Source organism: Strigops habroptila, chromosome 7 (assembly GCF_004027225.2).
Source record: "Strigops habroptila isolate Jane chromosome 7, bStrHab1.2.pri, whole genome shotgun sequence".
Taxonomy (NCBI): Eukaryota; Metazoa; Chordata; class Aves; order Psittaciformes; family Psittacidae; genus Strigops; species Strigops habroptila.
Genome location: NC_044283.2, coordinates 37,520,278 through 37,664,456, shown reverse-complemented (window position 1 = coordinate 37,664,456; position 144,179 = coordinate 37,520,278). Strand labels below are relative to the sequence as shown.

Below are 144,179 nucleotides of genomic sequence, written 5' to 3'. Positions count from 1 at the left end.
GTTGGCAGGATGGAGATGAGCTGGTGAGCTCAGATTTACCCATGGCTGAAAACTCTCACTGAAGAAGGAGTCAGTATCAGACTGAAGATATGATCACCAGTTGTATCAAGAATTGACAGCAGCATGAGGTGAACTCTGAGGCAGAAAAAGGGTTTTGGCAAAAGGAGGCTGCCGAAAGGCTGCAGAACAGCACTGAACAGAAAAAGAAGTGAAGGCATGATTGCCAGTGAAGGTGGCCCAATATAGCTGTCACAGCCAAATGAGTGGGAATGAATGGGAAGAATAGTGAACTCTCAATAGCTAAGCTTCCCTCCCAAATTAGAGTGAGATTCAAGCTCTAGCTCTAACATGGAACTGAATGTCATTCTTGGTAGGAAGTTGCAGTTTTTCAACTACTGCTTGTGTGCAGTTGATGGGTTGGAAATTGCCAGTGTTAAGAATTACTTGCTGCTGCCAACAGTATTACACTGCCCACTGGTATGTTTTAAAGTGTGAAGTACTGACTTGAAAACCTTTGGCAAAAAAGAACTTCCTGCATTTAGTATGAATAATCTTATTTCTATTAGTTGCTTAATTGAGCTGATCAGTAGCATATGCAGCAATGCTAGCAAATAGCAGAAAATCATAGAAACAGAATCAAACGTGTTGGAAAGAACCTCCAGAGGTCTTCTAGTCCAAGCTACTGCTCAAAGAAGGCCAAATTGAAGAAAGTTGCTCAGAATATCTCCAGGGATGGAGGTTCTACACCCTCTCTGGGCAATTTGTTCCAGTGTTTAACAGTGTTTCCTCAGAGTAAAAAAATATTTCCCTGCCCTTGAAGTTAACTTAAATTTCTTAATTTACTTTATTTCTGCTAAAATCTGGTAGCTTACAAGTTAATAACTGAAAACTCATACGTGTTTTTCATCAAGCTACAATTACAGTGTCATGTGTTCATTTACTTAAACTGGCATCCAAACCAGAATGCAGACAGAAAAAAATTTTATCTAACTCTACATTTGGGGATATCTTAGACATCTGCTGGCAATCTTCACTAAGGCATGTTCCAGAAGATGCCACTTTTCTGGCAAAGATACAAATCCAGTTGCCTCAGGCACCTTGAAATTCAAAAAATGATCAGTGTTGCACCTTGGTTCCCTAAGGACACTGATTCTACATGCACTGACAGACAAAAAGGAATTCATTTGGAATTGCTTGATTAGGCAGAAAAAGGCCACCTTTTGCAGAACAGCCTTATGCAGGGACCTCAAACCACCCGCACGCAGCCAGCCTCATACATGAACAGGCACAAGCACAGGGAGGTCTTGTTTGACAGTAATTGTGCATATGTTGTTTTGATTTGCTGTACTGTCACTATCAGCTGACTGTCATCTAGCGTCAATCAGCTAACTAGGAACTCTTGGCATTCTCATCCAAACTACTCATCAGGTCTGGTCAAAGAACACAGGCAGTCCTGGGTTTACATTTATCCTCAGGATTCCAGAATAAGACCAAGGGAGTACCGTGCTGGTGAGGTGGAAAAAGTTAGTAGCAAGATGTAGATGAAGGCATGTTTTGGGGTCCCACTGTGGTCAAGAATTGCAGGAGTAAGGTGACAGGAAAGGGTATGGAAGTGGATTACTGTTACTGTGAAAGAAGAGGACTAAGCAGCACATACACACACCCTGAGGTAAACTTCATTTGCATACACCTCATGCAACCATTTCCTCACTAATGAGTGAGTGAGTGAAAGGCTCAAGCTCACTTCCACACTTAAAAAGAATTAAATTGTAAGGAGGGGAAAAGAGAAGAAAAAGGAAAAGGAAGAAGGGAGAAGGGAATGAGAAAGGGAAAGAGAAAGAAAAAGAGAAAAGAAAAGAGAAAGAAAAAAGGAAAGAGAAAGGGAAAGGGAAAGGGAAAGGGAAAGGGAAAGGGAAAGGGAAAGGGAAAGGGAAAAGGAAGCAAGAGCAAGAGAAAAAGCAAAAAGTGAAAAAAAAAAAAGAGGAGGAAAGGGAATAAAGGAGTATGGGCTCATCCTAGCCACCAGGTCATTTATACAGCTTTCTACAGTGTGACATATTCTTCCTGTGCTTTCTGTTGAATCTAGTAAAGAGTATAGCCAAGACTACGAGCACTGTAGACATAGGCATGATGCTATATGCTGCTACAGCTTGTACTTCTGACACTTCTGACATTTGTCCATTGCAAATGGATTTTTGGTCTTGTGTTTTCTTTTAGTTAAATAATAAAAGATATGAACTCAAGATTACAAGCAGACCACAGCTTCAGACTGCCTCAGTTTCTTCCCCAACCTTTGAGGAGATTTCTTACAAAACATAAAAATTTCTAAGAGATTTCCAAAATTATTGCACCCTCCATGGGAGGCTTCTCTGTATTCTAGAATTCAAAGTCTCTCTCTAACTTTAAACTGACAAGTCCTTGGAAAACAGTCCTATATCTATTCACTGTAATGCAGGTCCAAATCAGGTCCCATCACTTTGTGTTACTCTTAACTTCTACCAAAATCTTGTTCAGCACACAGAGTTCCAGAAGGACAAGGCATAGGTGGGTGCAAACCTGATGGAAGCAGTGGAATTTCATGTCCATACTAACCCTTCTTGTGACAAGGGAACCTGTGCCAAGCCTAATGCCAATACATATAGAGTGAAAACAAAACTCTCTGCCAATCTTGGATAAACTCAGAATTTCGTTTTTGGACTCCTCTTCCTATAAACCTAAAACCCCAGCAATGGGATCTCATGCTTTATCACTAGTCAAAGTAAATTCTAGTTGAGGTTAATCTTGCTGGCTCACAAGCACCCTGAAGAATAGGTTTCCTCTGAGACTCAAAATAGTGTTATCATAGAATCACTTCTACATCATCCATGGGAATCTACTTATTTTCTATACTTTCATTCTGATCCCTTGAATGCAATTTTGAATGCACTCAAGAATTAGCGACAGTGCTGTATTAGGACAAAATGCTGCTTCTCTCTTTTGCTTCACACCACAGGTGCTTGATATCATAATCTAAACTCAGCCTTGAAAAGGAAAGAATGAATAATAGAATAATCGAATTCATTAGACTTTATTGCTATTGTAAATTATCCTGTGGTGCACAAACCATCCTCTTGTTACTTTCTTTATTACAACAAAATTACACTTGTCTGTTGTAACAAAGTTAATAACCCAATAGTGTTTATGGAATTGCTAACATCTAATTAAAGTGTTATTACATAATATATGCAATTAAATAGCATCAATTAATGTATTTATGTCTTACTGATAATAAAAGTACTCTGTCACCTACGATGAACTTTCATCATGAGTAAGAATTGCAGAAACCATACTAATGCATCTTTTTAGTAATAGAATTGTCCAGTATAGACCATGATTCTGAAGATCAAGAACAATACTTCTAAAATCAAACATGTAAGATAAAGCAGTGATACACAGCCATGAAGAATGTGAATACTGGTTACTAGAGCCATATTACTCAATCTTGAACATGCAATTTATAGTCTCAGAATAGGCTACTGCAAAGGATGTTTATGGGCTTGAAAACCAATGAAAAATATTCAGTGGACATTTGCAGGGTTACAAGGGAAAAGAATATAAAACCAAATGGAATAGGTAAATCTATACAGCCTCAATTAAACATATTGTGCTGCTTGTGACTGGAATTTGAGTGCATCCTTAGCAACCAGATAAAAGAATAAAACCAATAAAAATAACATGATAAAGACATAATACATAATTAATAAATTCCAGACAAATAGATGAAAAGTCACTGATTTGGGCTCCACATCTCAGATCCAGGCTACTGTGTGGCTGCAATTCATCAGCGTTTACTAGGTTACCAGCACACATGCCAGTTGGTACACTTCCTATCTACTCAATTATCCTACTGCAAAATAGTGGACAATAACTCTGGTGTCAGGTGGAGTTTTGCTGATAAACCAGTCTGATCCCACCAAAAGAGGTGTGAATGTCTTCCTGAGCTAGTCAGACCCGCAGGGGGAAGCATAAAATAGCTCAGCCCAACATAGGCTGTAAAGTTTGAGCAACCAACAAAAATACCTTAGAAGGTAGAGGGCTTGAGCAAGCTTCAACTAACATATTCCTCCCACCAGCTGGGGAGGCCCAACATTGTAACAGTGAGCATATGGACAACTAGTAACTGGAATCACATGTGTATTGTGATCCAACTGTATGTTGCAATTGTTATATTGTGCTTATGCTGTGATTTCGATACACTGCTGTATCATGCGGCTGAACCAAAAACATGTCTAGAGTCAAACATCTTCAAAAAAGTAAATTTGGTATTAAAATGTTAAACCTTTCCTATGTGAAATATTTAAAAGAATCTATTCAGAGAATATTGGACCCTGACATAACCTGTCCTGCAGAATTTATCTAAACTGGAAATTTGTGTGATATTTTGCAAACACGTAAATGTTTCTTGATTTGACTGTGGCATGTGTCTCTTCCTGATTTGTTATATGCAGTATTTATTCCATTTCTATACGGTGTGTAACACGACATACAGTTAAGCGAACATGGCTGATTAGCGCTCTGGTTCTATTACCATGAGTTTTCTGTTTCCTGTAACTCTTCATCAAGCCAACGTATAATTTCCTCCTTAATAACCAAAAGCTTTTGAAATCTTTCTCAAACAAGCAAGTGGGTGAGCTCTGAAATAATTTGTGTCTCTTCTAAAATAAGAGTCCTAGCCAAACTAGGCAAAACATTCTAGCAAAAGAACTCATTAATACCATGAATATGTAAACCCTTTTATTTCTATTACACTTAGTTCATAATTTCCTTAGATCTGATTTATATATATTTGTCGTGGTTTGAGCCCAGCCGGTAACTCAGAACCACGCAGCCGCTCGCTCACTCCCCCTCTTCTTCCTCCCCCTGCTCCCGGAGGGATGGGGAGGAGAATCGGAAGAATGTGACTCCCACAGGTTGAGATAAGAGCAGTCCCGCAACTAAGGTATAATGCAAAATCACTACTGCTACCACCAATGATAATAATGATTAGTGAAATAACAAGGGGAGAGGATATAATTGCTCACCACCCGCCGACAGATACCCAGCCTGACCCAAGCAGTGATCTGGGCCTTCCGGGTAACTCCCCCTGGTTTATATACTGGGCATGACGTGCTGTGGTATGGAATACCCCTTTGGCTAGTTTGGGTCAGGTGTCCTGTCCCTGTTTCCTCCCGACTTCCCCTCCTCCCTGGCAAAGCATGAGACTGAGAAAGTCCTTGGTTGGAATAAACGTTACTTAGCAACAACTAAAAACATCAGTGTTATCAACGTTGTTCCCAGGCTGAAAGCTAAAAAACACAGCACTGCACCAGCTACTAAGAAGGAGAAAAATGACTGCTATAGCTGAACCCAGGACAATATTATACCTTTTTTTGCATCTAATTTTCTCTTATATTATGCTGCAACAACCGTTCTTCTTTGGATTCAGCATTACAAGATGAAATTTTATGTTTATAAACCAGCATATTTTTCCATAATTATAAAACTATAATGTTGAAGTTCAAATCCAGGGTAATAAAACATTAGGCAAATGAAGCATAGGATCAATTTTAATTCAAACAAAGTGAAAAATACTGTGTGGAACTCTCTCAGGACCAGTGCTTAATAACCCCTAGGATTATGCTGTTCAAGTTATTAAAACAACTCTAAATTGTATTGTACATCACTCTGTGAAAAGCTCTTGTGTTTTCATGAATATTTTATTTGAATCCCTGACTTGTAATATGAAATTTCTCTTCCATAAACTTTGTAAAGGAGTACAAACAATAAACTAAGTCCTGTACAAAGCAAACTTCGTGATATGAAACATCGACTCATCCCCACCTTATGGAAATTTTCTGTATATTCTATCACTTAGTTCAAAAATAAATTTGTAGAGATCTTTGAGTTTGGTTCTTTGCTCTTATAAAAATACCATAGAATTATTTCAAAATTACTGTTAAGTTCTGTTTAAAAAGATATTTTTTCCTTCTAATTCCCATTAGAAAGTTATTGTGTTATTGCAGAAAATCTTTTCATTAGTGGTCTGGAATCTTTTTTTTTTTTTTTTTAATTTCCAGCTTAACATCAATACAGTTAACTTTTACCTATTTATTCTTATATGTTAGTGAATATATGTTAGTGAATTGATTGAATAACTCCTTCTCTTGTGTTTACTTTCATGCAAGTCTTCTGTTTTAGTCAAGAACCATATCCCCTGAGCTTTGCTTTGCTTAGCTGAATATGTCAGTCTTTTTCACTTACCTGGTCATCTTTGAAACATTTCCATGCATTTTTGCTGAAGTCAACTCCTTTGAACTATGGACAGTAACTGCAGACAATGTTTTAGCTAAGACCTCGCACAAGATACTTCTGATATCATATTAAAGCATCTATTCCCAGGTAGCATGACAACAGCATCACAGTTCTGCAGAAACTCAGTCCACTCTGCCTGTGTTTGGTATGTTCAGAAGAGATTTTTCCCCCCCCTTGAATTCTTGTGTCTTCCCTTAGCCCACTGGCAAAACTTCTTTCTTGATTTACAATAGAAGAGAAACAACCAACAGTAGAATGAGAGAAGGGGGTTGCATATTAATTTTCAGCTAATAAAATACCATATTTTAAATATTTTTCCTAATTTTTGTTAAGCAGGTTTCAAATCCAATATATTTACTAATAAATGCTTACAAAGGAAGATTATGTAAACAAAGAAACAAATAGAACAAAGCAAGGGATCATTAACTGGTCTTGAGCCTAAGTAGTACATGCTAACCACACCCGTAATGCATAGCTCTTGACTGTGTCTCTCTTCCAGCCTGTATAAGGTGTCTTTACAGCTCTATAACATATTTATTTTCTTTACTTACTTAATTTCAGGGTGACACATATAAAGCAAAGGACATATTATAATCCATCAGAATGTTTTTACATGGGAAACTGAGGAAGGGTGTATAGATTTTATATGCATGCATGGAAAAATAATGACAACAAACTTGCTGGATCACTGGTAAGGGACTTTGTAAGGTGACAGGCCAAACCTGGCACAATCTCATCCATTTTTCCTAGTGCACACCATCCCAGGAACTGTACCTTGGCATTGGCATCGTCTGAAATTAGATCATTTGACAAACTGAATTAGCAATTAAGCAAAATGAACAACCAGCTACTCAGTGCTTAAATTCACCTTTTGCCTTAATCAGAACATAATCTGCCTAAATATGCAGGAAATCTGAGAGGAGCTCTGAGAGACCTTTCTGAAACCAAATACAACCACAAGGACCAGTCATCTGGAGGGATCCACATTCTAGTCACTGAGTTTCTTGGCAGACTGGCCAGGCAAATGCTGCTGGCACTCTTCTCTGTCTTACAGAGTTAGCCAGAAGACCCGTGGTTTTATTCTTCATTTAGTAAATTTTCATTCACCCTGTGAGAGATTTGCAGCTTTTAGATATCCAGCTAGGAAGCTGTACTATCTTCTTTAATAGCACGGCTGTGACCATGCTTTTATGCACATAAGTAAGCAAGAGATTTTGGGAGTGGCAGATAAGTAAGTGTCTGTAGAGCAGAGACCTAAACAGACCTCCAGCTGACATTCCAGCATAGCATCTAACCGCATAATTTTTTGTCTCATGCAAGCTTTTGCACAAGTAAAAGGACAACACAATTCACACAAAATTGTTATTTTTATATCACTATTAAATTAGTCAGAAGATCAGGGTGTGGCATCCTCTTTCAATCTCACAAACAAAATCTCCAGTACTTGCTTAGAAACTGAATCCTTTCTTCTTGTTTAAAGACTGTTTAGAAAGTACAATATTAGAAACCTAACACAGTCGTGTGGGTAACTTCTCCAGTCACTGTGTGCGACAACACTAGGTGGCAGCAAGAGATAGATATGGTTTTAGCCTTCAGAAAAAAACTGGGTACAAAGCATTAAAACGGTAGGTAAGAGTTATTTTCTGCTGGAGTGACTCCTCTCATGAGTTTCTAATCCAAACTGTTATTTGGGAAAGTGTTCCCAGATGTTGTTGGTTGAATCTGAAATAAAATAGTTTGGTTTGGTTTAGTTCTATCTAACTCTAAGCTACCTGACCTGTTCCATTTCAAAATAATGTTAAAAATCCTAAGACATTAAACTGTTTCGTTAGGGTAGTGGTTTAAAAAAGAAGTGATGTGAGGCTTCATAGTGCCCTCAGATGAGCCCTCTAATGCTCTGCAAGCTGTGTGAACATCTGTGTTATGGGCCAACCAGCTCTGACAGTCAAGGCTGCATTGCACCGTGTCAGTCCTGCAAGGAGACAGTGGAGGTTTGAATTACCATTCATGTGAGGAAAACCAAAATAATTTAATGACCAAATAAAATATTTCAATCTCAGAAATTCTGGAATAGAATGTAATAAAAATACAGAAGGACATGTTCGCACAATGCAGAATTCTGTGTATTTCTAGAGGGTTTTTTTGTAAATTTTTGAAATTTAAATGACTCCATTTACACACACTGAAACAGCAATATTTCTGAATACCACTGATTTCTAGCTATCACATCTCTCTACCTATTTTATTATCCTTTAGCTAATCTGAACAAACTCTTACCAGAATGGACCAGAAACTAGGCAATCTTTCATAACTTTCATTTGTTATGTATGTAATATTTGTATCCCATAGCACCCTCAGGCCAGCACATTTTTGTGCTTATTGCTACACAAACATAGGATAAAAAAGGCATTCCTGAGAGCTAGAAAACTTTATAGAAAAGAAGATTCAACAGACAAAAGGAAACGAAAAGATAACACTAGCCAACGTGAAAGGCTGTGTGCACAGCATCAGGGTATATAGCTATAAAGAGCCAGAGAACAGCCCCCTTTTGATCAAAACACTCCACAAACAAGCAACTCAGCAGACAATTCCAAACCAAAAGTATAAAACAGAGAGGATGGTAAGGGCAACTGGGATGATTACAGTTGCCAGAAATATGAAAGTGTAACACCTTCTGAACCTAAAAGCCAACATTCGCACTATGGCTAATTTACTTCATTGTGTTATGTCTTTTCATTACTATTGCTATTTTCATAATTAAAAAAAATAAATAAATTACCAGCAAGTGGTACCAGCCTAATCACACAGGCTAGTGGTGTTCAATGGTACATCAATAGGCTTTCAAAATGTGAAGATTCAGTCTCAATATAACAAGACACTTTCCATTTCCGAAGTCATGGAGTAGAAAAGCAAACTACAGAAGACAGGATAAACAGCAGTACAAATTACATTTACATTTTTATGGAAAGAAATTGCCTTTGGGAATGCTTGTGTTATGCCCTGTAATTACGTGTTGTATAAATTCTTGATACTCTACATGACTTTTTCTAAAACACGGCAGAGAAATCCTGTCAGATGTTTAAAATCTTTTTGCTGCTTGCTATAATTCTGCAGTAACTCACAGACTTACAAAGATTCATCTTTCTTTTTGTTTTGTATTTCACCCTTATTACAGATGTTCCCAGATGTTTCACTGCCAAGAGGCACTTAATATGAGTGTCTCTTGGCAGCTCTTTTTATTATCATTTCAAGGTCCCACTGAGTTTGTAAATTGTCCACAACTACTTCCTGGACTCATTTCCAGGATCTCCATATACATTTATGTATTCCTCTACTCGTTTTTTAATCATTTATTATACATCCATTATCGCCATCTATTGCTGTGTGGATTTTTACAGTTCTTTCCCACTCATTCAAATCTACCCTCTCCTCTCATATCAGACTGGTGATTGCCTCCCCCTTCAGTAGTTTTCCCACCCTGACCCTTGTTCTGAGCAGGACCTGTCTGTGCTCTTGTTTCCACTCTTGGGTCTCCCTGCTACATCGCCTCAATTATGATTCACTCCCACCCCCTGAAGGCCCTTAGGTGCTGTTACACTGTCATTTTGTCTTGTCTCTTCTTTTTCTTATCATGTCCTTTTTACCTTAGTAGCAATACCCATTTGCCTGATTTTTTATCAACTGCTTTGCATGTCCATCCATTTCATTGCCTGCACCAGTTCATGGGAATAGTTTGCGCTCCTCTCTCAACACCAGCTTCGAGACAGGCATACACAAATTAAGGAAATGTGTAATAGTAGCCATGTGTATGCAGGTTGTTATGTGGTGGTTAGGGAGAAATGCTGTCGACATAAGCGTAAGTATTAATACGTGGAAAATGTAGTGCACCAAATAAAATGATTGGACAAGTATATTTTAAAACCACAGGCTGACAGTCCCTTTACCTGCATTTAGTGCCAAAAGCCAAGTTCCAAGATTCTTTCCAAACTGCAGAGGCTGAAGAAATAATGATGAGAGGAGTGCAGGAAGATATTTCACACGTTTAGGGGATGGGAGGGGGGAATGACAGTGAAGTCAGGCTTTGGGAGCTAACGTGCTTTTAAACTCTGCCAACATTTCCGCTTGAACTAGAAATACGACTACAGATATTCTGACGCTGAATTTGCCTATTTACTTATTTTAGTGCCTTATTCTGGACTTAGAGCCTGACTTTCTGTAAAGCCAGTTTTGAATTCATTTCAAGAGAAAAGGTTTGTGAAGAAATCTATGTTTCAGTAACATCAGAAAGGAAGTCTACGATTCAGAAATCTGGTGAGGATGCCTTCTCAACCCATATTCACTGGTTATCTATCTCTCTCTAGAAACTCTTTCTGCTTGAACTGTAGAGACCCAAGTCCCATATTACAGTCCTCCTGCTCTGTTTCAGATGCTTATACCTCAGAACCTCTTTCGCATAACAGAGAGCTTCAGCTCTGTCTCTCCTTTTCACTCACAGCCCTTGTTTCTTTGTCATTTACTACTCTTCCCTGTGTTCTCTGTTTGAAAATTTGTGATGTCATTTATCTTGAGTTCTGTATATTTCATAGCACATCTTTCATTTTACATCTGGCCCTTACGCTTCATTGGGAAGCCTTAAAAATATAGTGCAAACATATCTGCTGGATGAAGGCCTGAACTGCTCTGGGCATTTCAGATATACATATACATTACCTTTCTGATATATAGTGAGGGATTCTCCAGTGGCTGAGCTGTATCTTGGATATCAGAGCTGGGTCTCACTGTATATCAAACCCCAGCAGCAAGGAGAGAGGAGACCTGTACCCCAAGTCTTCTTGGTGATTAGATTTGTATTCTAATTAAACTAATTTGTATTCTAATTAAAATTGAGTTCATAAGGTTGTACTTTGTGGTCTAGATTGGGCTTATCACAAAATACCCCTAAGGTACTTATTGCACTCCTTAGTTAGTCCTGGACCTCTGTACATTTTGGTCATGTGTTTATTTCCCAAATAACATTCCTACTTTTGGAAATTTCTGAAGTACCAGGATGCTTAAACACCCAAGTCTAGGTGTTTGTATGCAAGCAAAATGTGTAAGATCTCATTATAGCCAGTTTAGACCTTAGGTTCAGCTCAGCCACCTGATTGCGTGCAGTGCCTTCTGAGATCATGCTTCCGTAGCACAACTGATATGTGCATGGAGCTGGCTCTTGTCTCGGTGGATCTGGCATAAAGGAGACTTACAACTGTCTGTACTGGCAACTGGAGGTCAAGTGGGACAGCCTACAACTTCTCAGTAAATACCTATGACTGGCAATCGAATTGATAGCCAACAGAGCTTGCAGTGATACAGCTGGTAAGCTCCTGGGCATCATCTTTTGCTGGCCTGAATTGCTTTCTAGATTTCATGTACTGGAAGAGGATCTGAGACACTAGACTAGATCACACACACATCGTGTATGTGGATGCTTCTAGTTATTGTGGAGCCAAATTCCCTTCTATTGTCACACCCAATAGCAACACTCATCTGTGACCCCACATAGATAGGAGAAGGATCTTGTATCCTTTTCAGGAAAGATATAGTCAAATCATATATTGAGCCTGCTAATATATCAAAAAAAAAAAAAAAAGAACTGCAACTTGTTTTCAATCACCACAATTGAAAAATTGAAAATAATAAACCTACCATTTTTGAACTTGTGATGGGAAATATCCAAAGCCGCTTCTCTGAAATAAAGCTATATTCCAAAGTGGTCCAAATAACTAATATTCTAGATAGTATTTTTTTGTGTGTTTAAAAAACCTTTAATAAATATGCTTTTATGATTTTTCTATTGTATTTACAATTACTATTGCGTATACTATCCCTAAACAGTAACAATTCCTATGATTCCCAAAATAATATTTTTAATGTGAATAGTCTTTAAGGAAGACATTGCCTCTTCTTCCCAATAATGTTTAAGAGAATGTTGTCCTTTTTGATTTTGGCAAAAATATTTTTTGACAGGTAGTTAATTCTTCAGTTAAAATCAATATTTTATACTCAAATGAATTTTTGCATTAGAGTACCTGTTATAATAAGGTAATTCTCTATAATTTTACTCCATTATCCATCAATGTTTTCATATAGTAATGGCATCAAATAATCTGTTAGACCTTTACATTTGGTACAGAAAGAGTTTGTATTACCATACTAACTCTTTCTGGAAAATATAATTTTAAAAGTGATTAAAATGTCAAATTCTGCATTTTCTTTGATGTTAAATAAATGAAGACTTTACAGTAACAGAAAACCATTTTCATAAGCAGTCAGAGCACCTCTGGTAAGATGTAATTGATGTTTTTCTCATGTACACTAGACCAAATAAAATTTGTGCTAACAGTTACTGACCTTTCTTTCAGGATGTTGATAAATCATGTGCAATACATATCTCCTTTTTATAAATCTTAAGCAAACAAACAACTGAAGTGAAGAATGTTGCTTTTTGAAACAACAGTTCCGGTAAAACTCATAGGGAAGCAAGGGCTTAGCTAAAGACTTCTATAGTATACCACATTAAAGCCAAAAGTACAACATCATGAATTCAAATAAAATTAATCTGGATATCTGGAAAGTCTTAATGCATTGGGCTCCAACAGGTAAGTTTTTTATGTTTCTTGGCTTGAGGGAGAAAACAAGTTTTTCTGAGGAATGTCGCAATTCAGCTTAAAAATTGGTTCAGTCAAACAAGAAACCAACCTGTATTTATGCCAACTATTGTCATTTAGACAAGACCTATATGGAAGCTTAAAGTTAAGCAGTTGCAAGGGCACATTTGCCATAGTTAAAAATATCACAATACATTTTCAGTTTTGTTTGTAACGCTATCTTTGTGGTAGCCTGGAAGTTTCTTCCTGGGAAGGGACTATTCATTATTAAACTGAGCTAAAGAAGAACTAAGAAAATTACGTGTTTGGCAAGGCATTTAGCTCTTTTTATTTTTTTCTTTTCAAATGTTTTGCTAAAATCTTGTTTTGATAATGACTTAGTTTCTGATAAGATTCCCCTCATTTGAAAAAAACACAGCTGAATTTAGTTATTGTGTTTACAAAAATATTTTTCTTAATATTAAAATAGTTATTATTTTCCATTTCAATCACCAAGTAAGTCTGCTCTAGGAATGCACCAGAACATGAAGGGTTAAGGTTCTTACCTGTCCTACGATGTAACCCTTCCTATTTTCCGTATTAAATCAGATCTGTATTTTAATTATCTGATAAGGGGAAATGTTATACCAATAGCAGGGCTACATGTGTGATGTACACGTTGTTGCTCCAGCTGGGATCCTCTGAGAGACGGAAGAGCCACAGATGGATATGCCTGTGTTATCTTCTTGCCAAGGAGCCCAGACTGGAGGGCTTAGCCAGAGGCACCAGCAGCAGGGTTGGCTTTCCTGACTTCCCCGCACTGAGAAGCCCCAGTCAAAACACTGGAGATCAAGAGATGTAAGACTCACTCAGTTAACTCTAGTAGCTTAGGTGTCATTTTGCATGTTTTAAGGGTGTTTGACACCTTTCACAAGGCTAACAGACATGAGACATCGTCTTTGACACCCTAAGACCAGGAAAGATGCCCTAAGGCACTTAAAATGACCAAAAGTGTCATCCAGTCTATCCCCTTTTATGTTTTAGGCTCTAGTGCTAACACAGCTTGGTTTTGAACAGCTGCTTGGCTAGGTAGATATCAAGGCAGCTTACTGTGCAAGTTCCATTCTGCAGAGGTAACACCACTTACTGCAGTCCTTACCAAGTTGAGCTGTCTTCTGGCTGCCTCATGATCTCTTTAGCTGTGCTTTTGAACCAAGCACAGCTCTGCTTCACATCAATCTAGAATTGTGCTGTTTCTTTCATGCCAAATAAGGTTTAGATATAGCTGGAAGCTCCTATTACTACTACTCATTAGTTTAATTAAAGCTATGTTTATCCTAGAAAGTGATAAATTATTTCTTAATGGATAGCAACCTTGTTTTCCCACCTGATAAGGTAAGTAAGCATCGTTAAAAAACCCAAATAAACATCCTTTTAGAATAATAAGCTTAGAATAAAAAGTCAGGTTCACACAGAAATCCCTTAATTATTCACTTTCTGACAATTTACCAAATTCAACTAAGACTTAAGGGATGAATCTGCCTATATATTTGTATAAAAAGAGTGGTTAGATTTTTTTATGATATGTTACAGAATAATTTCTAAATATACAGAACAGAAATCATAATCTTTTAAAGGGTCTAAGTAATTAGTCACATCTTTCTGTTCTAAGTATTTTTACCACAAGATGTCGGTATTCTACAGATTTCTGTATGAGATTTACCACAGTCTTCCCCTTCAACCATCTTCCTTATTGTCATTAAAAGCCTCACAATAATACCTTACATGGATACTCTCCTTATGCTGTGGGTTCTTTGTTTCTGTTTTTTATATGTAAAGACACTTAAATGTAATGAGGAATAGGCATGAAGATCAACATGCATCATTTACCCACAATAGTGTCTTACACTGCTAAGGTTGTAAAACTGAGCTCTCTTATATGGGAAAACCCCCCACAAATTCCATAATAATTTCACTGCTCTTATGATTTTCACTGATGTTTGTTTAACTTACATCAAACAGGTCTGATGGGTCTGGCCATCAAGACACAAACAGCTTGAATTTCATTGAAAGACAGTTCAGCCAGCACAGCACTCCACAGGCTATTTGCAACACATGCCGACATGTAATTCAGGACAGAAAAATGTGTCTAATATACAATTTCAGTGTCACCACACCATTTTTTCTTGATTACATCAATTTTTTTTGTGAACCAAATCACTTCACTAGAAGAAAGATTCGCTTTGGACTTCAGAGACCTTTTGAAAATTATAAAATTATAATGCTTTAAAAAGAAAGGATAAGTACATTTAGCTAGTTTACTGACATTTCTTAGTCTGAACAAATTCCTAGAAGGAAGTTTAGCTGAGATTATTACATTTTCAAAATTCACACAGAAAAATTACAAAGATAATTAAAAAAATTTAACATTACAAAAAACTTCACCATCAAACAAATGGAATGCTCTCTACTCAAAACACGGAAGAAATTAAATTGTATTAGCTTTAAGTATATGAAGTCAGGACTGTAGCTGCCAAAATATAAGCAAGGGTACCTTTCTGCAGGCAAATGAGAATTTTGACACCAGATTTTCAAGGCAATATATCCTGTTATACTGGTTGACCATTATCTATGTTTCATAATGGAGAAGAAAAGAATAATCTCTGCAACATTCATCAAATTGAAGTGTAACAGTAGATCATATATTTGTTGTCCCTGTCTATCATTGAACAAAAAACTCACAAGCAGTAGCCAAAAAAAATGCTGGATCAAACACAGGTTTGTTTTCACTCAGAAGGCTCTCTATAATTTTGGGTTTGGTTTGGGGTTTGGGTTTTTTTTAGTCAAATAAAAGAAAACAAAACTATAGAATTACTAGAAGCACTATGACCCTAAAAAGAAGTGCAAATTATGCATTACTCAAAATGTCTGCAAGTCTATTCATAAATACCCGTTCCACAGATCTGACCTCTATACTGGGCCAGGAACTGAATATGTTTTGTCCTCAAGAATTTAATCCAATTAAAGAGATTAATGCAGATAACAAACTCTTACTGCTCCCCATGGCACACAGAGAAAACTTTCATGTGAGGAGATAACTTTCACAGTTTGATAGCTCCTTCAGTGCACATGGAACTCTATTATATTTTAATGAAATTAAATACAAATTAATATGAATCTGTGTATTGACAATATGCAAAAATATCACACTGTACACAAATTACCAAAACATTAAAATGCATATCATTCCTGAATACTGCTAGCCCATCATGTATTTTAAATAAGGAGATGATTTATTTTCTTTGTTAATAAACTTATTTCCTTGGGAAAAGCAATTAACACTTTCTATAGTTCACTTAATTATATCATATAATTTATGGTATGAACACATATTATGACTTTCAATTATTTTTCATGAACTTAGTGGATTTGGGGTTTTTCATTATCAGCTGTTTTGCCCCAGGTGAACACCCTTCCCCATATTTAGGAAAATATTCTTTGTTTCTAGTATTATTTATGATTTTGCTTGATTTTCAAGAACAACAACAATAAATCTTGAATATCAGTTGAAAAGTATTACATAGCACAAATTTGCATTGGATTTATGGTAACATGATATTGAATGTAAAAAGTTTTCCCCATTCCTGTTTTTCTCTTATTTTTACACAAGAAATATTGAAGGAATGTAGAAATTTCTTCAAGGAGCTCAGATTTTTCTCCTTAATTAACACCTTCTCCGTAGTCTTCATAGGGTACCGGCATTACCACTTGTCCCTCAAATTTGGCCAATCAGGCTGAGAACATTCCAAGAGAAGCATGATGAATAACTGTGGCAGGGACTTAACTGGGTACAGCTTCACATTTGCTCAGTCTGGTCAGATTAATCCCAATGCCATTCTCAGCCGTGTGCAGCTGGAGCAGACCTGACTTGCAGAGATGAAGGTGGAAGATGGGCCCAGCAAAGGTTTGCCCAGGGCAGTGATGTGTTGGTGAAGGGGTTAGCAGGAAAAGTGTTAGGTGAAAGCAACCACGAAGTTACAGCACCTGAGGTTACACTGCAGAGACTGTAAAGGGAGGGAAAGAACATTATTTGGCTTGTTAAAGAAAGATGGGCAAAAAAAATCTGCTCACGCATGTAATCAAACGTTAAATTCTGAGAGAAATCCTAAATACTATTATGCTTAGCATTTCTGACAGAATGGTTGGAAGATCTGAAGGGGAAAAAATAATATCATGAAGGCCCAGAGGCCTGCTGTAAACATAAATCAAAACAAGCTGAATAAGCTCATGGAGAAAAGTCAAAACTGCTATGATTCTCACGGAATATTTTATAATTTGGACAAGTATCTGATGAATATGGTAAAGTAAAATAAATGCCATTTCTTGTAAGAAAAACAGTTCCCTTAATAATTGAATTTCCTATTTTCCTTTAACGGTGGCATTAATATTAGTGTAGCATGGAGGTCTACTCTCTGCCTATACAACTGTCACAAACCTTTAAGGAGGAGGGAATACATATGGTATAGAGGATGCCAACTAGCTAAAGAGAAGTATTGGGGCAACACAAGTGTCAGCTCTTTCAATGAGGAAACTGGTTGCTAGTTACTACCTACAGCAGAAACGTTTTCCTCTGGGTCAAGAATGACTAAGATCAGGTGAATTCAAACTAGGAACAAGGAAAAGAGAGCTGTGTGCCCCAAAAAACAGAGGAGTCCAAAACTACCATCCCTGTAAAACACAGAAACGACCAGGCTCTCTACCTGGGAGTGATGGAGGTGTCCATACAGAGTCAGGACCATCCTCAAAGATGAGCTAGTCTAGAACCCAGTGACCAAAAATGATCTGCCTCCAATGTAAGAACTGTCTTATTTATATCCATTAACCAATTATTTACCCATATAAGGACTTGCCTATGGCTAGATCAATGGGCCGTGACCAATGGCATGAGGTTCAATAAGACAAAGAGACGGGTCCTGCATTTGGGCCTCAACAACCCCATGCAACGCTATAGACTTGGGGAAGAGTGGCTGGAAAGCTGCTCAGTGGAAAGGGACCTGGAGGTGCTGATTGACGGCCACTGAACATGAGCCAGCTTGTGCCCAGGCAGCCAAGAAGGCCAATGGCATCCTGGCCTGTGTCAGAAATAGTGTGGCCAGCAGGGCCAGGGCAGTGATTGTCTCCCTGCACTGGGCATTTGTGAGGCTGCACCTGGTGAAGGATCTGGAGAATAAGTGAAATGAAGAACAGCTGATGGAACTGGGGTTGTTTAATCTGGAGAAAAGAAGGCTCACGGGTACCTTATTGCTTTCTACAACTACCTGAAAGGAGGTAGTAGTGAGGTGAGGGTCAGTCTCTTCTCTCAAGTAATGAGAGGTAATGGCCACAAGCTGCGCCAGCAGAGGTTTAGATTGGATATTAGGAAAAATTTCTTCATTGAAAGGGTGATCAGGTATTGGACCAGGCTGCACAGGGAAGCGGTGGAATCACCGTCTCTGGAAGTGTTCAAAAACCATGTAGGTGAGGCCCTTAGTGACATTGGTTCAGAGGTGGTCTTGGCAGTCCTGGAGTAATGGTTGGACTTAATGATCTTAAAGGTCTTTTCCAACCTAGCTGGTTCTATGATTCTATGATGAGAAACTATGCCAAAAGCTTTTTTGATGTTTAAATAAATTAGAAACGAAAGAGGCAGCTGATAACCACATGGCTGCTGACACACTCAAAAGACACTAGTAGGTGTGTTAATAGACTTCCATTTATAAAAGTCATGCTGTGCCTTCTCAAGTGTAGTTGATATATCCAGGTACCCATTAATTGTATTTTTTATGTTAGATTCTAAAAAGAACTCTGTTGAATAAATGTAATTATCTTACAGGCCCACAGGGCATCAGAATACTATAAAAGTCTGCAGGATCTCACCTGACTCTTCTAAAACTGGAATGATTTCACACAACAGAGCACTAATTAAATGTATATTTTATAAAAATCTATTTTACAAGACTATATATTGTATGTGTCTGTGTGTATATAAAAGATATGCAAAATGCAATCAAACTATTACATTGCAAAAAATCCTAACGTGTATTACTTGGTTTTAAGCAGGATATACAAACAGCAGGCCTTCCACACTGCTCAACCTCAAATCCTGACTTGGTTCCCTTCTGTTAGTGAAATACAATCTTGCTTCAGTGGGGCCAGGATTATGTTTGCAGCAGTGATCCTCTTCTGCATCACTCATCTGCTCCTTTAAGCAGAAATGTGGCTTCGGACTGTCCCAAATCAGTATGTTCCAGGCAGTATTTGCCCTTTGTACCTTGTCAGAAACTCTCACTATTCCTTGAGCCCATGAGTCCTATGAGGCATACCTGTGTATAGTTCTTTAATTGAGGTACAGGTCCTGAGCCTACTCGTTCGTTTACAGGTAGGGCTTACTAGGAAGGGAAAATCATACCTTTCCTTGGCTTGCTCTTTTTTCACTGTGCTCACCCTTGTTTCCAGCCATGTGGTACACCATTCAGTTGTACTGGTGAGATCTCTCCTTCTCAGCAGCAGTAAGCTTTATGTTCCTTCAATTCCACTTAAAATTATGGCACAAGGAAAAGCAAATCATGAAAGGAGAACACAGACATGAAAAAAATACATTACTGAGGTATTCCTGCCTAACATGTTCATGTTTCAAACAATGGCATCACTATGAGGGGTTCAACACTGCCTTCTTGGGAGAGGTTTCAGTCTGCTTAATCAGCTCAGACCAGACAGCTGATGAACATGACTATTTGCCTCTGTGCCTAATCATGTGATTCAGTTTATTATTCCAAAAGACCAAACTTGTGAGGATGTGATTGTACATGCAAACTAAACAGGCTGAATCATAAAATTCCAGGAATTTATTTGCATGTGTTAACTGGGACTTGAACCTGTGGAGGATAAATTTGTTCGGTGATGAGATTCAGTCTTAAATTAATATTTATCCTCAAGAAGAAGTACAGGTGAGTAAACCTCTTTTAAAAAATGCAAGACTTACTGTCTCAGAGAGCAAAATATTCTCTATTAACTATGGAAATGATTCATGCATAAATATAGCTTTTCCTGGACAGCTGAGAAGAAAAAAATATTCAGAAACTGGAAAACCTATCTCTTATCATCACTTTTCCAGCCTATGCAGCATTTCTGGCTTGAGCAGCTCAACATGCAGAACCATCAAATATTCATGCAAGCCTCTTGTTATTTTCTTCAAATCTTTTTTATTTAGTATGATTGGGATCTAGTGGCAAAATTTCAGTTGTTGCTGTGCTATTTCTACAGCTGTGGCAGCTGCTTTGAAATGAGCTTCTGTTTAACATTACCTCACCACTTCTAGAGGAGATACACTGTCCCCAAATCATGCCTTTCATCCATGGGAGGTTCATCAACGCTGATTCAAAGAGCAACTAAAATGATCTTCTCTGGGGCCTTGACATGGGGAAAGGGTCCACAGCAGCTTGTGCAACATGGTCAGAACCATTTTCTCAGGACAAATGTGTTCCTGCAGAATACCTTTAAGTCTCCTGGCCAATACTTAGACTTCTATAAGCCAAAGGTGATCTGCATCTCTACTCTCTCACTGTAACTAGCAGAATCACTGTAACCAGCTCTCTCACTGTACCAGCAGAATTGCTTACCTGTCACCATCACTGCTAATAACTTAAATAGAGAGGTAACCCTCTGAAATCTTGTAATCCTCCACAGATATCTGAAAGAACAAGAAACTATAGTTGAAGATCTCAAAAAGATGAAAATATAGTTGAAATTTTCAAAAACTGCTGGAGTTCCTTCCTCATAGAAAAGTCAGAACAACTCATGTGGAGCAGAAAGAGCTGTTAAATATATTAAATATTTTGAGCTTTTTCTCTTCAATTGATATCTACCCAAAGTGGAGGCAGTGCTGAAATGCGATATCACCTGGAGACATAAATTGGTTTGCTGCTTAACAGTGTCTATTTGCAGGGTTTCTGTGCAACTCAATGGAAGGAAAATGTCGGGATTTTTTAAGCAAGAGCTTGTATAAACACCGCCTTTCCTCTCCTGGGATGAAATGCATTATAGTCTGGTCTTTTATGGCTTGGCTGAATTGAGCTGTACTCTTCAGAAAACCAGCTGTATGCATACTTGTAGTAACCCAGAACTGAGTAATTTAAAAATGCATTGGATGTTAACAACAGAAAGAACTCTATAAACTTTTGCCATGGATTATTATAGGAAGTACAGTACAGGAATGTTCTGTCCTAAAATCTACTATACCAACTGAAGGTGAATTACATCCATGGTCACGTTCAACAAATACTTATGACCAACGCATATGTATTACAATTTAAATAAATGTACTATGTCAAGATCAATAATGGCATATTTTATTAAAATGTAATTTGTAGATATATTTCCCATTATGGTAGAAATCCTCTTGCTTTATTTTAATTCCTGTGGGGAAAAAAAAGTCATTAATATTTAGAAACATGAAATTAGCAAATTATTTCAGTGCCTACTGCTTTTAACACAACACACAACTATATGATACATTTGCCTCAGGAATGAGGCTGGCTTAAAAACTCCCTTTCCTCTGTCTCTACCACTGCTGTAGACACTCATCCCCACAACTGCAATGCACTTCACTATTGCTTAAATCACAATAATCGAATGGTTTATGCAGCTATGCTGAAAACAGAAACAGCAATACAATCCTGCTGAGGGATAATAAACCTTGTACAAAAAAAAAAAAAAAAAAGAGGAGATGTGGGTAGGGGAAAACAGGTGGGAAGGATTTGTAGCTCAAGCAATTTTTAGATCTGCTTCATAACATGCTATTACTACTATTGATGGGGCAGAGTAAACTGTGAAGAAAATGCAAAACTGAGGATGTAAGGCTGGAAACTTCTTAGATTGGAATTTTCATTTAACTACATACTCCCTTTTGTGCAGCAAAAAAGGGCACCACATTGATTCATCTGCAATTTGTTTTCTTGTTTTTGAAGACAGGATAGTCATAAGTTTAGCCGAAGCACAGAAGAGTCTATAGAAATTAAGATCCATGCAACGTACCTCAGGAAGAGCTAGTGCAAGCTGTCAACAAAGAGTATGGAATAAAACAAATACAGAGTTTGAAGTGAAATGGTTACGACTGATGTGCTGTGGGAAGCTCATCTACTGCCTTGGCTTGTGCTATTGATGAAAAACTGTCATTACGGCACGTGTTCTCATCAAGAGCACACAAAGAGCTGTGTAATAGCTAGTTAACTGAGAAACAAACACATTGTGAAGTTGTATTTTGATTAATTTTCCTTAGTGACATCATGTTAATTGGTGCTGCTATCAATTTTGTTTAAATTACTTTGCATCCACATAAGTAAGGTAGTACTGTTATCAAGGTTTTAAAGCATTAGCTACTGTAGCATTCAGGTATCAGTATCCTTAACAACATTCAAAATGATATCAGACTAGCTTCTGCTGAGCTGTTCCAAATGACAGTGCAATAATGTGAATTCACCAAGTTGTTCTCTTGACTGATATGCTAAAAATATTACAAGTATTTCTCATGCTACCTGGCTCTTTCTTGACTATGAAATTCTGATCTTAGACATTATTTTACTCTCTTATTCTTAGGATATATTATTTCTGACACTAAACTTTGAGTAAGTGACATATTTGAAGCAATCTGTACGTGGGCAATGACCAGGAGTCGTAATACAGTGGAACAAACTACCAAAACCTGAAGCATATTTTCTAACCATTGAAAGGCTGCACACTGTACTTTTACCTATGTGTGATTTGTAAAGGTACAGGCCAGAGGGAATTGTGTCATGAAAAAGGATAAGAATATCACTCTTTAGAGCTTGGATTATTTTTTTTTAATTATTCATGGCAATCAGGGTTTTTTTGGTCACAGATTTGACAAAGACAGATTTTCTAATTAATATAACATCTCCAGATTATTCATTTTTAAATCTTACTCTTTGTTCTCATAATTTCTGCTAAAGGAACGATCTTCTTGAACGTCTAAAAGTAGGTTGTACAAAAAATGCGTAATACTGAGAACAGTCTGCCAGTAGCAAGGACAACAAAAGGAACAAGTTTCTTCCATTTCAGGTTATAATGATTTGTCCAGTATAGGCAAAGAAAAACTATGTGACACAAACAATTAATAAGTACACAAAGTACACAAGTGTGTTTATTACATTTTTGCAAGCACTTTGTTCTACACTTCAAAAACGCCACCATCAAGCTGTTGGCACATTTATGTACAAAACAGATTAATTGTAATGCCTGCTACAAAGCACTCTTTGTGAAAATACAAACTCTAATACCAGAGAAGAGCCAAAAGCAGTAACATCATTACATGAGTTTAAAAGACATTTTTTAAAATCCGCACAAACATTTTAAGACACAAAACTGAAACACTACAATATAGAATCCAGAAAGAGGTTCCTAATGCTTTTTGCAGAACTGTAATATCGGTACTGCACATTATCAGAAAACTGTTGACCCTGTAGGACAGCCTAAGTGTAAAAAAAATAAACCCCAAACAAAGCCCCAAATAAAAAAAATCCCAAACAAGCAAAAGAAAATAACAAAAAAAATTTCAATCAACTAATACTACTACTTAATGCATTATCATGCCACAAGTAACTATAGTATCACCCTCTACTTACTACAAGAATTGTTAAAAATTACTGATGATGCATGACTAGTAATAGTACAAAGAAGAGTTTTACTCAAGAAGTTTTATTAGAAATGCACTTACACTGAGAGAGAATTCACAATGGTCCAATAAGTGCACAAAACTACCTAAGATTTTTAACACTGACAAAAATGTCTTGTCAGGCTACATCACTTTAAAAGACACTTTACAGCATTCTTGTAGCATTAGAAATAGGAAAAAAAAAAAAAAAGAAGGAAAGAAAAGAAAAAGACAGAAAAAAGAAAAGAAACAAAAAAGAAACCCACCAAATTTGGTCCAATAATACTGACTTTTCTTAAATAGGGTTTTTTGTTTTGTTTTTGGTACAGGTAATTCTTTCAAATTAAGATGACTTATCTTTCTGATAACATTTTCCTATCAAAATAAAGGATCATATATATTACTATACTTTCAAATAATAATATCTTTAGCGGTCTTTCACCTTACTTCAACGTAATACAGGTAAACCAATATGTGTAGGAAAGCTAGAAGCCAAGCTATAACATTTATGGAAGTCTTGTTTAATATATCTTTTACAGTTCAGACAGGTTCAATCCATTTAAATTTTTAAAGCAGGTAAAAAGACATCTGACTCCTATTGTCACTGTATTTTTGATATATTACTTTCATAAATGTAGCTAAGCAGTAATTTCTTACATCGTCACATGAACAGCTCCAATTTAGCATAACCATCATTGAATTAAAGAGAGATCATTCTGTAAAAAACTATGGATAACTATATCACTAAATTAACAATTGTTTATATACCATAACTCTTTAACAGGTAGCCGTGGTATTGAATTCCTTCAAAAGGCAAGTGGCCATGCATTGTTAGCACCACGGTCTGCATGCTCACAATACAAACAGGAATTATCACCCATGGAACTTGGAACAAGAGAATATTCTTTAAAAACATCAATAATAATACAATGTTAACAAAGATAAGAAGCACTTTTTTCCTTTTTTTAAATTTTTTTTTAACTTTTTCCTCTTTTTTTTTCTTTTTTCTTTACCCACTACAAATTTAGAAATTGCACCCTTGATTGTTTAAAACATTAGTAGGACCTTCATTCAACAGGATCAGGGTCCATCTATCAATTTTTCCAAATATAAAGGAAAGTCATCAGAATGTTTTCTTCCTATATTGTACATCAGGTACAATGGTCCCTTTGAAGTATACCTGTAGTTAAAGTAGTTACTGAACTCAAAACTAAAAAGTATAAAAAGCTACTTTTTTTTTTCAAAAACATATAAGAAACAATGCAAAAGGTGTTATGCATAACACATACAAAGTGATTAAAAAATCAAACACATTTGCATTTGAGAATAGTTTAGTATCCTTGATCTAGCAGAACTAATTAGCTTAAGAAAATTCAGGAAAGGCTATTTAGGAGCTTTGTGGTAGACAATGATCACACAAAGTAAGAACCAATTAAGAAACCAAGTGCTAGACAACCAAGAATCGTACATGGGTGATGTGTAAGTCACCCAAACAATCTTTTGTGAGAAGCACTTTCAATTGTTTTTAAAATGATTGGATGGCCTTTAGTTAAACAACAAAGCATTCTTATGTTAAAAAGTAAGACAAGTTTTCTTTTATGTATAAGCATTGAGCCGCTCTTTAGAGCGAGTAGAATGAATATCATGAAGCTCTTGTTCCTCCTTTGATTTAATATCCTCATATTTTTGCATTCTGCAAGCATCTTTCACATAGGCCCAGTTGGCAGACAAGACCATGAGATAATGAACCTATAAGAGAAATAACAGAAAGTTAAGAACTGAGAGAACTAATCAGAATAAAGCAACTTCAGACTTGAAAACTATATGATAGAGATTGATGATAGCTCGCTCATCAGAAGGAGCTAAGCATGGTTAAGTCATGAAGTAGAACAGCAACCTGAAGCAAAGTTCAAGCTTGAACTGGACTGAAGAACTTAAAAACCAACAAATCATCCCTGCTTTACTACTTCAGCTACTCCACACATGTTCATGGAAAAATTAAAGATTTCAAATAAAAAATACAATTTGAACCTTGAACAGATTGTAGACAGGAGAATTCTAGAAGTGGGGAGCATTTGAGCAGTGTACTCATATCTTCCTGATGTTTTAAAACACATCTGCCAGAAAACCTTGCAACTGAAGAATACATTATGAAAATGGGACTATGTAGGCACATTTCTTATCCTCACAAAAGATATGATAACAAGCCAGTAAGAGACAAATTTAAACCTAATGTATTGCAGTTTCATTTGGCATTTTCCTTCTACCAAAAAAAAAAAGACAAACTATTCTGAAGGTACATTGGCCACATTCTGACCTTCATTAAACTCCTGTTCTTTGCCCATCCCTTCCTTAAAATGTTACAGAACCAAACTTCTGGAATAAATGTTGAAAACTCTTGGAGTTCACACTCACTACATGTAGGATGACTTGCCTGGAAACAACTGCTTTAGCTTATATAATCTCAAATAAACATCCATGTTATATAATGACATATATGTTTAACAGTCCCACCACCTTTGTTTTTTTTGTTGAACACAAAGTTCCTAGATAACATTGTCACACTAAGGAGCTCATCTCTAAGTGTCTGTCTAATTGAATTTCACAATTCCATGACCTGAATAGCCTGAAGCCAGTGGGGCCCTGTCAAGGCTTATTCAAATTGAAGCAGTGAAGCTTCCACAGTCTGCCTCAGGATGTTTTAATTACAGACATATGCAAGACAGTACACGGTCTTTGCATATTGAAACATTCTGCCCTGGTTTTGGTTGGGATAGAGTTAATTTTCTTCCTAATAGTTGGCCCAATGCTGTGTTTTGGCTTTAGTCTGAGAATAATTCTGGTAACACACTAATGGTTCAGTTGTTCCTAAGTGGTGCTTACACTGACCAAGGACTTTTCAGTCTCTCATGCTCTGCCAGTGAGGAGGCGCATAAGAAGCCGTGAGGGAGCACAGCCAGGACACCTGACCCAAACTAGCCACAGGGGTATTCCATACCATGGAACATCATGCTTGATACATAAAGTGGTGGGAGTTAGCCAGAAGTGGCTGATTGCTCCTCAGGACGGGTTGGGCATTGGTCAGCAATTGTGCTCTGCATCCCTGTTGTTTGTTTTTTCTTTTTTTTTTTTTTAGTTTTAGATCTCTCTCTCTTTTTGTTATCTGCCTTTTTACTAATATTAGTAGTAGTAGTATACTGTACTCTGTTAAACTGTTCTTACCTCAACCCATGGTTTTTACCTTTTTCCAATTCTCCTCCCCATCCTACCGGGGCAGTTGGTGGCTGGGGTTAAATCACAACACATTCCTGCTTATACTTTATAAGGTGAAATTATGCTTCAACCTTTCAGAACTGTAGAATTACATCTAGGCTAGGGAGGGTTTTGGTTTTACTTCGTCTTTCCTTTCCTTTTGGGACATGTCATTATATCAGGAGGGCAGAAGTCTAAATAACTTTTTCTTCCCCTTATATACATCTAATATCCTGCAGAAGAGCACAATTATATTGGGAGAGAGGGACTAGACCACTTATGCATTTCCCTTGTTCTTGTTTCAGGAGAATTGATTGCACCTCCATCTTAGAGGACAAAACCTCTGTGGAAGTTGAAGAGTACGTCTCACATGGTAACTTTTGAGAAGGGAAATTATCTCATAATTCAGTTTTGCTGTAGTGGTTTTCGGAAAACATCACAGGCAGAATGCTTACTAGCTTTGCAATCAACCCTTTTGGGATGGTAGGATTTACATTTAAACAACTTCATGTCTTCTGTTTCTATCTGACACAACATCGACAACAGTAAAATATGTACTACTTCAACAATCGTTTCTGTATCTGTTTATTACCTATACAGACATAAGAACAGCAATGTTGAGAATCATACATAGTCCAAATTAACTATGATTAAAAATCCTGGCTATGTTTTTCTGTGCATTTGGACACTGCAGATTTTACTAGCACTTAGATCCTCAACTTATATTTCTGTTGAAACAGTCAATGCTGTCATGCCTCCTCTATGCGGTCACAGAATCCAATAAAAAGCACACTTGGGTGTGGGTAACCCTTCAAAAATAAGTGTGAGCCATCAAAGTGAATTCCTAGTGGATTAGTGCCTGATGTATCACATCTATGGCATCTTTGATATGGTACTGTGACCTATAAAGGGTCTTTTTTAAACTTCATTGAAAGTACCATGTATTTAAGCTATGTGGCAAAATGTACCAGCACAACAGGGCACTAGCTCATGCGCTCTTTTCTCAGTGGAACATTTTCATTGGCAAAATGTGACCAAATTCAAAATAATCTTCATTATTTAAAAAAAGAAAAAATTTGTCCTGACAGAAAAGCCGATGCACCCACATGTATGCACAGAACTGACAAAAAGAGTCTGCTCCTAAAATAGCAGCATGGCAAACCTGTGAATACCCAGAAAGGCATAGACAATAAAAGTATATTAATACTGTCATGAAACAGACACGAGAGTTCAGACACTTGCCTGAACACAGCAAGTGAACAGTAAAAATTCTTAGCGTGTACTAAAAGGTGAGGTTTTATTCAAAAAAGCAATAATGATATTCTACTTTAAAAGGAATCCACCAATATATTTTAAATAGAGATAAGAGAGAGTAGTGAATTACAGAATTATATTTTAGTAATAGCATTGAGTGATAGTATGGAAATTGAATAACTGATATTACGTAACAATCAGAATGAATTAACAATTCAGATGATGAAGGAAGTACAGAGTGCTTGGTAGCTTACCATAGCAATGACTGCTGCTCCAGCTCCAGCAAGTGCCACTATGAATAAGTGGAATGTCATGTTTAGCTGCAAAGGGGGACAAAGAAAGTGACTTTCATGGTGACACACTAAACAGAAACTGAACAGAAAGTAAGAATAACATAGAGCAAATAATTACCTTCCTGATGCCACCCCTCTACCAACTAATGATTACTGACACTTTTTCCAAAAGACTGAGATCCCTACATGGCACTGTGCTTGTACTTGTTTTGTTACAATACTCATAGCAGAGGTAAAGCATAATTCTATTTTAAAATACTATATTTAAATCATAAAATATTAAGAAAACTTTTTATTTAAAAATAAACAGTCCTGAACTCTTTTTTTCCCCCACCTTACGAGATATATAAATGTTTCTGGTGGTTTCTCTAGAGGCAGTGACAGCCTAAGAAACCTCATTTCCTTTCATTAGATGTAGCTTTCCACCCTCATATATTGATTTACTTCCTTCCCAAATTTCTCAATAAAATTTATCCATAGTTATATAAAAAAACAGGTTTCTTAAATAATCCAAGTTAAATACCTTCCTTTCCCCACTCCAAATAAAATGACTACATTTGTTTTAACTTCAGTGATCTGGTTTACCAGCAGCCACTGAGTGTTGACTGTACAGCAAGGGTTGCATTTTCTTAGATGGTTTTGGTATAAAGGCAGATTGTGTACCTTCAACCTAAGAAGGTCTATTCAAACACAGTAAGACCCATGAAGCACTCTCTGATTTCAAAGAGAGCAAGATTTTAGCCTCTCTTTTTATGTGGATAGATGTAATTTTGTTTGTCCTGTCTTCATCTCTGATCATTTAAAAACAAAACTAGAAACCTCACTGGGCTGAAATAGGTGTCCTTTGCCTAAGGGAAAACTACAAATTAAAATGTACTAGGAGTTATTATCCCAACACACTGCAAGATTTGGTCAAATCTATTTGAAATCTTTACTCTCCTGTCACAACAGTAATCATAAGATGTTCAGACAGTGATTCATTGTGTAGACCTATTCATTGTGCAGCAGATGCATTAGCTTTCAAAAACATTTCAGTAAAAATATACATGACAGTGGAATTTATAAAAAAAGCCAAAACCAAGCATGTTTTAGAAAACAAATGCCTGCAGAAATTGCACTGACTAAATTTGGTACATGGTAAAAGACTGGGGAAAGTCCTTGCTGACTATTTTCCACTGGGATTTTATTGCATCACCATAGCTATTAGAATTAGAACATTAGGAGCAAGAAAACACACATCAGTTACCTCCTACTATAACATGTATTATGATTTGCCAAAAATATTGCATATATTCACCTCATTAGAGTCACACATCTTGATGAAACTTTCTGAAGAGGTGCAAACCTTCTTTTCCTCTCCAATAGTTACAATACCTGGGAGCAGAATAAATATTTACAGTATTTAATATTCTTATCATATAGAAGCTGACTTCATATGAGCCAGAAAAGCATAAGAAATACAAATTCTTGACTGCCTTGCAGAGATTTTGTTAAAGTCAGGTTTTTGTTGATGATTAGGGACTGGTTTGCCTCCCCTACTAAGAAAGGCTGAGACTTGGGGTTGTTCAGCCTGGAGAAGAGAAGGCTCAAGGGAAGTCTTATATTGGAAGGGGAGGCCTTCCAACACCGAAAGGGGCCTTCAAGAAATCTGACGAGAGACTTTTTACAAGGGCGTATAGTGACAGGACAAGGGGCAATGGCTTTAAACTGAAAGGGGGTAGATTTAGATTAGATGCAAGGAAGAAATTCTTTACTTTGAGGGTGGTGAGGCGCTGGCACAGGTTGCCCAGAGAAGTTGTGACTGCCCCATCCATGGAAGTGTTCAAGGTCAGGTTCAATGGGGCTTTGAGCAACCTGGTCTAGTGGAATGTGTCCCTGCCCATAGCAGGAAGGTTGGAACTAGATGATTTTTAAGGTCCCTTCCAACCCAAACCATGCTGTGATCTATGACTGTAGATAATTTCAGCTATCACAAAACTAACACAGAATCTATTTAGTAAAAGCCCTATTAGGAAACATGCAGGTAATAATTTTTCAGCCATTTCTGAAAACATCTTCATTCCTGATTTTGATCAGCACAATAATCAAAACAACAGAAATTCATTTGCAACCACTACATGTACTCATCATGTTGTTCACAAACATTCTCTACTCTCATGTGGAGAAATGTGTTATATATTGTGTTCAAACATGTTGATCTAGTACAAAGCTTCTTTCATAAGCTATAAAAGAAAGTTACCCAAACACGTACTTTATTGCAATAATAGTTTCTCTTTCAGCAAGAATAACTAGAATCTGATACACCGTTTCATTTAAATAATGTCCAGATAATAAATCAAAGCCTGAAGAGAACTGTTATAACTTGGTTATGAAAAATGGTACTGTTCCTTCCTATCAGTAATAAGCGTTTTTACACTGAATTTACAGGAACAAGGTATGCTCGCAGAATATACATTTCATGTTAATGTTCTATGCACATTTTAAATAGAGTTAATAACAAAAAATATCCATTAATATTAGCAAAATAAAAAATCATGGAGAGAAGAATTAATACTCTTGAGATCTGTACGGATAATTGTTTTGCCAACTCACTTGTCATGCTGGGGGGAATCAATAAATTAAAAAAGATTTTTACATTTTTTTCCCTCATGTGAAAATACTAATGTGAAATATTTTGTTGAATTATCACCACCAACACAAGAATTCTCAGATCTTTTACAATTCCAAATCCCTTTCTGTAAAAATTTCCCATCTCATCAGAACACACGTATGTGCATATCCCAACTTTATTCTAACCTTCACAGTTCAGGCTTTAGCCCCCCTTTTTGTCCACCAGCCCCTTAGAGTGTTACTGTTTGTATTGTCACTCCTCATCAAAATTTTTGCAAGCAATGAATCTTGCCCTGCCCTGGTTCACCTCTGCAGAAAGAGATGATAACCTGGGATCTCACATCTGCAAATCAATGTCCTACCGCAAGATTAAGAGTCATTCTTCAGAAAAATGACTAAATAAGCATTTTAGACTTCCAGCAATTTCAAAAGAAGAGACTAAACAGAAACCCCAAGCCAAATTCTCACTACTCTGGGAAGATCGACAATGCTGATCAAATTTTGTCAGGCCCAGAAATGCAGCGCATTTTTAGTATACTGCTTTGGCTAGTGTGTAAAAGGATAGAAAGAGATGCTTAACAATTGTTTCAGGAACAAGCAGTTAATTTGAGATACATGAAAGCAAAACAATGTGATGTTTTCTTTTATGAAATCTTGTTTTATATTTAGTGCTCTTCATTCACATACCGTACTGGCGAAGATCCAAGCAGAGATTAGCTCCATCCACTATGGTGGCATTTCGGCAAATGGTCCACAAATTGAAGTACATGTAAACAGGCAGAGATGTAAAAGCTGTAACTCCAAGCCAGGCCAACATAAAGATGTATGTCAGCATAATAAACTGCAGTAAAAGAGGAAAAAACAAAACCAGTGGTAAGTTTAACCAGAACTTAACTGATACTCCACTGCAAAAAAGGAAACACAGAGACGTGACACACACATTTCTGACTGGTTTTGTCTGTATCTGCCCTTATTTAAATTATATTTTTGGGCTGATGATCAATTAATGATCTGGTCAAAGTGAATGATAGAGCACTAACATGGTGTTTCTGAAGAACCAGCAGTTATGCTTCTGGAAGTATAAGCTTATTCCACATTCCTGTCACTCTTGGGCCTACGATTGATGCAAAGCACCACATCTGAAGTACAGACAGCTGCATGCTTTGTGAAGCCTGTCTCTCCCTCTCTCTCATTGCCAGCACTCCATAGTTAAGACAAGAGGGCACATGGTTGTTTTTTTTCCACTATCAATCATGATGCAAAAAATTAGAATGAAATACCATAGGCTTTTTGTTTTTAAAATCTGAGTCTTAATAAAAACAAGACATTATCCATGGCTGCCACAGAATATCACTGACAAATCCATTCTACATTGAACCAATAAGACAATATATTTGTCATTTTGTTACCATATTTAGACATATTTGGGGTCTACTTACAGGGAATTCATCATGCAGAACAAATTAGGGTTCTTACTTCTGTTAATAAGAAATGTATTAAATTACATGCTTTGCAACGTGTTCTCCAACGGCTACACATTTTCTTTTTTCAGCCATCAGCCTTAAGAGTATAGCAATCTGCTTGTAGGAGGCATTGAACCCTACTTGTCTTCAGGGCCAGTAGCTACATTGGCACACCCAGTTTCTGTAAATACGTAAGCATGCTACATTACTACTCTCTGCTAAATTGAGATGACTAGCTGACACATTCATCAATAACAATTACCTTTTCATTTTATGCTGTGAAAAAGATATGAAGATGCTACATGGTTAAATGTGGAAGTAAATCAGCCCCAAGATTTGATGGCTTCAGAAATGCTGACAAATGTAAACACATTACTGAATCAAAAAACTTTCAGCACACTAATACTTCTCTAGCTGCTTACCACAGGAAAACACTGACTCCGAGAATAAGAGGTAAGAGCTATTTTTGAAAGCTGAATAAGATGGTTCATAATCTGCTTAAAATTAAACCTTAATGACTAAATAAGGGGAAAATGGAAGACATCTTCTAGATCTTTTTTAACGTAAGTTCTCTCACATCAGGTGATAAAAGCAAAAGCCTAATATAAACACAGGTTTAGTTGTGGAAATCAAGCAAGACCAGACTGAAAAAGGCTGTGAATAGTAGTAAAAATTGTTAGAGGGGTAGCTTGTCCATGTGGACCTGATCAGGAAAAGCAACCTAAATCAACAAAGGGTTTGAATTTTAGGTATGGCAGTTTTATTACTTTGAAGTTATGGGATGGACATTCTCAAGCAACATTAAAGAGGCCTTAATTTGATTTAATTTAACTCACTTCCAAAGATTATTAAATAAAAGCCATTTGAATTCTGAGGAAGTGTATTTACATAGGGATTTGATGTAGTTTAATTAATCCAGTTTAAAATTCAATTCAGATCAATTTTCCTGATTGTCCCTAGATAGATAAGTCTTTTGCCAGTAGTTTGAAAAGCTAGAGAATTTATAGCAATAAAAATCGTTAGCAGAAGGATGCAGGAAAATTAAAGTGGAACAAAGAATACAAATATTTCACATACTTTGGGTATCTTCTTTCTATCCTTTATGTAGTACTCGACACTTTAGCTTTACCTGCCAGTTGGTAAGTTATGAACCATTTTAACTTTTCCTTTAACATCAAAATAGTTTAAAGATTTTTAAAATATATTCATGCAGATAACGGCAGTATTCCTTTCCAACTTTTCCCTAAACCACACTTACCAGAAAATCAATTGATAAAATAAAGTGATAGCAAAGTCTATAAGAAATACACGCCCTTGAATGTTACAGAAGACTTTTCTGTCTGTCAGTTGCGTTATATAATGGAAATACTATTCAACCTATTGCAGAGAAAATCATCAATGTAAGCAAATACTGCTCTGTACACACTCCTATTTATTTATTTTTCATTACTGCTCCTTTATTTTTTTATTTCATTTTTTCTCTTTATACTACAGCGTTAAGGCTAATGAGACAACATCTGGTATAACCCCAGGCACTCATTTACAAATAATTACTTGGAAAATTACTTAGAAATGTAGATTCACTTCAGGTCTATGTATTCCCAACTAAAATGCTATGTCTGATCTTAATTTATTACCAAGCTAAATAGTTGTACTCAATTTTTCTAAAGTGGGAGCAAGACATAAGGAAGAAGGCTTTCTTTTCTCAGAATCACCTTTAAATTCTCAGTTTACTATATTCTAGAAGTATTTTAAAAGTAAAATCAGCCTCCTATTCTATGGGTTTGCTAAAACCAGGTAAAACTAAAATCTTATTTTTGAACCTTCAAGAATTTCTGAACTACATAATATTTAATAAATTTAGTACACGTCTCAAAGTAGTACATTCATACTAATTTAATGGACAACTACATATTTGATATTATATTAGTGAACTGTAGTAACTGTTTTTAAGATTGGGTTCTACACAGATTCAGAAATCTTCCTCCTTTGTAATTACTACCAAATGGAGGAAAAAGGTCACCCTTACTATGAACATTATCATTCCTATTTAATATAATTTTATTTTCTGATCTCTAGTACGGATGAAATTCTTTGTAGCCTTGCTTGCTTAAGAAGCTTGCTTAAATATCTGCACTGAGATAATACAAAGCATTGGTGTAGCAGAGAGGGTAAAAAACAGAGCTTATTAGTCTCTAAAAAAAATCTGCCTTGGGCATAGAATAAGAACAGGAGAAATCTGTCAGATGACAGCTGCTGGGGGTCACAAGACCTGCCTTCTTAGAATTGCCTTCTTGTTTATGGAAGGGATTCTCTTTTAAAAACATTAATCTGTTTGGTTGAGTCAGGAAAAGCAAATCAAATGTTGACTTAATTTTAAAAAACATATTTTAGAAATGGAATATTTTCATTTTTCCTCTTTCAGTCACTTGTGACTGAATAGTCTGATTGAGTATCGGCTAGTGGCCAACAATATGCTCAAATTCATGTCATAACACCAAAACAGCTGGGGGGGAAAATTAGAGAAATTGCCTTTGTTTCATGCAAGCATAATTTCACATTAAATCACTTGGTAGTTACAAGTTATCCTTGGAAGCTGCTATCACTGATACCAGTAAAGCAAACCACAAAAATGTGATCTGGGTAATAACACACTTTGTGCTCCAGGGGCAGTAAAAAGCAAAAGGTTACCCTTGTACAACAAGTTAGTAGTTTCTAGCAATAGGAGGTATTAGCTTGTAAATTCTTGTTATAATGAATGAAATTGTGAATTCTATTTTTTACTTAAACCACAGGTGAAAAACTAGAGTATTTTTTTAGGTAATTTTCTCTGTTATTACAATCTTCCCTCTTCACTCTAGAGACCTTACAGGAAATGCTTAAGGAGCCTGTTCACTCGAGGAATTAAATTCAGAACTCAGGCTCCTGAGATTCAAAGGGATCTTTCTCTTTTGAAGTAGCATTCATGTTACGTGACAAGCCAAAGATTTATGAAATAGCAGTACAGCATCTTAAAGAGGTATTTAGTGTGCTATGTATTGCACTGGTAGTGAAAATTGCTTTCTCTTACCTGTAAGAGGCCAAACACATAAACCCAAAGCAAACTATAAGCGATAGTAAAATTCATCTACCAAATCACGAAGATAAAAGTTCACTAATCTATACTCACTTCACACTGGGAAAGAAAAGTTAAAGTAAATAATTATTTGAACAAAACAATTCTTTAAGCTTTTTAGAGGTCAATTTCTTGTACCAAACACCATGGCTGATAAAACCTTCTTGTCAGATTTGATAAGATTTTTGTTGACAGTAATGGCTTTCCTGAATCATAGAATATCAAAGCAAGCAAATCATCAACCTTCTGGAAAGATTTTTTTCTTATAAAATCTGTTTCACAGATCAATGTCAGGAAGTAGAAATTTTAGAGCATGTTCTGAAATGGTGTGTATACAGCACAACAGCTTTCCTGGTGGTCATAGCTGGTTGAAATCCTGTTTCCACTGAAAACATTACCCAAATCTTATGTATTTTAAGAAGATCTAGATTTCAGTTACAGCTTTCTTTTTAAAACTTATGGCTGTTTGTCCCATGAAAAGCACATTCATTGAATTTCAAATATTGTTCTTGTTTTAGTTTGTTATACATATTTTAAGACCTCTGAAGAAACATTGGATAATTGCTTCAGTGACCCTAGGGACAGAGACTGCGAAATCATATCTAAAAGGTACTGTTACTATAGAGAGTTGGATTGAAATGGAAACAAAGTAAACTCCAGTCATTTTATTGTATGAGAGCACTACTACTTACTGTAAAAAAAAAAACCAACAGATACATAGCAACAAATTCAGAAGTGCCTGAATAAAATTTAACTCCAGAAACCTCATGTCGCCATGTAATTTTATCCTTGTTCTAAACCACTCAGTACTTATATGTTCACTTCCTCTCAATTTAATCATATACTTTTTATGAATTCTCTGACATGAGCTCCAGAGAGCTGTAAGGAGATGAACACCTTGCTGTGTTTATAGCTCATTTAGGTTTTTTATCCTATGACACCCACACAAAATTGCATTTACTCTCAGCTTGATGATCTAAGAAGTTCCTTCGAAACCTTCACAGGCTCAGAAATTCTCTTTGACAGCTTTTGCCGGAGTTCAAAACTGTACCTCCATCCTGCCAAAAGCCTATTATGCTTCTCTATGAAACCTTGTCTGTGCAGGACACCACCTGAAGATGAGACCAGGGTGACCCTGGCTGTTTCTGACTGGAATAATGGGAGGCATCTGACCTCTGCAGTGCATTGTGTAGTCCTGCTTCTGGTGTAGTTTCTCAATTGCACATCAGAACAAGGCTCTGTGTGCCATTTGATGGCAACTCAGAAGCACAAACAGGAAGATCTTTTAAATTTCTTCCTGAATTGCCATCTCTCTAACATCACATTCACTTTCATTCATCTATAGATTTAATTTCAATACTAACAAAAACTTATTCAGCTTTTACACTTTGCCCAGCCTTAAATTCATAAATTACTTTTGGCTTTCAGGCATTCTGACTCAGTCTTGTCCATTTTCCCTATGAGAAATTCCTCTGAGTTAATGCTACTGTCTCTTTACCCTGTGCACATTCTGCATAAATATATTTACATACTTTTTTTTTAAATTATTTATTACAGTTGCCACATATTTTCTCAAATGCTGAACTTTGTCTTGATGAAATTGTACTGATAGAGTGCACAGTTCTTCCTGCAGTTTATAAGAAGTCCAAATTTCGAGTACTACATGTGTTCCTACCTCAGACCTATTGTTTACTTGCATTTAATTTTCTATAATGCAGGGTTTTGCCTACTGCCTTACATCTGCAGTCCAGAATCAGTAACCTCCTTTGATCAATAGATTTTTATCATAGATTAGTGTAAATATTAGATATTTTGTTCTTGTTGACAATCTGTATTTTTACACTATAGGTGTTTAGTTCTTTTTAATTTCAGGAGGTTCAGAAATCATTCAAACAGAATTTTGCAATTTTTTGCACTTTTAAATAAGAATCTCTACATAAATACTTCAGCTTCTTCCCAAAGTTTTTTACAACAGCATCTTAAATGTATAGTTCTCCATGTGGCAATACAAGAGAGAGCAAGAGGAAAACTTCATGGATTCCTTTGGAAAGGATTTTAACATTGCAGAAGCTAAAACAGCCTTTGCTGCTTAAAAAAGAATGTCAGGTTGTCTAGAACCAACAACACTGTTCTTATTTATTTAAATCTAAATAAATCAGAAATTGAAAAATTATACAGATGTCTTTAAGCTTACTGATATATCAATGCTTAATAAGTTACAGATCATCCTTTGCCACTCTAGACAACCTCTCTTGGCATTCATACACCCTCTTCTTACACACTATTGAAAATCTAAATATGTTTAAGGACTGTTAAGTAGCTCATAACCAAACAGCCTCCTCTAACATTCCCATTTCTGCACTGACTAGCATCTCCTAAATTCATTCCTCATTTCTCAACAGAAGAAAAAGATGAAGCAGAAGTATTTCAGCTTATATCATTTTACTTATAATGCTGCTGGAACAAAGACACTGATGTTCTGATATTACCACTAAATGTGCTATAAATCACAGAAAATACAAATCTTTTCTGCTTGGTCTAAATCATCATTCTTATCACTAACAATCATTTGTTGGACATTTATTATTGCCTGAACAAAACATGTTCATCCTGTCTCTCTCTCTGACATGTTATATTCCCAGGCACAGCTCCAAGAGTCTTGTTGAAACATGGATACATTTCATGCTATGCTATTACTGTCATGTGGTTGATTCTTCCTGGCTTACATTCAAGTCAACTGCTCCAAGAGACAAAAAAAAAAAAAATAAAAAATGTGAAAATGCCAATGTTGGTCCAAATTTCTTTTCATAGTGGAGCAGACCTTAAGTATCCATTTTACGGATCTGTTTTGTTTAGGGCTTTATAAATATTTTTCTTCTACAGACAATTTAGATGGATGAAAACCTGTTTTTGACAAAACTAAAAGCAATTCTTCCTGTTAATTACTGCTTTTCATCTGCACACACATTTTCCTAAAATTTCCTTATAATATATATTTCAAGGTTGAAATATTCTCTGCATGATATCTATTGCTTTGCAACTATTAAGATGCCTATAAAAAGCTGGTTTATTTTCTGATTTACTGAATTTATTTACTGGTGGCAATGGGGGAGGAGATTTGCACAGCTGCATCAGTAATACAAAAAGAAGATTCTTTAACAAACTGATCAATTTTTTGAAACTTTGCTTTGTAAACAAATCCACTAACAGAACATATAAAGATGAAATCTTTATAATGCAAGACTAGGTTTTCCCTGGAGATTTATCTTTCAGTACTTCCTTATAAAACAATTATACTAATATTTTTATATTTTTTTTTCTGAATCTTCTTTAGTATATTATGGCTTTATAGCATTGTGCTGCTTAAAGTTGTTTGCATTAGTGATTTTATATTTTAAAGACAAGATTTTAATTTTTTCGGTCTAACAGGCTTCTAAAGTCCTACAGAGAGTATTGGTTCTTATCTGCTAGTTAACAGCTGCAGAGTTTCCTATTTAATTTTACAATCTTCTAGATAAGAATTATTTTTCCTCAAAATGTATATATTTATGTTTTCACATTTTCAAAGTTTTCTTCCTCCTCTTTTTTATTTTTGGTGATATTTCTAACACTTTGAGGTACTCTTTGGGAAAGCTATTGCTTTTGTACTTAAATGTGATTACAGATAAATAAACTGGTTTTAAAACTATTTTTTTAATAAAAAAGAAAAAGTGGAGTAGAAATCTTATTAAATTCTGGTGCTTCATGGGTTCTTCAGGCTGTGTTCATGCCACATAACTATTCGATTCAAAGACATAGAATAAGAAAAACAATCAGTTCCATCATGACCCACTCCCTGCCAATGCAGGCAGGTCCTTGTAGAAAATTTTCCAGATATTTTGCTTCCAAATTGCTGGTAAACCTGATACATATTCTAACGGTTTTCAGTGATGCCAAGTTTCTTTACACAGAAAAAGATAACACCCAGATGGGAAAAGACTGCACTATACAGATTGTTTACCTTTTTCACACTGCCAAGACTGCAATTTTTGTTCAGGAAGTTTGCATGGTCTATACTTGGGAACAAGACAGCGAAGCTTAAACTAGAAAGTAAAAATAATACTCTTGCAACTTCTCTAAACAGATGTGTGACTGAAAGTGGATGCTTGGCTGTCAAAAATAGGAACATGTATTCTTTCCTGATTTGTTCTTAGTGGGGCTTTAGAAGCCTCTGAGAGAATCAAGGGGTAGGCACCTTCCTTTCTCATTTGCTGTTTTGCCAAGAAATGAAAGCTAATAACATGACTTTTAATCAGCCAGGGGATTCTGGAAATATGATCCCAAGTCTTAAAGCTCTTCAGCTGAAAGAAGTATTGATAAAAATACTCTGGCTTGCTAAATCTAACCAGCATAATGTGAATAATAATCATCATACGTAATATAAGCATACAAGCAATGAGGGGATAAATTTACAAGTTCTCCTCCTTCTTCCTTGGTAAGCAATATGAAAAAAACATTTACAATACTAACTATGAATTTATAAGACATCAATAGGAAGATGCAGTTGATCTGAAGTAAAAAAGCTGCATACAGTTTCTGTGGATTTTTGAGATAATAACTTTAAGTGGGAGAATCGAAAACCAAGCAGGCTAGAAACCATTGAAAGTATATAAGGGACACATCTTTGACCATAAATTTGTGATGACACCACTGACATTCACAAGTTTGAATAACTACAAAAAGAGTAAGATATCTAGAGGCAGTGAGAAAGAATGAGACAGCCAGGTGAGAACAAAGTTCAGGAAAAACTGATAATCTGATGAAGTGTTTCAGTTAAAACTGAGAAGGATTATCTGAACCAAGGGGAAATAAAGCTATCATCTTGAACAATTTATGATAGTTCATAATAGAAAGATAAAGCCCATGGAGAAAGTGTAACAGCTCCCACAGATGAGCACGTTTTGGAAATCTATGACAGCACCTTCTCAGAAAACTGTTTCATTAAAGAAATTACTTATTGAATGAGCTTACATGTCAAGGAAGAATTCTGTCCTCGATATGAAAGACACGCCTACAGCACAATCTGAAGCAAAAACGTTTTGTCCAGTTTGTCACCAACAATAAAATTTCTGTCAGTGAGCAGCAAGACCAAGAGAAGCTACTGGCAAGGCATATTAGAATGTCTGGCACACTCTATTAAAGGAAGCAAAGATCATTGCAGTTAACAAAAAGGCTGTGTATAAAACACATGATAAGTTATGTGAGAAAAGGAATGATTAGATGAAAGAATTACTTCATAAGTGTGATATCCCTGAGTGAGAAAAATCTCAGTATAAAATAAAAATGACCCAACAAAGCAACCTGGCCAGATTATAGAAATAAGACAGACCAAAAGTACAGACAGCGTCTAAAAATATATATTAAAAAAACACCCTCTGAGCTCACTGCAGAAGACTTCTTAAAGTATAACGAATAGAGAAATTAAAAAAAAAAAAAAGAGTAATAACTTGCATTATTCTTTCTTTTTAAGAAACTATATGTATATTAACAATGTAGTTGGGAGTATTGGCACAAAGATGAGAGATTCTTTTAAACACTCATCTGAGTTCTGAAGTATTGCTGGGGCTTATCCTTCCTATTTAAAGAACAAGAACAGAAGATCACAAGGAACCTAACCCCCTAAAGAAATTCCTACACTGGTCTAGTATCCATAGATAAGATAAATTTCAGAAACCTATAAAGTTGTTAATATGTTTTATTTTATTTACTAACTCCAGCAGTGTTTAAATAGCAAATGTTGTTCACCTAAACTCCAATTAAAGGGGCCAAGCAGGATACATCCTACCAAATTTAGATAGCTGACTGAAATGCTTAATATAAAAGACCTAACTTAAAAGACTTGAAGGTTATTGTCTTTGCAGAAAATAGGACAGTCTTAGAAAAACTCAGCTCATCTGAGAAAGTCTCTCTAACCCTCTTTTCTCTCCTTTAACTACTGAAGGAGAATAGGCCCTTCTTTTGGCAGCCTTAGCAACATTACTAGTTAGGTGGGATACATCTGTGCCACAACACATTCCCTCTGAAACTAACTTCTCCATCAGCTTCTGGGTTATTGTGGCAATAATTCATGATTCTGGTGTTTAACTATGCAGTGTGAATGGTCAGACCACCATATGAATCTCACCTTCCCCGTTTCCCATATCAGTGCCTGAATCTAGCCGCGGCATCTGCTGCTTAACATGTATGGGGACAAGAGTTTTGTTAGACTCTTTCCTTATTTCAGATCATATTAATGGATTCTAGACTCATAAGTACATCTGTTGTTTCAGAGAAAAAGCACTTCTCAGAAATGAAGAAGCAGTGGTATGAAGCATTCTTCATTCTTCAGATAAAGCAGTATTCAAGCAGAAGGAAAGCCTCTCTGTCTGTCAGCTCAGCATTTTGCCACCAGGATATGCAGATACAGTATCTGATTTTCAGAAATGAGAGCTTCATTTCTAGCATTCAGAACTGATGCATCTGTTCTGGGTGGGAAAGGCAGCTGAGCCTGCACTGAACTCTGGTCCTGCTGTTACACAAAGAATCAAACGTCAACATGATGCAGTTTCACTGCCTCTAGATTAACTGGTCTGGTAAGAGCAAGATGAAGTGGCAATTTCACATCACCTACACATGTTTTTTTCAAAACATTTGTGAAGCTTCTATAATTTTTCTTGCAAGATAAATTCTGGAAATATTTTGGAAAGTTCAAGTTTTATTTTAAGCACTTAAAAAACATGGGGTAAATAGTACATAGTATTCGGGTAGCCAAAATAATTTTCAAAGGCAGAAAAATCCCTTTCACTCGTTAAAATAAAAGGTTGCTAAATACTAAAGATAATGAAGATATATCAGTTAGTGCAACTTCAAATATAAAACATCCTTCTCTAGACCCTTAACGTGTTTCTTTTAAAAGGTAAGATACAAAGGAATAGAAATACAATTGCCAGGGTGAAATCTTCATCCACTGTTTTCTGATGAAATAAAAAGACCTGCTTCCCCATTTCCTACAATAGAATGAAGGAAAAAGCCTAATCTGTGATGCTTTCTTCATTTTTTAATTGACTCTGTAAGCAGACATTCTAAAACAAGGTGTAAATGATGCTTTCCATAATCAAGCTAGCTTAATATAAATAGGAAGGGTATTAAATCACAAATATACAGTGACACAGTTGGCCTCAGGCCGGTCTCTCATTCTTCACTAATCATGCTGAAGCACAATTATATATAGCAGTTTATTTAATTCTCTAAAAGCATGCTCAGGCATAGAAAAATGAAGACTAAACCACAGCATTCCCTCCTTGAATGTAACTGGGCATTGTTACACTACTTTTTTTTTTACTCGTCACAGTAAATGAATTCTGAAAATGTTGCCAATGAGATTCTTCACTGTCACTTTCACAGGCCCTCTCTCAGATCTGAGACACTACACTCCACAGCAGCGCTGGCATGATTTGGATGCTAAGCTTCTGAATACTCTTATAGGCTGATCAATGAACTATAGCTCAACCTGAAAATGTTAGGTTGAGCTATTTCTTTTTCTACTACTTCAGGCAAAAAAAATTCCTTTTGCCTATGCAGAACTTGAAAGTGAGCTATTCACAGTGAAGGAGAGTCAGAAAGAGCACATGAAAAGTTTTGTAGATGTTGGCTTTAAGTTTTCTTAAAAGCCTGCTTTTCAAAGACTATTTTGATAAAGAACAAAAAAAATGTTACTGTTCAGATTTCCTGTGAGAAATATAGCTTTTCCATACAAAGTTAAAACAAGCTTTTCCTCCTTGGAATTTGTTGATTTTTGTCCTCCATTTTCCTAATAGATTTGGTCACAGGCATAATAAATATGCACATTAATATTTTGCATAATAGATTGCAAAATATTAATGAGAAGTGATTGGTGACAATGGTAAAGCAGAAGGACTTAATTTTCAGACTTTAAAATGCTAACCTGCTATTTAGAAATACAACAGCAAATTTGATGGGAAATTATAGAATCAGAGTCACAATTGGATTTTTTCAAAGGTGTTTTCGATGTGGAGCCATTTTATCATTTTAGTTCTTCAAAGCAACAAATATTCTGTGTGCACATTCCTGTTAGTATTAGGGTATTGACAAACTGCTTACTCTTTGCCAGCTTACATTTTAATATTTACAAAATTACTATCTCAAAATTTTATACAAGGAAGCTTTCTTGCAACATGTAATATCTGCCAATCCTCTTCAATAACATTATCTCATTTTGGCAACTGTACATAACAAAATTTGTTACAGCAAATTTACATAGCAATATAACAATTTGGGCTTGACACACAAGGGTACTGATTATGTTTGATGTATGTCTCCAGTCATCTTTTTGTTGTTCTTAGAACTTATTTCTTCATATCGTTGCATGATTTAAGGAACTGAATAAGTTATAAGCATATCATTGCCAGACTGAAATATTTTCTAATTCCAAATGTTTTTTAAAATGTAATCTGTTATTTGCCCCTTAAGAATTGTAAATATGAGATAATCAAAATAAACCTAGTCAAAAAGAGTATCAAGTTTTAATTGACAAAAATGCTGTGTATACTATCTTACCCTCTAACCTCTAGAGCACAGAAGCAAAAGCCAGAATAATAACCCAAAATAGCTCCAGACATTTTCACAGCAATCTTACTGATAACATCATCAGAATAAGAGAAGCAATCAAACTGCAGATTTTTTTTTTCTTTTCCAGGGAAAAGAAAGAACTTCCAATAAGTGCAAGAATAATAACAACAATGTATTTAACTCAAAATAATCGATGGCTTATTTTAATTGCAGTCATTAATAGTATACAGCTTTAACCTTAGCTACACAATATATATCAACCCAAGGTTTCTGAAAAACATTACAAATTACTTATGAGGAAAGTAAAATGCTAGAGGAACTAATTTAATGAATCATTAATAATAATAGTATTATTAACTATGGAATAGATGCTTAACTGTTAATTTCTTCCAGACATGTAGTACAGAATTACAGCTTATACTGCAAGGGCAAAAAAACTGCTAGAGGATGCATCATTGTTCTGCTGCAATACTGAGGACAGGCATTTTGGGAGCTGTGAAGAAAAAATAATTTTCTGAAAAATTTGCTACTCTGCACAGAATTTGAACTAGCTTAGTAGGTTCTCAGTGAATATAAATTAGAGACTTCTTTCCAGGAGATAAAAGCAGTGTTGGCATAAGCAATGATTGCTCTTTATTTAAAATGGTCCCAGTCTTTATACATTTATTTAAAGGTTTTACAACAATTCTTATTCAAAGTGTTAAAATCATACAATGACATTTGACAGGTACAAAAGAAAAAAAATTGAAACAGCAGCTTTACTGGGGAGCATGTTACAGCTATGTAGGGATGGCATATATGCCGTATTCTCCAATTTTCAATGTGTAGATTATCTGTGTTCAGTTTAACTTTATAGTCAAGATATTCAAAATACTAATTCTGATAGACTTTATTGTGACTGGAAGATATTCTCTATTGCCTATATTTGTTCTTAGTGTGTATTCCAGTTTAGTAAGTTTTGAGATTTGTAGCAGAATACAATAGGAAACCCTCCTCTGGCTATTATTTTATATATCAGTTGTTCTAAATATAGTACAACGTTAAGTGTACCTTAACACCCAGATATACTTGTCTGTATTTAATCATTTATTTTTCACCAGAAAATATGATTTAAATATGATTTATTGACACTGTTGCTGTTTGCAGAGATATCCAACTCCAACAGTTACCAAGTGTCCAGGCCTCTTACCTTAGATGCAGAAGAGTCAAATATGAACAATGTTGGTTGGTTACCTGATATCGAAGAGAGATCTTAAAATAATCCCGGTTCAACAAGCAATTTCATTATGACAAACCTCCATTGAAGTCCCAGTACAAACCAGAATTTTTTGAATCTAGGTTTTCAGGGTCATAAGCATCATGGTCATAAGCAAACAATGGTCTGTTTGCCGTTTATAAACAAAACCTGACGACAGGTCTCAACTTGTCTCAAATCAGACCAGTCAAGATTTCTTAAACAACAGTGAAAATATTAGCAAAAGAAATATTTCTTGGCTAGTAGACCTGAAGGCATTACATGCTTTTAGTCCTGTCCCAAACAGCTAATGTTACCAAGAGAACAAGGTTTCCCATTCAACTAGTGGAATTAATTGTTCCCAAGTAGCAAGAGTTACTTAGTGACTAACCAATATAGAGAACATTTCTAACACTCTATTCTCCTTTGCTATGATTTTTAACCACTAAACAGGAAAAGATTAAAAAATTAAAAAATAAACAACCAAAACATAAACATCACAAGGCATGCAAAACATGTTGAAATTGTCATGAGTACAAAAAGTTTTATAGCCACTTACCCAGGCACTGACACATCTGCCACAAGTGGTGATTTTGAAATCTCCATAGAGATCCTTGATGGCACCAGTTGTAAAGAATCCCTCCACCATCAGCAAAATGCCATATACAAAGAATGCAGCTGCTACACCGTATATCACATACTTGAAGATGTCAATCCTGTATAGAAACAGTAAAAATTATCTAGCTGCATAAATAAAGATGACTGAAATCTCAGGGTGAGATAATAGGACCGACTAAGCCTTAAAGTTTCTATGCTGGAGTCATCTTAAGCGCTGATGTGCTATAATGACAGATGAAGCTGAGGACAGGAGTGAACTTTGGAATAAAATAGCATTGATACAGGAAACAATGGGCCATTTAATTTAATAATATGTAAAAATGGATCTGTGTAGGTAAGACAGCATAATTTGTCAGAATAATTTAAAAGTCAGTTAATTTTTATTTTATTTTCCCTCAAAGTGTCAAAGAAAAAAAAAAAGGGGGGGGGGGAACAAGCATCTGACATATCTCCTGAGTAACACATTGTATCCAGCACTGTATCCAGCACATTGTATCCTGTTATAGTAAAGATATTTTGTCACAATCTTCACAAAAATTTTCTATATACACAAGTGGTTCTCAAGCTGTAATGCCAATCTTGTCCTCATTATTATTTTTCCACTTATACTCCAATGGAAAAAGTGTCTGACACAGGATGACAGTCATCAAGAGAGATCCCTAACTTTAAACCAGAAAAATGTTATTACAAAAGTAATAAGGTCAGATCATGTGGCATTCTTCTATAATTGAGCTTTAAAAGCATCATTTCACAGACCCAGAGGTCAAGAAATAGAAGGATGACTTACAACGTAACATGCAGAGCCCTACAAGGCTCAACTTATTATATAGAAGATTACCTGGGCTATGTGGCTGTCCTATGTGGCTGCGTGGGCTATGTCCACTGCCTAGAAGCCCAACAGTCGCTTAAGGAGACTGCCTCCCAAATGTTATCTCATGAGCAGGGTTTATGAACAGATGTTTGAAAGAACCTCTCTGCTATAAGTGTTTTGTCTAAACATAGAAACATTCCTAGTGAACATTGCCTGGAATCAGCGGGTTTCAATGTTTCTTTCTTGGATTTCCCTTGAAAACTAGCCATGGTAATCTTCCAGTTTATCAATATGACACTGCAGAAGTCATGCAACTTAGAAAACGGTAACTAATGTGCAGGCTTAAGATGTTAGTAAGTTCCAGTCGTATTGTCTAGGTCAAGATAGAAACAGCTCATAACAAAGAAGGACAAAAAAATAAGCCAGAGACCCATTAAGATCTACAAGAAGAATTTTGACATGCACCAAACAACTACCCAAACTGGATACTTCTCAAGAAAAAAATATTAAGAATTTTATTGTTATGAAAAGAAATATATAATTATAATATTTATTTAGGATTACTATTTTTATCACCGCCCAAAAGACAACTCTCGATACATGTTTTACATATACAATCCAGTAACAAAGCTCAAAACTCCATTAAAATATCTTTGAGTTTGGATGGTTTTCAAGCAATTCAGATTCAAGTTTACAGCTGATATTTCGAAGTATGATTGTGTCTACAACTTAACTGAATGTATCTTAAGTTTACATTAGTCTCTTAAACTTATGACCTGATTGGGAGTGGAAGAATTATTATAAATGAATGCTTTGGGCACCTATTGTAGCATATTTTTTCATAAGGGTGTAACTGAAGGGTTCTGGGAATGAGACAGGATATGCTTTTTCCCAGCATTCCACTGACAAAGTCCTCTCAGCTTTTCTCTACATCACTTTTTATTTCATATTCAAGCGAAAATGAGGGTGAGTTGGTATCTGTGTAGAATAGACATGTGAATATTCAAAATGGTGAAAAAAAATTAACACTGTAGCAGGACTAGATGATGCAAAGATGAAATTTATTTTAATACATAAAACATCTGATTACATTGTAAAAATCCTATTTCTCTATTTTTATAGTAATTCAGCCAGTGTAACACTAGTTTAACAGGGAAATGGTGGTCTGAGCCTATCTTGTAGTTACTGATGAAAATAAATTTACGATAAACAGGCAGCAACTTTATGACTATTCTGTAAGATCTCTTCCAATTCCTCCATTATATACCTTATAAAATTGTGACCTCCACCAGCGGCTGAAGGGGGGGAGTTCTGCTAGCAGCAGCTCCTCACAGACCTCTGTGTGCACAGTGCTGTAGAAATTACAAACGATCATTGCCATTATGAGATTAAGACTTTGGGAAAATCCAGAGACTATTTCAGCCCTTGCAACAGCCCTTTAAACCATCTATCCTGAGCCTTCCACTGAGCTGCTTCTATCAAAAAGTGTACTAAAAGATCTCTGCTTTTTCCTCTGCCTTATGTGTAACCAAAGGCATACCTTTTCCTTAAACCTTCCTTTCAAAAGGAAAAATATATATAGCTATACGCTAGTCAAATATAGAAATAATTTTCTTCCTCATACACACTCTACAGAGAGAAGTGGTAAAATCTCTACCAATCAGACTACATGAGATGAAATAGCCAGATTTACTCCAAGGAGAAACAATCTTGTATAATGCAAAGAGTGAAAACAAAAATTGTGAAACAATCATTCGACTGCCTCTTTAGAAGTCAGATAGAATTGTATTGAAATATAACTACTTTTGGTGTGTGCTGCATTTAAAGAAAACATATTACAACATAATATTTTTAATATATTTATATAGTTTTAAAGATAGTGGTGGCATTAAATTATTCTGCAGCATCTAGTAGATTTCACATAAAGTTTGATTTTCCAATAAAATTATAATAGATAATAAAATATAGGTCTCGTAAATTGGAAATTGCCTTTCTTTAAAATAAAATCTGATTCTTTCTGGATGAACCCAGGGTGATTAATTGCCAGCTGTGTTTCAGCAAATTCTCAATGCCGCAGACAGTGTATATGAGCGTGAGGTTGAAGGGAAAGACAGAAGGGATGGTGAACATGAGAGAAGGGATGGGTAAGGACAAAGAGGAAGGACAAGCAGGGCTTACACATGTATAGGCTGGAATGGAAGGAAAAAGGTGGGTAAGAAGCAAAGGAAGAAGAGACAAAATTATAAAGATAAATTTTGTGCTCTTGACAGGATTGGAAAGAGATCTAGTAGATGAAGATTAAAGTTACACTAAATGAGAAGAACAAAAAGAAATCTTGAATACCTATTCAGTAAATGTAGGAGTCCTATTAATATTATATGATATATACAATGATATAATTAAAGTCATAGAACATTTCTATTAAAAGGCAGTCAATGAAGATTGTGAAGATAAACCTGATCTCAACAAATTTGCATTGATCATGCAATTTTCACATGTTAACCTAAGTTGCTGGGTAGAATAAGCAGAATGATTATTTAATTCACAAATTAATTGTGAAAAACACATCTTGAAATTAGTAAAAGCCCTTTTTTTTTTTTTAATAGAATAATCTCAAACATAATTTGTGTACTGTCTTAATCTTGCAGATGCTTCCCAGGTTCCAGAGTTACTTTTTCTCACCACACTGTGTTCAGAAATCTTAGAAAAATAAACATCACTGTTTTCAATTTGTGATTTAAATCAAGACGATCTTTCAGTTTTTAGTCTTTTCTACTGTTGCATCATTAATTATTCCATATTAAGCAGACTTCCTAATTCATTAATCAGAATCTGGACTCTATCTAACAAGACGAATATTAAAATAGCCCTAGAAAAAACACTTTCTTCTACTGACAGAAGTTACTGATGGAAACCATCAATGCTAGCATCTCAATGAACAGGTTGTATCTGAGTACTGAGTAGACTATCCCAGCAGAGACAAGTCAGAGGTGAGTGAAAACATTCTCAGTGAGCCACATCAATGTTGCAGATTTCCTACTGTGTATTTTCATGGTGCTTTGGCAAATTCAAGAGTTAAAAAGTAAAATAAATCAGCAAGCAATAAGATTAATTGTGGAATGATCAGGTCTATATGCAGCAGGCTTTTGCCAAAAATTTGTTTTGTTTATAACAAATTAAGTTATTTTGCTGTTGTTGAGACTCCTTCAATCATCTGAGATTATAATTATTACAGCCTGTTTTGAAATTACTTAAATGTTCGTAATTAGCTTCTGTTAACTACATCTAGAAATAATAATGTTTTAGTCTTGAGGAACAAGTAACTACACTGGAGTAAATCTATACTGTTCCAGCATAATAAATGGATCTACTACCCCAACATAGAAGCCAAGAAGAACTGTTAACATTGACCTATTATATTCTACTGTATCCTAAAAGGAACCCTGAAGCATTACGCTAATCAGTCTAATCACGGTACACTTCCCACACTCGAGGTTGAAGGTCAGTACTCAGCTAATGCACACTGATTTATATTTTTTGATCAAAACTACTTGATATTTCTTTGGAATAACCTACATACTACCTAAGGATATATTTTAATTTGGTTAACATAGGAATGCATTGTAGACCTTTATTGGCAGTTAACAGCAACAAAACCCACCACATTAGTTTGCCCTGTCACAGGTGATTCTCATGCTGTCCAGAAAACCTTTTTATACAATTAAAGTATGTGTAGACTTCAGCCTGAACAAGCAATATAATCCTGTTATTACAGAGATTTCGTTTGGTGTAGCCCACCAGAGAATAGGTATTACTGCGGAACTAGTTTTCCAGCATTTATAATTCTGCCTCACATTTATTTTCCTGAATTTATAACTTCTGCAACATAGATAATGACATTCAGATACTACAAGTGCTGAATAATACATAATTGCCAGCAAACATACCTATACGCTCTGAATGCAAGTAGATTAAGGCAATTATACCTATTTTCAAGCTAAAAAAAAAATAAAACCCAACCAAACAACAAAAAAACCCCCAACCAAACAAAAATTGACACACAAAAAAAAAGTAAAATAAGTTACTTAAGCTACCAAAGTACTAAAAAGTTAGTTATATTATCATAGCACAATTCCTAATTAAGAATTACCTTTTTTTATAGCTGGCATAGACAATTTAAAAACGTGAGAAATGCACATAATCACTACCATTAGGGTAGGTCAGTTTTTCCAGTCTGGGGTTTGGTTTTTGGAATTTTTTTTTTTGTTTGTTTGTTTGCTTTTAATTTATTTTTTTCAATCACAGGTAACCTTGAATAGTTGATGTTCACATCTAGAATACACAATAATCTCTGTTACTCTGTAAAACAGCAATGCTGGCCTTCATGCTGATCCTCCTGCCCCCAGGCTTGATCCTGGGAGGCTGCTAAGAGACTGAGATAGCAGCCTGCCCCCTCAAGCTATTTCAAATTTGTAGAAACAGTTCTGCAAATATGTTTTTTGAAGGAAGACAGGATTTAAGGGGATGTTTGCAAAGAAGAAGGTTTGTTTAGGGTATGCAGAAACCATGCCCCGTGGAAGTATTCAAAAGCAGTGCTTAGGGTTTCTGACAACCCAGCTGGGAACAATTTCTTGGTGTAAATTCATGAGATATCCACTTAAACAGCTTGAGCAAAGGTGGTAGTTGGTACCATGAAGCGTAGAGGAATTGTTAGCAATGGGAGGAGACAGGTGAAGACAAACCTCAGAAGGTAAACATGCAGCCAGCAAGGAGAAAGAAGGGTTTATTAATAATTATGTGTTACCTGCAAGGTAAGTCCAAAAAAATCCAGGTAACAACATAAAGGAGGTAAAAAACCCTGAAACATCCTCATTATGGAGAAGGGGAAAATGAAACCACTAACAAAATGTAAGCATAGGTCTATGAGGGATTTTTCTGAGATTAAGTGAATATAGAGTTTAAACTTCTGAATTTCAGGTGGAGAGAAAACAAAACTGGAGTACAGAATGCTCAATTAAAGTTTGTCAGAACATACTAAAAGGAGAAAGGATTAACAGTAGACAAAGAATAAGAGCAATAAGGACATATAGAAATAAAACATTATAAAAAGAAAAGAGAAACTTTTGATTCTGTATTTCTGGAAGAAATTTTGTATGTAATCATATGAATAATTTGGTCAAAACTAAGGCCAGATTGTTAGGATTATATAAAAAAAAGATCATCATACTATAATATGAAAAATACACTCACATTCTGCAAGGGCCAGATTTTGTTATTCTGTTCTAAAGAGTATAAGATATCGCTGATTTTAACATTAATTTGGGGTGTACAACTTTCTACAGGCAAGCAGAATGCAACTCTAAATCATCATTCTGTAAAAGTTTGATGGTTGCTTCTTTCTTAGGAAAGGGACAGTTGAGCCAAGATATCCTGGAGCAGCTCTAAAAGCAGTAAAAAATTAACAAGCTAAGGGAAGAGGAGCAATACTAGCGTAAAATCCATTTTTGCCTGATGAATCTTGTTACTTTCTTGGAACAGCAAAAGATCCAGCATAAGAATTTAAATAATCGTGAAATATTTTAGTCCAAACCACAAAATTCTGACTATGACATGTGGATGAGGCTGCTTCTCAAAGTTGTTTCTGATAATCCAGGTTTGTTCTGTCTGCTCACCTCTAGCAAAACTACTTTCTTAGAAACATTTTTAAAGATGCTAATTACAGAAGAAATCTGGAGCCCTCTTTGCCTGAAGAAAGCCAAAAAGGTTCAGAACTAGCACACTATGCAAACTTCTGGCAGAATTACATGACGTTGTACACTATACACACTCAATTACCAGGCAATTTTCTGTAACAACAAAGTGTAACAAGATGTGGGAAAAGCATATCATAAGTTTTCTGAGTATTTTGTTATTACTAATGTAAACTTGGAGTCATACACAGTATGTACTTGTAGCTTAAGACTGACAACTTTATACTAAAACTCCAGATTGGGATAGTAATACTTAATTTTACCATTTTCAGATCTCCTGTGGAAAGGCCAGTTATTTTAGTTTTGTGTGGCCCATGAAGCAAGACTGAGCAAAATGTATACTACATAGGAATATATGCTTTCCATTTTACATGTTTATAAAGTAAACCAAGACTAAAAGGAAATAAAAGCATTTAAGAGAAAAAGATATTTCCTATGAAGATGAACCACCTGCTGAGAAAGGTCTATTGTAAATGCTTTGAGTCACAGGTGCACAGTGGTTATAGCTAATCTAAAATTCCTGCCAACCAAGAAAGAGAGCTGCTTGAGACAGTATTGAATTATATGGTTGTTTGCCTAAAAATAATGGACTGTATTTACACAGATGAAGGTCAAATAATTCTTTATGTAATATTATTCTGCATGTCAATAATTTTATTATTGACATGCTGTCCTATGAATTTCCTTCTTCTATCATTTCATAAAATGAGGATCACACTTTTGCAGGTACCTCCCACACCCTAAATTTTACTCACGTATTTTCTTGCTGGTTTTACTTTTAACAGAATACAGAATGCGAGGCTACATACTACAGCTGAGTAGGCAGTAAATGTGACATTTCAGCACTGTATAATCTTGCAAAGGTCATATTCTCAGGTACTGGCATGTTTTTTCAGATTTGGTGCATCTAACAATTGATACCAGATCTAAAATGTCATGTTCTGCATCTAATCTTTAATATGTTATATTTGTCCATTGTTACTTTTTGTGTGTGACTGAACCATTCCCATGAAATAGAAACTGTTCTCCTCAAGTAAACTGCATTTTTTTAAAAACGAAAAATGCATCATTTGAGGACATTATACTCTCTCCAGTTGTTCCTGTCAAATTCTTATACACAAACAAGACATATGGACCAAAGTCAGGCCTTCCTTGAAGAGATAATTTCATTCTTCTACACATAATCAGAATCCAGGTACAAGAACTCAGAGTGCTACTAGTGGGAACTCTCATTAGTCGAGTTACAAGTCTTTTTGCCATTAAACTCAGTGAATAAACCTTTAATTTTACAGGAGTAGAGATTACAGGTGCATCCCCATTGGCATTTTGGCTCAGGAATGTAATATGGGGGAGGGGAGTTAAACAAGTCTTGCAGCTGTCCTGCTTATTGAGATATGGTTTGCATCACGTTTTTCAGAAAGCACAACATGGATTCCTTTCCAAGTAAAGCTAAATGGTAAGTATGCTTCAGGAGTGCTCCTACTGCGTTCCAGCCACTCATGAATGTTCAGTCTATTTTATCATGCAAGACTGAGCCCAAAATAAGTCCCTGAAATAAATACTGTATGAACAGCAAGTTATTAGAACCAAGTATTTACATCTACCAACCAGTTTCTATCCTGCTAACATTGCTTTCTAATGTGTATGTAGCCATATGACTCCTCCACTTAACTCTGGACTACATCTTCACAGCTTACATCTCCAAAACACCAAAAAAGCAGATTCTGTGTAGTCATCAAAAGAGGGTTTGAATACGGCAGTTCTCAGCCCACTGTTGTCCAGTTTTCATAGCGCAAGATTGTCTGTATGTGCAGCAAATACAGTAGAGACACAGTATTACATATCAAGTAGGATTTCTACAATACTTCAGTGAAATGAGATTAATTAAAAATTATTTGCTATCACAGAAGACACTACACTTCACATGCATCAATATAGTAATATTCAGGGATTTAAGGATAGTTTCCAAGTATTGCATTTGCAAAATATCTTGTAATAAAGTATCTTTGCTGATATTTACAATTTTTTTCAGATATTTTAGAGGTATTGAATTGACCTAATGCAACAATAATATCTATTATCTAAACCCAAACGTACTTCTAAGAAGGCATCAATAGGAACTCGAATTAACGAGAACACAACGAGCTCGAATAGGAAATCCCAGTTGCCCAGGAATTCTAGAAGTCATCATGGACTGTCCAGAAGCCAAATATTTTGGAATGTCAGGTTGCAGGGTACACTATGTACCGGTATCTACTAGAGCCTTATATGCCTGTGGGACTGATGTGCCAGGCCATCTGATCCACAGTCCAGTAAACTCGATTGCCTCTCTCCTCCACCTGTCTGGAGGCAGGGCCCCTCTAATAGTGATCATAAGATTGTCCACTTATGCCTTGCAGAAAGGGAGTAGTATTCCTGATCACAGGGGTTAGAGTAATTTAATTTAAAATTATTATTTTTATATAAAACTTTAATTTTATAAGAACCTTTTAATACTAATTTTACAGATGTGAAGCTAGAAACTTCAGATCATACTCCCTACATGATATATTATCATATAAAGGAAAAATAAGCTACTGTTTAAGTAACTACTTGGATACTATTACATAGTCAGGATTGTGAAAACAGTCCTTACCCAAAGGCAGTATACATCTCCAAAAAAGCAATGTAATCTCGGAAAGATAATTGTGCAGTCATCCTACCAGTTTGGCAAACTTCCTACACATATCCACTTCTTTCCTGTCTCTTCCTGTTCATAGGCTCAGATAACTGAATTGGTGCCCAGATGGATACTCTTACAGAACCAGTAGGGTCCTCTACTGGGACTCTTTTGGGTGGTTGCTGTTTCTAAATGTACTACAGCACAGCCCTGCGTAAATCAGCAATTGCTTGTCCTGGTACAGATCCTTAGATGTTTTGCTTCCCATAATACAAATAGTGTTTAAAACGTAATTTAAGTTCAAGTGCAAAGAATACCTAACTTTTGTAATAGAAAATATATAGGGAAAAACAGATTAGTACTATTGTGTAATAGGTAGTTGATTAAACCAGAACCATCACATGGTCTAATGCAAATGTATTATAAATATCATACTTCATATCAGCTAGCCTTTACTACAGGTCTCATTGTAATACCTTTCACAGTATTCCATTAATATTAGTATAATAATATTGATAACAACAATATTTTCAGTGATACCAATATTTACCTTCTGATTGTTGCAAAGCCAACAAAGCAAAAGAACAGCATAAGACCAGAATAACATCCATCTATCTACCACTCAAAACGCTTATTTCAAGCACTAAGAGGGGGGATATAAAAGCTTCTACATATACCCTTTTGTTTTTCCTTCAAATGAAAACAGTTGAATATACATATGTATATTACCAAATAATATCCTTTTAATAAAGAATGACTATCCACTGACAGAAATGTTACCAGCAAGCATCAGACTTGGACACAACATCACCTGAAACAAAGGCTTTCATATTTTGAAAGGAAATAAACTTTCAGCTGTAAGAGGGTGACTTAATTAGTGTCTGTGGCACTTCCAACAGAGAATATAGTAACAACAGATTTACAGACTGTAACTTCACTTAGTTTACTATTTGATTTCACACCTTTAAAAGAAAGTGAATTTACAACAACCTGAATTAGCTCTGACTGTAGTGGGAAAATGTTAATGTTTCCATCAGGAAGATTTATTCATTTTCCACTCTAAGAGTGTGATTCCCTTGTTTTGTGGCCTATATATCACAAACATGTGACAGATGGCACTAGCTGGCCTTGCATACTAAAGAGAAATGACTGTGAAAAGATGCTGTTGGGAAATAACACCAAACATCCCTTGTGCTGCTGATTTCTTACAAGACATCTTCTAGAATTTGCTCCAAACACCAGAAAAATATAAAAATCCAGATCATACAATACACATTTGATAATCATACATCTATTCCTGCTGACTTTGGAATGCTGTCAAAATCAGTAATTAAGGGAATAAAGTTATACCCAGTAATTTGCAGATATACACTACAGTTTATTAAGTTATTAGAAGAATGACTGTATACCACATCCTCTTTAAGCAGATAACTCAGTTTAGGTGAAGACTACAAAGCTGTGAAACTGACAAAGGAGACAACATAAACCTTTCACCTCTTACATTAAAAATATCATAAAGGCAGTTTTTTGAATAATTTAAACCACCATATTTATTTTCTTAGGATCTCTTTGTATCACAAGGAATTAAAATAACTACTTTACACCCACTGAAAGAATCCACATCCCAAACAGCTTATGACAGCAATTTCCATTTCAATATGTATAGTTTTAAGTAGGTACCGCACAGTTTGTTTCTACTTACTTATTTTTTCTTTCTGCTTTTTTGGCCTTTCAAAGCAGTATAATTACCACAGATCTTTTGTACCACCAACTGTTAATCACTAGTTGTGACAAAATATAAAGCATTTCTTCTCCTACAGAATTATTTTTAAAAGCAGAGTAATATCTACTTAAACAGGTAGAAAATTAACTGTGCAAGTTTCTTGAGAATCACACAGTTTATCCAGTTAAACGCAATGGCTCATCTCCTTTTAGTCAAAATATTTCCTCCTCCTCTTCCCTTTAAGACATAACTTTAGAGATGTCTTTCACAACTGAATAAACTAAAATTTTGATTCCATTAGGTCTGCCAAGTAAGAACTGGGTTTAGTATAACTTTAAGTAATTAAAAAACCCAAACACATCACCAGCTAAGCCAAAAAATCAAATGCCAAAAAAAAAAAAAAAAACAAACCAAAAACCTCTACAGTTCCTTAATTGTTTCCAGTGAATTGGAAATACTTGGTTTCACACACAGTTTTATATGCACTTGAACTATGTCTACTGACCGATATTTTCACTTAAGCATTTGACAGAAGGAAGCTGGAAAACTTGCTATGAAGAGAAAGCATTGATTTGTGGCTGTTCTGCGCTAATGGCTTCCTAGGGACTAATAAAATAAGTTAGAACCTAATAAAATGACAGATCTTTCATGCAGGATAACAATGAACCTTAGCTGCCAAGTCAAGTCAGACCCATTATTCTAAATGCTAAGCCAAAAAGGCAAAGCAGAAGTCATATACTTCCCATCAACCCTATATATTATTATACAAGAACATCTAAATTCCTCAGTCCTAAGAAGAAATATGGATATAGCATTGAAGTGACGTACTTATTTGGTACATTCTCCCTTCTGACTACTAATTCCACAAAGAATACAGCTAAACATTCACAGAGAAGCTTTAGGAATCATGTTGATAATATAGCACTACAGAAGTTGAGATTTAAGATTCAGTTTCTGGCTATCATGAAAACAGTGGTACCAAGTCAGATCAAATACATATCTTGTCCATTTTCCTATCTCAAACAATGAATACAGAAAAGTACAAGCAGGCAAATTGGAAGAATAACACCCAATGCTATTGTAGCCTTTGGGACTTCCTGAGCTGGGTAAATCCGCATGTCATTAGAAACCATCATCTGGTTTCCAAGATTATCTAGTTTTTTATCCAGAAGATTTAAGCATCTACAGTATGCAACTAGCTTCACAGGAGTGCTATACAACAATTGAAAAACCATCACTTGTACCTTCTGAACTTTGTGCCTACTAGTTTCCTCCAATACCTCAAATTTCTTGTACTGGAAGAGAAAAACAATCTAACCTGGTGCACCTTATTCATAACGTTGTACATTTACAGACCTCTACCCCACATCTCTACCCAACATCTCTTAATCATCCTCTTTCTAGATTAAAGAGTCCTACTATATTTGATTTTTAACTATATAGCCTCTGTTCTATAACTCTAATCATCCTATTTTGCCTTATTTAGGACACCAATGTTGTACACAGTATTAATGATATGGATGAAAGATGGATTTATACAATGTCATTCTCTATGATTTTCCCAGTAGTTTCTGGTGCTTGGTTTGTTTTTTGACCACTGCTAAGCACTGAGTTGCCATTATCATGGAACTATACAACATAACAGGTAATTGTTTTGGTGGATGATCAAATCACTTCTCCAAAAAATATTAATGAAAGAAAACATTTGAAAAATTGAGGATAATATTCAGCTTTAGTTACAACCAGTAGCAGCCAAATAAGGACTTGGATTTCAAATATCTAAGAAGATCACATGTTAAAGAGACAATATTAAAGAGACTAGGAAATTGTCCTGGGTTCAGCCGTAGCAGTCATTTTTCTCCTTCTTAGTAGCTGATGCAGTGCTGTTATTTTGACTTTAGACTGAGACCAATGCTGATAACACCAATGTTTTCAGTCGTTGCTAACTATTGCTTACTCTGATCAAGGACTTTTCAGTCTCATGCTCTTCCAGGAAGGAGGGGCACAGGAAGCCAGGACAAAGCAGAGACAAGACACCTGACCCAAACTAGCCAAAGGGGTATTCCATACCACAACACGTCATGCCCAGTTTATAAACTGAGGGGAGTTACCTGAAAGGTGCAGATCGTTGCTCGCGTTGGGCTGGGTATCAGTCGGTGCATGGTGAGCAATTGTATTCTCTCCCCTTGTTATTTCCCTTACCATTATTATTACTGGCAGTAGTAATAGTGGTTTTATATTATACCTTAGTTATTGGACTGTTCTTATCTCAACCCATGGGAGTTACATTCTTTCGATTATCCTCCCCATCTCTCTGGGAGTGGGAGGAGGAAGAAGAGGGGGAGTGAGAGAGCAGCTGCATGATTCTGAGTTACTGGCTGGGCTTAAACCTTGACAGTTCTTTTTGGTGCCCAATGTGGGGCTCGAAGGGTTGAGATAACGACAGATCTGACCTAAGTGTGTCTAATCGTATTTGTGATAAGCATTCATTGTTTTCGATTAATAGTCACTCGTCACAATGTCAATTTATTTGCTCTTGGAGTTGTTGCACTTGATCTCAGAATATCAGCATGTCATACCTTACTTGGAGCCAATGTTTGCTGTTTTAATATGTATCAGCTTTGGGGCCTGTGCTAAGGTTATTGTTTTGCTGTACTTCATGGTAATGACTTGTAATACAATAGACCCATCGATCAGGCAACTGGGCTAGTATGTCCTCAGCATGGTCATCACCCCTATACTATGGCAGGCATGTAATGGGAATTTTTAACAATTACACATCTTTCTTTTTCCTTCCCTCGGAGGGTCAACCTATGGAGGAGATATTTCCTCACACCCTCTGCTCCCCCACCAGGCCATTTACAGTAGGAGTAGATTCTGGAAAAGTTAAAGATCCTGAATATCGTTTCAATGCCCTTGAAAGCACACTGCTCCTTTTGCTGGGAACCAGCTTGTTGCTGTATATGCTTTCTATGATTTGCCTACAGCGTGACGACCCTGAGAACGCCCGATCTTGCCCAATCTCAGAAGCTAAGCAGGGTCCGGCTCGGGTCTTGTCTAAGGTTAAACAACTATTTAAGAATACTACCAAGAGATCTTCCCTGAGGCTGGGCAGTCATGACCACGACACAAATACATAATTTAATTTCAGGTTGCAGTAAAATACTTTATTAAATTAAATTAATTTACCAAAAGGAAGGAGATATTTAACAAAACAAATCGGTTTCAGGAGTAGCAAATCATGAAACCTTCAAAACAGACGAAATCTAGGAAAACCAGAGGCAATAGAACTCATTTATTGCACTTTTTCCTGGAGCTAATTTGTTACTTGTTACAGACTCCTGCTTTATCTATGTAGATATTTTAATTCTTACACTTTTCAGCAAAGAAATAATCCAGGATAAAAAAAAAAAGCAAGCATGAATGAACAGATTCATCAGTATTGCATGAAGTAATGTTTAGTAATAAATTAAATTATAACTATGGGATCTTAAGCAGTGTTACAGATTTCTTTTAAATAGTAAAAATATCAGCTCTGTCAAAAATTCATCGCCTGAGCTTATCTAAATCGTTCTTTCTATGATTTTCACTGCACCACATTTTCTTGAGTCAAATTTATATCACCTGTGGAATATTTCAGTAGTTTTAAAAAGAAACAATTAAAAGAAGCTAGTAACTTACATGGTAAAGACATCAATAACATCTCCTGCAGCTCTTGTCATCTCAAAGTAGGTTTGCAGAATGTTGACGGTTCCTGAAAGTGCTTCATGTCCACAACCACAGAATAGTGCAACTCCAGCATACAGCAGGATAGTAGCAATCAAAGATGCATAGGGAATACCTCCCAGGCATTTGATGCAGCACTCGAAGCACCCTACAAGAAAACAAAGTTGTATGTTACTGTATTATATGAAGAAAGCAAAAAGAAAGTTTTTACTCTAGCGAAACATCTTTGAAAATTGAAAACTGCAGGCCAAAGCGAGATTAGTCAAGTATAAAAACCCATAATGTCAGAAAATCTGTGAAACTGCACATGTTAATTCAACTTCAGAGTTTTCTCAGTTACTACTTGACCTATTAAATGTAGACATGCCATCTGATTAACATGAAACATTAAGCAGTTAATTCCTTGTACAGCTTCATGTTTTTATTCAGAGCGGGTTGCAATGTCAATTCTAGGTTATACCTATGTTCACAATTCCTGTTGCTCACCTACCAAATTACTGAGGAGGATCCTCAATAACAGGAAAACCACAGAAAGAGGATATCCAGTTCAATTCCTTCTATCATCATATCTTTATTCAATTTTCTCATCTATACAGTGCTGACAACAGAATTGCTCCTGCCTACAGCACCATTTCTTTGTGCATCACTTGAATACCCCACAAGAATAAATGAAGATATCCACTAAAAGGTTCAGAATTAGAAACAATTATAGAAGTTGAATTTTCTCTCAATATATTTTACTCTGTATGATGTTTCTTAAGTGAGGACAATTGCTCCTGTGTTATACAAGGCCAACCTTTTGCCCAGTCATCAGTGTCTAAAACAATGCCCAGTGCCACAACAAACCCTTTCCCCAGCAAGGGTGCTTGTTTCCAGAACTACCTTGCCTAGTTTGTCAAGTAGTTTCATGAACGCAACATCTCTGACTCTCCCAAATCTCACCATTCCCGTATGGACTTTAACATCCTGTAGAGCCCTTCCTCTTGCCTTGTGGAAGGACAGGAAAGGCATGAACCACTGACTGAGGGAAAGCAAACATGCACATGACAGAAGTTTTATTTATTCCTAAGCATTACCAGCTAATGCCAGAAAGGATTTGGGATAGAAACCAGGGTGAGACCTATAAATTTGAAATGCTTATACACACAATAGCCAATTAAAAGTTACTTAGAAAACGTTCAACAGTTGTGAGTCACTATATTTCAATGTGCTCCAAAAGCTTTACACTATGCTAAATCACAAGCATACCGAAGATATACTAAAGGAAGAAATAAAAAAAACAACACCCAAAACCAAAACCAACCAAGCAACCAAAACCAAGCAAACAGAAAAAAAACCAAACAAAAAAAACCCCAAAAAACCCTCCACAAAATAGCCAATCTTTAAAGAAACTATGTCTACTTTTCTCAAAGTACATGTAGCATCTACATGTAATTTTGTATTTTGTCCTTTAAGTTAGTAAGTAAGTTTTTATTTCCTTTAGCTTGGATAACCAAAGTAGTAATTTCCTCTGTCTGTTCAAACATTCATTTTCTGCTTTTAATGAACAAGTAACAATCTATCTCATATATATATACACACATGTTTAGCAGCTACTTATACACAAGATTCCCTGGAGAGAACAATTTAAGCCATTTTCAAATATACATGCAGTTAAATAGAAACCTCTATTGATATTTCGTAAAGATAGGTACTACAAAAGGCAGTATTAAAATTTCTGGATAATTCCTGTAAGAAAAATAGAAATGAATGTACTAAAAATGTACAAGAAAACAGACTTCAAAAGTTGGGGCAATTCCCAACTATGTGTGCTAGTTGTATACAATTAGGAGGAGATAGCCTGAGACTGCTTCTGCTTAAGGACAAATCACTATACCACAGCCAACTGTGAAATACCAAATGTGAAATGTATTAATTCATGTATTTAAATTGCTTCGAAATTCTTACTAAGGAATTAGTTGTACAAGTCACCCTCCTACAGCAGCCATCACACACCTGCATGGTTGTAATACCTGCTTTTGGAGTAACTAATTCCTCATGCAAGTAAATACAGGAAATTTCTTAAAATTCCTTCAGCCCTGTTTTCTAAGATTATTGTTAACAATAACTGTAGTTAATTTCTCAGTGTTTAAAAGCCTACACAAACACTAGAAAAGGATCGTTCGCTGGATAATCTACTGTCTAAAGACATAAAACCTAGAAATATGTAATGAAAATGTATACATTGAACAAGAGCTGAAGGGAAATACACAGTTGCATGATGTCAGAGTTCACCACAGAATGCCCATTGCCATTTTTCAGTACAGAATAACAGTAGAAAAAGCCTCAGGAAAATAGTAACACTCTACACCTGTGAGCATTATATGAAAAAGTAAAAAGAGGGGGAGAGACAACAGTAGAGTGATAAAGTGATTGATGTATGAAGGCCTATAAAGTCAAAGATGAAAAAAATAAGGTAGACCTAAATATTTACAGGGACACACGGACTGTAGGAAGAGTGTTTCTTAATATTGCAATAGCTTGGGCAGAGAGGTGGAAGAGAGATTTTTTAAAGATATCTTTTTCACTTTCTGAGGTGAAGTGGAAGAGAGTTAAAGAAATAACGTAGGAGGGAAAATAGCTGCTAGTCTGAACTAGAATAAATTTCATTAAGGTCAAATTCACATACAACTGCTGTACTTAATAGTCTGAGTATCGGTATCTGGAAACAGCTGGGTGTGCACTACCTCCTGAAGCTCCTCTACAGTGAAAGCTGAGCACACACTCAGGCACCACAAACTACAGAAATACCCAGGGTCAGTAATATTACTTTAGCTTTATTACAGTGAAATAGTGTAATACAGTAAAATAGCATAACAATAAAAACAGTATAATAAAGTGATAACAGCTAAAATAAGGTGCAACCCAATGAAACATTTCATCAGCAACAAATCCCTTTTTTCCCCAGTTACTTCCAAATTTGAAAAATAATTGAAACGTATTTACAATTTGTGAAGAAAAAGTGCTTCTGTTCCTCTCTCACAATGAAACTGTTCATGCTTATAAGGCTTTGAGGGAAGACTTCAATAGTAGTATATTTAAACAGTCAAACACTTTTTCACATGTACAAAAAATTATTGAAAAAAATTCCTCCAACCACATGAAATTTTCAAATAATCAGGTATTCTTGAGGAAGGTCTTGCTCATTTATTCAGCTCTTCTATAGGCCTACTACCTTTCTCACTACTTACTTCATGAGTAACTCCAGAGTTTTCAGTGTTGTCAAATCAACTCAAAACTAAAGAAAATCAGTGAATCAGGGCTAAGATTTTAAAATGGGTAACGTACATCATTCATATACCACAGAAGGTAATGCAGTGTAGGTAACATTTGCTCCAATTCTTTTCTTTCAGCTGTTCATAATGTGAAAATAGCTGTGTAATAACAGAATAGAAATTCTATTTTAACTTGCACAATGATATTTAACCACCAGTACAGAATGTGACTCAGCTGTGCAATATGTGCATACGTCTGTGAGAGACAGGCAGTCATTCACGACTCTGAACGCCATCTTCACAAGGCAGTTAAACATACAGTCACAGAAATAATTACTAGGAAAGATAAAAAAGATTGCATACTCCTTTGATGTTTGTTTTCATCTGCAAATACAGGTTTCAGTACTTTTCAAACAGTTCACTCTGCACAATAAGCCTGCACAATAACCTTGTGCAACAGAATTCCATGTTGATTGTTCTTATTTTGCTTAGGTTTACCAATATTTTCCCTTAGATAAAAATCGAGATCTGCTCAGAAGATATGTTTTTGTATAAACCATAAGAAGTAATCCAAACCATTATACTTTTTTGTAGCTTTCAACATGAAGAATTCTACTGTTATCTTTTTTTATTTTATCATAAATCGTTTCACAGAGAAAACATAACAATGAAATACATAGAAGATGACAAGACAAGGAATGTTCTTTTACATGGATAAAATATAACTCAAAATACTGGCTATATTCTGTTATCTAAATAGTGCACATGAATGATGCACTACACATGTTCACTTTCAGTCAGCAAAGATCTTATAGACATAGAACTACCTCTGTTCTTCTTAGTACAATTATTGTTTATATCAGAAATGGTCTTGGTATAGATATATAAACTTTCTGCTTTAAAAGGCGTACGAAGTATTCCTTATACAGGCCGTCTGTGCACACCTCTCGTAGTTCATGCTGCTATTTGGGCGCAAGATTTCTAATACATCTCCAAGTGCACGAACCAAACATAAACTTGAACTTTTCTGCTTATGTGATTTCTTTTCTGCCTCAAGAAGCCAAAAGATTTATATCTTGAGCAGAAGCAGAAATTGTCCTTGTGATTTACATGCCAATTATGCACACAAACTGCACCGCCACAATCATTTCTTTCTTTGTGTGTCAGTAATATGTGAACACTTTCTCCTCAGTGCAGATCAGGACATATAAATGACAAATAAAACACACAATCCATTTCAGGTCAGTGTATTTGAAAAAATGGACCTACATCTCTTGCCACTTAAGTCTCTGAAAGTGAAGTTTTCAGCTGAGGGTAGTCAAATCTGAATTCAAACGTCTCATGTAATGCAAGGCGGGGGTTTTTTTAAATTAGCAAATCCTCCTTGGAGCAACACCAATATTTGTTAAAATAGAAAATCATGCAGTAAAGCATTTTTTCAGTGGGAAAACTACTATGACCTTCAAAGACCTGCTTTCCAAATTAATTTAAGAATACCTATTTATTCTTAGTGCATATATAAATTGTAAAGTTCTTTATTTTCATTATTATTTTCATTCAAAATATGGAGATATGTATTACATGGCACTGTAATTTATGACATGTATGTAAATATAACACATGACACAAAATCCCTCCCTCCCTTACTCATATTGATACCCTCTTGTTCTGAGTAATGGATAACAGTAACAATTAAACCTGACCAAAGGCAATAGAATTTTTAGGTTTTTAACACTGCTTAAAATTAACTATAATTTCATCTAAAACTGTCCCTTGTTTTTACTAACTACTCAAAACTCTAGTTTAGCTTGTAATGTTAAAAAAACTGCATTTACTAGAGATAAAACTTAATTCAGCAAGTTCATTAATAATCCATCATGATACCTTCTATATCAGAAATATAATTTAGTTATGCACTTTCATCATATGCTTTGAACAGATTTCTTCAGTTATATTCAAGGTAACTAAATCTCAAATGAAGTGCCTAAATAGGTTTCAAATAATTAATGGGTTTAGTGCACAGAGGTAGTAATATGAAATATACTACTCAGTCAAAAAGAAGAAATATGATTTCAAGAAACCTGCAACAGAATAACACTGAGCTATTAAAAAAACTATTTAGCAAATTCACTTGGCAGAGATATCTACAATTTCTGTATTACCATCACCTGGTATAACAAACTTTTCAAAGCTAAATTAAAGATGTGTTTTATATCTGAGCTAAATTATATTAAAAATCAGGTTTCAACTAAGTTTAAAAGCACGTCTAAAATAAACAAACATGGTTTTAATTCTCATCAAAGGACACATCATGGCAACTTAAACAGCAAGCAAGGAGGTCCTCTCTTTCTCCTAGATTCAGAGTCACAAGTATGTACTTACTTAACCCACAGATAACAAACACGCTTCTGTTTTGTTACATCCTTCCTAACTGCACTGAAATATAAAGGGGAAAAAAAAGGGCTACCTACTGCCTCTTTTCCTGGGTAACTGAAATACAGACGGATTTAGATAAATGTACATATTTATCTATACTGGAAATATACCAGAAATGTGTGTGTACACACATTTCTATTATAATGTCCAGCATGGAACAGAATGAAATGAAAAATTTATGTATTGAGTGTATATAAAAAAGTAAATCTGAATTAACTAGCACATACAATAATTTCCTTCTGCTTCTCATTTTTCGTACTTTAGCAATACTCAATGGTGGGAGAGCAAAAATTAATCTTCTGTCATACTGGATCAATGATGAAATAGTTTGTTGACTTCCTATGTTGTACCAAAGGATTCTGCCAAAGTATTATGAGACTTGCTGGTTATCATATGTTAGTAAAAGGACAGTGTGAAACAATCCACCTGATCAGTACCTTTTGGCAGAATGCAGATCTAAGCTATTGTGACAGTAGAGAATCAGTGGCTTGGCAGTGAAGGCTCGTCTTGAATTATGATTGAAGGTCTAAATTTCATGTAGTGAAGACACATTCCAAGCTTTGGCAGAGGCTGCACAACATCCCAAAGAGCTACTCTGTATCTTTTTTCTACTCCATAACTCTGAACAACACAGGGAAGATATCTTTGATTGACCAAAACTACCTTTTTTAGGCAAAATGCCTCATTCTCTCTGCCAATCAGACAGGAAGCTAGCATTTTCATCACTTTAGGTTTTTTTCTTCTTCTTCCTTGATGGACAGGTAGATGATCATCATACATGCTATATGCCTCCTTTGAGGTATCACTGTCACCTTTCCCAGGCCTGTCAATTGCAATTCTAAGAAATAATTTAAGCAAAAACTCCTAGCTGCACATATCACAGCTTGTCAAAGAATTGGCTCAGTTACTACACAAGTCTTCATTTGAGGTATTGGGCATGTGCTTGTCTCATCAATTTAAATCAAATTAACAGTGTAACTTCAATAAAATATACAGAATATGAGGCAGATAGCCAGAAATAGCTGACATCACACCACAATTAGTTCCTAACAGTGCAGCCTCACCTTATACCTGAATTAACCATTTTCTTGGGTAAGCATGTATGAAAACATTTAACTTTCACTACTATAAATGAGAGGAAGCATTAGTAGTTTAGGGATGGGTTTAGGCTACTATCCTTTTTAATTATTTTTTTTTTTTACTACTTGGTGTGTCAAGCATCTTATAAAATGCTTTCCATCTTCTTGCCCTTTTGTCCCTGACAGCCACCAACATTGCTGTTGTTCCTTAGGCCTGATCATAGTTTGACAGTTGTATTGTAGAAGCAGATGGAAGAACCTAATAAGATCAGACCCTAGCTGGCTGAAACAATTCTAAAAATGGACACAATATGGCTCAGACTTTTCCTGCCAAATTTTAGACACAGTACATGACATTTTTCCACATGTGTATAAAAAACTTTACATGTGATATTTATAAATGCCCATACTGGTTTTGTTTATCTGAGTCCGAGTGGGTAATGCTGCCAATGAGAGAGGGACCGATTATCAAATGAAAACATTGGAAGAGGGATCTGTACATGTTTGAGAAGAGTCTCTCTTTTTATAGGTACCATTATAGCTTGCAATGTAAACTACTGCAACTTTTCCAGACAAAGTATTAATTAAAATAGTTTATATATATACCTGCAAAAACTTATACTGTCACAGCTTTGAAAGACATATGAGCACAAACGAATACTCCTATGTGTAAGACACTGATGATTATGACAATGTACGGAAAACTGTGTTCTGACTGTTTTAGACTTTTCAGTACATTAGGTTTATTGCTGTCTAATGAGACAAATCTTGATCTAGCAGTTAATAAGTATTAAAGTTACTGACACAGAGCAGTTACTTCCTGAAATACTAATCAATCAGGCATAACACAGTCAATCTTGTAATCTTAAAAAAACCTGATGGCTGATTTAACATAGACAACATTTGTCAGCTTCGAAATCACTAAAGCTAAAGGGACAGGAATGAAACAAACTAGCTACAGAAATGTGATAGAAAAAAAAGAAGAATTTGGTCAATTAATTCTAATGGTTTGCCCATTACATGTGTTTTATATATCATGTATCTAAGATTTGTTCATAAAATAAATTAGCAATTCATTACTGTTAATAAATAGGTTATAAAAGTGTGATATATATCAATAATGCATGGAACTATTATATGCATATCAATAATGATCAAAACTATTATAGATGTTTATAATAATGTTTTTGATCTGCTGGAAACAATAACAGTTTGTAAGAATATTAATTCTATGCAACATTTAGTACTCTCATTTTAAAACAAATTACAATGCCATGGACCAAAAACTAGAAAATAAGTATCCTTTTCATCCCATTCACCTAGAGTTCGTAGAACCAGTCACTCAATCTGTATCCTCAGACTTGAACTGAGCTATTTCTCCCAAACGGAAAACTACTATGAAGCATGTATTGAAACATAATTCAGCAGTAATTTTTCCTCATTCACAAATAGACTGAGTTACACTGGACTTTAAGATACATCTTTTTTCTTTATTTAGGGCATTATCTGAACCTTACAAACTCAGAGGACATTCCTCCCTGATTTTTATGTGCACTCACCTGTTTAATTGCAATGTTCTATAATCCTTTTACATGCTTAAAAAGTATTTTTGCTTTTAAACATCCACATTTTAGAGAAGGTAGCATCCTCCTTTTTTTAGGTGGTGGAACAGAGGAACAAACAGGTTATTTGCCAAGTGACTTTTCGGTTTGGTACTCAGAACAACATTAATATGATTTCTCAGAATACTTACCTTTATATAGCTCTTTATATAATCAAAACACTTACTGTGGCCATTTCTATTTGTGTGTACTTAACACTCAGAAATAACAAAATACAGTTAGATGTAAGTTGTGAATACTTGGATCTCAGGAAATTTTCCAGCAGCTGTGCAGGACACAGTGGCAAGAAGTATATGAATAAAATGACAAATATTCAGTTGTCTTAAATGATCTCTTTTGCTTTACAAATCTTTCCACTACTGAAGCAGATAAGTTGTACAGCTGTTGGCTGATGGAATTGGAATTCTAGAACTCAAAAATCCTGGGCTTTTGGATACTGTACCAACTAAAACTTTCTTTTACTTGGCATTACACAGACCTCGCTCTTTATTCCATATCATAGGTGACTTCTGATTCTTTTATCTCAAAAGCCTCTCTTTGGCTTCATCTTCTCCCTTTACCCTCAAGCTGTCTTCATCCTGGACACTCTTATTCCTTTGAACACCTACTTGCCTGAAAAACAACCAAAGCAGATAATCTTGCTCATTCTCTTCATTCTCTTCAAAGCTGGGAGAGAGCAAGCTCATGTACTTTGGAGGATAAGCAGCGGGAACACAGCTTTGTCTCCACCTTCTCCCCATCCTTGTTCTAGGTATCTAACTCCACCAACCCTCTCCAGGGCATTGAGATATTTCTCAATGAAACAGGTTGTCGTACATATTTATTACACAGAAAGGCAGAATAACTTCCACTAAAGCAGAAAAAAAACCCAAAACCAATTATAGAAAGCTTCAGTCTGAAACTTTTAATATTATAAATATTTCTGTCTGGAAATAAAACGGTAATCTTTTAATGGAGCATTAGATAACATTGTATATATGACTGTCACTTCAACACCTCAGAGAATAAAATAGATGAAGCAATAGATGGTGATGGGGCAGATAATTGTCGTCCTTAAGAATGATCTGAATAAACCAGCCATGATTTGACTAATTATGAGGAAGACTGTTCCATGAAACTAATGAATGTCATCTTGTACATTTTTCAAAACACATTTATGTGAATATGTACAACACTTTAAAATGTACTATTTAGACTCCTGTATATTGTAATTAACCTCTTAATCCTATTTAAAAACACAAACCTATGGAATTATTGATAAACAGTTTTGGAGACATAAATAAATCAGTAACAGAAGAGTTTGTTAATGAACTTAGAATAAACAATTTAAAGGTATCATTTATTCAGTCACTGCAAATTTACACATTCACTTTTTTCTTTAAAAACAGCCTTAAAATTACAGGTAATAAGCAAAGTCTCTGTGGACCAGTATGTTACATACTCTCTTAAGCCTACAACTAATAATGATATTATACTGAAAATTTTCCACTGGAACTGAGTCATTAACTTTCATTTTACCAAGATCTCAAGTCAAGTTATGTATTTCTTTTGAACAGAAACATCTGCAGTAGCCAACTTCTATGGGCTTCAAAAAGACCATATATTTAAAACCTAAGCCATCTCCCATCAGAGTTAAACAGCATTTCTTACTGACTCCAGCAGGAACAGAAATCTCAGCAAGTATTCAGTGAAGAGACAATTTTTAGAGTAAAGGAATGAATAACTGTATCAAGGAAAATAACTCTCAACTAGACAGATTAGAATTTAGATTAGATCTATCTGCATCAAGCATGCATTTCATTTTCAATCTCTATATAAACTGGAAAAAACTTTTATTCTTGCATATTAAACTACTAAAAACCACTCACAACTAATATATGAAAGGCAGACAAGAAAATTCCATTTCAAGAACAGACTCTGAAATCATGTCTCATATTACTCTTACTCAACTGCTGCTTTGCCATGAAAGACTCTTTTCTTTCTAGTTTCAGAAAGGTTCATCTGTAAGATACTTAGATACAATTATATTCATTAAAGTTGATAGTTTAGTCAAAACTCAATCTAGATAGAATGCTGAAAGTCGCTAATAAATCTTACTATCTTTTCTATTTAGATACTCTGCCCCCTTCCCTTTTGTAGGTGTTTTCTTCAATGTGAAAAAAAAATTTTTTTGAAGGATGATGGCTGCACAAAACTAGAATGTTCTACTAATTCTGTGCTTGCTCGAACCTTTTGAGCTAAAAGCAGAGCATATTTTCTTAGCTAAGATTAATTGAAGGATAGGAAGGTAATAGATAACATTGCAAAGAGTTCTTCAAGAACACAGAACATGAAACACCATTATTATGCATCACAGGCTTTTTTTCGTCCTAGAAATCCGAGGTTAGGGAGCTATTTTTAAAACAGGCACATAAAAAAGCAAGAAAACGTCTCTGAAAGAACCAAGGCAATAAAATGTGGGAAAATTGCTGAAAAGTAAAAGTAAAGCTTCTATTTAACATTTTTATCCAAATAGTGACAAAAACTTACAAATTTTATTTTTTTTTTTATCATTTATTACGAGACCAAGCTGCAAGAAGCCAATATACATCCTATACAAATCTAACCCTTACCTAAAAGTACATTAAGACTGTAACTTACAGCTGAATTGCTTTTTAAAAAGAAATAAAGTATTATTTTATGGATTTCAAATGACACGGAATGAAACATGGAGGACATGGATCTGTTGGAGCGAGCCCAGAGGAGGGCGACAAAGATGACCAGAGGGCTGGAGCACCTCTCCTATGCAGACAGGATGTGAGAGAGTTGGGCTTGTTCTATGGCAGGAGAGCTCTCTAGTTCTTCACAGTTACACCACTCTGATGGGATGCTCTCTAATCTCACATTTCACAGCCAGAAATATCCACCTTCCTGTAAATTATTTCACTGAAGCAGTTCCAGAAAAAGAAATCAAACAACAAAGCAAATATCAAGAAGCCAAAACATCATCTTTAGAAAGAAACCATAGATGTAACAAAAACAGTTCAAAAGAAAATTTCACAAAAGTATTAGGACTTCTTCAGTAATAAGAAAGTCTTTAAAAATCAATTTTAGTAGTAAGACTTCTATTGGACTTCCCTTATTTAAAAGATTTGTAGTTACTTTATTATGGTTAAACAAAGAAAATTTCCAGGTAGTGTTCTAGTCTGAGACACAGATGATTTCTCATACTCTCAGAAGGCCTAAGCATAAAAACTTTCTAATGTGATATATTGTCTTATCAAATATACTGGTGATTTAAAGCAAGGTCACTACAGAAAGTGAACAGCAGCTGCTTTAGGAACACATGATATTACCATCAAATAACAGCCATATTTTTTTTTTTACAGTAATGATTTTTACCAAACATTGCTGTTATAAGTCCCTTGATGACTATGGCCAAATACTACTCAGTGAATATTAAATTTGTCTTCATTTTAGTATCTTCAGTTTATAACTCTCTGTCCCGGTTTCAGCTGGGATAGAGTTAATTTTCTTCCTAGTAGCTGGTGCAGTGTTGTGTTGGCTTTAGTCTGTGAATAATGCTGATATCACATCGATGTTTTAGTTTTTGCTAAGTAGTAAACATTAACTAAATAACAATAACTCCTATTTGATAAAGCAGTTATCATTATGTCTAACTTATATTAAAAGTCTATATATGTCTAACTAATATATTAAAAAAATACCCAACAAAACAACCTTTTCGTTTTTTTTATTTTTTTAAAGGAAATGAAAATATGTGATCTTTTTTCACTAAAATTAAAGTAACAATAGTTGCAAACCACTATTTTTTTTAAATTTGAAGCTGTCAGAATTAATCCATTGCAGTGTTTGTGCACTAATTTAAATAGGTTAGCACAGTTATCTCCAGAAGTTAGCTTTTTGTATTTAGAAAAGGTCATAGTCAGGAAGTCTTACTGAGCTCCTGTACGGTCTGTTCATTGTAACACTATGCTAAGAGTGATATCTTTTACTCCTGGAAAATATAAAAAAAAACCCAAAAGTGAAAAGGTCAAGACACAGAAAGTTTTGGGACAAAATATGAAAACAAAGACAGACACACTTGAAGAAGAAAAAAAATTTTAAAGGTATGTATCTATAAGTATCTGTACTATACTTATTCGTAAGTATTTATATAACTTAATTTAGGTTAAACTCTGTTTTTTTTTGTTTAATTACTTTTATAGTGTATCAATTTTTATGTCTATGGCAGTTACATCTGGGTTTGGGAATGCAAAGATGAGTCCTTCCATCTGGGATCTCATGTATGCCTTTACAATATGATTACTCCCAGCACACACCATCACCCACCTTTACATGGGAAACTTCTCACTTACATATGAGAAGAAAGCTGAGTTGCACTCAACAGCTGCTGTAGTGTGATAAGAAGCTGTGGTCAGGATACTCACAATTGCAATATAGATAAAATTTTGAATATTGAAGAATCAACCACTGTTGTGATCTAATATCATCTGTATGAACTGCAAATAATAGAGAAACCATTTATTTTGACTGTCACTAGACTACTTTTTGAGATAGTGGAAGCACTGCACAGAGCTATGCAGTCTGACAAGAAGGAATTCTGATTATCTTAAGAGGTATATATTCTAAGCAATGCTGCCACTGCCCTGCCCCAACCGTTCCAGAAAATGTTGTTCATTAAAATTAATCTATTGGAAAGAAAATTACAATTTCAACAGATCTTTTCAAATATTTGTTTATTTTTCACGTTTAGCATTTTCAAATGGTTGCTTGAATTTCAGTACTTTTCCTTCAAAAATATTTTTGTATTATAGGAGATTTAAATAAAGCCAAAATTAAAATAAAATCTACACACAGAAGTTTTTGATAAAGTAATTTCCATGAATTAACAATTCACAAATGAGGCTGAGATTTCAATACTTCAGCTCTTTCAGGATAGAAGAGTTGAATACAGAGTGTCCAACTCATGCTCCTTATATTTTAAGACACTGAGAAAAGAAGATAGGGACAGACTTTGGTTCATCATGTAATTATCTATTGCGTGTTTTCTCGGATAACTTCTAAACAAAGTATCAAGATTAAGATACTCTTCCTACTTTACCTCTTGCATTATCTATTCTGCCTGGGGGTGCTCAAAGAATACTAAACTTTTAATTTGTAATTACATGTATTAGCTGGGTCCCAGACAAGCTTATTTTGATTCACTTGCCAAGTACATGGACTACCTCTTCTCTAAATGTACAACACAGAAAAGAAACTGAGAACCCTAAACATCATATAGGGAGGTACTCAAGGATTTGGAAGACAGCTGTTTTGAAGATCAAATCTTCAGTGTATTTGAAATGAAAGAGACTAAAATACTGAATTTCCAGTGAACTTTAGCTATTCTGATTCGCATCGACAATACTGAAAGCATACCAACAAGCTGAAGATTAACTGGTTAACTATGTCCAACAAGAAATGCAAGCTAATGGTATTCATATTTTGATGAGAGTTTGCAACCAGATGTCATAGAAGGCAACAGAAACCAGAACACAAGTTTTCTATTTAATTTTTTGAAACGATGTTGATTTGAGAATTTCTATTTTATGAACACGATATTATCCAACATGTAAATTACAAATTTCTGTTTGGTAAGACATACAAAACATGAGTAAATTGTAAACAACACGTGTATAAAACATTATGATAAAAATATTTGGATTATACACCCTTTGCTGATAACATTGCAGCAGTGTTGGTATGTATTTATAATGCTGTTTCCCTAGTTTACAAAATAATTTAGTCTTATTCATTACACATTACCAAATCTAACAGTGCCTGATGAAGAAGAATGCATGAAAGTTCTTTCCAAAGCAAATGGTCTCCTCCCTATGTGAAGATATCAGAGCCGTGTATGCTGCAGGCAAACACAATCAGGGAACACTATGAAAAACACTCTATTGTAACAACTGCTATTGTAACAACTATAATTTAGTCTAATTCCACATGCTGTATATATATATCATGGGAAATTTCCAAAATTATGCTCAGATCACTGTTAACCACTCCAGTGAGTTCTTATAAAAATATAGGAGCTGATATTCAATTCCATTTTAATTCAGGAAGCATATCAGTATGTTACATGCAATCTCAGAAAGGTTTTTTCCAGTTGCTTTTCAATCATGAATTAATTGTAATCAGGCTAGTTTACAGCCACTAGTACAGGGAACAAAAATTCAGCTGCCTCCAGGGGTTTCATCTGCTTCTTGGCCTTGCAGAATTCCTCCAAAGAGATGATGGAGGAAAAAAAATAATCAGTTTGCAGTAAATGATTCTCTTGTGCAGCTCACAAAACTCACTGGACGCAATGAGTAGACTAGCGAGGCAGTTTATGGTGGGCAAGTCTCAGTCTGGCTGCAAGCACACATGGTCAGTGTCAATAAGCTGTGCACTTAGTGAGTATATTAAGGGGTAAATATTTAGTGTACCAGCAAAGCTACAAGATTACCTTAAATATAACACCCAAAGACTCCAAACAGACATTACTGACACACGAAAACATACAGAACTAGAGGCAACATCTTTCTTTTATAGTCTTTCTTTTATAGTCTTTTATAGTTTAGATTCTCATATGTCTTTGTTTATGCTTATTTCAACATTATACACTGAGAGTTTTATGTAACCAAAAATATACATTAAGAAAATAAATAAAAAAGGAAAGAATTATTCTTATTTGCTTTTCTGCATAGGAAACACTATCAAAGTGCAGATGAAATGGACACTACTTTTTTCTTCTTAAGGCATCATCTGCTAGTAAATTTGGAGAGTACAAATGTTTCTCCTGCAACATAATAAACTAACTTGATAAATACTTTAAAGATACAAATTCAGAATATAAAAATAACTTTGTTGATTATTGTTTGTAAAAAGAAACTCAGAAGAAAGATGATATGTGCAAAAGGAGAAAGAACCACATTCCAGAAATCAGAGAATTACATTCCTGCAGTTCAATGAGATACTGAAGGAAAGTAGCCAATGGCGTTTTGAATAAACTAAAGCAAACATTATCTGCAGTCATACAAAGTGGCCTCCAGAAACCCATTATTAGATTCAGTAGATTCACAACTGGATTTTTTGGAACTTGGCCTATATTTGGACTCTGAACCATGGAAGAATGACACTTACATAGTAAAAAGCAATTTGCATGATATGAGTAATTGCGTAGCCTCATGAGAATGAACTAAAGAGAATTTCTTGGAGACATAAGCAAAGAAAAAAAAGTCCAGTTTCCAGAAATTGCCAAATATAACATACAGAAACTTACCTGGTATAGGAAACTTCTACTTTTTTCTAAACATTTATTTCTAACTTAACAGACAGGTTTCTCTGCTTACATCCATGAAAAAATTAAATTTCATATGCCTGAAATGCTGACAAGAGAAGGCCAGAAAAACAGGATCAAACAAGCATGATTTTCATCAGATCCTCAAACCAAAGAAACATTTCTGCAGCTTAGAAAAATGCAAAAACATAAAGGTTGGCAATACATTTTGCCAACTAGCTCTAGTAAGCTAGGTAAAAAAAAAAAAATCCTAATGAATCTGCAAGCATACCTCTTCTAAAGAGAAAACTGTTCATGTTTGCAAGCACAAATGGCAATAATGTTTATATGAGCTCATCCAAATGACCTTAAAAGACTTTCTTCTGTTTTCTCTAATAGCATCTTCTGAAGAAAGTCACTCTAAAAAGAAATTAAAAGGTCAATACAATGTTTTAGATGATGATGATAAGGGACTTAGGAATCCTTCTAAATCTTAGGCATACTTTCAGACAGCAAGTCTACCTTTCAAATCCACCCGATGAATATTTAATGAGTAAGTTACAGACTTCAGAAAGTATTTAATGTGGTAGGGCAAGTACAACAGAGGAAAACTGCAAAACACGCAGCAGGGAACATCTTCAGCCAAACGTGCTGCATTCTAGTAAAAATCCATTCTTTTGGAGAGCAGATGGTATTTCAGCATGGAACAATTTGCAGCTTTGCTGATGGAAGGGGTTTTGTGGGTTTTTTTGTTGTTTTGGTGGGCTTTTTTATTTTAAACCTTACTACATCTTCACAGACTCCTACCAACAGGCTTCTGAAGAACTGTGCTGACTCAGTGGGCTTGAAAATTACACTAAAAAAAGAAGACAGCTCATTTTCTAGATGACGCCCACTCCCACACACCTAAAGTTAGGATAGTTAAGTATCACCAAAACATTTGTTCACATTCTGCTCATATATGCAGTTTTTGTCAGAGTAAACAGCCAGAGTAAACTGAGTAAACCTGGGAGTCTGGTACAATATGTGTGTATGACAGCATTAAGGTGTGCTCTCACACATTTGGGCTCCCAGCTTGAAAGGCTTCTCATGGCCATTACACTGGTGTCCAATGCCAGATGGGTCTCAAAAACCACTGAATACATCCCAGGTAACTTTTTCTGAGACAAAATTTTATTCATATAATTTTTTTGCAAAGAATAAGAGAAGGATTATAGTTCCTCATTAAAGACATATACATAGGTTTTATTCTCCTGGTAACACAAAAAAAGGCTAATAAATATTTCTGGTTTCTGTTCTGGAGACCTCTAGGTGTGTTTTGTGAGGGATAAAGAACATCTTCAGCTGACTACTATCCATCAGAGACTGTATATTTTAAAGGTCATCAACAACACATTACAGATCCTCATGAGAAGACTGCTATTTCTGCAGTCATCAGTATATTAATGTTACAAAGACAAGCCAAAAGCAAATTCGGAAGTTACATAAAAATAAGATCAGTAAAACAATGACACCAGATGGAAAAAGCACAAAACTAACTTGTCTTAAGTCATAGTTTGGAGTAGAACAGTGTTGAAATTGCAGAACCATTACTAATATTGATATTTAAAATAATGTTTCAAAATGAATTCTGTTTTTAAGAGGTTCCAAATATTAAGCAAAGCAATTAGGAAAAGCTAATGTGCTGTGACCACTTTTGGGTAGAATAAAAAAAGTTTAGAGAATCTTCTAGTAAAAGACATGCAACATCATTGTCTCAGTAAATGAAAACCAAACTTTCAGCAGCACTGGACACAAAATATGAACTTACCACTTGTCAAAATAATTTAAAATGTTCTACTCTGCAGTTTGCATTTCCAAATCTATACTTTTGTCTTTCACTGTGCTGTGTTTTAGCCATAGGAATTTGTGTGAAAATTTTAGGTGAGAAAGAGATGTACAGTACTGAAAGTCCGGAGGAGATGCATAATCTAAATAGGTTTTGTCTCCAGTTACACTCAGTTTTATTCTGAAACTCTAGTACTTTATACAACTGCAGGAACATGCTTACAGACAAAATTACCTTAAAAAAGATCTTAAAAGAGAAACACAGGCTAAATAGGCCACCATCACTTTCACTATTAAAATGCAAATACATGTTTTAATGACTTATGCTATGAAAAAAGAAAAAATATCACCAAAAGTAGGATTACTTGTTAATGTTTCTATCTTCAGTAAGATAAAGATAGTAATAATGCTCCTTGATCATAGGCAGCTGTCAGGTACTCTTCTCTTTACCTCCTCCTAACCCCAGCTGTTTTTCAGCTAGGATTCCTGCTTTCCTCTTTAGATCCCTCATAACTAGATTTGCAGTGTCCAGCCTCTCCAGTATCCCTTGTTACCTTCCCTAGCTACACAAGTGTTTTTTATGGATTACGCGTATCCTGAAAAAATGTCTTATGGAAAGAAAGTAAAAGGGCTGTGAAGAAAGTAAGAGGTAGCCAGGGATGTAGGGAAGAACAACTGCACTTACATGAGAGAAACAAACCAAGACAATGCAAGTTAAACTCCTTAGGCTACTTTTTAATTAAGCTGTGTGTTTAAGACCTCATAAGGTTGTATATCTTGCTTTAGACTGAGGAAGAAGAAAAGTCCTAACAAGACAACAAAACACAGGAAAAATCATGGAAAGGAAGACTCAGAAGATGTTTGCAATACCAAGGAATGCATATGCTTTTAATATGAATTGCATAAAACTTTGGTAGAGTATCTCAAACATAATTCCACGTTCTTCACTGAAAAAATTTTGTGCCAAGGCCACTAACTAAATTCAGACAGGTTAAAGACCCAACAGAAATTCTTTAGTCCTCTTTTATTTCAAAATATAATTTTCATATTTTGAGTACTTAATATGATTTTTGTTTCCATAATATTTCATCCCCTGCATTATGCATACCTTTACATTGTGATAGCAAGGCGTTTTAGCAATCATTTTTTCAATATTAACTTACAGCATGCTAGGACAACTTCAGTCAGTCCAAAATATGTAATATCCTAGCATCTTTTTCTACTGCTTTGCAGATCAAGGAAAGAAAAGGTTCCAGAATGTAAGAGAAAATGTATGTCACTGCCATGTCAGTGTTAGTGTGATAACTATAACTACACACTTTTGTCTTGAACTGTTAAAGAAAAGCTTACAGGATTGTTAAAAATCTAAAAATTATTGATTTTTTTCTTCAATAAGTAAGTGTTAGGCTGATCAGTCACTTTTTGCTTCAAAAAATAAAAAATCATTCCAAAGAGGCTAGTTCAATGGGAATAAAAATTTTTTAGGAACTTATCTGTTTTGATTAAATTTTCTTTACAAAATTTTCTTCTGTCATTTCTAAATGAATGAATGTCTGCTCAAAAATATGGCAGAAATGCAGAGAACTGCCTTGTGGTTACATTCAAATTAGAGGTATAAATCTATTTCCAAAAGTAGATGTTTACTTCTCACAAACTATACAAATTTTTCATGGTTTTGTGAACCTGACTTTTACTTTGATTAAAAAAAATTCTGGAGACCCAAATCCTGGAGAGTAGAAAGCCTGTTCCCTGCTCAGATCTTCTAAAAAAGTGAGTATTCAACATGTCCCAAATAGTAAGACTAATGAAGTGTTTGCAGCTCAAGTTCATAGTTGGAAATTCCTATAACAGAGTAATTCCTGGAATCCTAAGTCATACAGGTATACTCTGCAGGAAGTTCAGGTATGGTCAGCAAAGCAGTTGTGTCATCACGTGTCAACACTAACTCCATAATCCACCTGAAGATTGTTGGCCTACGTTATTTCCAGTGTACATTGATGAGAATACCTAAGGATTTTTTTATGCATGAAGCAAGATCAAAGATGCCTCCCAGAGCTGCAGTCATATTTTAACTTCTTATTTCTTCCTCCATTTAAAAGTACCATCAGGTTACAGTAGGTCCTCTGGACACACCTAGTTATTTCTTGTATCATTGTGACAAGAAGATTCTGAATCATCATAAAGAGTCTTTAGTCCACAGAGCAGGTGGGTCACCTAGATGTCTTAAATTTTATTCTATACATGTATACTTTACCTTTTACAGTAAACTTATTTTGTCTCTCAGCAGTCGTAATAATCTGCAATTGTTTATTTCTCTCACATAATCTTGATTGATAAACAGTTTTTAAATATTTATTCTGGCCAAGGGATAAATTAAGCAATGCATATGACAAAAATGTTTGCTGCAGTTGGTTTAATTTGTGATGGCCTGTGCAAATATGAAGGAATACTTTAAAGATAAAATACATTTAATATTTTGTAAGCAAGGGAACAGAGATGATGGTAAAATATATGGAAAATAGAGCTTACTACAGTGTGAAATTCATCAAATATATACCTCCCTCAAGTCTACAACATCCACTCAAATGCACAGGCTGAGAATATTTTTCCTTATTGACATGGGGAGTTTCGTACATGTTAGGTTCTCAAGCTGGGTTTTGCTATGAGATCTCAGGCATGTCGGCTATGTTTTGCACTAATAATAAATGTTGATGGCTGACATTACATGTAATTAAAACAATGTTGATTAAGTCAAGATATTCAAAGTAAAAAAGAGACACAACAAGATTTGTTTTAAAAAATAAGAAAACTATTGCAATCAAATGACAACTGTTTATTCAGTATTCCTAAGGATGGAAGAATGGTTGTAAAGTGATGTTTGTTAATACTTAAAGATTCCTGTCCAGATAAATCCAACCAGTACATGAATTACTCAAACAATAAATAATTGTGTAGGCAGAGTATTATCATATTCCTTTGAAAACTGCAGGATCCAGACAAGCTAATGACGTAATATGTTCAGGTATAACTCACCATCCTTCCCTATTCCCGCCCAGCTACATGGCAATTTCATGCACTTCTTCCTCTTTCTGGATTTTCTTCTTCAGGCTCCAAGCTTTAGAAATTATTTTCTATGGAGCTAGATCAACAATCTCTTTTTTTCACTAGTTCTGAATTTTGTCTCATTTGCCAAGGTTGCAGAATGATGTGGAATAAATGAACACCTGCTCTTGAAAAGACAGCTATCTGAAATGCCAGGCTTTGGCAAGATCAGTATAGAATATGCATGTCACCCAGAAAATCTGTTACAATGGACATTTGCCAAGGCATTTGTTCCCAGTGAAGCACAGGTTAAAACTGCTGTCAATAATATTTCTTTAGAAGAGAAAGAATCAAGTGGAACCCAGCCAAAATGGGACATCCCCCACACCCCAACATTCATCAACTATACATTTGAAAAAATTTTTCAAAGAGAAAGGCTTGAGATCTTTCATTCCTACTACTTCTAAAGAGCTAGAAATAGCTCATATTCATTGATTCATTGAATGATTCAGTTAGAACTGAGTCATCAGTTCATGATTCTCCTTGCAGAGGAAAAATTGGTCAACATACTTGTAACAAACTGACTTCGCTGGTAAAAATCTGGTACAAAACTTCCCTCAAACCCCTGTATTTTGTAGCAAAGTTAAAAATATTCATATACATACCCAAAGAAATTTTGACTATTTAAATTTTTTATTATGTTCTGATAATAAGATATACACGCTTCCTTATCTATTTTGGTAGATTTAACCCATGTTAAGTAGCACAGGATTGGAAATTAGTATGAGATAAGTTGTAAGGAAGCTTTGCAAATCTTAACTCAAAAAAGTTCAGTAGATAATCATATATTTTAAGTTGTGAAATTCTCAAAAATTCCAAAATCAGTCTTTAGGCATGAAAGTATTACGAGCATCAACAGCAGAAAAGTGATGATACCTGTTTTGATGTGTGTTAACTTTTCACAAGTTCTAGATGACCCATAAATAACAAGTATTTGAAAACTGAATAAAAATGTCCAGAAAACTTAGGAGAATTTACTATTCATTCTTACATATACTCTCATTTACTTATGTCCCTTCATAAGCTCAGTGTTCCCCCTTTAATAAGGAGTTAATGATTGGACTCAATAGGACAAAAAATCCTAGAAAGGAAGGAGAAAAAAAAAAGTGAAACTCAGTAGCAGAAAAAAATAGAGATGAACTTCAGAAGCAGTAACCTACAACTATATTTCCATTCTCCAAACGACTTAAAAAAACCCCAACAACTTGGTTGGTTTACTTATGACACACATATAACACACACACCCCATTACAAAATCATTGTAAATAAATTCACATAGCTGTATTTCATCTTGTTGAGGAGCTGTAAGTTATAAATAATATAAAGGAAGTTAAACATTTTTGTTTAATCTGAATGTCAGCACACAAAGAATTGATTAATCCTAAATATCTGTATGTTTGATGACTGCAAAGTCAGACCATTGCAGGTATTAAAGAGCCCACAAAGTTTTGTACAAGTTAATAAGAAAAGAATCTGAATGAGAGTCTATCTATCTCTGTAATTTTAGTTTGCTGGGGGGGGTTGTCCTCCTAAAAATAAAGGCATTTACTAGAATTGTTATTCTTCATAAGATTTGTTTGTCTTATTGATTGACTTATTTTATTTGCTTATTTGCATGTCAAATGTCCTAAGGTGAAGCTAAAAGTGGGACTGTGGGACTGATTACCCAGCCAAGAAGAAAATTCTAGGGGACAACTAGGACGCTTTACAGAATGTCCTGCTCTGACTTCAAAAGATATGGTGCTCTTAAATAAAAGCATAGGGGTTGAGAGAGATTTAATGATATTCTTGATAACTTTGGCAAGGAAATGCCAGAGGGTTTATTGTTTTTAAGTAAAGGCTTCCCCTAGTCTTGTTAACACACTATTTGCTTTTGGCCAATTAATCACACATGTTCTCCGCTACAGAAAGTAGAACACTAAATTTCTCAGTAACCATGAGAGGTCAATAGGGCAGATGTCAATTTTAAAGATAATGGCCTAAAGATATTGCAGGGTTTACAACTAGGCAATTAGCTCAAATTTCAGCTTGTATGGATTTCTAATTGTAGAAACCTTGCCGCTGCCTCGTAGCTGTTACAGTACCATTTTATCAAACTGTACATTTGAAGAATTTTTTTTTCCAAAGAACTTAGCCTACTGCTCAAACCAGTTCTATTGGTCATAACATGGCCTACACAGCTGTAGATATCTAATTTTTTTCTTTCCTGGCCATAAAAGCCAACTATAAAAGCAAAGAGGCTTCTGGCACTTCACAAACTGAAGAGCAGATTTTATGCTAAATTCTTCCTTCTTTTCATGCAACTAAAAGAAACACAATGACCTACAAAGCTAGCACAGCATGTGGGTTATTTCCAACACTAGCTTGCTGATGACACTGAGTTGTAATGTTCTACTAGATGTCATGAGCCAAGTATAGAAGAGATAATGTATACTGAATATTCCCCCCTCTCCCTCTTTATTCTTTTGTTTGTTTTTTTAACCCAGAAGAGAACAGCAGAGTTGTCTGGAATGTCTATATGACATATTTGAGATGTGGAGATTTTAATTTCTATCATATGATGCAAAATGAGAAAGAAAAGTCCTCCAAGAACCATCTAGGTCATTTCCTCCCATCACAGAGAAACTAAGCATACCCAATGCACTTATATCAACTTTCTGGTAGGTTGATCTTGAAACCCCTTTATAATGCATATTCTGTTACTTCCCTTTAAAAAGAATTGATTTGGATTAGCTTTCAGTACATCTTACAGCCAACAAAGGTATACCCTCTCTTCTTATTTCCAATTCAAAAAAATAAAAGAAGAGAAGTCTCCAAAGGTCGAGAAGTTTCTAGAAATAAACCAGGAATACTTGTTTATTATAATTCCTCATTTCCTGTTAAATACGGAAACTACTTAAAAAGCTCTGGTTAAAATCTCTGTCTTACCTCTTTACTGCCGAAAAAAATCAGAAGTCATATAATGTCATGCGTTATATGAAATTTAAGACATATCTGACATACTATGTAGTAACAAATTTAAATATGATATACTCGTGTAGCATGAAAAACGCATCAGGAAGATAAAAGCAAAGCTTAGGGAGACAATGTGTAGCTTGTTCTCCCATTTCATACAACATCATTTTATCACTAGCTATTTACTAAGAGTAAAAGAGTCACTAAAGGTTTCAGGTTTAAAACATTTCTGTAAACAGGCAAATATTTGCTGTTGCCAGCACTTCTACATCCACTGGTTGAGGATATTACTGGCATGAAAAATTGGGTGTCCAAGGTTTTACAAATCAACAATAAACCACAATGTTCAGAATAACTACTCTAATCAAAACCATGCACCTTGAAAGTCAGGAAAAAAAATCATATTAATGATTTTATATTTTGATGGACACTTCTAGACACACAGCCAAAACAATTAAGTAACTGAATCTACAGCACAATTGAACATAACTGTGAACATAACTGTGCTGTAGAATAACATAGCAATTCACCTTCCCTGATATTAAAATGCTAAAGAATGTTCCATAGGAATATAATTTCTTTTCAGTTAAGCAAGAATTAAGATAATGCTTGAAAGGTCATTGCTTTTCTGTTCTTTACTTTTAAGACCTTGCTGCAATAAAACAAGGAAGAAAAAAAACCAAAACCAAAAAAACCCCACAAAAACAAAACCAGAATAATTCTATTCCTCATAGTTTTCCCTACAATTACAGCAGAACGTTATTTGAGGTACCAAATATTCCTCCACATGGATGGTGCAAATATCTGAAAGCCTTGAAAGTCCTTTGAAGAGGACTGGAAATTGGAAAGCTCTTGCATTTTCCATAGCAGAAGTGTCATAAATAAACAGCTTCCTGACACCTGACTCCTGATGTGTCAAAGCTCTCTTTCTGAATCAGCTGCCCTATAAGATAGGATTAGAGGTATAAACTGAAAAAGACAAGAAAGCATCCATCTTCACTTCTGAATGATCTGCCACTAATTTCTGTAGTCATTAATACCAGTATCAATCTATTGCATTCAGTGATGTAGCACAGATGAAAACAAGGTTGTTTTCTGATCTTATTGGTAAATTTAGTTTACTTTGATATCCAAATCTTAGCAATATCTTTGCTATCAGAACTGAGAAAGGTCCTCATAATGGCCTGCTAGTGTACAGACCCGGTGTAAAACAAAAAAAAAAAAAAAAAGAAAAAATAATAATAAAAAATCTTCAGGACTTTATTGTCCCAAGGTAGTCATATTTTGATACAGAGTATCAAAGGTGGTTTAAGCCTCTAATGTTTCCTGAAAGACCCATGATGTGCCAACTGAAACTTTAGCAATAGTTTTGTTTGCAAAAAATACACATTAAATGCAAGGCAAGATCTGGAACCTACGATCGTTTCCAGGGGAATTTTCAGAAGGTCACAGAGTGCAGAAAATCTCAGTTGCACAGTCCAAGCAAATGGTCCAATGGAAAAGCTTCTTTATTAAGCTCTCTCTACAGCTGCAACCTAGAAAATGGCTTCAATACAAAGGAGAATTCTTTTCCAGCTGTAATCTCTCCTTTTTACTGGGAAATCTGCTGGCAGGAAAATGTAAAAATGTGTTGAAAAATGCTGAATAAGGAGAAAACCTAAGCATCTATTGTTTTAATAGAAGAAGAAGAAACAGAATCCTTCAAGAGGAAGGAAAAGCGTGGGCTGGGTTTTTGCAAGTTGGTAATAAACACAACTCAGGAATGTACTGATCTTTCTAAGAGGTTTAGAACTCTGTCAAAACCATGATAGTATGTAACCAGTATGGATTTGTACAGGCTAATTTGTACTTCAGGGTGTTAAATGAAGTTCCTTAAAAAGAAGAATACATGCTAGGAGAAAGTTAGCATATGTATATTTCTTGAGGCTGAAGACTTCAGCCTTCACTCTGTAAAATATAATAAATCACATTACCTTCTTTATAGCAAATACACAGCGGGAATTAAGAAAACAGCTCCGGAATAGTCAGAAAAAAATTCTATGTATTTCGTCATCTGTAGAAACACAGTAATACTTTGGAACATTTTAGCCTGAGGATTTTGAAACACTTCTTTTGCTCCAAAAGCCATCCAGTTAACATCAAACCCCTTCATTTACCGCCCCATTCGTATCTGCCTAAATTCACATGATGTAGATCGGAGTCACAACAGCTAATTTTACTTGAATCTTTTTATATTATAAAATGCCTGGTGAATGACGAAATGCTCCTTCCCTTAACTGAAAATTGTAGCTATGGGGAAGAACCTCATATTGCACATTCATGACTCAGGGCCATTTTCTTCCATAAATTTTCCAAGTTGAAAAGAAACCCCAGGGCAACATTGGGATTAAGCTCTCTCTAAATACTGAGAAACAGAGAATAGAGTCCAGTGAAACCAGAATATTTTGCTATTTCAATTCTACATGTATTTGGCATCATTGCACTTCCACAACAAATGTTTTTAATGGAAATAGAGTTTTAAAGAGGCTTCAGAGAATATCAGGGAATAATTCCGGATACTGCCAACACAATTTCTCCTGAATATGCTTGTTCCCTGCCTATGCCTGTCTGAATGTGGCATATCACGCAATGAAATCTATAGGAAAGCAAAACAAAACTAAATCTCTCACACCACCACAAACCTTCCAAAGAGTTTATAAATATTTGTGTTCACTAGGGACTACCATAAACAGTGGCACTGACGAAGAACAAAATCATCATCAGTAAACTTGGGGATTATTTTGGGGTTTAGTTTGTATACAAGAATTTGCCTAGTAATAATTTATTATCCCACATAAACAGATGTGAACAGTCATGATGTTTATAGAAATTACTCATGATCATATTCACTTAACTTTAACTGCCTTTGCAATACCAAGCTATGATGGAAACTGAAAATATAGAATGTCTTTTATATCTAGCGTTATAAAGAGAAACATTAGAAACATAATTCTGTATTACATTGAATTACTAATTAATTCATGAACTAGAAATCCCATTGAAAATACATTTAAGTTCTTTTAGTCATATCAATAAACGTAGAAGAAAATGCAAGTTAAACATCAGTCTTTCAGTCAGTGAACACCAACCTAATATATTTGGACAAATTGTGGATCATCGTTAAAATGTATAAATTTTTACTGATTTTTCGTGCTCATTTATTCAAATACATCCTCCAATGCTTGATTGCTTGATATATAAAAACTCAGAAGCAGTAGTTACTACCCTTCATATACAATTTCTTAGTGATTAAATTCATAGCCAAGCTGCAAGTAGCACAGCTTTATGCCTGAAATCATTCGACTGGGTTTACTTCAGCTGTCACTGGGGATATGACCAGAATACTAATTCTCTTTAACACAACCTACTTGTACTAGCTCTTCCTGCAAGAGTATCTTCTCTTGAAATTTAGAATTCAGGAGTGTGTGATAGTACAGTGGTAAAAAAACCAACCAAAAAAACAAACAAAACTACCAACCAAAACGTGCTTATGAATAAATAGGAAATTCCTAATGAAGTACTGACTGCCAAAAATACTGGCAAAGATCTTACACACTGGATGTCAGTGGGCTCTTCTGTACAATTCTTTGGGCATAAGCTGTCTTTGTAATGCACCAAAGCACCTATAAATGCACATTATAAGTGCTCATTGTCAAACACACTAGCATGTGCAGTTATAAAACTCACAAAGAATGTCTGTGACATATGAAGACTTCATCTGATATAAATTAAGATTGCTTACTCTAAGTCAATGAAAAACATTAACAAAACCAATTTTTAATTACATATTCCTATTTCTCACATAATATGAAAAGAGAAAACCTAAGATTTTACTTATAAGAATATTTTTGTATTTAAAAGAAAACAAAAAAAATTGAGGTTTGGTTTTGATTATGCTTACAAAATATGTAAGTTTCCTTGCTTCATCAACTATGGCTTAACATGGTGAAAGAAGGAAAAAAAAAGAGAAAATTATAGTTTGATAATACTGTGAACTATCTTAATTGTACTTTCTAGGCCAAACGTGTGAATATTTGCATTTCTTCATTGAAGTGCTTCAGAGCCTCAAAACAAGACAAGTTACACATGTTATCAATGAGGTTGCTGACAAGAATTAATTTCTGCACAGTCCACTAATGAGGACCAAAATTTTCTTTATCTTTCACATGCAGTTATTGAAAGTCTGATGTCATCACCTGCTTTTAAAACACTATTACACCTTTAGGCTGAAGCTCGAAGGAACTTAAAGGTGTCTTTTCCTCTCTACTGACCCCACCCACACCATCCAGCTCTAAGAGCAAAGCTGCAGCAAACAGCTTAAAACTGGATCTGTCTGCAGGGGGTACAACTGCAGATTATCTTTGGCATCAGCACCTGCCATAGGTAAAAAAACCCTTCCATCTTAAACTGAAATCTCTAACAGGTGGCAGATATTTGGGTGTATGTGTCTAGGAGGGTTGAATGCCAGTAACTGAATTGTTGAACAGTCAAGCAGAAGTTTGCTATTTGCCAGCTGCAAGAAGTACATTCTGCTTGTAAATTTTTATAACAGCTGGTTTAAAAGTGACACATCCCAAATCTTCCAATTTTTAGAGACATAAGACAGAACTACAAATTAGGATGCTGATCACACACTGTGCTTCTGCACACTGGCTGCTTAAATTAGGAAGTCTGGGGCCTTGGGGTTGTGGAAAAAGACAAAAAGATGGGAGCCTGGAGAGAAGGTGGTGAAGATCTTGGCTGGATGAAAGATCCTGGAAGTGAGAGAAGATTCAGGAAATCAGCCAGCTGTATGGAGATGAATGTTATGGTCACCCAGGGCCCTTGGCTAACAATGTCCAATATGGGTAAGTACAAGCAGCACAGGAACCAGTATAACTTTCTGCCTAACCATCCTGGGCTAGCAGAAATGTCTGTGCAGAGCAATTGTGAACTACTGAATATTGCATTGGGGAGTCAAATGGGACAATGTGAGTGACTTGTGAAATAATAGAATCATAGAATCATTGTCGTGGTTTGAGCCCAGCCGGTAACTCAGAACCACACAGCCGCTCGCTCACTCCCCCCCCCCCTTCTTACTCCCCCCGCTCCCGGAGGGATGGGGAGGAGAATGGGAAGAATGCAACTCCCACGGGTTGAGATAAGAGCAGTCCCGCAACTAAGGTATAACACAAAACCACTACTGCTACCACCAATGATAATAACGATTAGTGAAATAACAAGGGGAGAGGATACAATTGCTCACCACCCGCCGACCGATACCCAGCCCGACCCGAGCAGTGATCTGGCCTTCCGGGTAACTCCCCCCGGTTTATATACCGGGCATGACGTGCTGTGGTATGGAATACCCCTTTGGCTAGTTTGGGTCAGGTGTCCTGTCTCTGCTTCCTCCCGGCTTCCCCTCCTCCCTGGCAAAGCATGAGACTGAGAAAGTCCTTGGTTGGAATAAACATTACTTAGCAACAACTAAAAACATCGGTGTTATCAGCGTTGTTCCCAGGCTGAAAGTTAAAAAACACAGCACTGCACCAGCTACTAAGCAGGAGAAAAATGACTGCTATAGCTGAACCCAGGACAGTATCCACCCCTTATTCCATACCATTCACGTCATGCTCAGATCCCACATCTCTCAGCACACCATCACCCCTGTCCCATATATACACATATATATACACCCACACCCACACACAGAGAAAGATATCGTTCCCTAGTCCATGGACCAATCCCTGTAAAATTGCTGAACTCATCCAGTCCATGATGTCAGGTTCCATCTCTTGTAATAGTCTTTCAGGGCAGGAGGGACGGTACATGGTGTCGGGTTGTTGCCTGCTGATGATACCGCCAAACTCATCTGGTCACTGCTGAGCTCATCTGGTTTCCTCAAAATTCATTCTTTGTTGAGGTGATGATCGGAGGGAAGTCAGGGTCAATGGCTGGTGACCTGAAGATATCTAGCTGGTGGGCTATAAAAGTGTTATAGAGCAGGCAACAGCGTACAATTGAGTTCATTGGCTGTTTTCCCCCAAAATCAAATCCCCTTGAGGTACACATCGGACTTCCCCATCTTCCCGCATTACCCACCAAGTATATCCAGGTCCCTGAGCAAAAGCAACCCCACGAGTGGGTTTGCCTTTACCTGAAGCAGGAATAACCCAGACTGTCTTCCCCAACAAATTCTTTATGTGCACCACAGGAACTTTATCCCCCTCTACAGTACGTAAAAGTTCTGATTGGGCTGGGCCAGCCCTGTTGGCAGATCCCCTAGTGTTGACCAACCAGGTGGCTTTTGGTAAATGTGTATCCCAGTGTTTGAAAGTCCCACCACCCATTGCTCTCAGTGTAGTTTTTAACAGCCCATTGTACCGTTCGATTTTCCCAGAGGCTGGTGCATGGTAGGGGATGTGGTATACCCACTCAATGCCATGCTCTTTGGCCCAAGTGTCTATGAGGTTGTTCCGGAAATGAGTCCCATTGTCTGACTCAGTTCTCTCTGGGGTGCCGTGTCGCCACAAGACTTGTTTCTCAAGGCCCAGGATAGTGTTCCGGGCAGTGGCATGGGACACAGCGTATGTTTCCAGCCAGCCGGTGGTTGCTTCCACCATGGTAAGCACATAGCGCTTGCCCTGGCGGGTTGGTGGGAGTGTGATATAGTCAATCTGCCAGGCCTCCCCATATTTGTACTTCAGCCATCGTCCTCCATACCAGAGAGGCTTTAACCGCTTGGCTTGCTTAATTGCAGCACATGTTTCACATTCGTGAATAACCTGGGCAATAGTGTCCACCGTTAAGTCCACCCCTCGATCACGAGCCCATCTATATGTTGCATCTCTGCCTTGATGGCCTGAGGTGTCATGGGCCCACCGGGCTAAAAATAATTCACCCTTATGTTGCCAATCCAAGTCCATCTGAGCCACTTTAATCTTAGCAGCTTTATCCACTTGCTGGTTATTCTGGTGTTCCTCAGTGGCCCGACTCTTGGGTACATGAGCATCTACGTGGCGTACCTTCACCACCAGGTTCTGCACCCGAGCAGCGATATCTTGCCACAATGCAGCAGCCCAGATGGGTTTACTTCTGCGTTGCCAGTTGCTCTGCTTCCATTGCTGCAACCACCCCCACAGGGCATTTGCCACCATCCATGAGTCAGTATAGAGATAAAGTACTGGCCATTTTTCTTGTTCAGCAATGTCCAAGGCCAGCTGGATGGCTTTCACCTCTGCAAATTGACTCGATTCACCCTCTCCCTCAGCAGTTTCTGCAACTTGTCGCAGGGGACTCCACACAGCTGCCTTCCATCTCCGATGCTTTCCCACAATACGGCAGGACCCATCAGTAAACAAGGCATATTGCTTTTCACTCTCTGACAGTTCATTATATGGTGGGGCCTCTTCAGCACGCGTCACCTCCTCTTCTGGTGACATCCCAAAATCTTTGCCCTCTGGCCAGTCCATGATGACTTCTAGAATTCCTGGACGACTGGGATTTCCTATTCGAGCTCGTTGTGTAATTAGTGCGGCCCACTTACTCCATGTAGCATCAGTTGCATGATGTGTAGAGGAGACCCTGCCTTTGAACATCCAGCCCAGCACAGGCAACCGGGGTGCCAGGAGGAGCTGCGCTTCAGTTCCGATCACTTCTGAGGCAGCTCGAACCCCTTCATAGGCTGCCAGTATCTCTTTTTCAGTGGGAGTGTAGCTGGCCTCGGATCCTTTATATCCCCGACTCCAAAAGCCAAGGGGTCGACCTCGAGTCTCCCCTGGAACTTTCTGCCAGAGGCTCCAGGTAGGACCATTCTCCCCAGCTGCGGTATAGAGCACATTTTTCACATCTGGCCCGGCCCGGACTGGTCCAAGGGCTACTGCATGAACTATTTCTCGTTTAATTTGTTCAAAGGCTTGTTGTTGCTCAGGGCCCCATTTGAAATCATTCTTCTTCCGGGTCACGTGGTAGAGAGGGCTTACAATCAGACTGTAATTTGGGATGTGCATTCTCCAGAACCCCACAACACCTAAGAAAGCTTGTGTTTCTTTCTTGTTAGTTGGTGGAGACATTGCTGTTATCTTGTTGATCACGTCTGTGGGGATCTGGCGGCGTCCATCTTGCCATTTTATTCCCAAAAATTGAATCTCCTGTGCAGGTCCCTTGACCTTATTCCGTTTTATGGCAAAACCGGCCTTCAGCAGGATTTGGATTATTTTCCTCCCTTTCTCAAAAACTTCTTCCGCTGTATCACCCCACACGATGATGTCATCAATGTATTGCAGGTGTTCTGGAGCTTGCCCCTGTTCCAGTGCAGTCTGGATCAATCCATGGCAGATGGTAGGGCTGTGTTTCCACCCCTGGGGCAGTCGGTTCCAAGTGTACTGGACGCCCCTCCAAGTGAAAGCAAACTGTGGCCTGCATTCTGCTGCCAAAGGGATTGAGAAAAATGCATTGGCAATGTCAATTGTGGCATACCACTTGGCTGCCTTTGACTCCAGTTCATACTGAAGTTCTAACATGTCCGGTACGGCAGCACTCAATGGTGGTGTGACTTCGTTCAGGCCACGATAGTCTACTGTTAATCTCCACTCTCCATTAGACTTTTGCACTGGCCATATGGGGCTATTAAAGGGTGAGCGGGTCCTGCTGATCACTCCTTGGCTCTCCAGTCTGCGGATCAGCTTATGGATGGGAATCAAGGAGTCTCGGTTGGTGCGATATTGCCGCCGGTGCACTGTTGTGGTCGCAATTGGCACTTGTTGTTCTTTGACCTTCAGCAACCCCACAACAGAAGGATCCTCTGAGAGACCGGGTAAGGTGGACAGCTGCTTAATTTCCTCTGTCTCCAAGGCAGCGATACCAAAAGCCCATCTATACCCTTTTGGGTCTTTGAAATACCCTCTCCTGAGATAGTCTATGCCAAGGATGCATGGAGCCCCTGGACCAGTTACAATGGGGTGCTTTTGCCACTTCCTCCCAGTCAGGCTGATTTCAGCTTCCAGCATAGTTAACGCTTGGGATCCTCCTGTCACTCCAGAAATAGAAATGGGTTTCACCCCTTGATACCTTGATGGCATCAGAGTACACTGTGCACCGGTATCTACTAGAGCTTTATACTTCTGTGGGACTGATGTGCCAGGCCATCTGATCCACACAGTCCAGTAAACCCGATTATCCCTCTCCTCCACCTGGCTGGAGGCAGGGCCCCTCTAATAGTGATCACAAAATTCTCCACTTCTGTCTTGTAGAAAGGGATTAGTATTCCTTATCACAGGAGCTGGAGTAAAATCAGCTCTTTCGCTCCATCTGGGAAACTGCTCGCCAGAGACTGGAGCAGCAGCTTTCCTGGGAGGATCATCCTTGACCATTGTTCTCCTCTTCAGTTCACGCACCCGTTGCTCCAGAGCTGAAGTAGGTTTTCCATCCCACTTTCTCATGTCTTCTCCATGATCCCGCAGGTAAAACCATAGGGTGGCCCGTGGCGTGTACCTCCTATATTTTCTTTCTCGAGCAGTAGGGCGCCTTCTGTTGATAGCTGAGACATGGGTTGGTACGCGTGGAGAGCTGGATAGATCGGATAAATCGTCTCTCAATTGTTTGAACTCCTGGGACAGTTTTTCCACAGCTGAAATGATGGAAGGGGTGAGATTGTCTTCGAACTCTCGGAGTTGACGAATCAGGAAATCCACTGTTGGTGATACTCCGTCATTCCAGGTCATTGATGCCAATGTGTGGGCATACGATGATGGCGCACTCCATGTAAGTTTCCGCCACATGGGTCGTGTACATTCGACTTCATCTGGGTCTACGGATGTGTTCCTGGAATCCGGCCTACGATAGATCATCTCTATAATGGCTGATTCCCTCAGGGACTGGATGCCTTTCTCTATCGTGGTCCAGTTGGCTGAGCGATTCATAATATCGTCTTTGTAGGGAAACCTTTCCTTCACAGCTGCCAGGAGCCGCCTCCAAAGACTGAGGGCTCGCTTCTCTCTTGCAATCGCTTTGTCAATTCCTCCTTCCTTAGCAAGTGATCCCAGCTGCTTGGCTTCCCTACCTTCTAGTTCATGACCGTCGGCCCCATTGTCCCAGCACCGGAGCAACCAGGTGACAATGTGCTCCCCTGGAAGACGGGTGAAATCTTTTCGCATATTCCGTAGTTCGGTTGAGGTCCGGGGTCGAGAAGTGACCTCTTCTTCTTCTTCCTCTTCCTCTGACCCACGTAGTAGTGACTCTTGTTCAGGTGCTGTTGCATATAGTAATGGCACTGGGTCTTCATCTTTCTTCGCTTCACGGGTTGCTCTTTGTGCCTTTCGTTTGCTTTTGCTTACAGGGGCAACAGACATTGTCACAAACTGGACATTTGGTTTAGCTGCAGTGTTTGTCACTGTGGTTGGAGTGGCTGCAGTGTCTGCCACTAGGATTGGAGTGGTTGCAATGTCTGCTATAGCTGAACCCAGGACAATCATAGAACCATTAGGGTTGGAAAGGACCTTAAGATCATCTAGTTCCAACCCCCCTGCCATGGGCAGGGACACCTCGTACTAAACCATGTCACCCAAGGCTCTGTCCAACCTGGCCTTGAACACTGCCAGGGATGGAGCATTCACAACTTCCTTGGGCAACGCATTCCAGTGCCTCACCACCCTCACTGTAAAGAACTTCTTCCTTATATCTAATCTAAACTTCCCCTGTTTAAGTTTGAACCCCTTAGCCCTTGTCCTATCACTACAGTCCCTAAGGAAGAGTCCCTCCCCAGCACCCTTATAGGCCCCTTTCAGATACTGGGAGGCTGCTATGAGGTCTCCAAAGTAAGGGAAAAGCTCTAGTAGGGCTGTTTCTTAAATGAATCCTAGTCTAAAATCAACTAGGGGTTGTTCACAGTGTCTCACTTGTGCTAACACCTAAAAACTTAGGCACCGTATATATATATTCTAATTATGGTATCAGTAGTATAAATGTATATCACTTTCAAGTAAAATGAATGTGTTTTTTTAAATGCAAGCAATTTCAACCACACAAAGCATGTATTTTGATGGAAATTACAAATGGACACAACCAGAATTTTTAAACTACGGAAAAAAAGCCCTGAGGTTCTTCTGCCTTAAAAACAAGAGAATTTTCCTGAAGTAAATACTGAGCTGTATTTTAGTCCCCTAGTGCAGTAATAACTTTCTCCTTACCAGTTTTGCCTTTATGCATATATTCCAACATGAAACAAGACAACAACAATGGAACTTTGGGGAAAAATTCTTAGCAGGATTCTGCTGAAGCACAATGAATGTTGCTCTGCTCTCCTGTTCCTCATTTTCAGATTATCCCAGCTGTAGGAGCTTAGAAGAGCACAGCAATCTGCAATTTACTGCCAGAATATGTTGAGAACCTTCTGGGAAGAACTGGCACAGGCTTCCTGAGATCATGGTTAAGAAAGATGTTTTTATTTCCAGGGTTTCTGGCTATTGGGAGGGTAGGACTGTCCACTTTCTCCTACAACAATAAATAGTCATCATTTCTGAGGCTGTTGATTATGGGCATTCAAAAATCTCTGCTTGAATGGCTTCTGCACAATCTTCAGACTGCAACATCTACATCTCAGATGGCAACTTTCTCTTGCTACTGCATCCCTGCGGGTGCTCCAAAAACTCTCTAAACAGAAGTAACAGAGAAACTCAGACTGATTTATTTCCTTTGGAGAATACTATTAATGGATGAGCCAGAGGAAAAAATGAATGCCAGCTAGGAGATCTGGTAGATACCAGTCTGTTCACTTCACCTTTTATTCTGATCAGTCACCAGCAGCAGATTTAATACGGAGCTATGACCGCAGATAATAGGTGTCTGACAAAACCAATAGGTTTTCCTCAGACCCATGTGCAAAGTAGTCTCTGCCCACCTGTAGATGCTTGCAGAACTAACCCTTTAAATTGTTCCTTGAAAAACATAATAAATATCACATCCAAAACCATAGAGAGAGACAGGTATTGCTCAAATACAGAATTTACAGAGCAAAGATACAAGATTTAGATAAAGTTCCAAAATTGCAGCATGGATAATACTATATAAACTTTCAGAGATAAGAATCTCATTTCAGTCCGAAAAAAGGACTTCACTTTCAATACATATAGCAAGTTGTGAAATCCAGGTTATACCAGGTTTTTAATATAATTTGAGTGATGCTTGCTCTGCAATTAAAAGCATTTTCTCATAGCTTTTAGAGATTAGATTAATTATCTTTTAAATTTAGATTTAGATGGGGCAAACATCCCATTTAAGATTACAAAGGACGTGAACATCATCTAAACATACACATAGGCTTTTGGTAAATATCCAGTTCATAAACCCTGACCTTAAATCCTGGGCCAACATTAAATTTGCTTAGGTCTGCCTGCATTCACAAAACCCAAAGGTTTTGGTAAACTCTTCCATGCTATGAGCCTCTACCAAAATACACAAACTAGTTCCTTTGTTCATTTGGAATGAATTCACCTCAGAAAAGAGAGAGGTAAATTTTCAGAGGCAAAGGGTTTTTTTACGGGACTCACTTTGAGGTTCAGTCCAATCAGTAAGGTGATATGGGGAATCATATCTGGCAGAATTTTTCGAGAATCCAGTTTTGTTCTGTGTGTACCCCTGGGGCTGGCACTTGGGTTTCCATCTCATTCTGAGTAAGTTCAGACTGACTACAAATCTGCTGACAGATATCCCAAACATTTTGGGAAGGATCCAGGGCACCCCTTTGTCAATGTCAACCTTATGAGGCTGGTGGCATAGATTTTCCAGGTGTATCTGCATGGTGGAGAATGCATCCAGTCCAGTAAAATGAGACCTATTTTTGAGAGAAATTTCAATACAGTTAGCAGAGAGCCAATTAGGCATGAACTTTCAAGGACAGACATTACAGAAAGACAACTATTTTGTCCTTGAGGCTTCCCTGGTGGCTTCCCTCCATGTCAGAGTTGTATGCCAGCCAAGGGAGAGTGTCAATGCATTCAGAAGAAATCACACTATGCTGTGATTCCATGTTCTTAAGAGATGACAGCCATGTAATTAAAAGAGCCAACAATGATGCATCATGTGGTTGGAATAAACTGGAAATTCATTCTGCTTTACATAAATCTTATATAAATGTAAGTTGCAAGATTTTACATTTTTTTCTAGAAGACTGCCTGCAACCATTAGTAGTCTGGAGTAGCACTTCAGCATATCAGAATTTTAAGCTATTAGGTATACACATAACAAAACCCAGCTAAGGTTTCCTGCATCATCCATATATAGCTATCTTAGGCCTGGGTTTGTTCCTATCAAGTTACTCCATGACAAGTCATTGGAATCAAGTGGAAATTCAGCTCATCTTTAAGGCCTGCAGTATGTAACACACAAAACATTAGTGGAGTGTCAGGAATATATAGATATCTTTGACTCGCCCATTCAGTGATTGATCTCTCTCAGAGATAAATTGTTTTCTATAAACTGCCAAGTGAATTTAGAACAGATGGAAAAAAAGGACAAATTTTCATACAGTGTCTCATGATCCTTGTAGAGTTACAAGGCAAGCAAGAAAGTCAGGTAAAGACCCTTTCCCAAGATATCTTTTAATACTTCTAAACCAAACAAAAAAATAAATCCATTGATGAGAATCAATTATAAATATTTTTTAGGCCAAATACCTCTGACTAGTGAGCAATCCAGAAAGTAACAGCAGGGATTTGTGACATTTTTAGTTCTACTACTCAAAATTATTCTGCTGACACTTTTAATCAGCACACTTAGCAATCTATCATGCACACAAAATGAATACTTTTTACATATCTGGGGGCAATAGTTAGTCTTGTGAAAGCAATGTGATTATTATCACTATATTTTTTACCTGAGTAGCACTACCTACAAATGTGTATGCTTCCAAAGGCCCATGCCAAAAAATGCTTCCAGAACCTAAAAGACATACCAGAGAGGAAGTTACAAAAACTACATATCTGTTATGTATTACTGGTTAACCAGAATGACAGGGTTGTTCTGTACCACTGGAAAATCTGGCCCATTAAAGGAAGCAAAGAGATAGTGGTGTAAAGTCTGTCAGCACGATGTCTTAGCAAGTACTAATGACCTTTCTTTAGTATGTTTAACTCACTGCATGACATCTGGTATTTTAATTCCCACATTTAAAAATCTTTATTTTATTAATATTAAAAAATAAAATTCATGTGTTCATACTATCCATCTGTGTGTAAAGTCAAGATTTTACCTACCACATAATGTAATGTACAGCCATGCGCCCAGGCACCAGGAATTTCTCCTAGTCAGCAAGGCCGCAGACCAATGACTGGGCATCCAGCCAGCTATGCACAACACTCATATGACTTGTATGCCCACAGCAACCTAAAGACTGCTGGTGCTTTGTGGGAACATACCAAAACAGGGAGGGTATATAGCATAGAGAAATGAGTATGAGGGACTTTGAAAATCCCCTACTATGACAATACTACTGGCAGTAAGGTTTTCACTAAAGGTGGGTGGTTTTCACCAAAGAAAGAACTTGGGGAATGCCATTCAAACCTTTTGTCATGCCAAATGACAACTGTCTCCTGCTGAAGGAAACAAGTGAAGAAATTTCAGGAAAAAGATTAAATCAGTCAAGATCTCTGAGAAGACTTCAAAGAACAGATTGACAATAAAATCTAAACACAAAATAAAAAGGCATGAAAAAAATGCTGAGATGATTGCTACCATAAGAAGGAAACAGTAAAATGAAGAAGTGGAAAAGCCTTATCACACTACAGCTACATTCATGTACTAAGAGCAGTTCTTTCTAAAATTCTAAGTATTTCATAATAATTTATAACCATATTGCCTGATTTAAGTAATATAAATAAATGCTCATACTTGCATTTTTCATTAGTTTGGTTCAAGTTAAATATGACTTCAGGGAATAGATAATAACAAGGAAATCCTCACAAAAAAAAAAAATATGGAGAATTTATAATTTTTAAGGCCTTGGGAAACCTTAACAATATCACCAGTACACCCTCTTCTGGCACAGCCTTCCACCAGACACAGCACAGGCCATGTGAAAGCAGAGGGCAGGAGAAGCAAAAGTGATTTGGGTAAGGCTTGAGACACTCTCTGACCTCCAGTAGAATACTGGGTTACCTCCTTCAGTCCAAGCGCTATAGAGACAGAATGCAGGTAATGGAAGAGTAAGGGGTCCACGCCACAAACCACCACAGTGAGGTGAACACACAAGGTGACTGTGACAGATCATTCAGCAGTGAATTTAGAGAACATATGCTTAGTCTTCAGGAAATCTGTATGCCATATTCCGTATAAGAGAAAGCATATTGTAAATTAATTATAAACCCAGCAACAACAAATAGACTATCTTTGTGCAAGTTGTTTCTGCAACACCTTTCCCTTTCCTATTGCTAGTGGTTTCCAGTGGTTTGGAACTGGAAAGGTGAATACTAACATAACAAAAGAGAAATCATGGCAATTTCTCACATTCATTCTTGAAAAATAAATAAATAAAAGACCATATAAAGCTGAGGTAAGTTATCATGCATAAGTGTTAAGAAAAGCTAATCCCATACCTGTGCAAGGCAACAAACTTTTAGAACCATTTGCCCAAACAACATCTCAGGAAACAAGCTGTGGAAAATGAAACCACATAGTTTCCATAAAGCGCCCTCCATGCACACACCTTTTTTTCCCTATTTTAAACTTTTATGAGCTATCATCCCTGTGGGAGTTAGTGGAGAAAAGAAAAAGGAAACTGAAAAGTCAAGATTCACTTTTGTTTTGATTTTCAAAAAGATAATTAAAAAATCAAATTATTAAAATTTTAGAATTTGGCACTCATTCTTTCTTAAAAAAAAAAAAAACAAAACAAGAGCAAACAAACAAAAAAAAACCAACCTACCTTTCCTAATATTGGTTCTACTTTTCCTTTATCCCTTCCTACTTTTCAAAAAGCATTTTGTTTGTCCCCTTGCCTTTTTACTAAAATGAATACATTTTCCTTTTATGTTCTCCTTATTTTTTTCTTTTGCAGCTTAACTAATGCTGATGTTATTTTTATTGTTTCTTGGTTGCTTCTTTTTTCTTTTGGGAGTTATTTTTTTCTCAGCCTTACATCTTTAACTGTATAATGAAGGCACATGGCATTTTTCTTGTTTCTTTCATTCTGTTCACTTGGAGATGTGATCAGTCATGCCTTAACCAGTGTGCTTTTTAAGACTGCTGGACTGTGTTCCATTTTGGCAGAATTTTCATTCTCATTTTTGACTTTACTAACTACATTTCTCAATGCCTTGCAAATTTGCTTTTCCAGATTCTAAAATTCCTGTGTGGCTGTATGCTATTAGAACTATTGGTTCTAAGTTAAATTCAGTGAGGCTGCAAACACAGATATTAGATGTCCTAATTTCATAAAATTTCAAGTAATTCATAACCGGGCAGGTTTTTTGATAATTTCAATAATACCCTTCCTATTATTTACAGTTTTATCTTAATCAAATTTTCCTGTGGCCTTTAAATCCCCCAAAGTATTGTACCTTAGGAAAAACAAATGCTCTGTTATACTACAGATACTCAATTATACTGCATATCTTGAAAACATGATATAAACTAATAATTCAATGTAAATATGTTTTAACAAAAAAAAACCTGTTAAAAAAGTATGCAAATAAAGGAAAGCATAACATATATATATACATGCTTTTAAAAATATAAGCAAAGAAGAAGTTAAATTTCTATTGTTTTGCAAGATATTTGTACAGAGTTTTTCTGTTATTATTCAAATAGTACCATTGTTATGCTTGGCACTCCACAGATGTCTTTGAAAATGAGGTCACTGCCTTGAAGAGCTTACAATTAAGACCCCTGTGAATTATATACTAAGTAAGTGAGGATAGTGCATCTATCTGCCTGTGAGCTATACAGGCAACATTATTCAGTGTTACATATTACATATTTATATTAGTTTGTATTCCAGTTTGTATGTTATCTGACATGAAAATGAAAACAAGTAAATGGTGGAAGATTAAAGAAACAATTCTAGCCAGATTACTGTTTTCTCATCTGCTTTTTCATAGATGTAAGCAAAGTGAATGGGTTACCAAGACAACCATTTCATAAAATCAGATTGTCAAAACCTGTTAGGAAACAAGTAGTCTATAAAATGAGCCTTTTGCTAAATGATGTCAGCTGATAAAATTATCTCAGAATTTCAATTAAAGCAAGTTGCACCCATTTGATCTGTGAATGTTGACCATTATCACAGCCCACAATTGTCATTCTCCAAATTACTAACACTGAAAATAAATAATCTAAAGTCTAGGGAACCACAGCAGTTCCACTGCACCTTTCCCCTTCCCTGTTCTTCAATACTCATTTTCATTGTGCTGACCACCACAAATGAAAGCATGCTTTTGTAGAGCTAGCAGAAAAAAAGGTTAAAATTTTCCCAGCAAGAAAGCTGAACTGAAGAGATTGTTTAGTATTCATAATATCACTTCTTCTCCTTCTTTGCCCTGCCTAGACAACTAGAGAGTTAGATCCTGTGTATATAAACCAAAGAGAATAGTGTGAGAAGAATAAAGGGTTTACAATTTCCACTCATTTTTGTCACTCCATCTTTGCTTCTCTTTTTCAGGTTCTCATGTCTAAAATCAGCATAAAATTTTCACTTGCCAATACTATGAACTTGCAATCACTATTACTATAAAGTTAATTATGTGCGTGACAAACAGTCTCCCAGGGAGTATACATCACTTTTGTGACACTAGTCCTGAAACTGACCTCTTTGCAACTGGGGGGGGGAAGTAATATATGCATTTCACATGAGCATATATATATATATATAAAATATATATTAAACCGCAAAAATACACACACAACATAAAAATGATGTGCTGCTTATTTCACAATACTCAACCTTTCATTTAAAAAATATTTAAGCTTAACTATAGCTTCTGGAACGTTCTGAAATTTCTTTTGGTAGAATTTACCAAATCTCTGGAAAACACTAAGAGCTCCAGATGGAAGAATTTTTTTTAAAAGCTTGATTCAAAAGGCTTCTGAATTTTGGCAGATAAATGCTGCATATGTTGTGTGGAGGTGATCTCCTGTGGGGGACAGGAAGATGATCTCTTAATGCACATTCACCAACTGTCATAAGGCTGAGAAGAGTATGCATCTATTGTATAAAGATACTTATCAAAATTTCTAACCCCTGTTTTTCAGTGCAAAAGCTGAAAGAAATCCTAAAAGTGAACTGTCATGTTCTTCAGGAGATGAATTAAACATGCTCTCAAGTGTATACACCATTGGGAAACAATGTGGTCCTTTTTAAACGCTATTTATATAATCGTCTTTGAAAAATACACTTCCAACCGCATGTTTTATCTGGGGGGTGGAACCAACCCAAAACCTAAGCATGCTAGCATTATATGCAACAATCCACTTGGTATTTTCAGCCTAAGTGAGGGTACAATCCTAAACAAGAAGTAAAATAACCAGACAAAACTACATAATTAGCTAGGACAAAAAGTCAATTCTGTTTAAACAGTGGCAGTAGGCTTACTTCAGCTCCACTTAAAAGGTTTATTGATTTAGATATCTGTAATGCTTTCAAAAGATTTACAGACCTGTGTCCTGAATATGTAAAAAAATCAAAGAAAGAAAATCAATTTGTCATTTCCTGTGGGATTTTTCCATGGCAAAGAAACACAGAGCTCCCACTGGGACAAAAACAGGTTTCAAATTTATTAGGTTGTGCCACTTGTTGATGATAATGCATATAAAGTTCCCTCTTCACCCACTAGTTCAAACCTCTATATGCGGTGGCATAGCACATAAGACTGTTTTGGAGAATATTAACAATAGTGATTTTCTTTAGAAGCAAATGAATGCTCTAACTGGATGGGGGAGAAGTAGGATCCCTGTGGCAAATAGGGATCTCGATGTTCACAAGGAATTATTATTAGTCTCCAGATGGCCACCTAACTCTCACCAATATCCTATAACCTCTGTCAGCACGGTCATCAAGTTCTTCCCTGTTCTGCAGAGCTATGCACAAGATTGGAAAGTAGCTTGAAACACTAAAAGCATTTGGGGCTTTTTATACATTTTTATTATAAACATGAATTATATCTCAATTACAGATTATTTTAAAATTATGAAAACAGAATTTGAAATAAATTCTCTTACCCATAATCCATTACATTGAAACAGCCACATATTTCCACATATTCTCTTGTATAATTAAATATTATCAAATTGATACCTCATAACATACATATCTAATTCACTATTTTGGAGAAAATGTTCAATAGAGGTTGAGTAAAAAGACTTTTTGATGGTTCAAATTTTTTGGAAATTGCACTGGAAGCGTTGGGCAATAAGGCTCACAGATAGGCACTAGTACTTTTACTCCTGATTATACTGGAATTTCATGTTGAGATTCGGGTCTTCTGAAGATTTTAGTTTAACTACATAGAATGTTGAAGCCTCCAGTACAGGGAGGTTCTTTTACCCAGAAATCAAAACAAATTAGTCTGAAACCCACCTTCAAAATGCGGTATAAAACTACATAGATACTATTCATCTGCTAAGTGCTGACAAATGTTTTTTTTTCAATAATGAGCACATTTTAGTTCAGAAAGAAACCGTTTCACATGAGTTGAAAATGCAGCCTTCATTAGGCAATTCTCACAGCCTTGGGCTCCTGGCATATTATCTAGCAATGACCTTTTTTTTCTTTTTTAACTTAGAAGATGATGGTTTTCCAATAGATACATTCATCTAAAAAAAAGAAACTGCAGCAGTAAAAAAACCATAAAGCACGCAAGGTGAAATTGAATTATATTGTTACCCGAGTCACAACGAAAGAAACCCAAAGAATTAAAAATGTTTGATAAGATAAGACTGTGAGGGAAGAGGTGGACATTTCTCAGAGAACAAGTATACCATGTGGTCTCAACAGCATTGTCAAAATAACTATTACAGGAACACTGTGCGCAGGAACTCAGTTTAGCAAGAACTCTTGCTTGACACTTTTAAAGACATTTTACCTTGGTTGCTTTAAAAGCTTAGAAAGCTTTTTTGAAGTTACACCCGCTGGCCAGTATTATGTGTGGGAAGAAGAGACAACCAAAGAAAATACTCCAAAACTAATCTTCAAACAAATTAAAAAGAAAACTTTAAAGAGAAAAAAACTGGCAAACCTGTTAAACAGCATTTTTACACCATAATCACATGGTAGAAAACATCTACTAAAGGAAAAATTAAGTACGGGCAACACCATAACACATTCAAAATTCAAAGACAAATAAATGAGGATACTCAAAAAAAAAAACAACCAACCAACAAAACCCATACCAAAACTACATATAGACCATGAATAAAGACACACTAGAACTTACTAGAGTCAATTAAGAAATAAATCATAATCAAAGTATACATTAATAACTATCAGATGGTTCTGAAGCATTTTCAAAAGTTGGATTTATTTGCCAAGGTATTTGCATTTATGGTAATGAATTGGGGTTGACCACATGAAGTAGTCAGATAAGCACACAGTACATTGTAACTTCATACATGAATGCTTAGACACACATAGCTTAGATTTTGTCTAGGTTATTTAATCATTCAGAAGAAATTTCGTTTTAAATTCAGTTAAGCAGAAACACAGAAGAAATGATAATTTTCAGTCAAAACAAATTTTGACTTCTTGATATCATGAAGCTGGTTGTCTCTGGCCTCTTTGAAGATGGGCAAAATATGAGCAAGTTTTGCAATTCGTACTTCCTAAAAAGAATCCATAAAGAGGCACAGACATGTTGCCTCCTGGTATCCCATCAAGCAGTAAAATTCCGTATCACCTACTACTGTTTATTTTAGGAACAATGTACATGCTTATAAGACATAAAAACAAACAGTTGCTCATTCAAGAAAGGGTATTTAAGTTGCAATAACGCACAGAATAGATTAACTCAAAAAAACCAAAATTATATAAACTAACCTTGAAGCACCATGAAGTGTATTTAAGTCTTTGTTTTAAAAGACTAAAAATTCAAAAAATTTTACAGTTTATATGTCAGTATTGGAACAGAAATGTAAACCTGGGTATCCTTGTGTGTACCTTGGTGCATTCATGCTAGACCATACTGTGCAAGTTAATATGGAAAAGAAGTGATAAAATCATGTCACGCCTTCTTCATGCAACTCATACAAACTAGGTATTTATCATGACACTTGTCATACAAACAGTGACTCGGATACTTAGGAACACAAAGGAAATGAATCCAGACGGGGCTGAAAATAGATGGCATGATTGGACTAATTAGCACAGTTCAGAAAACTAAAATATGGACTGGTTCCAAAAAGAGTCAGACTTGAAAAATATGCAATGCTTTGATTTAGTTTGTGTGTAACTTATTCAGATACTGATGCTGGAAACATTACAAGAATAGGCTTTTAAAAAAAACCCACAAAACCAAAACAAAACACAAACCAATAAAAAAAAAAAACCAAACAACAAAACACCACAAACAAAAAAACCCCAACCAACCAGCCAACCAACAAAAACAAAAACATCCCTGTTCTTTATTATCCACTCTTTTATACTACAGACAGAGACTCCTTCAAGGGTGAAGGATGAATAAGCTAACTATTCTTCCTATTGCTTTTCACCCTACAACCTGCGAAATGGGCATCAGAGTAGTACTACTATAAGAGTACTGCTAGAAGATTAGTACTACTATTCAGTTGCAATTTGGTGCTTTCACGTTTAGATAAGAGCTGTATACATCCTGTAACATCTAAAGCCTTAGTACAGCAGCTGAGTTAGTTACTGAAATGCACAGCGCTTATCTGGGAAGTTACATGTAGGCTTTTATACCCCTCACAATATATTTAGACCCATGTGTTTCACATACTGTTAATTAATGTTGAGGGCAGGGACTTTGCCGTATGCTTTATTCTGGTCACTCAGTTACCAGTGCCGCACCATTCCATCAGAACACAACTGTGTTTTGCTAATATAATATTTATAAAATCATAGAATCATATAAAAGCTGATTCTAGCAGATAGCTGCCAGTGAGTACTGTATTTTTAAGAAGTAGCTCCCCGCTGATCAGAAACGTTACTTAAAACTTTTTGCACACAAACTTAAATTACCAAGACTGGACTTAAATAGCACCAAATGGTAGTATTGGCAGAGACAAATAATCTTTATAGGTCTCAGAAGTATCACTGCAAGGATCATTGACATGAAGAGAATGTGAGTAGGTAGCTTTTAAAGAAGAAGCCATAAATGCGAATTCGTTTTCTCTTGAATGAGCTGCTGCCCATATAAAGCTGAAATATATGCAAAAAAGTAGCTTTACCATATGCTAATGCAGATAGAATATCTGACATACTAATGCAGGAGAAGGCCAGGCTAGTACTTTACAGTCCAAATTAAATAGACAGGATTTAAGATAATTAGATTGCAAGTACTTTGTGCATACAGAATGCCTTCAAAAGCTTCATAGTGTGAAGCCACTTTCATGTAAGCAATATTCCATTTTACTAGTAAGCCCTGAAAAGTTGATACAGATAAATATGTTCAATAATTCATCATGCCAGGCATGTTAAATATAAACAAATTTAGCATGCATGCACTGAGCAGCTTTGTGTTACTTCTAAAGTTTTTGATACGGGCAAAGCCGCATACCTACAAATTCAATATGAAGTATTTTGAAAGTGTTAAGTACATTACTGTGTACTCTAAAAAACTATTAAATATTCACTAAACCACAATTAATGTAAATACAAGATTTGAATATGAGATCAACCAATGTCCACAAAACACCAATACTTGATCAATAGAATGAATGACTGGCTGTCTCCCAGTCAGAAGCTGCAAAACATATTTAACAATACATTGAATATCTGTTTAATAGTGATTAACAGGGCAGGCTGACAGGCTCATCACTTAATGTTTCACAACACTGTGTTACCTAGAAGATATCTAGGAGGAAGACACTGGATAAACAGAAGGTAGTTGTGAAACTATTAGGTACCAGTATCATTAATGTTTTCATACACACTATTTTACACCTGTGAATCTCTTCTGCTGCACACCCAGCATATGTGTATTCTTTGCCTTCATCATCAAATTATTTCCTCCTACTGATTTGTAGGACATATATGTATCTTTTTCTGTGATCGTAAGGCTTGATACTCCTGCTAAGCAGAGGAGTACCACCTGTCTCAGGAAACAGATGACCAGCTATGCACAGCAGAGCGTGGAACAGCCAAGGCTATTGCAGTCTGACGTACGACTCTGTGTCTGGTTAGACAGCTTGCTAGCACCTCAAGGCTCAGAGATCTATATTCTTCCTCAGTATATGCAAATTACTAAACAAAAACAAGACTGAGAGATTTTCAAGTCTTGCTTGCCTAGACTGATTACCTCATTTTTCACATTTAAAACTATGGCAGAATGTAACCGTGCAAGTAGGAGGGATGCCTAAAAGCATGTGCAGGAGTCTCAGATGGCTACACTCGCTGATTGAGAGCACTGGAGACTTCCCTAGCCATCATGAGAGAACAGAGAGAAGAGTCATTAACCAAATTATTCAATTACTGCAGATATACATCTCAAGATACATCAGAAAAATCTCTTTTTACATATTACTGATGCATTTAAAACTATTATTTTTCAGAGTTACAGAGTTACATGAGTTGTGAATTTCCTCTGAATTCAGCAAATGATATTGACATTGGCCAAAAAGGACAGTAATGGCCCTTTAAACTGCCTAACATTTGCATAGGAAAGTATCAGCTATGTACTTTATCTTCATATTTGACTTACAACAATAATTGTGCCTTAATAACATATGAAAAATGTACCCATTGAGATCCAGAATTCATTGTCTCATATATAATAATGGTATAGTAAAGACTGAAAATAAGTGTGGGGGCTAAATTGAAACACTCTTTGAAGATTTTAAAGGACCAACAACCATAGAAGCTGGGCATCAAAGTATCAGCTGTACTTTTAGAGGACCTTGCATTTATTATATTTCATTTGCAAAAACAACCAATAATCAGGACACATTTCTTATGATATATACTAGCTACTATTCCTACGACCTTGGTATCATACTGGTATTGCAGCATACAAAAATTCATCGTAAGATACGTAGCTTCCCTACCCAGGATGAGGACAATAAGTACATGTGTCAGAAATGAAACTGGGATAGCTGAACACAATAAGCAAACTTTCAAATTCTCATTTCAATAATTTATTTAGTAACAGTTCACTTAAAATATGCATGCAAACCCTATGCTTCATCATCATTGCCTCTTTACTGTTCCCATTTTTTTTCCCCCTTCCTTCCTCTCTCTATTCTACTGAATCTACAATTATTTTCAGTAAAATCCAACAGTTTCAGCAGAGAGGGAATGGCCTCCATTTCAACCTGACCTACAGCTTGATTGTTAGAATATACTCAGGGAGACAGGAAGCATGGGTGAGAAAGGAATTGATCCCAAACATGTTCGGTAACAATTAACTTAGCACTCTCCATCTCTGATGCATTTTCAGATCACACTTGACAAGATGAAACCTGCAAGTGAGCACAGGCAAGGCAACACTCTGCACGTATTTGAACTGCACAAAGATGTGAATGTCAGTAAGCCAGTTACTGGCAGCTCTGCTTCCTGAATGCCTCTAATACAACTTAAATATTTTGGTACATATATACTTTAGAAGCCACCAGGATTAGGCATAACCTCATGAGGGTTAGCAAGGATCAGATTAAAATGCACATACCTAACCTCTTACTCCCTTTTGGATGGGTCTTAAGTCCTCCACTCCTTTCACATGGATAAGTGCAAGAGATTCAGGCTGGTAACCTGAAAATACAGTGCTACTGCCCATCACAGCCTGCATGGAACTACTGCCATGGACTTCAGGAAGCCTCCCTGCCAGTTCAGACCCAAAGCTGAACTGTGGGAAGCTGTCTGGGGACAAGCACCAAGGCATCTTTGGGGGAAGGTAGGAGGGAAACTACAGAACCAAACAGCATGATAAGAATCTTAGATCTTCTTGTTGTATTACATAGCTTGTATTCCCACACTTGCTTTTCTGAGAAGTATAGCTAACTCTTATCTATTTTAAAACACAGATATGCTTTAATATAAGCCTCTTTGGAAGTTCATGATGTAACACTTGATGTAACCCCTGAGAAGGATTATTGAGTATCTTGTGGGAGAAACATCAAAATGCACAGCTAACATACCTGTGATTTAAAGTGGCATGTTGAAATAGAGTAAATGCCTTCACATTTTCTTCTGCGTACAAACCCTGACAAAATTATGGAAAGGTCCCAACATTTCTACTGCAGAAAGATCACAGTAAGAAGAACTGCTTTTCGTCCCATTTCCTTCATATTTTTCAGCTTCAGCTTTTATTCTGTCCCATTACACATAAAGAAACTCATATAAAAGACAAACGTAGGTTGCGTTACAATAACACTCCTGACTATGCAAATAGGAAATGTGGAGAGAGATGCTTTAGTGGCATTCCATTAACTCTGCAAGATCTTAAAATACAGAAAAATGTAAATAGTCTCTGTGATGCTTCAGTCTATTAGGCTATGTGCTATTTCCCCAGGAATGCAGTGGAAGTTATATCCGGCACTTTCAAAACCACAGAACGAACATAATTGGAACAGACTCTGTAGGAAGTCTTGCCTTGCCACATCTCAGGCAATAGAAGGATCTTCACCACATCTCTTTGCAGTATTTTAAATGTCTCTGTCCAAAAGACATGACAGCCAGACCAAGAAAAATGTGTACCTTTCATCTTGACTTATCGGTAAAATATTTAATCAAAATAATTTCCAGATGAAAATACATTTCTGCTCTTTCTGAAAAAAACTATGTCATCTTATTTCATTATGCAGTAAATGATTTGTAAAAAATTAAAGTGGTAGGATTTTTAGGCTTATTTGGCTTGGGGGACCAGGGCATTTTTGGTGTGGGAGAAAGTTATTTTTCTTTAACCTCTTAAAGATATCCTTATACGTGACACACTTTGCTGACTGTGAGTTGGCACCAGTTTCACGTATGCTCACTGCAGTCCATCTGTTAAAACAGATACCCAGTGACTATTTAAGATATACTTTCCACAGGTACTAGCTATCTCCAAATACACTGTCTAAAGGAAAAAAAGGTAGCTGAATAAAATCGAATTCCCAAGTCTTCTGACAATCAAAAGTTCATTTTGGAAAATGTGCATCACAGAGTGAAAATTACAGTGTTACAAGCAGGAAATAAAAGCAGGGGAAGCTGAGAGATTTAAGACTGCACCGTATTCCTCTACCGTCTTGTGCATGCACTTGAAAATAAACTTCTTAAGCACAGCCTCTAGAAATCCAAGTCACTCCTGTAAATGGCTGAAGTTCTAGAAGATTTTATTTACTGTCCCTGGCTTTTCTATAGCTCTGTCTCTCACATTCTTTAACATGTTCCAATGAAATATGATGTATTTATTTCTGGACCTGAAGAAATTTAAAGCACTGCAGAGGCAGATAGTTTAAGATCTGACTATATAGCAGTGAAGTCTGTGCAGTTTATCATTAATTTCTATAAAAGCAGCACTGAGCCCTTAGCCACAAGGACAAAAGAGTTAGAATCACAGGACTACATGAGTCAAACTGAACAGCAGTATGTCTAGCTATTTCCAAACTGTATTTTTTTGTGCTACTTTTGAAACATCTGCAGGCCCAAAACACAAAGTGTGAAGTGTTTACCACACAGTGTGAGTTTTCCCTTCAGCAGAAGCAATTGCTGTTGATCAGCTGATGAGGATGAGAAGCATACAAGTTGTGAAGGTAACAAGAGTTGCATGCTATATGAGGTTCAGGTGTCCAACACTACGACATTGGTGTTCCTAGTTTTGTTTTGAATAACAGACCTATGTGAAAGATACAGGGAAATCTGGCTCCTTTTGTTAGGTTAGCATGGATGGCAAAAGGAAGCAGGCTGCTGCTACTGTAACCAGCTCTATGGCAGCTGCCTTGAGAAAATAATTGTGGGAATTCCTACCTGAATACATTTTTTAAAAACTCCATAGCTACAGAACACAGTGTGACCCTCAACTCTGTACGGTGCTCCTATTTTACAAAAAAGAGATGGTTTTACCAATTAATTATTTTACTATGAACTTGTGGATGTTCAAATTCAAGTTTCCTCTGTGCATGGATTACTTTTCAGAAACTGGTATGAATGTAATTATTGCTGATGTCTTTTGAATGTTGGGTGTCTGGTTTAAAGTAACCTATAGTAAAGATCAAGATAAAAAGGCAGTTATTTCTACTCCAGATTTTTCTGTCTGAACCAAAATATTTAACTTATAGTAACAATATAAATGTTCATCACTATTGAACTCAAGCAAATAAATAGAAAGTGCTAGCAATTTGGTTTATCTTTGTGGAAGTTTTGAAGCTTCTTGCCATTTGAAAAAAGCTACTAAAACCACCATGAAGAACTCTGGTAACTCCCATCTCCTTTACATGCAAATGAAGTCTCCTAACTTATCTCTCCATAAGCATCTCCACTATGCAGCATTTCCCTTAAATTTCTACTTACTTAAATCAGAACAATATTGCTTCAAGAGATTGTGACAATAATGAGAAAGCTGTACTTTAAAAGAGTAGAAACTGTTTTACTAATTATATGTTTGAAGCCTTCAACTAATTTCACATAACTTTTCCCCCCACACTTTCAAATATATTGATGGACAGAGCAGAATTCCTTTTCAATAAGATGTGATGGATTTTCTCTTTCCTTGTTTGAAATTTTTGCATAGGCACAAAATCCAAGTTTATTTTACTTAAGTAAAAAAATCACATGGCTCCACTTGCTCCTAAGTTTCATTGTTATTAATTATGCAAACATGTAGAGTCCATTTTGTGGGAACTGGAAATCAAGCTGGTTTTGCACAGGTGGTTTTTACTTAACTGGAGTTCAGCTGCTGTCTGTAAGGATAGCAAGAATATGCCACTGCAGATAAGACTTTAATCCCAGGTGTATGACTCACTTCAGCTTTATTTTCAAATACCATTATAACATCTGCATATACTAAAGCAAACAAAATTTTCAAAATACCTACAGAAGATGCATCTACATCATTCCTTCTTGAGAACGTACTATCACATTACTATGTCATACTATAACTACTACTTATTACTGTGATATTACTAATATTGCTATTGCTGTATTATTTCTCACACTAATTACTATTAGCATACTCTAGTGCAGAATAGTATCCTATTCTAACACCTTCACCAACACTAAAAAAATTTAAACTATTGAAACTAATTTACTTTCAGTTACTTATTTTCTCATCACTTAAAAACTCTAGGTTTGAAGAGATTTTTAAGCCAAAGAGGAGGTGATATAATCTATGAAAAATAGTGTGCATGAGAATGAGGCCTCTGAAAATGAAAAATTCAGTGCTTGCACAAGAGTTTGTATTTATTTTCTTGTTTGTCTTATTCGTTATTTCATCATGTGATTTGTCACAATCTAGATCAGACTGAACAAAAAGTAGAAGAAATTGTAGAGTTTGTTTAGCTTGGAAAAAACCAAAAAGTTCTCTTTTTTCCCTTATCAGCATTTGGTATGCTTCTAGATAAAACTGTCTCCAAACTGCTTCTTTCAAACAGCCCAAGGAAACAGAAAAAGCAATATACAATGGACAGTGAAACTGAGTCTCTGGATTTTATCTCCTTTTTTATGCCCCTCCCAAACATGCCCTCCCTCCCGAAAAAAAAACAAAACCAAAAAACAGTCAATAAGAGTGTCAACGAGTACCATAAATAAGAATTCCAACACATGTGGAATTCTGTTTATTTATAGATTCATGGAATTCAGCACTTTATCAATGCTGTATATATATATACATATATATCAGTATCTTCTCTATAGGGAGTTGTGGAAGTGGGGGGGGAAGAAAATGGAAAACCAGAGCAAGACCTAAAGGAGTTATGAAATATTTATGTTTCTTCTGTCATACATTAGAGCAACTAGATCAAACTGATGTATAATGTATTCAATCCCTGCACACTAAAATAATATCCAAAGACTTAAGAACAAAGCCATAATCTATAGTTTCAATTGCTGCACACTGCTTCCTTTTATTTGTAAGTTTGAATTTCTATCCCCATGCCCCCATTAATGAAAGACAATGCACACATTAAAAAAATTGAGAAGAATCCACTGCCTGTCCCAGCATCCAAGAGATTTTTCCTCCCTGCCCTCCAGTGACACGATTTGAGAGAGGCAGGCCAGGAGCCCACTCTGCGCATGTTTCCTGGACCACTGTGGTTGCCTTGCCAACGAGCAGGGAGAACTCGGAGCTTACATCGGGCATCTCAATGCAGTGACCCAATTACTGTCTGTCAACAAATTCACTGGGACAATAGCGAGTGTAACACATTAGAGAGATTAAATCCCAGAGACTGAACTACAAAGATGTCTGGAACAAAATCTTAGTCAGTTTGAAAGGCCAGAACACTATAAACAGAGTTAGCTGTGATATGTTTTAATCCTCCAATGTATTTGTTGCTTTAAAGGAGACGTTTCTACCATAATAACCTGCATTCATCATTTGTGTGTTTGTTTTTTTAACTATGTTCACAAACCTACGCCAATACTGCTGTAAGAGCAATGGGAATTAAATCTTTTGTATATTGCATCCTTGGCTAGAACTGGTCAGAATTAAAACATAAAAATGTTCTTCCAAGCTATAAAAAAGTAATTTAGAATGTATTTGTACAGATGGACATCATAGGAGCAAATAAAAAAAAAAAACCCACAGTGATTTCTGCAACATAGTTAGATCATGGATTTATATTTTTAAATTAACTGTATGCAGGTTAGTTACAGATTTCCCATGCCGTTCTGCCCCTTCACAAATATATTATGACAGCAATGCTCAAAAAGCTTCTCCCCCTTCTATTCCCTGCAAATAGGTTATTCCAATATAAATAATTTGCTGGAAGAGAATAGCAACTATAAGGAGAACTAAATATATATAATGGAATATTACCAAACGCAAAAATATATATTTAATGTACATTCTGTAATTTCCTAGCAATATTACCCTGTCACATTAAACGAAAGTCAACAATTTTTTTAAAGGCATGTGTCACCAGTTACCACATGGCATTATCTGAGGAGCCATGCAGAGAGCAAAAAATAGCTGCAGCCTTCTGCAGTATCTGTAGAACAGGCTATTTTTTAAACTACCAAGGGTTTATTTATATGTTTACTCCTAATATTTTCTATATGCGTATTAGTTGCCTGGCTATAAGAATCCATACTGCAGCAATCTGAGATTATCAAAATCCTGGGACTGCTTCTCCATTTCCTGCCTCCAGCAGAAATACCTTACTGATTAACACCTAAGAGTGGGTATCACTTCACATCTTGAAACATGTCCAAACCTGACATGGCTTGCAGACACCTATAGTGTCCATATAACATAAGTTTTTTGTTTTTTAAAACTTACAGTCAGGGGTATGAGGGGGAATGAAAACGTTCCTTGTGCTTGCCTGAGATCATGGATACCACTCAAACGTAAAGGAGAGAACTTTAATGTAGGAAATTCAACATCAGTAAGTGGTAAAAACTGCAATTCTAGATTATAGATAATATCCCTGTAGTATTTTCTAATAGTTCAGATAGCTTACAGAGATGGTGAATGACACGCAGCCCTTTCACTTCCAGCCACCTTTCCCGCGCACATTCTTTATATCCGTGCTACTGAGCACTCAGTCCTTCCTATGGGCACTTCTAGCTTTTTTTCCCCAAAATTAAATCCCAAATCTGTTATATTTTTGAAGTGCTCCCTAGGCCACTGTGCTACTATGCCACACAGAAGTAACATAGGAGCTCTCCTTTTTATCTCCCAGGAGGATTATCTTTGCTTATTATCTTGCCTTGTTCCCTACACAGCAAATTCATCCCTATATTTGCTGTTCAAAATATCAGAATATTATAAAACCACATACATTATTAATACTTCACATAATAGATCTTTTCTCAAAGCCATAATCTCTCATTCCTCACAGATACTACACACCAGTAATACAGATATACACTTGTGCTAATTTGCTGTTTCCACTCTTTTCTCCTCTTCCTTACACTCAATTTCCTTCAAATGTAGGGGTTTCCATCATTATGCCAACATTTTCCAACATAAAACACTGGTTTTATTTTCTTTTTTTTCAGAATCAATTATTAAGCATGAAATTGGCTATGCATGTTTTCCCTCTAGGCTGCAATCTTTAAAGTTACAGCCAAAAGATCTCCCACTATTGCAAAGAGTGAAGTCAAAGGAAGATATATTAATTTGTCCTCAGGGGTGGGAAACCTAACAAGCTTTTCTTGAACCACTTTAGGATGTCTTAGGCTTTAAAGGAGGGACTTGAAAATGGCAACGAGATATGTGTAGTCTCATTCCCCAAAATTCCCACAGATTTGGCCCATGAAATCTGTGGTACACACACATAGACTCAGAGGAGATTTGTTTTGTCTGTGGAACAAATGCTGTCAGGAGTCCAGTCCATGTCATTTGGAGCATAGGGTAGCTTCTCCTGCATCTCTGCAAAATGGGATATCGGAAGAATTATCCTGTACTCACTGCAAAACCTATGGTGCTCTGCTGAAGAGGGAGTAAGCTGCTGGTTTACAAAATGCTCACCATGATTCCCAACTCTTGGCAATTCTCCAAGAATTTGCAGAGCTCTGTCTGCTGTCCTTGATTGCAGGACTGAAGAAGCTTCCAGTTTTCCCTCCCCAAGATCATCTGCTTTACATCCGTCAGTAAATACAAGATACAGTCTTCCAGTACCTAAAGGGGGACTACAGGAAAGCTGGAGAGACTTTTTACAAAGGGATGCAGGGATAGGACAATGGGGAAAATAGCTTTAAATTAAAAGAGAGTAGATTTAGATTAGACATTAGGAAGAAATTCTTTGCTAAGAATAGTGAGTCACTGGCACAGGTTGCCCAGAGAAGCTGTGGCTGCCCCATCCCTGGTAGCATTCAAGGCCAGGCTAGACGGAGCTTTGAGCAACCTGTTCTAGTGGAAGGTGTCCCTGCCTGTGGCAGGGGGATTGGAATTAGATTATCTTAAAGGTCCCTTCCAACCCTAACTTTTAGATGATTCTATGATTCTCAACACATCCTTAAATAAGAATCAGTGTGAAATAATGATTTCATAATTTTTGCCTCCACGGAAGCTTTCCAAATATAGTTTGGCATCCATACCCACAGGATCACTTTAGAAGGGAAGAAAGCACTACTTCAGCTTTCTCTCCACTTCTCAAGCCACATCTGGAAGGGAAAAATCAGACTCTACTGTATGCTTTCACTGTTAGGTAGTTAGGTAGCCCTCGCCTCCCCTACGCAAGCGTGGCCTCTCTTCCTAGTTAGCAGGAAAACTCCCAGCAGATCCCAGTCCAACGCCTCTTATTTCCATGAGAAATAGTGGCAAAATACTTTCAACAGTAACAAATGCTTCCTGACACTGTGCATTTCTCAAAGCCAAAGACTGAGGGCAGTAAACATGAGAGAATTCAGTACAAAAAAGGAACATTTTATGATTGATTGCACTTGCTGCACTCAGCTTTTGGCAAGTATCACCAAAGAACAGCTTTAGCACTGGACTATACTTAAGCTACTGCCCAAAGCAAAGCAATGTTTTTATAAAAATTAATGTGACCATCCTACGCAGCACTGTCAGGTAGCTAGTGATAAAGGACTAAGAGTTCGTGGGAACTTTTCAGCTAGAAGCAGACACAGCATTTTCTGTCTCTCTTCTGTTGTTGCCTTGGGGAAATGCTAAAGTCCTCAAGGCTTCCACTCTGGCTAAAGTCTCAGTGCCAAGGCCGCCCCAACAGCTTTGCACAGATCTAGCGTAACTGTTACAGAAACGCCTCCTAGCTAAAAAGTGATTCTGTTTTTCTTTGCTCAGCTTCTTGCTTTGATAGGAAATATCAGGAGTAAAGTATCATGTAGATATCATACCACATCCCCTCTAGCCACAGAATAAAAGATGGAGGCCATCCTGTCCTAACAACTCCCTTTCTACAATAAAAACTCCCAATCCATCTAGTTACCTCACTTGCCAGTCACTGGCAATTCCAGCAGCTATTCAGCCTCACATGCCATGTAAAACCATACATCCCTGACAGTCTTTGATACATCAGACGTACTTCACTATCCAGCTGCTGCAAGTCTTCACTGAACTGGTATAATGACCTAACACTATACACTTTGTCTCTATCCACGCACTGCATTTTACCTCATCCCTAGACACAAAGCCTCCAACTACATATTCTGAACAACCCAGTTATTACCTACTCTAGGAGCCAGAGAACATGGGATTCATGTGAAAGGAACAGCTAAAGGACAGCTCTCACTCAAGCAGCAGCTGCAATGGGGTCACAAGCCTGTTATCACAAAATAATTAACTGTATAAGACTATTAATTGCTATGAACTGTAAAACAGGAAAATCAGGCCCCATATGCCACTTTAAATACTTTGGGGTATTTTGTTTGGTTGGTTTTTTGTTCGGTTGGTTTTTTGTTCATGGGGTTTTTTTGGTTGGTTGGTTGGTTTTATTTTGTTGTTGGTTTTTGTTTTTTTTCTGGGGGGGAGGGGAGTTAAAGGGAGAGAAAGCAAGGGGGTGTTAAAGGTTTTTCTGTTCTTTCACTTGTTTTTTGGTTCCTGAACCCCCAGAATACACCCACTTCACATTTTCAAGAAGTTTCATTCATTTCTGTCATTAAAACTGATATTTTCATTTAATCCCTATTACTTAGTCCTTGGAAATTTTGAAAATGTGATCAGACATGTTGTACAACTCCAGGTAGCAGCCACCCTATGTACTGCATAGCTGCTCAAAATTCCCTCATGATTAAAGTCCTCTTCACTCTTTTGTTGCTCTTTTGTTCTCCAGTGGTAATGAATAACAGTAATCATTTATTTTCTCCAGACTAGTTCACCCCCAGATCTACTTGGCTTTGCTGAACTGTGGAGCATGAGAAAGCTGCAATCACTTTCCATTTTCCTCTCTCCTAACTTCTCCTGGCAAGGAATACCAACATACAACGGTGCTCTACCCTTGCTGCTAGCACAGGAAGCCTTACAGGTCTGTTTTATATGACTCTGAAATGCTATAGCCTAATGCTTGCTCCACGACAAAGGCAGATATTCTACAAAATGCATTTTTTCCTCAAATTATTTTCTTGAAGCTCTATTCTTCATCATTTACAGGACTCAGCTTTTCCACAGAACTGAGAAAACTGTTCTGTGAAATGGTATACACACTGCTTTTATAGCAATTACAATACAATTATATTCAGAAAGTACAATAGTTATTGCACAACTAGTACAACCTACCATGTGCTGTAGCCCAAGAGTGCAAGCTCACACGTCACATACATTCATCTTCTGAGTACCTTTTACTACTACTTCACCTGCCTCTACTTGGGACTCAGAAAAGCACTTTTCCTGACTAAACCAATCTGTGCATTATACACTGCCACTTCCAGCAATATATCTGTCTCTCAGGAATAGCGGTGTTTACTCATGGCCAAACAGTTTTCTATGCATGTCAAGATATAAAGAAAGCACTACACTTACGTATTTAAAAAAACAAAACAAAACAAAACAATACAAACCCAGGGTAAACCTTCCCAAGAAAATGTCATGAGATCAGATAGAATTTTGAAAAGAATAAGCTTTTCTAAAATATTTTAATTAATAAATACAATTTCCTAGGCTTGTATCAAATTTGTACAAAATTAATTCAAAGCTTTCCTTTGAATACTGCTTGCTTGAAAAAGTTGAAATAGTTTGAAATACGTGACTTTCTCTTTCCTTCTTCTTTTCGTATACCCTTCACACACAATCACCCCATTCCTAGCAGAATCAAATACTCAATTGTACAACATTTCAGGATACTGACATTAAAAAGCCATTGTAATCTGTGGGTATGAAAACTGTTTTAGCTGCTTTAAAAAAATTTTTACATTGTCTCTATCCTCTCAAGATGTTGAATATATAGCCATAAATTTTATTGGTTTGATTTTTTTTTTTTTTTAAATAACTGACTTTGTAGATCTAAAGCTTGTTTTAGAGGAAAGCAGTCCCAAGAAAGACAAAAATCCCCCCAAATACCACTAATAATATTCCTCTTTGAATACTGTATGCAACATTTATAATGTAACTGGTTGATGAATATCATGTCATTCCTGAAAGTCATCCAGCGTGACCTGATAACTTACATGTGGTTCCACTGACTTAGCATTATCATTAATCGCTAGCGAGCTTACCCTGCTATTACAATTCTTGACTGGTTGTTGAAGATAAAGTTCTTTTTATCTTCAAAACCCCACTTTTCCTCAACCTACGTATTAGACAACCTAACTTCAGAGACCTTCATGTCTCACACTTCATCTGTCTCATTTGTAATAAATCCTTCCTTCTTACTTTTATATCTAGGGAAGTTTCTAATAGTTGACATTGCTTTCAGTCATTACAATCTTGACATTTGTTGTTGACCCCAAGGAAAGCAGAACTACTCTTCATTGTTATTCTCACATTAGAGGCAAAGGCCCAGTACATCATGTTCTTTGACACAAAAACTAAAATACCGAAGGCTGAGGGCTACTCTTTTTACCACAGAAGAAGAAATAAAAATCAAACACAGCACAAACCAAAACAAACTACCCCCCCACCCTCCCACCCCCAGCATTTCAAGTTATTTGGAAGTATGCAAGGCAATATGAGGATAGGGCATATGCATGCTGAAAGTCTCACCAGCACCGTCAGAGCCTCCGTATAACCCATATTCTACTGATAGAGCACATTATATATGTAATCTGAAAAATAACTTTTTCACTGAAATCATGAAGACCAAACTTTGCTTTTGTAATTCAGCTACTGAGATTTTATTCATATCACATGATTTCAGGAGCTGCCATTTTAGAGGACTTCAAACTTGCAACAAAGTAAGGGGCATGAAGAAGGTTGCTTATTTTAAAAATTAATCTAAGCATACATCTTGTCAGCAGAGAGTGTGAAAGATCTATAAACAAGATTCAAACAAAATAGCTTAAGTAACAGAAATAAATCTAGCTATATGTGCAGAACTCATCGCAGTATATTCTTTCCACTAAGATAAGTTACATTGCAGTGGTCCTTACAGTTCCAGGTAAGACTAGGACCAGTGTGACATGATGGACCATATCTCATGCATCAGTGGGGAAGATACCAAGAGCCCCTCTTTGCGTGAATACATTTGCAAATGTATTCAAGGAAGGCAGATACATTTAAGGAACAGTCTTCTGAGAATACTTCTATTAAGAGTTAGGTTTGCTGATCTCAATTTATGCCTCAGCCTGAAATTGTCTTTGTATTTGGGTTCTATTCCATCATTTGCTGTTAGTAGAAAGTCCATGTCTTCTGCTGCCAAAGACAGAACAAATTTTTTTGTCATTTCATTAGCTGAAAACATTGCAGTTACCTTCCCAAAATAAAACATCCATTCATCTGAAGAAAAAGCCTTTTCTTTTTTTTTCTTTTAAACAAACAAGCAAGCAAACGTAGGCCAATTTGTCATTGTTGTGTATCACTTCTGTAAAATGAATAAAAAGAGACAGTGATCCCCAGTAGAATCATATCTGTCCTGATCTTTTCATATCACAGTTCTATTATTACTAAGAAATTCAGTTCTTCTGAAGGGCTTGAATTTAACAACTTTCTGAACTGTTCCTTCCTTTGCCATACTGCACAGACATCCACCATATGTATATCACAGCATTCTGCCTTAGATTATGTCACTGCTGAAAATCAAAGGTCTGTCACTCTTCATTTTAACAACACATATGCCATATGCATAATGATTGCAACTCCTTTAGTTTTGCTCATTTAAATAAAATATTTGATTAGAAACTAAAAGGGGACAGACAAGATACTTCAATCATCTTTTATTCCACCTTTAATAGCAAAGAACACTTACTGGCTGCAATTCATTGTTCTATTTATTTACTTATTTACAAATCAGTAAGTATTCCCTGGCATACTTCATCTTTCCTTAGTATCTAGAGGCCTCAGTTATGAAGAGATTCTCATTAGAGAAATGTAAAAACTATAACTTACTAAAGCAATAAACGTGGATAGGAGACATGAAAGCTTATGCATGTCCTATATGGCTTTTCACAGAAGAAAATCAAGACAAAGTGAGTAAATGATACAGATAATCAGTTTCAGATATTTTGTATCTCAGTCCAGAATCTTAAATGATATCTTAATAATTTTCACAAAACATTATCTCTAAGCCAGTAATTTATAAATTACCGGCTAAAAAAAAGAGCCTGTTTTTTAATCTGATAATACAACTTTTGATACCTTCATTATTTCACAACAATTTCATTCCTTAGAATTACCAAGCATGATGTAAATTATTGCTGTGACACATTTTGGTTTTTTTAGCTGTGTACTCTTACTGAGAATTCATATATTGGATGAAGGTCCAACATTTGTACCTACTGAAGCTGCTTGCTACTGGAACCACCTTGGGAAGGTCTTTGATGAGATCTTTGTTTTGTTGCTTTTACCCTATCTGTTGAAAGGCAATAGTTGGTATTTGGTAAAGTTATTACAAAACGGCAGTTGTATCGACAATCAGTTTATCTAAGTAAGTGTACTGCCTCACAGAGCCAGAGGTATGACATATGTTCATTAAAAAAATTATTTCATGTCTCCCACAGGTTTGCTTCACTCACATGAACATTTTTATGCTTCTGTTGCAGGAGTTTCATAACCCAGTTTCACAAACTGAAAACTGTCATCTCAGTACTGCTTTCTTTAACTGGTAGAACAGATTAAGATGAGCTGGGAGAGCTCACTAAAATGCATATAATCTTATGAATTTTGGCTGCATATTCTACCTCTCATTTACAAGGAGTGAAAAGGTCTCATTTAGCTTTTTGATTGCAACAAGTTATTCAGATAAACCAAATCTGCTGTGGTCCTCAGTGCACTAACTGTATGAAAAAGGTGGCCCCTATCAGGAAGAAAAGTTTACTATAAACTGGGGAGAAGGAAAATAAAGAGCAATTAAGCATGCAGAATGATGCTCTGGGCTAAAGCTGAGCTGATTAACCTTGAACCAGTGTCAGGAGCAGAGAGCTTACTAGGGTACGTCATTGGCATTCTGACCCAAAGGATGCTTTCTCCTTCTGCAGAGAAACAGAATAGATTTCATTCATTTTCAAGCTATGCAGTTCACCAGCATGGAAACATAAGAGTGGAATGGAGATAACAAGCCAAAAGTCAGCATTTCACTAGCTGATAGCTCAGAAGAAATGAAAGCATAGCTGAGAGCAACAAAATAAACGAGGCCTATGCGTTTGCACTATCTTGATACTAAAGAATTTATGAAGTTTCTTTTAAAGTTTTTTCTCTATTTGTCCTTAAATAAGCATAGTATTAAAATAGAAGAAAATAATATTTTCAAGTTTAAAGAAACTGTCCTAAGTCTTTGTATTTTTCCAGTATGAAAAGCAGCTCCAGAACTACAGACTGTTAAGAGTTATGTTTGTTACTACTTTGAATATTCATACTTATTTTTTAAATTCCCTGCACTGCTGATAATGACCTGATGAATACAGATGGAAGCTGTGTAACTGAGATACGTAGCACTTATTACACCATTGCCATTGAGGATATAAAGACTTAAATGGTACAAGCTCCAGATACATATTACATAACCAGCTTGATAAGATGCCTTTAAAAATTTCTAAAATATCAGACATTAGAGCAGCAAGTTATCCCCTACATACATATAAAAGCCCAATTCTACCTCTATTGACTATCTCAGATTTACAGTAGTTTTGCTGGAATGTACAAGGAACATAAGACTGAATAACAAAAATGTGGGTATTTGTTAGCTACAGGCATAAAATTGTACACCAACATAAATACTTGTCAAACATTATGTCATAGAGAAACCTAGTTTCAGTTTTAAAGCAAACGATTGCATATTCTGCAATGAGAGCAGCATGAATTAGTCATTTCCATTAAAACTATGAAGCAGAATTGCCTAGCAACCAAGAAAATTAATTCAAAGATTAAAAAAACCACTGTGACACTGACAGAGCAACCGCTATTCTATTCCAGCAACCGTAAAGACACTTAGAAATGAGGCTAGTGTTTCCTTAATATTTCTTAACAAAGCAAAAACAAACAATTTCATAAAATGAGTCATAATGGACAGAGAATAAAAACAGTCAAAGCAATTGCATAAAGCAAATGCAAATAATAGCCCTTTTTTTCATAACATAATTAAAATGAAAAACATACGAATTTTTTTCATATTCTGGCATTAGTGAATGAATTGCTGTGGAAGTTTCTACCCTGTTCCCACTCACAAAGAGCAAATTTGTTTCATTGCATTTATTCCATGCAATTATTCCATATTTTAGTACTTTAGGAGCTTGATTTCTTATAGAATTTATGACTGTGCCTACCTGAAAAAACTCTGCAGTGCTATTACCCACTACTACCCCTGGTCAAATTATTCCTAATCATGCTTCTGTGGGGAAGCTTTTCATTTATCCAGTTTATCACACCAAGATTATGGAAAAAAAACCATTACAGATTAAGGACGGTAAGAATGACTGCAGTAATTTAGTTTAATAACTGATACTCTTATATTTCTTGTTACATCTGGGCCATTGTGTAATTCATTATCCCTGAAGGACTATGAAAATCCTGCTAAAATTATCCCTTTAGAAATAAAACAACCACATTCTGTAGCAACATTGAAGTCTACCGCCTTGTCAGGATGTCAGAGGAATGATTACAGATCAGCGATTCCTGAGTAGTGGTACTTTCAGACTTCTAGTAGTAGACAGTTCATCTTCCAGCTTGAGGTACAGAGCTTGTATGCACTCAAAAAAAAGATCAGGATTTATGAGAGAATGAACCACCAAAGGAGAAAAGCAAGATCCCAGAGGATATCACAAGATTTAGCAATTGCAGCTGCATCAAATCTAGTACAGTCTCCATTAAAAGATAATAATAAAAATAAAACAATATGAGAAAGAAATCAAGACAGACTAGTAGGAGTAACTGTGCATTAGAAGGTAACTCCCCTGGCATGGACACAACTGTACTCTTCTATCAGCATACAAAAGTGTATCTCAGCTCTGGTTGTGTATAACATTCACAAAATACACCCACCCCTAGCTATGGGCATGTTTAAGTCTTGAAACCTGCATATTCCAATGGTATTCAAGAAAGGGAGAAGAGCTTGAACCAGGTTTTAGAAGTTAAGGCTGTCAATAAATATGCAATAATGTCCATGATTTCATCTTCCAGAAGGGGATGAGACAGGTAATAATGGAGGGTATCTGCTGGAAGCACAGACAATACAGATGGTATGGATATGTGTAACAGATCAAAATGAAGAAAATATTAACATTAAAAGTCCCCCATGTGCAAACACATCCATAAAGCCGATAAAAGACCCCAGATGTCCATAAGAGGTTCCCTTACATCTTAAATATTTGATGACTGTACCAGATGGGGAGGGGTGAAAAAATATCTTCTCTGAGCCATTACCATAAACACAGCTGACCTAAAAGACCTACTGACTGCTAGGTTACAGTTACTCCAGTGTTTTCACTAGTGAACAGTGTTCATAAATCTAGAATAATTCTGAAAGATGATGTCTTTGAGAAACAGTAGACTCCATATGCTGTTGAACAGCTGAAATAAATGTACTTTTTATTTTATGGCCTTTGTGCCACATGCCATGGATGTTTTTGTAGTATACATTTCTTACCAAACTCTTCGGATAGTCACAGTGATAACCACCTTTTTTTGGTTAAGTTTATCTGTATAATAGAATGGTATTATAAAACTAGAAGATACTCCTGCCAACTCTACACATAGCTGACAACAGTATCTTTTTTCCCATTAGGATTTTAAACAGCACAGTTTATATGACAAAAATCTCAGAAACAAACACCCATTTTCTATGTTCACACTAGACACTGTCAGAGCCCAGAACCTTGTACTAACAGAAAGCCTTGTAATAGACCCCCCACTTCAGAAAGATTTATCAAATATCTACTCCACTCCATCCCACAAAACACAGGCAACTAACTGACACACTGCTTCAGACCTGCATGATAAGACCAAAAGTCTCACCTATAGTTCATTACAAGAGGACAACGAGAAGGATAACTCCAGTGTCAGCCCTTGCACTAGCAGCACAAATTTAACAAAATTAAACTCCCAGAGAATCTTAGAAAGCAGACCATGACCATGTTGCAGAGAAAAGGTAACAAGAAGGTCACTAGTAGCCTGCCTTGGGGAAAATTCCATCTGCACAGCAAATTTGATGATCAGCTTGGCTAAAGTGTGTGAAAAAGACACACTAGCAAAATATTTCAGTACCCCTAGAAGGTCCAGTATACCCTGCCCAAGAGTGAATCCAAATTCTAGTAATTCGAAGGAACAATACAAACCAAAACTCTTAAAAATTAAAACACCTAGAAAAGAATAATTTCTTGGAACCTGCGAACAGCCACAGGATACCTGAAAGCATATTAATCTACTGTAATACCATGCAAAACAAAACAAAACAAAACCAATCAAAAAAACCCAAAACCAAACAAACAACAAAACCCTCAAAACAAACAAACAAACAAAACAGCTGATTAAAGAAACCCTCCATTCAACTTTCCTTCCAGTCTCCTTTCAGATCCTATTAAATTGCATCATCACATCCTCTCACAGATTTTCTGCCAAAACCTGACAGCTACATGCATATTACTCTATGGCATTGTTAGGTCTTAACCTTAAAAAATGTGCACGTGCTTCCTTTTTGCTTATGTGAATAATTGGTATAAAACCAATGGTATAAAATCAATTGGTATAAAACCACAGTGCACAACATCAAAGATGTTGTAAGTCTTTGCAGGATCAGAGCCTTGGTAACTGATTTTCCAGATTCTGAAGTTACACACATGCACAGTTTTGAAGCATTATATTACCCTAAAATCAAGGGCAATATATGTATTTACAAGCAAATCCTGCTCATTTCTACAGCATTGGTGGATGGTGTGGATGAGAGTGGTCCTTACTTTACTAGGACTGTGAATTTTCCAGCAAAACAGAAGTATTATGTAGCTAACATAGTTAAGACTAAACAGAAGAAAAGTTTTATAGCTCAGAGAAGTAGATCTCAAGCTAATTATGAACACTTGGAAAACAAGGTGCTGTTTAGTTTTGATCTTGTTCAGCCATCTAGTTAACTAACATGGCAATAAGATGTTTTTGAAGAGCATGAGAACCACAAAGAGAATCTGCAGATGTTCATGTGGAACTGCAACCTAGTACTAAGAGGAAAGGCAAGGGGGAAAGCATGATTATGCCTATTTATAATGTTAAAAGTATATGTTGATCAGAAGTAGTGGTCAACCTCTCAGTTACAAATTAGAAGGCTGAGAAAGTCTCTGAAGACAATTGTACTGCTATGTTAAAGGATTGCAAAAAATAGGAAAAGCGTTTTATACAGCTAACAAACTCAGACTATTTCATTAGAAAGTAAATCACCTGGGTCGGGGCAACCCCAGGCACTGCTACAGGCTGGGCAGAGAAGAGATTCAGAGCAGCCCTGCAGAAAAGGACTTGGGGGTGTTGGTTGACGAGAAGCTTAACATGAGCCGGCAGTGTGCGCTTGCAGCCCAGAAAGCCAACCGCATCCTGGGCTGCATCAAAAGAAGCGTGACCAGCAGATCGAAGGAGGTGATCCTGCCCCTCTACTCTGCTCTTGTGAGACCCCACTTGGAGTACTGCGTACAGTTCTGGTGTCCTCAACATAAAAAGGACATGGAGCTGTTGGAGCGAGTCCAGAGGAGGGCCACGAGGATGATAAGTGGGCTGGAGCACCTCCCATATGAAGACAGGCTGAGAGAGTTGGGGCTGTTCAGCCTGGAGAAGAGAAGGCTGCGTGGTGACCTCATAGCAGCCTTCCAGTATCTGAAGGGGGTCTACAAGGATGCTGGGGAGGGACTCTTCCTTAGGGACTGTAGTGGTAGGACAAGGGGTAATGGGTTCAAACTTAAACAGAGGAAGTTTAGATTAGATATAAGGAAGAAGTTCTTTACAGTGAGGATGGTGAAGCACTGGAATGGGTTGCCCAGGGAGGTTGTGGATGCTCCATCCCTGGCGGTGTTCAAGGCCAGGTTGGACAGAGCCTTGAGCCACGTGGTTTAGGGCAAGGTGTCCCTGCCCATGGCAGGGGGGTTGGAACTAGATGATCTTAAGGTCCTTTCCAACCCTTACAATTCTATGATTCTATGATTCTATTTGTGTCATTCAGCTGCACATGTAGGTTCCTTTTCTATATAGGAGTGATTTATCAACAAGTCATGAACAAAGGCAAACCATATTAAGTGGGAAGCGTTTCATGCTGAAGCTACTCAGTTTAAAAATCAATACTACAACATTCAATAATATAATTGAATACGCTTATGAACAACACAGTGGCCAGTAGTCAATGGTTCCTTTCTCAAGGCAATTTCAGACATTTACTTTCATCCTCAGTTATGCATATTGAGTTACTATTTACAATGACCTAGCAACCTATAACCCCCATAAGTTCATGTACTGGTATACAACCTTTAGGAAAAACAATATACTTTGAAAGTTTATACGCTCTTTTGTGCCATATGCAGAATTCAAAATGTTATTGGTTTTACCGCCATTATTGTCAGTAAAAATAAAATCTCATCATAGACATCTGCTCAATTAAGGTTTTTCACAATGGACTAATCCAACAGCCAGAGAGGTTGAATTTGGGCTCACTGCACCCAGTAGCAGTTACTAAATCCCCTTTCTTCTAATGCAGCTACCTGACCTGTATAACATTGTGCTCAGCTGGGGCATTTGTCTGCTTCAAGTGGCAGCAGCACCTTCTGCTCAGTTGTTACCCTCCTCCTTCTCCGTTGAAGAGAGCATATCATATGTAAGCATCCCAGGGATCAGATCCAGCCTGCAAATTATGCCATGAGCATGGTAAATAAATGATGCAGAAAAACATAGTTGGAAAGAAGGATCTCGACAGGCTGGAGAGATGAGCAGAGAGAAACCTTTTGAAATTCAACAAAGTCAAGTGCAGGGTCCTGCACCTGGAGAGGAACAGCCTCAGGCACCAGTACAGGCTGAGGGCTGACATGCTGGAAAGTAGCTCTGCGAAGGACCTGAGAGTCCTGATGAACAATAAAAGTTGTCCACGAACTAACAATGTACCCTTTTGGCCAAGAAAAATGGTATCCTGGGCTGTTTTAGGAAGAGCATTGCCAGCAGGTCAAGAGAGGTCCCTCTCTACTCAGCCCTGGTGAGGCCTCACTAGAAATACTGTGCCTGTTCTGGGCTCCCCGGTACAAGAGAGACATGAAGCAAGTGCAGTCTTTTTGGCCTTATGGGTCAAAATGTATGCCTTTGTTTCTCCTAAAAGACCAAGGCCATGACCAGGTAAAACCCAAAATATAAGAGTAACAAAGAGACTGTCTGCAAGTTTCTTTGGGGCTTTATATGCCACCATATCTAGAGTGTGGACATTTATTTTTTTTCTCCTCAAAACATATCAGAAAGAAAACCACCCAAACTGCAACTGTTTACTAATGTGAAAAGTTAAAGAACAGTTTTAAGATGCAGGATTTATTTACTGATAGAACAGGAACAAAGGAACTAGCAGCAGTGCTAACTTTGACATGCCTTCCACCTCTAGAGCAGACTTGGAGAGTTCGCTCTTGGCACCTGCACCGTATTTTGTTCATCACAGTCCAGATTCCTCTTGTCATAGTAGAAAAACTTAGCACAGCATCAACTTCTGCATACAGATTCTAGCCTGCAAGTCCCAAAGCATTCAAGGTACTACTACTACTAGTAACTTGCACTTCATCAGAGCAGAAGGTTTTGAAAGGTTGAGGGTTGTTTGAGGTGAGATGTGTAATAGAAGAGTAAGAGATGGGGCACAAACAGTTTGGAAGATGGAAGTAAAGCATGATGGCTTTCTTCTGGAGAGGCAAGGATCAGACCTCTGTGCCATCCAAGTGTAGAGATGAGTGCCCAGCTTGGATGGGTTTCTTCATCTACCCCTGAGATACCAACCAAAACCATGACACCAAAAGCTCAGGATCTACTCCTATATAAAAATATACCATCCTAAACTCTTGCTATGGATGAATGTGTCCTCACTTGAGAGCTGCAAAGAGACACCCCAAGCTCTTTCCATAGTTGTTTTCTGAAGGCTTTTAAACTGATTCAAAATTATGCCAGCTGCTTACTATTGCACACAGTTTAATAGAGTAAGAGATCTGGTGGGAAATCAGGGGGTGGCAGGCTTTGGTGACTTACATGAAGAAAGCTAAGCTGATTCAGCAGTAGTAGAGGGTGCCACTACACTGCAGAGCCTCCCACACTGGCTACATCACCTTGCTAGGCAAGAGTACACAGTACCAGCTTCCTTCACCAGAGAAACTAGGCCAACAGGTCAACCATGATAACTCTTTTCCATGAACATGAAGTGATATACTTTAATTTTCCAAGAGAATCTTTCTTATCTTTCATTAATTGAAGATAAAACCAGACTTGTTCTCCCTCTTTCTCGCATCTATTCATAACTTCAAAATAGTTAGAAAATTACCACAGTTATAATATTCCCATAGTAATATTACAATATTACCACAGTAGCCATGAACATAGAATGGTTGTTGCTTTACTTGGGGGAAAAAAATGTGTTTAACTTACATGTTCACTATTTCAAAAAGGTAATCTGAATTTATGCTTCTAATAACTTTTCCTGTAAAGCTTCTCAAATGTTTATTTACTAACATTAAGCTCCAAATATCAATCCAGTACTACTCTGTCCAGATTACACATGTGTTGCTTGGGGTTTTTTTTTAAGTTTAAAGTTATTGAAATTTGTATGATTATATCAACACCATAAGAGATTTTTTTTTTTTTTTCCTTGAAAGACTAAAATGTAAAGATTTGGAAGCAATTTAAAAACATTCTACCTTGAAACACATTTTATGTTTTAAGAAACTCCTAAAATTTCCATCAAGGCCCTCTATAGATCTTCTCTGAAAGACCAAATTTTAATATCTCTTATTCTTTTAACTACAATACTGCCTTCCTCTATTTCCATATCAATTTCAAACTTCTGAACACTGCCAAATGTGTTTCAAATTATAGTGCTTATTCTTATCATCTTTTTACCATATTGCCTCTCTTCAACCTCTATAAACACAATCGTCTCTACTTTTTTCCCCACTGTGACTTAATGCAAAGCAATCCATGCTTAATCACTTCACTATGCTTCTATACTCTCTTCAAATTCCTCCTTAATGTCCAATTTTACCTATATGAAACAATCCTGCTCCAGTTTGAGAAGCAGGATGTGATCAGTTATGACTTAATTAATAAATGCGCAGCACTTGTAATCTTATATTACAGAAGAAATTTTAAAATATTGCAGAATTTTATTTGCATGCCTTCCAGGTGCCAAAAAAAGTGCTTCCACAGAAAACTGAAAATCTGGACAGCAGTCGCAATGAGCTACGTTTTACAAAACACACACTTGGGGTACAAAGGGGAAAATATTGACAGGCAAAGAGTCCTCACTGGAACTCCAAATACTATATTTAACTTGAACTTTATTTTCAGTAGCACCTGCCTGCAAAGCTTATATGTCAAATGGGCAGCAAATATCACCTTTTGCTGAAATCTAGTTTTATACAAGAACTGCAGCAAATGCACTGCTTCCTCACACCATATTAAAAAGACAGATTTTTCTTTTAAATCAATACTAAATTTATTGCTATATCTATTTGCTGTACAGTTATATTGGTGTCATTACTTGAGAAAAAAAATCTTTCAATATGTGAAACAAACAAAAATTATTCAGAAAGTAAGTGTCCAAGTGTCCACTATCAGGGATATTTTAAATGTAAAGAGAAGAGTAATCCTTGTGCTTAGTAGTAGTTGGTGATATTTTAGCAAGTGTTATTTGGAACAATGCTATTCCAGATGGTTGTAATATAAATTTTGGAAGGACTACTGAAGTCCTACATGACGACTAGTAAGAAGGAGATAAAAATATTAGGGGGACGGGGAGAAGAGAGAAAAATTAGCCTTCTTGAGACTAGTGTACTGTAGTACGAGTTGGCATGGACAAGCTAACAGAATACTTAAGCCATTTTTTGTGTCAGTGCCCTTGCTTCATAAGGCCTGAGAACATATGTGTACAAAAACTCACAGTTCTGATAGTTAATCCCTATTTGATGTTTATCTTTGACTCTCACAACTTTGATGCTCTGAGTTTGATCTCTCTGCAGCTGAGAAAATGACAAGACTTATTTCACACTCCTTCTACGCTGGAGCTGAAGTCTGTGGTTCCCTGCCCCATCCCAAGCAAAAGAAATGTGACAAAGCATCAATATGGGACTTGCTGGCCTGTCTCAGGAATCAGTCATGTCATAAGATATCAGCAGTAATTATGTATTTTAGTTGCATGAATTGGCTGAAAATTCTGCTCAAAGAGATTTGTCAATTGAATATTAACCGAAAAAATATTTTATACAAGATCAATCTTAGACCTTTGCCTCTTTTACATGCAGATTTTCAACGGCCATCAGGTGATTATGTGCTTTATGGTTTTACAAAATCATACACAGTGTCTACAATCTGAAGCAGAACAGCCCAAAAATGTGTTTTGGTTTGTTTGGGATTTATTTATTTATTTGTTTGTTTGTTTGTTTATTTGTTTATATTCTACTTAATTCTCCATATAGAACTATCAGGAGGAAAGAACATTTTCTCATCTATTTGTATAGGGAAAATTACTAGTTCAAAACTATTGTTTCAAGATAGCAAATGTTGTTATATGAGGCCAGCAGCATTCCATCCATTCTTCCATCTTCAATTTTAGTGCAATGGCAGGCAATTCAAACAAGTTAAAAATTGCATTGACAAAATTGTTTAAGGTGCTTAGCAAAAATGAATGCATATTCACAATATAAAATTATTATATTTTTAGATATTAATCAATCCCTTAATCCTTCTTCAAAAGGAACCTTAGCACTAAGCTGAATCAAATTTATTTTTGCTATATCTGCAGTATTGTTTTGTTATTACCAAATGCTTTTTTCTTCAGAGTAATTAGAAACTGCAACACACTCCTTTTCCCCCTAAAGTGAGCCTTTATGTAGGAAAAGCTTTTTATAAATTTATATTGTTGTCTTGATACAGTATTTTTTTCAACACTTTTTTCTAAGCATTTGCATCTCTTATTTAGTAAATATCTTATTTCTAAAATAGTTTATTTATGAAATTGATGTACAAGTGTCAAATACACCATGAAGACTTAAATTCTCACACATTGAATTGAGGATTCCATCTGCCTTAGGGCAGCTAGAATACTTTTTACCCTGTGAGAATGTATATAAAAGTATAATTAGGTCCTACTAATGCTGGATTTTCATGCCTCTGACTAGTATGATATTAAGCCTGTAAGAAATACAAAGTTCTCTACTATTCCCAGAGACATTTCAATGTTCAAGATTAAATAAGCAAGAAAGACTGAATTTATTTACATCATCATCTGTGATTAAAAGCCTAATGTATTGAATAATAACATATGTTCAAATTACAGCTCTGGAACTCACTGCTTCTAATATAAGAATATTAAATAAGGTAGCCTAAAGTTACTACATATAGGAGAATAACTCTTACAATATTAGAACAATTAACTTCAATTTTATATTTAATGCTATTGCATTTTTCTTTAATAAACCTTATTGATTTACTACTGAGCAGCATTAAGCAGGAAATATAGTAAGATATTTTGCCAGATGCTAAAATTTACTTCCATATTTAACATTGATCAAGAAGAAAAATTATTTACTGTTAGTCACTTTGTGGTTGTCAAGTGAGTATTTTATATGACACCCTTACTACACACACACTTTTGAGAACAGGCAACAATAAACATGATGAAAGTTAAGAGCATTCCACTCTGAAGGAACCTGTAAAAATCCAACCTGAACACAAGCTTGGGAACTAAGTGTAGAGTTGAAAATATGTTTCCAAAGGAAACAGAGATTGACCTCTGACTGCTATGTTTTCTTTAAGAATCAAATGTTGCAAATCCAGATTTTGTATGAAGAACATCAGCCACCAAATGTTTGCTACTTCCTACCTATAAGGCCAAATTTAAAAACTGTTTCCAAATTACTCACCAAACTGATTGTAGCTCAGAGGTCCTATAAGGCTAGACAGAGTACTGACAATGTAAGAAGAACTTAACTGAAGATGCAAGCATGACTTACAATTAACATGGCATTTACATTAAACAAGAAAATAACTCTTTGTTTACAAGTATAGTCACCCAAGAAAGTCCAAAATATAAAGATTTGCTCATTTTTATTTTAACCGACTTTCTAACAATAGTCAAATAAGAAATTGGACAACTGTTCTCTTTTAGAGTTAAATAAAAAGATTTAGAAGACTAACTTGCAAAGGATGCCAGCAGTGCTTTGACTGTTGGCCGTTGGTTTATTTCTTAATATAAAATAAAAATCTTCCTTTTCATCTAGTTTATAGTACCCTACTAACTCAGTCTGCCATTTTCCAAAAAGCACTGACAGAAGAGAAAACAATTCAAGCAGAGGCTCCGTGTATGTAATACTAGTAGCATCATAGACTTCTTCTGAATTTCTTCTAAAACTCTGCTTAAAGTTCTCCCTTGCTTGCATGCTGTGGAACAAACAAAAAGCTTTGATAATAGGCCACAGAACCACTTAAATCATTAATGCAGATCAAATACACACTCATTATTTATTTTCTAGTAGTCAACATTTTCATTTCACAATAATTTTTTTTTTTTTTTGCTATCCTACCAGTGGAACCTTATCTTTGTTTGTTAGGATTACTACAGCCAAGAGAGCTTTGGAAAATTTAGCTCTTCCTCATGTTTGCTCCTGTGCAAACACAGATGCTCCATCCACTCCAATGAGTTTATTTCATAAAGGAATTCAAAACATAAAATGAAGTTATGGATGAACCATAAACCCACACATTTATCTTAAATTTAGTGTAAATGCTATGTCTTGCTGTGCTACAGAATGTTTCTTTTTTCTGAAATAGATATGTAGTGAGAATGAATAATCCTAAACTCCACTGCACCAAGTCTCACACAATGCAAAAAAATTACATTGCCTGCCCTCTGAGAAGCTTTCTATTGGAGCGAAGGACTGGGGTTGAGGACATCATTACAATCTTAGTGCTTTCTCAGAGGGCAGACCTGTTCTGCAGGAACTGCACTGATACCTTTCTCCACATAGCAAAGCAAACAGTTTGACCATTGTCTTTCAAATACTGGCAGCTGAGACCAACCACTGACACGTGCAAATTTATACATGAGGTTTTCAAAATTAGTATGCATCCCTAAAGACATCAGTGAAACTTCTTCTTATAAGTGGAGCTGATAATTTTTTGAAAGATAAACCAGTCAAATAGATTACAGGCTTCAGTTATCCTTGGTTTTCTAGACAGCAAATTCGCAATCAAAGCTCTTAGTATGTTAAAGTTCTAGGCATGTAACATAATGTCGGTATGGAAATTGTGAACAAGTTGATATTTCTAGGATGTTACGAATTTTTACTTTATTACAATATATTCTAGTATTCACACATAGCTTACATTTCAGCCAGACTTTCTACACACTTTCAGTTCTTGGACAGCTACAGTCAGCTGTGTAGCAAATACCTTTGAAATCTCCTCCCCAACCTGTACTGGCTTGCAAGTAAAGGTAATGTGGTATCAAGGAAAAAATAAAAAGGGGGAGGATGGGGGACAGACGACAGACGACAAGTCTTCTAATACTTTAACACAGAAAATTAATGAATATGATTTATTCTTGGTTAAAATTTTTACAGCTTTATATATGAAAACTGCCGGACAGCAGCATTATCTCAGTTTACCATATTAAGGGTACTGATCCTAAGAAGAAATGACAATTTCCAAGGCCAATAGAAAGAAAAGGGGGAGGGGAGTGAAATGTCCATTTCTGTTTCTCAATCATTACCACAAATGATACAGTTTCTAGTAAATCATTATTTTCAAGAAACAGATGTAATATATTTCCCTGCTGATGATTTTCCAAGATACAGCCATTAACAAATTGTAAGTGTTAAATACTAGACTGTACAGAGATTGTGTAAGGCAGAAGGTCATTATTTGGAACCACTATCGTAGGAATTATGTTTGCATTTATCAATATCTTACTGCATAAAATTCTCTAAAATAACAGGATTTCCAAATCTGCAAGCCTCTTATTAGAGTTATCTTTGCGGTATTTATGAAATGCATCAATATGAAACTATTCACTTCCATCATGGCTGCTAGGAAGACGTAATGCTGTTCAGTGGGAGGTTCAAAGCATCTGCTGTGAAGAGCATAGGAGCTGATAAGCAGTGACAATTTATACTCCCATTGATTTTGTAGAAAGCAGAGGAAAAAGAAACAGTTCCACTCAAAATGACAGGAGGACAAAAATTGGAATATATGAATTACAACTAAACTTGCTGGGACACTACAGTTAGAAAAACTAGTCCTGATGACCTGAAACTATACTATGCATATCAAGCAAACACATAATGTTCAGATCATGTTAAATGAAAGCAAAAAATCCCCAAAAACTACAAAAAATAAGTATGAAGTCATACTAATAACAGTCAATATTTTTCAAGTGCAAAGTGCAAACCTTGAAAAGATCCGTGATTTCATAATCATCTCTATACTTCACTATAATTCCAAAAACTGTATTCAAGCACCCCAAAAATTCAAAAATTAAAATATTTTTAATTTTCTTCCTTAAATGTGAATAATTTTATTCAAACTCTAAACATATTTTTAAAGTTGTCATAATCTAAAGTGGGAACATGACATATTGACATGACCAGTTGTCAGGTATGGTCACAGCAACTAAGCAGCATCCCTTTCCACACCAATAAGGAAAAATACACATAATTTGTGAGCTCTTAACATTCTCCTTTCACTGTCTGTGGTGACAGCTGGGTACCACTAAAAGGAAAAAAGGCTGAACACATGGCATTGTAAACGGGGGGGGGGGATAACTAATGTTAGCTGTTGTAATCACACTATTAATCACACCATTTTGAGTGGCTATTGGTCATTCAAATGTTTATCATATGAACAATGATGATACAGTTTATCAATAACAACATGTTCTTTTAATATACAGAACTGTTCACTTTTTTTCTCTGCTTTTCTTTGTCTTTAATAAGAATTCAGGGATTTTGAATTTCACACTCTTTCTTCAGGCAATACCATTCAATAACAATGGAAGTATTTTGATTCAGTGGTCAAACAGTTCAATTCACCCAGTTTAAGAGGGAAAAAATGCATTCAAACTTTAAAAAAAACACGTCTTCAATTTATAAATGTAAGGCACACTAGATAATTTGAACCATACAACAAGAGTATCGATTTTACCTTCAGAAACAAACAAAAATAAAATAAAACCTCACTGAACTGCCTTGTACTTTCCCTTTTTTCTGCCATTTGCAAATAATAAAATTCATCCGGAGAAGCTGCTGAAATCACCGACCATATACTAATCTACTTATCTGTAAACATAAGTATGCCCCACACAGAGAGGGGGCACATATATCTTCCTTCAGTCTTCTTATGACTATCTAATGTGCATTCATATCAAGTAAAGACCATAAACAATCCAAAGCTGCATTCTGTCTAAATGGGTCAGTTATAATGAGAAAGCATGACATTTACATATAGAAAACAGATTGATCAGGGAGCAGAAAAACAGAATATGGCATCAGTGCAGAAAAATATGCCTTTACAGGCAAATTTATATCAAATGAATTTGTGAGATCCTAAATCCTCCTTAAAAATAGAAATAGATCAAAAATAAATGCAAAAATGAAAAGTATATGTGATTTAGTGTAGCAAATATTCACTATTCACCCTTTGTGCTCGCAATGAACTAAAATTAAAAAAAACAAACCACCTTGGTTCCTTTCACTACTGTAATGTCACTTGTATAGAATAACACTTAAGTGAAAAGACTAAGCCCTCTATGTTTCTCAGAGATTCACAAATTAATAAACAGCCTGTAACAATTTTAAATTGCCCTTTTAAGTGTTAACTGGTCCAATAACATTAAGCTATTTTCAACTTGACCAGAAACAGTGGAACAGAAATGCTCCGAACATGCTGTGTACATCTTGCTAGAGCAATTTCAACTGCAACGTGGAAAATGGATTTCAGCAAAATGCAAATCTGTACAATGCAAATATTAGAACTATAGCAAGGCTGCTACAACACATCACAAAACAGAAGTGGAAAAAAGGCAGAGGGAAATTTCAGTACTGCCTAAATATATTCAAAATACACCCCATGTCTTTGTTCAGTCTGGACTTTCATTCAAGGTGTAAATACTGGTTACATTGTTAGATATCAACTGCAACTGGCTCCAAATATTGTATGAGTAGCTCTCTCATAGTTCACACTATTCTTCCTTGACCCAGCTAGACAAGCGTGAAAACATGAAATAAATGAAGGTTAACAAAGACTGGTCTGGGAAGCAGGCTGCATTAAATGCTTTCTGTGATTCTGTGAATATTATTAGCATAGATGTAAAATTCACTATTTAGATTGTTTAATACTAGATATCAGATACCAGTCACCATATTAATGCTAGGTGCTATTGCAGAGAGACAAATGAAGTAAACGGTATGAAAAAATAGAAAAGAATAAAGAAAGAAATCTTTCCCCATCTGCCACAAAGATATTCACAAACCTTACATCATGCTGCAAAAGCAAATAAGGAACTGCAAAATAATCATCTTCTTGCAAAGATAAAGAAATTTTAGCACAATACCTTTCTGTGTTTGTCCCTCTTCCATATTCTCTTCCATGGCTACCTTTCTTTGCTAGAAACAGCTACAGAGAATTAATCAAAAGCTTCAGTCAGATGTAGGAAAAAGTGTGGATTTTTTTTTTTCCCTGGGAAGCTCCAACAGCAGAGGCTTAGGCAAGTCCTCAGAGATTAGCTAAGGCTCCCTCACTCTCCTTGTTTGCTTGGAGACAGGCTGTCAAGTGTAATTTCATTCAAATTAGTCTTCCGTGAAGATTATCAATTTTTCTTCTCAAAGCTGCCCATTGTGTACCACTGTAAGCAGGTATTCAAATGAACAGCCCGTGAATTTTGGGGGGAAATTTGGTCTAAGCCTTTATGGCAGCGACACCCATTCATAAGCCTCACTTGGCATATAAAATGGAGAAAAGAAATTGAGGTTTGTATTGAAATCTGTGTTTTAAATTGGAAACAGGATGGTCTGAAAACAGACAGAGGGGTATCCTCCTAACGGGAAGCAGACCACCAACCCATAATTCCCCCTATTTGCTACTGAAGTGGGAAAGCCCAGATCCCTGTGGGTTCTTTATGCTGTATTACTTCACTCCCTCTCTCTCTCTCACCCACCCACACTCCCCCCTCTCCGCTCCTCCTCCTGTATCAGCACATTTAAGAATAATATGACTCTTCATTTCCCTCCTTCTTATATATCTGTATCATCTGGAACTAAAACCAAATATATACTATTACCTTATAATATTCTAGCAAACATCTTTATAACTACCATTTTGTATGCAACTGTGTTTATACGTACATACAAGCACAATCTAATGCATACCACTAACCGCTGCAAATTATATGCACCCTACACATTATCTGTCAGTGTCACAGTAACAGGAATTTAGGGGCAGTTCAGAGATTTAAAACAGTACTTGCATCCATTATTTTCCTGATTGCTAGTATACAAAATTAGCTGTACACTTCAAATCCCTATTAAAACACCTGGACCTTCTTAAAAAGTTGAAGCACCCAATGTGGGTATGTATGTGAGGAAGCACATATAAACACACTGTTATGAATCTATTCAGGAAAAGCATAGGTTAAATACACTCTGAGGGCACCTGCTAACTTGGGGAGCTCTGCAGTCTGATTTGGAATGCAAATTGGAAGCTGCAGTCTAGCAATAAATAGCATTTTTGTACCTAAGTCTACAGAGTAATGTAACATCCTTCTAAGACTTTCATTATTTCACCAAGACTGCAATTAGAACACAAGTCCAATTTTTCTTTACAGTTTTCACTTCTCATCCTTCTAGGAAAAAACTGACTAAAGCTTACCCCCTCCCCAAAACCTTCTATGGCAGAAAATCCGTATTTACATATGAATGATAAGTAGTTCACACATTTACTTTGTGCTGTCTAAATAGATTGACTTAGTGCTACCTTCCAAGTCACAAAAAAAACCAAACCAAAACAAAACACAAAAAAACCCACAAAGTTTTTTTGGTTGGTTGGTTTGTTGGGGTTTTTTTGGTGGTTGGGGTTTTTTGTTTGTTCTTTTTTGGGGTTTTTTACACTGTATATAAATCTGTTCAAATCTGGTTCATAAGAGATTGTATTTCATATATATTAACTTAATTTTATATATATAATTAAATAATGGAATACATATTTATTTTGTTACACTATCCATTTCCTACCCCTTTTTTTCCTTTTTAATTCACCTTTCTAGGGTTCTGTTTTCTAGAATAACTGAAGAACAACGATTAGTTGTCTTAGTTCTCAGATCATAGAATCATAGAATGGTTTGGGTCAGAAAGGACCTTAAGATCACCTAGTTCCAAACCTCCTCTCTTAGGCAGGGACACCTCACGTTAGACCATGTCATCCAAGGCTCTGCTCAACCTGGCCTTTGACACTGCCAGGATCCAACTGATCATTTCAAAATCAACACATTGAGACTGCCATTACACATGGAAGTGCAGCAACATCATAGCATTTAAGTATCTTCCATCTTTCTAAGAATTATTCTTACATTCACATTTTAAAAAAAAAAAAAAAAAAAAGGCATACTTCCTCTAAACCTGAAGATCTCCTGTGTAAGTCTCCCCTGATATGTTTTCTTTTCAAAGTATTTTCTTACATATATATTAATAAATCTTTGTATTTTAAAAAGTGTCTGGCAAATATTTCACTTAGGGTGGCAATCACTTCTAAGGTTTGTTTATTGATAATACCAAATAGTTAAGCAGCCTCTTAAACAGTGATGTTTACAACAAAGGAATCTATACATTGCTTATGAAACCAAATGACCTTTTCCTTGAAACAATCATACAAGCTTTGTTTCAAACATAAAAAGCATTTTAAAAAAAAATTGCTGTAAAGGGATAACTAGTAGAGGATACAATAAATACTGTACAGCCATGAATGCCTTACAATAAAATGAGAAATAACTTAGTAAAGAGAGAGGGCTGCAAAGAAAGAAGGCTCAGAAGAAAAAAAAAGGCATATTGCACAATATGTAGTTAAGCTGTGGAGCTTGTATAGTAGAGAACTTGTAGTTAAGCAGGGTCTTGCATAGGGGAAAAAATACAAAAGAGCAAGGAGAATCTGAATCACAAAGATTCATGGATATGAAGATGCACCTCTGTAACCTGAGATGCAAATTATTGTAGAGTAGAAGAATATTTTATGGAAAAATTTTATCTTTTTCTTATACCACTTCCCAGACAGTCTGCTTTTGATCACAAACATATGAGAACTTGGGCTGGGTAACTGCTTGGTCTAGTCCCCGCTATGGTCATTTTCACATCAGATTCACACACACCTTAATTTTAATGATAGGATTTTTAACTTCCTAAAAAACCTGCACTCATATGTCAGAGATTAAGATGAAATCACAATAACTGGTGAAGCAAAGCATAGCATTGCCAAACAACAGCTTTGAGCTTTCCCCCCACCCCTTACAATAATCTATTTTTCTGTGTGGATATTATTATCATACAGGTACTAATAGCTCCTCCTGGTAAGCATCAACTCCTCCAAACTACATGAATGTCAAAGCTTCTTCTTAAGAGGACTCTGATTAGTTTCAGGTGCTATTAACTGGCTATCCATTCACAGGTTGTATGTGAATGCATGACAGAAAGAGAGAGAGAGAGAAGAAAAAAAAAGAAAATGAACGAATGAATGAACGAGAATGTGAGATTTTGTGTCAGCTTCCTTCACATTTAACTGCATTTTATTAAGATACTAATGTTGAAACAGAAATCTACCTCCTAGATGTTGCTTTAAAAAGTGTTCCTAGGACCTTTCGAAACAAAATTATGAATAGGTGTTAATCCTAAAAATCGAACAACAGAAAAGCTCTGCAAGTGTTAAGAGTAACAAAGTAAACTAGAAAATGCCAACTTTATGTGATTGTCTAAGCAGCAACCACAGAGGCTTTCTTTCTTCAGCATACTGTGAAACACATTTTCCACCAGCGATATACAACCTACCTTAAAAGCATATCCAGAAACTACCCAAGCTGCTAACCTTTTTTCTCTTGGCGCACTTCTGCACAGAAGTAAACTATTCGAGTAGTAACTACATGCTTTACTACATTTCGACAGAACTCTAAAATTCTTTCTTAATGTGAGCTGAGATAATCAGTGCAAGTGATCATTGGATAACCATGCCAATTGTAAATGGCAAGGCAAGACAGAACATCCAACTGTATAATAAGGCTAAACCGTTAATCAAGAGAATAACTGGAAACTGATGACATTAACAGATCCCCTGGCATCCATTATGATATTATGAAATGTAGTTGAGCACTTGCAGCTTTGAACAGCATGAGAAGACACCTGACTTTACTCTCAGTTTTGTATGTTCTTCAAATCAGTTTACCACTCCATCCTTCAATCCTATTGATTTTCAGCTACATAAAAATAGTAATGTTGTGGCTCAATCATGTCTTGATCAACACATAGATACATAATTTAAAAACACAATGTTATTTATGTTGCTAAAACTACTATCTCTCTAACTGAGCAAGAAAAATCAAGAGCCAGCTCAAATTACCTCAGCTATGTTGCAACAATTTGCCGAAGACTGTATGAACGAGTTGTGGTAGATCTGTGGAGTGAAGCAATACCCACTGTTTGTGTTTCAGGGGGATTCATTTTAGACTAGTGTCAGTCAGGTCCCACAGACTGACTGCCTTTTAGCAGCAGGGGCAGTGTAAAGTGAACTCCTGGAAAGTATGTTCTGGTTTCATTATATGAAAAAAAACTTACATTCTTAGAGAATATTCTGTGATGCAACCAAAATGTGGCAGGTGGGGAAATGTGGGACATTTGCTTTAAAAGCTCACTCCTAAACTCACCAAAACACTAATATTGATGTACAGGTTAGTAATTACTTTACGAAAATTGGGCAGCAGATTATTGAAATCTGTGAATGGCTCACAAAAAAAGTTAAAATGGGATGATCAAATTTGATATTTAGAGCTCCCCACAATTAATATCTATTATATTCAAAATAGAAGTATAACTATAAAATTATGTCAAAAGATATTTAAGCTTTCGAATATCCCAACAGAGTAAGGTTGGAGGAAGCATTGAGAAGCTTTAAGACTTCCAAGATGTGTCTAATGGCCTGTTCTAAGATGTGTATTTCTTGTTTACAGCTTCACAAGATATTTATCAAAATAAACAAAGGGCACTTGGTCCACCCTAGAGTTTAACTCATGCCAGACATTCAAACAAGTGTCCAGGGAAAGAAAAAATGCTTAATGACTTGAAAAATTACCAGAATTATATGGGGAAGTGGAATGTTAAGAGAGGAAGGAAGGAAGCCGAAGGTAAAATGTAACACTGGTAGAATATTGTTGCTTAACCAAATGATGGGATTGTGTATAGTTCTACTAATTCCCCACAATTATTTTTCTGAGGAAATTACATTCTTCTAGAGGAACAAAGTACCTGTTTAAAACAGGCAGTTATCAAAGAAATAGCAGGATAATCCTAGAATGTGAAGACATTTCAGAACAGGCCTTCACCTGGCACAAGTGAGTCTTACTACTTAAAGGAAATACTTTCATTCTTACTAATAATATCAATCATTGTTTGCTAAACCGATGGAAAAAAAAAAGAAGTTATATGCAGACATGGAATACTAAAACAGAGGTTTGAGAGGTTATTACAATCCTATTTGTGTTCAAGTCCAGATGTTGTATTTGACAGAGGTGTGATGGACATCCTTTCTTTAACAACCTTAATTTTTCTCATTCCTTTCTACATTCTTCTAGAATCTAACACTTCCAGCAACAGGGATTTTGTTGAAGAGGAGACTCTGAAGGGGATCTCTTTGCATGCAGCCTCATTACGTTCTACACTAATAACCACTAACATCACTATCATGTTCAGGATATCAACACCTTTGCAAAATTCTCATCTGGTTGGAAAAAATTCTTCGCTGAGAAAATCTTTCACCGCTGCATATATCCAGCCTTAAAACACAACAGATAAGAATTTGTTCCTCTTAGTTCTCAAATATATATTTAATATATGCTGTATCAATCAAGAGGAGAAAGATAATAAAAAACTTTTGATTAATAGGAACCTCTGATTCAGAACATCAATCTCAGTATATACTTCCAGACTATTATCTGTAGCTATTTTAAGTATTATCGGCAAATTAAAACTTTCAGTTTGACTGGATATGTTTCATGATTATTATCAGTAAAGTTTTACTTTTGAAAAT

At 36.3% G+C, this 144,179-nt stretch overlaps 1 protein-coding gene across 1 annotated transcript; it reads right to left on the bottom strand.

Annotated features, from left to right (window-relative positions):
* Window positions 1-23,124: 23,124 nt before the first annotated feature.
* GPM6A (glycoprotein M6A) lies at window positions 23,125-139,058 on the bottom strand. Its single transcript, XM_030491524.1, has 7 exons — window positions 138,457-139,058; window positions 60,735-60,927; window positions 46,052-46,208; window positions 31,761-31,914; window positions 29,761-29,837; window positions 28,425-28,490; window positions 23,125-25,413 (listed from the first exon to the last, which is right to left on the bottom strand). The coding sequence occupies exons 1-7, from the start codon at window positions 138,491-138,493 to the stop codon at window positions 25,261-25,263; spliced, it is 837 nt and encodes a 278-aa protein (XP_030347384.1). The 5' UTR covers window positions 138,494-139,058; the 3' UTR covers window positions 23,125-25,260.
* Between the last annotated feature and the right edge of the window lie 5,121 nt (window positions 139,059-144,179).

Bases quoted from the DNA above. Each gene is read 5' to 3' on its own strand.
- GPM6A (XM_030491524.1), bottom strand. From the start codon at position 138,493: ATGGAAGAGAATATGGAAGAGGGACAAACACAGAAAG. The intron at 31,915-46,051 runs GTAAGTGGCTAT...CTTTTACTGCAG, and splicing joins GCAGATGTGTCAGTGCCTGG to TTTATTATGCTGACATACAT. The intron at 25,414-28,424 runs GTAAGCTACCAA...TTTCTCTTATAG, and splicing joins GAGCAGCAGTCATTGCTATG to GTTCATTATCTCATGGTCTT.